The sequence below is a fragment of the Cheilinus undulatus genome, linkage group 4 (assembly GCF_018320785.1).
Source record: "Cheilinus undulatus linkage group 4, ASM1832078v1, whole genome shotgun sequence".
Taxonomy (NCBI): Eukaryota; Metazoa; Chordata; class Actinopteri; order Labriformes; family Labridae; genus Cheilinus; species Cheilinus undulatus.
Genome location: NC_054868.1, coordinates 3,483,683 through 3,627,861, shown reverse-complemented (window position 1 = coordinate 3,627,861; position 144,179 = coordinate 3,483,683). Strand labels below are relative to the sequence as shown.

Sequence of the window (144,179 nt, the reverse complement as noted above, 5' to 3'; positions counted from 1 at the left end):
TTATGAGGTTTGAAGTCATTGCATTCTATTTTTATTTACATTTTACACAGTCCCAACTTTTTGTGGTTTTAGGTTTTAGATATTACAAGTTAGCACAGCTGATCAGTACCTTGCTCATGGACAGCTCTTGATTTTGACCCACAACTCTTCTCTTGGCTCCTCTTTCTTCCAGACGGACTGACGGCCGGATAGAGACTGGAGCTCCTCACTGATATCCTCCATACACAGTCTGTGTGGTACCAAAGCAGTGATTGATCATTAATATTTTATTTCTCCAGGCTCAGTGGAGCCCCTCAGGAGAAAGCACGTTGTTATTATTCACACACAGTCACCTGTCACACACAGCCCCACATATATGATCTATACTATCCACACCACTCACTCAGAGTTCACTTTGTCTCATAGACCGGGGAGCTGTTTAAGACGAGGCGCCCCGAGGGACACAAACATGGACCATGTGTGTCAACATATTTGTATATCAGCTGGTCACCTGGATCATCAAAAACAAGAAGAAAGACAGAAAGGATGCAGAGAATATGAAGCCGTTGACCTTCGTCTGACTGAATGTCTGTTGTAAAAGTGAAAACCGTCCCAGGTGAGTTTGTGGAGTTGTTACAGAGCAGCTGTTAATCCTCCACTGAATACAACCACACAGCACTCCTGCTGCATGTCCAACACCATCAATTATGCATGAATTTTACATATTTATATTTACTCTGTTAGTTTCTTAGCCTATATGGTAAAAAAAAAGGGAGAAAAATCATAATAGTGGAGTGATTTGAATACCCTCCTAACTGTGGCACATGTTAATACTACTAATTTTCCCTGTCTATATTTCTTATTGGCTGATGAAAACTTTCTCAAAGTTTGGACCTTTTCCTATGTGTGGTTATAAAATTGTGTCACAACTCCTTGTCTTAGGCAATGTGATTTACATTATTGTGTGAGCTTACTTGATCCGATCTTTGCAGTTCCCTACGCTCCAGTAGGAATTTTGTCCCACTCTTCTTTGCAGATTTCTTTTAATTCAGCCACATTTGAGGGTTTTAGGAAAGCAGCATTCATGGTTCCATCAATTCTTCCAGGTCCTGAAGCAGCAAAGCAGCCCCAGACCATCACACTACCACCACCATGTTTGAATGTTGCTATGGTGTTCTTTACTGAAATGCTGTGTTAGTTTTATTCCAAATATAATAGGATGCACACCTCAGCTTTTGTCTGGTCAGTCCACGGAATATTTTCCCAGTCTTGGGGTCATCAGGATGTTTTAGTCAAATGTGAGACGAGCCTTTATGTTCTTTTTGTCAGCAGTGGTTTTGGCCATGATGCCATTTTTTACCCAGTCTACTTCTTGTTGTTGAATCATGAACTATGACCTTAACTGAGCCAAGTGAGGCCTGCAGGTCTTTAGATGTTGTTCTGGGTTCTTTCGGGACCTCCTGGATGAGTCGTCCATGCGCCCCTTGAGTAACTGTGGTACACTGGCAACTCATGAGGTCCACCACTGTTCTAAATTTTCTCCACTTGTGGACAATGGCTCTCACCATGGTTCACTGGAGTCCCAAAGTCTCAGAAATGTCTCTGTAAGCCTTTCCAGACTGATAGATGTCAGTGACTTGTTTCTCAGCTGTTATTTAGTTTTTTAAGATGGTGCCGTGATGTGTTGGAGATCTTTTAGCCTACTTCACTTTCTCAGACAGGTTCTATTGAACAGATTCAACAGGCCTGGCTGTAATCCGGCCTGGGTGTGCACAGGGAAAATGAGCTCCAGAAAAATGTGGGTTAATGAAAGTTACTTTATGATTTAACAAGAAAAGGAACTTTTTCACATAGGGCTAGGTAGGACTGTATGGCTTTTTTCCCTTTGATGAATACAATCATCATTTAAAAATGTCAATTTGACAATATGCAAAAATAAAAAACATATCTCGTATCATGAGAAACACTAAAACTAACACAAAAACTAATGAGAATAGGCTTTATCCACCTTTACAGGCAGGATGCTCTCTTCTCTGTGGTATAGTTTCAGTGTATTTGAGTCTTTGCAAAAGCATTGCAGTCCAAAAAAGTATATTATCAAGGTTTGAAGGTATTTTCATGCAGTCTCTACAGAATAAGTGCCCCCTACAATTAAGATTTTAATTTTTGATGGCAGTGATTTATTTCTCTACTTTATATGATTGTTCTCAACCTGGTGCAAGAACTATACCATTTCTATATTACATGTTCCAAATGCTATCTGTGTTTTGTGTATCCCTGTGTTGTGTGTGGTCTTTGGGTTATTGGATGATATTATACAGGCAGCAATAGTTCAATTGTCACTTATGAAGAATATTTTATTATAAGTGTCAGGTCAGATCATTTCACGGATTAAACTCCATCGTCTCATCACTGAGCTCCGTCCTCACGCTTCGTCTTCTGCTGCTCAATTTCCTGTTTCTCCTGGGATTTTCATATCATTCAGAGGTCGACCTCTCTGTGTCACTTTACCTTTTAACTCCTCCAAAGTGAGAAGATGTGACTTTAATTATGTGATTCAGAAAATATCATCGCTTAAATGTCTTTAAATGCCACTCTCTGTTCATCCTGTCTCATTTTAAACTGAGCGACAAAGAGAGTAATTAAGGACTACTTAGTCCACCACAAAAAGGTCGATTATGCACAGCTAATACGATGAATGCACTCTGTTTTACTCCACACACCAGTAGGAGAATTGATTTTAGTTTGAGCAAGCTGCTAAATGGACAATTATCACTATTAACTAGTGATTGAATGTACACTATATTGCCAAAAGTATTCACTCAGTCATCCAAATAATTGAAATCAGGTGTTTCAATCACTTCCATGGCCACAGGTGTATAAAATCAAGCACCTAGGCATGCAGACTGTTTCTACAAACATTTGTGAAAGAATGGCTCGCTCTCAGGAGCTCAGTGAATTCCAGCGTGGTACTGTGATAGGATGCCACCTGTGCAACAAGTCCAGTGGTGAAATTTCCTGGCTCCTAAATATTCCACAGTCATCTAACAAAGAGGAAGCCATTGGGAATGACAGCAACTCAGCCACCAAGTGGTAGGCCATGTGAAATGATGGAGCGGGGTCAGTGGATGCTGAGGTGCATAGGCGCAGAGGTCACCAACTTTCTGCAGAGTCAATGGCTACAGACCTCCAAACTTCATGTGGCCTTCAGATTAGCTCAAGAACAGTGGTAGAGAGCTTCATGAATGGGTTTCCATGGCCGAGCAGCTGCATCTAAGTCATACATCTCCAAGTGCAATGCAAAGCGTTGGATGCAGTGGTGTAAAGCACGCCGCCACTGGACTCTAGAGCAGTGGAGATGTGCTCTCTGGAGTGACCAGGATCAGGAGCTGGGCTTGGCCCCTTAGTTTCAGTGAAAGGAACTCTGAATGCTTCAGCATAGCAAGAGATTTTGGACAATTCCATGCTCCCAACTTTGTGGGAACAGTTTGGGGATGGCCCCTTCCTGTTCCAACATGACTGTGCACCAGTGCACAAAGCAAGGTCCATAAAGACATGGATGAGAGAGTTTGGTGTGGATCAACTTGACTGGCCTGCACAGAGTCCTGACCTCAACCTGACAGAACACCTTTGGGATGAATTAGAGCGGAGACTGAGAGCCAGGCCTTCTCCTTCAACATAAGTGTGTGACCTCACAGATGCACTTCTGGAACAATGGTGAAAAATTCCCATGGACACACTCTTCTCTTTTTGTTGCATTTATAATCTATAGTGCTAGTGCGCTTTATTTTTCTGTCATAATCTACACACCTTTACCTACAGCACAGCTGACAGCTGCTGTGTGGCAAGCAAGGTGTTGGCATCGCAGGGCACAGATTGCTCAGGTAGAGGCTCGTCGGGGCGGTGGAGCTGCAGTCTGGAGGCTCTCATCCTCTGTGTGCTCTGTGGCTGTGCTGATCTCCGCTTGAGGTGCTGGTAATTGGGTCGGCCATCGCCTAGAAACAACCGTTGCTGTTTTGGTTCTTCCTCTTCGTTTTGGCTTTCTCCACTGCTGTTGGCTCTGTTCTGGCTCCTCTTTACTCCGGTTTTGGTGCTGCCTTAATCCGGTTGTGGCTCTAATTCGGCTCTGTTTTGGCTCCCCTTTGGCCTGCTTGGTTGTTAAAGCTGGCCTTCTGCAGCATGCGTGTGCTAATCCAATGTTAACAAGCTGTGTATTACTGAGCTTAAGAGGACGCTGTATTTTAAATATTGCCATTCATTGAGTTAGTCTGTATTGTTTTTGTTCATTTCTGTATTTTTTGTGGGAATTATTATTGTTTAATTTTGTTCTTGAAGTTTGTTTAGTTAATAACTGTGTGCATCATTTTTAACATGTGGCACTTGTTGGCGTTTTATTAACATGTCTCTCCCTGTGCTCAGGTGCTGAGGACCCATAGCGGCAGTCCGGTTCCCTGGTGCTTTTTGTTGGTGTGCAGTGTCATGGGGGATTAGTTTGAGGATCCCTTCCCCTGTTAGACTCCCCCTGCTGCATGGTGAGCCTCAGCCCTGTTTTAAAACCTCCCTGTGCCTCGTGCTAGTTTTTAAATAGCATGACAGCTGCACCAGTTTAATATTTTGAACATTTATTTAGCTTGGTTGGTTGTTTTGGGGATTATTGCCTTTGTTGATATAATTTTGAAATGTATTTGCTTTGTTAAATGACATTACTTTTTCTTGTTTATTTATGTATTTTAAATTTAGTTTTAGGATTTCCTGGGGGGGAAATTCCCCCAGGTGGCGCTGTTGCAAAAAAAATAATAAATTCTAATCTGACCCTCATGCTACATAAGTTTCTAGCCTCTTAATATCTTTATTCTTCTTCTGTGTTGTTTTGCACCAAGCACCAAATCAAACTCCAGTTAAAGTATTCCTTTTCTTAAATGCAGTTTGTTTTCAGGAGAGTAGGGGGCTTTCAAGGTTGCAACCTTTGTGAAACTATTTTTACCACTACTCCTGAGCAGAGAAAGGTTGAGTTCCACATCAAATTGCACCACATGATAACAAAGTTTTGCTTTAAAAACTGTTTAAATACTTTAAAGCTGCACTTTGGGCACAAAAGTGAACTAAAGATGATGGACTAAATGAACCTTCATCAGAGAACGGCGTGACTTTACAGCATTCTAAGAAAGGTTCCTTCCAGCGTGGCCCAAAACACCACCTCCTCAGGTCTCAGTCCAAACACTGCCCCTCATGTTGAGCCACTCCAAGGTCAGTCAGACAAGCCTTGAGCTGACCTTGATGTGACTCTCTTGGACAAAGTTTGTTTGGGTTTGTAGAAAAGTTGTGCATAGTCAAAGGTTATTGAAGCAGGCGTGGAGGTCAAGCAAAGATCAGACTATTGAGACTGAATGTTCACGATCCTGACGTCTGAAAAGGTTAGCACACACTCACCGAGGCGAGGAAGTAAACGAGTCTGTGTGAGAGGAAGTTTGCTATGAAAGTAGGGATTTGACTTTAGTGACTCTTTCAGCAGAAGACGATCAACAAAATAGTTCTAACTCTAGATCCAAATATTTGTCATCATCCTTCAACATGTGTTTCTGTTTTGGTTTTCCAAAAACATAAAATATAGATTATGGATCAAGTATGGATTTGTGAAAACACGACAGAAAATATACAGATTTAAGTTTCATTCCAAGGTAAGAAATTAGGCATTTCAAAATTACAACTACCATTTCCAAAAAAGCTGGGGCACTGTTTAAAATGTGAATAAAAACAGAAGTCAATGATTGTCAAATCTCATAAACCCATGTTTAATTCACAGTAGAAAATAAACATCAGATCAGATGTTGAAGCTGAAATTCATGAAAAACATTTAGCTCATTTTGATGGCAGCAACACATCTCAAAAAAGTAGGGACAGGACCATGTTTACCACTGTGTAGCATCCCCTCGTCTTTTAACAACAGTCTGTAAACGTCTGAGGGGTCAGGAGACCAGTTTCTGGACATTTGACTGAAAACGTATCTGGCAGAGGTGGGAGAAAGTCATTGTTTTGCAAGTCTCAAGTCTTTAATCCCAAGTCTCAAGTAAAGACAAGTCGAGTCAAGTCTGAAGTTACAGGGTTGAAATTTTTGAGTCCTTACAAGTCACAAGCACTGTTTACCAAATAAAATGCCATTTTAACAATGTAACAATCTATTAATCTGTCTTCCTTTTCTACATGGTGGAAAGGAAAGTAGCTGGTTTGACCCTTTGGAAATATTCACAATGGCTGGTTTGTTTTGTGGTAAAGCACTTTATAACATGGATTTTGAAAAGTGCTCAATAAAAAAAGTTTTTTATTATTATAATATAACATAAAACATACAGTGATGGGCAAAATACTTAAAAAAATACAGTGTAAACCACTAGTTATTGAATAAAAAATAAATTAAAAGATTCAAAAGCTACACCAAGGAGACTAAAATTAGAAAGTTTGCTACATCTAAGCTAATTTAATATATTACACAGTTTTTGGATAATAAAATCAACAATAATAATAATCCACTGCTATTATTATTGTTTTTAAAACAATTTTGATTATATTTTTATGTTTATTTAGTTTACCTGTTTCGTTTAAGCTGTCTGCTTACATTAAAGTGTTGAGCTTTTCTGCTCTTTGCTTATGGACCACTTTGTGGCATGTGCTCTTAAAGAATATGTCAGGATGGGGAAGTGGGACACAATTGCGGACCCGGGTTTCTTAAAGTTATCCCAGAAGGATAACCGCTAAAATCGCAAGCGATATTTGGGAAAGGGAAGGGAGAGAACCCAAATTGGTAGCAACCAGAACTAAGAATCTCCCCAACTAAATAAATACTGAGAAAAGAGAACAAAACCACCGCTGCCTAGCAGCTGACTAGAAACAAAGCTCTTAGGGGAAAGAAAAGCCTCCTCCAATGAAACGCTAAGGTCACCAGACTAGTCTTAAATTAAACAAAAGGACTGGGCAAAGGCCTCCAGCACTAAACCACTTCAGCTGGTAAATCCCAGATAATATACTCAGGTAAGTTGTCAGTTATGTTTGTGCAAACTCTCACTAAACACAGGAAGACACAAGGAGATGCGCTCACTAGCTCTGAAGGTGAGGTAATGAGTCAGCACTGAGAGCTGAAAACCAGGAGTATAAGTAGGCTTTCCACACCTGGCCACAATCAGGAGCAATCAGCTCACGCAGACACCTGGCACTGCCACACCTGGCCACAATCAGGAGCCATCAGCTCACACGCACCTGGCACTGCACTGATTGATCAAACTCAGTAAGGACCCTGTGTGATCTCCCTCACAGGGCCCCCCCCCCTAAGGAACGACCCCTGACGTTCCTGCCACGTCCTTAGACTGCTGGTGGCGGAACTCTCTGATAAGCTCTGGATCAAGAATATCCCTAGCCGGCACCCAAGCCCGCTCCTCTGGGCCATAACCCTCCCAGTCCACAAGGTACTGCACACTACGCCCTACCCGACGGCTGTTTAAGATTCGTCGAACAGTGTAGACTGGTTGGCCCCCAACCATCCGGGGAGGAGGTGGTGGTCTCTCCACCGGAGCCAATGGACTGGAGCAGACTGGTTTGAGACGGGAAACATGGAATGTAGGGTGGATTCTCATGGATCGGGGAAGCAGGAGACGGACGGCAACAGGATTGATACGCCGAATAATCTTGAAGGGTCCAATAAAACGTGGTGCCAGCTTACGGGACTCTACCCGCAGGGGAAGGTCCTTAGTTGAGAGCCACACTCTTTGGCCAACCCTATACATGGGTGCTTGGCGCCGATGCCGGTCAGCAAACTTCTTTTGTTGACTTGCTGATTGCTGAAGTGAGGCACGGACCCGCCTCCACGTAGCCCGACAGCGTTGGATAAATTGTTCTGCTGATGGTACACCCACCTCCCTCTCCCGCTCTGGGAACAGCGGGGGCTGATATCCAAACTGACACTCGAAAGGAGAACGACCAGTGGATGCATTTACCAGGGTATTGTAGGAGTATTCAGCCCAGGGGAGTTGATCACTCCAAGTAGTGGGGTTAGAGGAAACCAAACAACGTAGTGTCCTTTCTAGTGACTGGTTCGTACGCTCCGTCTGGCCATTGGTCTCCGGGTGGAACCCTGATGAGAGGCTTGCAGAGGCACCTATAAGGGAACAGAATGCCTTCCAAAAGCGAGAAGCGAACTGAGGGCCTCTATCCGACACAATGTCATGAGGTAGGCCATGGTGGCAAAAAACATGCCGGACTACTAACCTAGCTGTCTCAAGGGCTGAAGGGAGTTTAGGGAGGGGGATAAAGTGGGCAGCTTTAGAAAATCTATCCACAATCACCAAGATTGCTGTAAATCCCTTGGATTGGGGTAAACCAGTAACAAAATCGAGGGCTACATGTGACCAAGGACGATGAGGGATTGGTAGAGGTTGGAGAAGGCCTGCTGGAGGATGCTGTGACGTCTTGTTCTGTGCACAAACCGTGCAAGCAGCCACAAAGTCACGCACATCAGTCGCCATTCGAGGCCACCAGAATCTTCTCTTCACAAAGTCCAGGGTGCGACGGCCTCCAGGATGATTTGTGAGTCGAGAGGAGTGGCCCCACTGGAGTACCTGGGAGCGTACCCCAGTAGGAACAAATTGCCGATCTGGCGGACCCCCTCCTGGGTCTGGCTCTTGCTGCTGAGCGCCCTTAACCACTGCATCAATCTCCCAAGTCAGTGGTGCCAAAATGCGAGAGAGAGGAACGATTGGCTCTAGAGAGTTGTCTCTGTCTGAACCATCAAAGTGGCGAGAGGGTGCATCAGGCTTAGAATTCTTTGAGCCTGGGCGGTAGGATAACACAAAGTCAAACCTGTTAAAAAACAGGGCCCATCGAGCCTGGCGTGGGTTCAGGCGTCTGGCCTGCTGGATGTAAGTCAGATTTTTATGATCTGTCCAGACCTGAAACGGATGCACTGAACCCTCCAGCCAATGGCGCCACTCCTCCAAGGCCAACTTCACCGCCAAAAGCTCCTTGTTGCCAATGTCATAATTTTGTTCCGCTGGTAGGAGACGCCGAGAAAAGAATGCGCACGGGTGAAGTTTTTTGTCTATAGGAGAACGTTGGGACAACACAGCTCCAACCCCTACATTGGAGGCATCTACCTCAACTACAAAAGGTAGAGATGGGTCTGGATGAGTAAGAACAGGTGCAGTTGTAAATCTCCTCTTAAGTTCAACAAAGGCTTCCTGAGCCTCTGGGGGCCAACTGAACTTGGATGAGGTAGTCTTGGCTAACGCTGAAATTGGGGCAGCAATCGAGCTGAACCCCCTGATGAACCGCCGATAGAAATTTGCGAAACCCAAGAAGCGCTGAACTTGTTTGGCAGAGTCTGGTTGTGGCCACTCTAAGACTGCCTTGATCTTGTTTGGGTCCATTCTAACACAGCCTTGGGACACAATATACCCCAGAAATTGGACAGTAGAGGCATGGAAAACACATTTCTCAGCCTTGACGTAGAGATGATGCTCTAACAACCTCTGCAGCACCTGTGTAACATGAAGCACATGCTCTTGGTAGGTCTTCGAAAAAATGAGGATGTCGTCCAAGTACACATAAACAAATTGCTCCAGCATATCTCTGAGGACATCGTTGACTAATGCCTGGAAGACTGCAGGGGCATTGGACAGACCAAAGGGCATAACTAGATATTCATAATGCCCCCTGGGGGTGTTGAAAGCTGTCTTCCACTCATCCCCTTCTCTTATGCGCACCAAGTTGTATGCATTTCTAAGGTCCAATTTGGTAAAAATGGACGCACCCTGGAGACGCTCAAATGCTGTGGACATAAGAGGAAGGGGGTAGCGGTTCTTAACAGTGATCTTATTTAGACCCCGATAGTCAATGCAGGGTCTCAGCCCCCCATCTTTCTTCCCAACGAAGAAAAACCCAGCCCCTGCCGGTGAGGTTGAGGGGCGAATGAAACCTGCAGCCAGAGCCTCCTCAATATAGTCTGTCATAGCAGCAGTTTCAGGACCTGACAAGGAATACAGGCGACCCCTCGGGGGTGTGGTTCCTGATAGAAGATTGATGGCACAATCATAAGACCTGTGGGGAGGGAGAACAGAGGCCTTCTGTTTGCTAAAGACTTCAGAAAGTTCAGCATACTCTGCGGGGACCCCACTAGGAAGAGGAGGGGACATAGACACAGGTGAAGGGGCTGAGGGCTCAAGGGCACCAGGAGTCACGGAATCAGAAGTAGAGGACGAGAGGTCTAGAGGAGATAAGGAAATAGACAAGCCTTCCTTCAATGGACTAGGAAGGTCAGACGGGGAAGAGCTCATTACAATAGGTGATTCAATGGACGATGGACTGAGCTGAAAGGTGCTAGATCCAACAGAGTGAGATGTACATTCAGGACCCCAACTTAACACCTCCCCAGTTCTCCAGTTGATGTGAGGATTATGTTGTTCAAGCCAGGGGTGCCCCAAAATGAATGGACACTTAGGTGCATCGATAACAAAAAAACGTAAACTCTCAGTGTGACTGCCAATACTAATCCAAATCGGGTTGGTAATTCTATCAACTTTCCCAATACCCAGGGGTTGCCCATCAACTGCTGTGATTTTGAGAGGACAAGGAAGCCGAGCAATAGGTAGTTTCAGTCTTTGGGCAAGGGTGGAGTCAATAAAATTACCCGCTGCCCCTGAATCAACAAATGCTGGAAGATTGAATCTGTTCTTACCACAGGATAATTCAAGACACAGAGAGGTGTGGTTATTTACAACCCATGGGGAGTTACTGATACTCGCCAGGATCTCCCCCTGTTCTGACGAGTCTACCCGTTTCCCTGAACATTTTCTTTCTTTAAGGGACATGCTCGAATGAAGTGACCTGTTTTACCACAGTAAAGACAGGCCCCACTTTTCATACGCCTCTCTCTCTCTGCCACAGTGAGCCGTGTGTGCCCTAATTGCATAGGTTCATCCTCCTTAGTATTTCCTCGGAACTGCCTTGGCTCTTCCTGAGTAATCTCGTGTTGTCCCACCTCCACTGGGTAGACATGACAAAGTTTTTTTTCTCTTTTGCGTTCCCGTATTCGGTTGTCAATACGGATAGCCAACGAGATCAAATCCTCCAGGGAATCGGGAATATCCCGAGAAGCCAACTCATCTTTAACTTTTTCTGATAAGGCATTGATAAAGGTGGTTGTGAGTGCTTCTCTATTCCACCCAGATTCTGCGGCTAAGGTACGAAACTCAACTGAAAATTCTGCCGCACTGTTAGGACCCTGACGTAGACCAATGAGACGTTTCCCTGCTTCCATGCCACTAATATCATGATCGAACACCCTCCGCATTTCAGCCATAAAGAGGTTTGCATCAAAACACATGGGAGTCTGCCTCTCCCACACTGCTGTAGCCCAAGAGAGGGCTTTATCTGAAAGCAGGGATATAATATATGCTATCCGAGCTCTTTCTGTGGTGAACATAGTGGGTTGCAATTCAAACACAAGACTACACTGGGTGATGAATCCCTTACATCTGCCTGGGTTTCCGTCATAGCGAGCTGTGGTAGCCAGCTTGGTTTCCTGAACCACTATAGGGTTATGACTTTGAACTGGGGGTGTTTGTGCTTGTGTTGAAACTGGCCTTGCTGATTGTATACGAGCAAGTATTTCTTTAAGCAGGTCTTCGTGGGCAGCCTGTTGCTCTGCAATCGTACTAAGCATTTGCTCGTGAGAGCCCAAAAGAGCTCCTTGTGCAGTGATAGCCTGTCCCTGTAAGACCAGTCTCTTTGTGAGTTCAGAAAGACTGGAATCACTAGCCAATTGGTCCGCTGTGTCCGCCATTGGCTGACTCATTCTGTCAGGATGGGGAAGTGGGACACAATTGCGGACCCGGGTTTCTTAAAGTTATCCCAGAAGGATAACCGCTAAAATCGCAAGCGATATTTGGGAAAGGGAAGGGAGAGAACCCAAATTGGTAGCAACCAGAACTAAGAATCTCCCCAACTAAATAAATACTGAGAAAAGAGAACAAAACCACCGCTGCCTAGCAGCTGACTAGAAACAAAGCTCTTAGGGGAAAGAAAAGCCTCCTCCAATGAAACGCTAAGGTCACCAGACTAGTCTTAAATTAAACAAAAGGACTGGGCAAAGGCCTCCAGCACTAAACCACTTCAGCTGGTAAATCCCAGATAATATACTCAGGTAAGTTGTCAGTTATGTTTGTGCAAACTCTCACTAAACACAGGAAGACACAAGGAGATGCGCTCACTAGCTCTGAAGGTGAGGTAATGAGTCAGCACTGAGAGCTGAAAACCAGGAGTATAAGTAGGCTTTCCACACCTGGCCACAATCAGGAGCAATCAGCTCACGCAGACACCTGGCACTGCCACACCTGGCCACAATCAGGAGCCATCAGCTCACACGCACCTGGCACTGCACTGATTGATCAAACTCAGTAAGGACCCTGTGTGATCTCCCTCACAGAATACAGTTCAAATAAGCTTTGCTGATCTTACATACATAATAAGTACATTAGTTTGTTCAGAAACCAAAATAAACACACCTGCAACACACATCACGTTATTTACGTCACATTTAACTTTACAATTGACTTCAGCTAACTTAATTCCAGTGTCACAGTTTCTAGCCACAGCGATTTTACATGTGATCATGTACTGCTGCATAAAATGGATGCTAAGCTAAAGCTACCCAAAGCATTACCTCACAACAGGTATCAGCCCAACTTACCGTTCTTTGTGCAACTTCAGGTGCCGAACAAAGTTCGAAGTTGTCGCTTCTCCGTCTGTTATTCTCGTGCTGCAGGTTTTGCACACAGCAATTCATTTTTGTTTATGACCTCGTAATTTGCAAATGCAACTGGAATTATCCTCGGTATGTTTACGCATCCCGGTGTTAATGACTGCCACTCTCCAGCAGTCTGGCGCTCACAGAAATGTAATCCACACCCTCGCTGTTTGTTCTTAAACCTGATTGGACGTTAATAGATGCATTCAATGTGGCAGATTCGGTGGGAAAATTTGTTGTCTTGCTGGAAATGACAGAATAACGGTCACGTTAGTTGAATACTTTGGATGGGAGCACATTTTACTCAACACACACTCCCCAAAGATCTCAAGTATTTTCAAGTCATCACACTAAAGTCTGAGTCAAGTCCCGAGTCATTGTTGTCAAAGTCTAAGTCGAGTTGTCAAGTCCAGTCCAAAGTCATCAAAATTGTGATTCGAGTCTGACTCAAGTCTAAGTCACGTGATTCAAGTCTGACTCAAGTCCAAGTCACGTGACTCGAGCCCGGGTGAGAGGCAGTACTTCTGGCACGGCTGAGTTGTGATGTAAGCAAGCAGCAACAAGAGGCCAGTGCCGTTAGGCAGAAGAGATGAGCGTGGATGCTGCTAAAGCGCCAGTTTTATCAGAACTTGACGACATTTCTTTGTTAAAAGAAGAACAAAGAACAGCAGTGAGTTGTTTTCTTTTCAAAAATGACAAAAGTCGTGGACTGACATGTCTACAGTTGCCATGGTTTGCGTTATGCAGTTCTCTATGGAGTTTACTCGTCGGTAGCGGCTACATCACCTGTTTTGTTGCTCTGATTGGCCCGTAAAGATGTGACAGATAGGACATTCATCCAATCACACTCCAAGCTTTTTTCAAAGGCTCTGCCCTTTCCCAAACAGTCTCTATGGGAGGTTTTCCAGCGTGTCAGGTTAGTCCAATGGACAGTCTGGAATGCCTTCAGTATCTTTTTAAAAACTTGATCCATACTTTGAACCGTGTAAACAGATCTTCTCTCCAACATTTCCTCCTGAACTCTGGTCAAACACAGCACATTTCTCTCACAGAGCAGCAGAGTGATGGTGTAACTGGGAAACAGCTGAATCTAGCTTACTCACCCCTTATCTCCAGCTGACGTTTTGTGCTAATCAGCTGTTTGTTGCTGCTATGAATGCACCGTTTTCTCCTGCTGCATCACTATAAAACTGACAGCTCTTGTATTGAATTGTAATATTAATGCATTGTGTTATTGCCATCTGTTAACAGTGAAACCCCCCCAGGGGAGCTCTGTCTTTGTCAAAACATCTGGCTTTTAATTGATTTGCCTTTGTACCATTCACTGATCCTCAACTTCCTCCTTACAATGTTTCTGCATGTCCTCAAAGTTGAAGTCATAGAAATCCGCGAATACATGTGTGAATGCGTGCAGCGTTGTTGCTCTAATTGCTGGGCTCATATCTGGGGAGCCAGGCGACACACCAGTTTCTCCGGAATGTAAAAAAAGAAAGTCCATTCTTCCATGTCTCGCCTCTGAGGGGCGCTGCTCATTGTTTAAACAGCTGGTTTCCTATAGAGGCCTTGACAACTTAGCATCGTCATCTGGGTTTGTGAGGGAGTTAGTGTCATCTGCCAAAGTAAAAGTGTGTCGTGAATGTGAAATGATTCAGCAAGAGCAGAAAGATGCAACTAATTTCTTGACTCAACAGGTTCAACCCTCTTCATGCACATTTTTATGAATTCTCGTATTTTTGTTTTTTTTTTAAAAACACTGAAAGTCAAGGCACGAAGGGCTCAACAGTGTAGTTCAAGAAGTTCAAGAACATCCCACTCATGTATCTCCACAGAGCAGTGATACTCAACGCGTGGCTCTAGAGCCACATGTGGCTCTTTTGTGAGGATTTTTGGCTCTTTTATGTCTAAATCTGAAATATTATTCCCCTGGAAAAAACAAAAAAGGGGAAACTTTGACCTCAGAATTATCCATTGCAATTTGTTTCCCACACTTACACAGCAGGCTTTCATTATCAAACTAAATTGTCAACCTTTATTTTTTGTCTGTATATTTCCTTTGCTCTGATTTCCTGCTTTTTGCAAATTGCATTTTCCCTTTTTTTTTTTTTGTTTTGCCACTTTTTGCCCATTTAAGGTTCCTCTTGCCATTAGATGTCACTTTTCCCATTTCCCCCCACCTTTTTGCTGCTTTTTGCCAATTTTAGGGTTTTTTCAACTTATTTCCCCCCATCATTTTGCTGCTTTTTGCCAATTTTAGTTATTTTTCACTCATTTTCCCCCACCTTGTTGCCAATTTTAGTTATTTTAGTTCATTTGCCACTTATCTTCCCCTACCTTTTTGCCAAATTTAGTCACTTTTCACTCATTTTTTGCCACTTTTTTCCGTTATTGCCACCCGTAAGTAGTTCTTTTTTGTCACGTCCCATCCATTTCTGCTACTTTTTCTCCACATTTTTGTCACTTTTCACCCAATTTTTGCCATTTTCTCCTATTTTACCCTTGTTCACCCATTTTTGTCCACTTTTTTTGCAGCTTTTTTTACCTATTTTGTCAGCTTTAACTTATTTTTATTGCACATTTTGCCCACTTTTCACCACTTAGATTGTGGCTCTTGCAAAGGTATTTTTCAGCTATGTGGCTCTTTGGTTGAGCAGGGTTGAGTAACATAGAGGACAGAGTATTTGAACATTACATTGTGTTCCAAATTATTATGCAGATGATTTTTTAGCTGATTTTTCTGAATAATTGATAAAAATGACAGTCAGCATAATTTTCAAGCCATTAACCATTACAGCATAATTCAAATCTTATTGAACAAACCTCCCAATGATAACCCCAAAAAAAGGAAACTTAAAATGCACTGTTCTACATTATTATGCACATCAGAGTTTCAGAACATTTTATAGCTTGTAAAGAACTGAAAATGGTCATTTGTTGAATGTGCAGCATTAGGAGGTCATATTCACTGAAATCAAAGCTATTTCAATCAAAAACATCTTAACAGGCCAAGTTCCATGTTAGCATAGGAGCCCTTCTTTAATATCACCTTCACTATTCTTGCATCCATTGAACTTGTGAGTTTTTGGAGAGTTTCTGCTTGAATTTCTTTGCATGATGTCAGAATATCCTCCCAGAGCTGCTGTTTTGATGTGAATTTCCTCCCACCCTCATAGATCTTTAGCTTGAGGATGCTCCAAAGGTTCTCAGTAGGGTTGAGGTCTGGAATTGGAATTTCTTTGCAAGATGTGCAAAAAGCACTGGCACACAGAGAGATTGTGTTTGCGTTGCTGCAAAGTTCAAGGTGCATTTGTGAATTACAAATTCTCTTTTGTCAATCAGGCCCTAGCTGTGTCCCATGTTCCTGAACATCTGTAATTTCACAGCACTTTTCCTGCAGAGATTTCCTCCTTAATCCTTTTAATCTTTTAATCTTTTCTCCCTTAATGTGCTCTCTTGTTCTCCCTTTCACCTGTGCTGTCACTTTCTTCTGGCCTCATGATGATGTGTGAGTATGCAAGGAATGATGGGCAGAGATCATACCATCAGGTTAAAAGCCTGCAGAGTTGCTTTTTTTTAATTTTCTCTTTTTTTCAAACCCTGCAGCTGCAACAATGTCCGGACACAAACTATTAAACAGGTCCTCTGTGGATATTCTCCTGGAGCTGAGCGCCCCTGCTGGACATAAGCCAGGGTGTACTAGTACGTCCAACCTAGAGCTGAAAGTTACTGTTAACTTTAAAGGGGACATATTATGCAAAAGTCACTTTTCAGGCTTTTCTAACAAAAACATGTGCCCCTGGCCTGTCCACAGTCCCCTCAAACACCAGAAAAGTCCATTCCCTTCTATCCTCTCTTTCTCTACCTTTCAGAAAATGTGTACTGAAACAAGCCGTTCTCAGATTTTCCCCTCATGAAGTCATGTGGAAAGTTAGCCCCACCCCTAGGTTCGGTTGACCCTCCCCGCTTGGAAGAAAATTCCACCCTCCTCTCCTGATCTTCCTCTCAGCTGCCAGCTGAGATGCCGAATAGCTCAGTGCGTTACCCTGATGACTTTGGTCTAGGAGATTGATGGTTTGAATCCAAGTCAGGTCCTTAACTTTGGATTAAAGTGTCTGTAACATCAGGAGTGCTGCATCCATTTCCTGAGAGGGGTGTGGTCAGGGCGGAGTCAGACAGCTCATTAACATTTAAAGCTACAGGCACAGAAACAGCTCATTCTGAGCAGGGCTGGACAGAGGGGTTTTTAGACATGCAAAAGTCCAATACTGGAGTATTTTTTCAGCAACAAACTTCACAGGCATGTTTTGGGGACCTCTGAGACCGATATAAACTTGTCTTAAAAGGGTCAGATATGTCTCCTTTAAACTGTACCCTGTGCACCAGCTGGACTTTAAGGTCACATATTTTACCCTTTTAAGACAAGTTCATATTAGTCTCAGAGGTCCCCCAAACATTAGGCTTCATGGTTGGCCATTTTATTGCTTAATATTTGTCAGTGAGACAGCTCCCATCTCACCAATTTCACCACGACTCAGTTAAAAGAGCTGGCTTTGGTGAAACTCTGTCTAACTAAAGGTAAACCAACAACGGTTTCTAGGAGAGGAGGCTCTCTGAGTAGATGGCCAGCCAGCCAACCAGCCAATAAAGGGTCATTGCAATGTTTTAACGACTAATATCGGATACGTCAGCCCTTCCTAAATCGTACGGCTCATCTGAATTCAGAGGAATCGGAGAAGAGAAACCATCCATCCTCATAATGACACAGTCCAGCTGTTCTTTTATGGCTGAGTGGTAGAAACCGGCATTAGTCTGTCTTTTAAAGGCTAATATTTCCATAGCTGGGTCTCTGCAGAGGCTTTAACAAGGTTTTGTAGATACAGCCCCGGGGCTTACTGCAGGCGAGGCTTTCCAATCAGCACGGAGAGAAAAACGCTGAGAGCCGCTCCACCGACACAGCAAAAATGATAAACACGCTATTATTATAAGCTCAGTGCTGATGGACATGCATGTAAACACAGAATACACTCACTCACAAAGGCTTCCAATTAGATGAAGTTCAGTAAGAGCATCAAGGACAAAGATATGAGAGTCTAATCAATGCTGATGTTAATGCTGCCGCTTAAATGCATGACAAAAGACAGGAAGTGCAGTCACAGTAATCTGCTCTGATGTTAATATCAGTGAAAGACAAAACTAATGAGCAGCCATGAATACATCCATACATACTGTACGCACTACAGCTTATAGAAAGAAGGGCCTGCTGTCGTGACGGTGAAGCGGTGAAACTTTCCACAAAAATGGCTTGAACGTCTGCTGGCAAATATTTTCTCTGAAGGATGTTTGCCAGTTGTTGAATTTTCCACCTCAAAAGTTAACGTTTCTTCATCAGTAGTAGCACTGTGATCTGACCCACAGGAGACCCACGTTGATGTAGTGATGATTTACTATCAGGTGTCCCTGCATTCTGCTGGATCGATCTGCTCCACATGGATTTACACAGTTTGGAGGTGGCTGCTACTGAATATAGAGCTAACATGAAGTGCTTCTGGGACTCACCAAGATGCAGGAGCGTAGCACAGGGGGGAAAGGGTACTGATTACACGGGCCCACAGTAGGGAGGGGCCCTTGAGGAGCAAATGTTTTTTAATCTATTTAAATTTCTTAGTAATTAGTGTCATTATTGAATCAAAAGCGACAACACTGCAAAAAATGGGTGCCTTGATATAAGATAAAAACACTATCTGAGAAGAAAGGTACTCAAAACTAGTGAAATGATCTGTCCATGCAGCAAGATCATTTGACTTAATAAGAAATCTTGAAATAAGATTGTTAAATCTAGAAGGCAGAAACCTTCAAAAGGATTAAAATAAGCAGAAAATGCTGGTTTTGGGGTGCGCCTGTAGTCGAGTGGTTAAGGCGTGCACCATAAATGCAGGCGACCTGGGTTCCAATCTGGCCCATGGCACTATTTCCTGCATGTCTGTCCCCGCCCTTTTCCCTGTTTCCTACTCTATCCACTGTCCTCTCTCTCTAATAAAGGCACGAAAAAGCCCCCAAAAAATCTTTAAAAAGAAAAAGCTGGTTTTAACCAGAGATGGCATAAAACTGAACTTCCTACAGCCTAAAAATAAGAGAAACACACTCATAAGCAAATATATTTCTAATATTTCAATCTAGAGATCAGATATGCCTTTATTTGTCCCACAAGGGGAAATTCCAATTTACAGCAGCAAAAAGTAGCTTACACAAAGCTGGCCATAATAGACATAGAGGAAAAGTAAAAGTAGTATTAAAAGAGCACTAATAAATACAGACGTTCAAAAATATGGAATGTAAAAAACGTCAACTTACAAATTATAAACAGTTATAAACAGTTATGTACAGGTTAGATATATTACAGACTGGGTGTGGTGGAGATATTCATATGTGCACCTATATACACATATATATACACAAATATATACAAACGTGTATCATACATGTATTACTTATTGCACAGATTATTTTGAGCAGTGTCTGTTGTAGAGTCTAACAGCTGCAGGAAGGAAAGACCTGCGATACCTCTCCTTCACACACTGCGGGTGTAGCATCCTGTCACTAATGGAGCTCCTCAGTGCAGTGAGTGTGTGTTGGAGGGGGTGGGAGTCTTTGTCCATCATGGAGGACAGCTTGGCTGTCATCCTCCTCTCCCCCACCTCCTCCACAGGTTCCAGAGGGCATCCCAGGACAGAACTGGCCTTCTTTATAAGTTTGTCCAGCCTCTTCCTGTCAGCTGCTGTGATGCTGCTCCCCCAGCAGACCACACCGTAGATGATGGCCGAGGCCACAGCAGAGTCATAGAAGGTCTTCAGGAGTACCCCTCGCACCCCAAAAGACCTTAGTCTCCTAAGCAGATAGAGTCTGCTCTGTCCTTTTTTGTAAAGCGCAGTGGTGTTATCAGTCTAGTCCAGTTTATGGTTCAGATGAACACCCAGGTACTTATAAGATGTCACCATCTCAGTGTCCCTTCCCTGGATCTTCACTGGGGATGGGGCGAGTGGAGGTGCCGACGAAAGTCCACAACCAGCTCTATGGTCTTTCCAGCATTAATCTGGAGGTGGTTCCACTGGCACCAGTCCACAAAGTCCTGGATGAGTCCTCTGTACGACCGGTCGTCCCCGTCTGTGATGAGGCCAGTGATGGCAGAGTCGTCAGAGAACTTCTGCAGGTGGCAGGGGGGTCATAGGTGGGAAAAGTCAACAGTGTAGAGGGTGAAGTGCCCAATCTCCCAATAGTAAAGAATCCTTTCAAAAATTCCTGGATCCAGGCGAGGATCCGGATCACTCCCAAAATCTAATCAGTTCTTCCTTATGCCATTTCTGACATTTCCTGAAAATTTCATCAAAATCTGTCCATAATTTTTTGAGTTATGTTGCTAACAAACTAACGAAGAAACCCACCCGATCACATAACCTGCTAATTATCTAACACTTCTTAATCTAAGTTTTTAAATCTTGGTAAGCACCACATAATTTGTAGTGAAAATGGATCGGTCAACGGACTGAAATTTGTATCAAATGGGGTAAAATAAACACTCCCTTAAAAACGTCTGAATGGTATAGTCCAGCAACTTAAGAGATTCAGATTAACTTTAAAAATTCTGAGATAAATCAAGATCAAAGATTGGCAGCCCTATTGTAAACACAAACACGTGGTCTCAAGTCAGACTGCTGAAAAACTTTCCTCTTGTCCTTTATAAGGTTTTGGTTTTTCACATAGTCCTTTATCTGTATGACAAAAAAGTGAAGGGGATTTTGTACCATGCAGATGAGGAAAAGAGCGCCCCCTAAAGACGCATCTTTTAAGGAAAACAGTAAAAAGACTGGCCTGAATGTGTGTCTATGCATGTGCATGTCCCTGTGTGTGGCCTGCTTCTTATTCAAAGTGACATTTTAAGCCGTTTAGCTGTCACTCAGCAGCGCAGCGGCACAGTCTTGATGACCACTCCCCCCCATGGGGGTTTTGGTACGACCCACTGGAGCCTTGCCTGTTAATAAGGGCCCTGCCATGTCCGGTGGGTAGGGGGGGTTGACAGGATAAGTGGCTCTCCTAGCGGGTGTGACACAGCTGAATAAGTCCGGAGTCTCTGATGTGATGTCTAATAAGATTTAAAGGGCTGAAAAAAGCAGCAGTGAGAGAGCACAGAGCCAGTTAACTGCGAGTCATTTGGAGTCTTTCTGAACTTTCTGCAGTGACAGAGAATCAATCACATCTCTGAACTTCAGCCTCGGAGTTAAACTGAACAAGTTTAGTCTGTTAGCTGGAGAGATAACGGTGACACATGGAAACAAATGGACTCTGGTGGCGTCTGCTGTGCAGACACCCGGCACAGTCGTGGTGACAGCGGCGTTCAATAAGCCCCAGAAGAAAGGGGACGTTGATTCACTTCCCATGTTTACATGCCTGTCTGATCCGTGGTCAGATGGTTTTGTTGCATTAGATTTGACTGTAGGATCTCTTTAATTTAAGTGTGGCATCAGTGTGTCAAAAAACTTGGAGTAAAGCTGAACCAAACAAACAGAAACTCCATGGTAACATGAATTTTGACGGTTCTTTTAGATTAAAGCAAGAACAAACTGGTGCCGCTGCAGCAGAGCACGCTGACGTCTGTCGATGTAGCGCTGCATGATTATTATAAAAACATGATCAGGGTCATTTTGAAAGCTACTGAGATCATGATTATAGAAGGAAGAGGGTATAGGAAGTGAGTTAGCACTTTGGCACTTCCGGTTCCCTCGTCTGAAAGTCTATGGGACTTTTGAATGAGTTTTCAGTTAAATGCCTGAAATAAGGTCTGTGAACACAAGCTCGAGAGTTTAATATTTTATCCTACAACATAAAAACATCTGAAACGTGCTCCACCTTTGAATTGTGTATCTTTTCACGTCGTAATAAAGGCAGTTGCTAAAAGACAGCTAACAAGGACTACAGAGTTTGTCAGGAGGACTACATGTCATCATCCGAAGCGCAACAACTGAGCCTGCCGTTCTGTTGTATCTGTGGGTGATGACGTTAAATTCAGTTGACAGTGTTGTAGTTCAATATAGCATGACGTTAGCGTTTTACTTTTGCCAGTTAGATTAACAAACCAGATATGATGCTTTTATTAGCAATTTATTAAGATTATCTTTTTGAACAAATGTGTAAGTTTCATAAAATTTTATTGGACAAAGATTCTGTTTTCAGCAATTATCCAAAACCCCATTGAAAAATCCCATAGGCTCAACGCCGAGGGAAACCAGCGATGCTAACTTCCAGGTTTGCCTACGTCACAACTGCACCACTCTATTAAAAACGATTACTAACTGATGTTACAACTTCTGCATCACATGCATTTATCAAACAGTAACGCTATGAACCCCCCTTGTTCAATCTTGTTAAGGTAGCAAAAAGAAGTTGCAAAAATGGGCAAAAAATATGAAACAAGTGGTATTTAATGGCAAACTGTAGCTTAAATGGGCAAAAAGTGGTTAAAAAGGACAAAAGTGGGATAAAAGTGGAAAAAAGAAGTTGCAAAAATGGGCAAAAAACTCTGAAACCAGTGGTTTGTAATGGCAAAGGTAGCTTAAATGGGTGAAAAGTGGCAAAAAACTGTGAAAAAGGGCAAAAATGGGATAAATGGGACAATTAAGTTTGACAATTAAAGCCTTCTGTATAAGTCTAGGAAACAATCTGATCAATGTGGTCAAAGTTTCCCTTTTTAAGGTTTTCTGGGGGAATAACATTTCAAATAAAGACATGAGAGCCACAAATGATCACCAAAGAGCCACACATTGAGTATCACTGCCTTAATAGACCGTTAATGCTGGAAACCCTCCAAAGTGTCTGAATTAAAACAATTCTGCAAAGATGAGTGGGCAATAATTCCTCCAAAGCAATATGAAAGACCCATCGTGAGTTATCGCAAATGCTTGCCTGCAGTTGTTGCCGCCAAGGGTGGAAAAACCGGTGATTAGGTTTAGGGGCTTTTTCCCAAAGGACCAGGTAGGATTGGATGGCTTTTTCCAGCCTTAATGAATAAAATTATCATTTAAAAACTGCATTTTGTATTTACTCAGGTTAGGTTTGCCTAATATTAAAATTTGGTTGATGATCTGAAACATTCAAGTGTGACTAATAAGCAAAATCACATTTCTATATTTTGAATGTCTTTGAAATGAGCTGTCCTGCATTACAGCATGGCTTGTTCCTACAGCTGGAAAAGACTTCTGTGGATCCAATACCCATATTTTCATCCGCAGTATAAAGCAAAAATATTCAAAATGCTCAGAGTAGCATTCTTCTTATTGGAAAAGTTGTATATGTGTAAGGACAGGGTGGAATTTAAGGCTAAATAAAGCCACTTGGGGTTCCAGTGCAAGATAATACAGAAATGTGTGGTTTTACTGATGCAACCACAAGACACACGAAGAACAAAGCAGGTGTCAAACAAAGCACGTTTGAATTGGAGTACGAGGAGCTCCAGCAGCCCACACAGAGGGGCTCATTCCCTCGGCTTGGTGGGATTTAGCGTCTCTTTAACGGCTAACTACATTCTGTGTCTGGTCATCCTCTCTGTTTGTGCTGCAGGCTGGATGGATGACGGTTCTGGTGTCTGGCGAGCTGTTCAGTCGTCTGTCTGTGTGCTTGGCTGCATGGCCGAGCAGGCTGTTGGACCACACGGTAACACAGACTGAGACTTTAATCCTCACAGTGAATCAGCATGGTTTAAACTCTGTCCCTACACAGACATCAGATCACAGAGAAACAAAGCGTCTGCTGGCTACACCAGCTACAAGGGCATTTTACATTTTTAACTGATGCCATCATGCAATGACAGACTCAGGATGCTTCAGGGGCAGAGTGAAACATTTGGGTGTCCATGCATAAAAAAATTAGAGTTAAGGTGTTAGAAATTCTGGTTAAGATAAATGTTCTTTGTTATTTTTTATACCTGCAACACTACAACTACTACTTCTCTGTTTTAGTGGTAAAACAGGTGAGGAATTATCAACTACTATTTTACACAGGTACACAAGGGAGGATGCTGCTGAAAATGGGCTTCTACCAAGGAATTTGCTGCACTTTATTTCTCCACTCTTAGACATGTGCCCGAGCACTTCATCAGGGTTTGTTCACTGAGGGCAGCCTAGAGCAGTGGTTCCCCACCGGGTCTGGGCCCCCCAGGGGGCGCCAAAGATCTCAGGCTTTGTCTTCTTTGAGACCGCCAAAATTAGACTTGCAAATATCGACTGAAACCACGATAAAGCAGCTATTAAGTAGTTAAGACAAAGGTTTTCTGATAGGAAAAGCACGCATAGGCCTTTTTTTAGTGTTTAATTAGTGAAACAATTAAAATCTATGTTGATTTTTGATGACTGTGTGTCACTTTTCTTCTCTCTTGGGTCCTTTGGGGGGTCTCAGTGCTGGGCTCAAGACAAACCGACACCACCCAAAGTAGCTTGTGTTAAAGGCCTAGGCAGGCTGAGAGAGACGGCACATGGACTTTGTTGCAGTACAGCCATCAGACTTGGAGGTTAAAGAACTCCTGTATTGCATGTCAGCTGTGCTTAATTAGATGTTGAGTTATTTACGTGGCAACACGTACTGCTAGAGCTAAACGTGCTAATGACAGGACTCAGCCTGAGCTGTCCATTACAAATCTCTTGCTCTGCCAGCTGTGGGAGCGGATATGCCGATGAGATTAAACCGATGAAAGTATTGATAGCAATTAACCATCAACCACTAATTGGATGGTTCACTGGATTCTAGATCTGAGTTTTCAAAATCAAACATCTCATGGTAAAGGGCTTTCTTTCAGGCCATACAGGCAGACGGCTGTGGTGGACCTTCGTGACACCCACTTTCATGTCCCGGTCATTCAGTGGCTCCTCAAGTTCACCTTCCAGAGGAAGACTTAGGGATGCTAAAGCAAAGAAAAAAGGGCCAGGTATGATAAGTCATAATTAGGAAACAAAATCAACCTTTAATGTCATCTTAAACTGTGCAAAACTCTTCAAAACTGATTTAAGCAAGCTTTTATTAGGTTTGATGTGTAAAATCCATGCAGAGAAGACAACTGAAGATGCTGTGGACTGAAATGTTCTGTTTCCTCTCCACCAGCACAGTCCTACTTCCTCTAAATGTGTACGGAGCCATAAATGATTCGGACTGTCACTTTTCGCCTCGCCAGCAGACCTTAACGTCCAATTCTGTCCATCGATCGGTCTAATCAGAGCTGTGGTCAGAGGAGAACAAAAGGATTATTCAGAAATCTAAGAAGATTATGATCCAAAGACAAGACAAGGAGTGTTTGGCTGGGCTCAAGAAAGATTAGACTGAAAGCAAACATTATTGATAATATTATTTGCTGTGAAACGATGGGGGAGACGTGGACAAACAAACTGGATGTAATGAATATTAGAGCAGACAAAGACTCCTGCTACTGTTCAGGAACATGGTCAAGACTGATTCTTTGTATAGATCTCTGATATAAAACTGTCAATACTTTGGCCACATGAGCGCTGGGAGGAAAGAGCTGCTTACTGATTTAAACTGAAAACCAGTCAGATCAATTCAGTTTCTAAGCAACTTAAACGTTTTTTTTTCTGCTCATCTGACTGGTGACTATAAAAACTACTCACCCACTTCGATGTTTTATCCTTTCATTGATTTTATAAACCAATCATGGTGAATATAATCTGGCTTTTTGACATAAAACAAGCATCAAAGTGAGAACAGATTTCTACTAAGTAATGTCAATTAAATGAAAATATGTAAAGTCAATGCATAAATATTCACCCACTTTAAGCCAGTATTTAGTACATGCACTTTTCAGACCAACTCTGGGATAGTCGTGGAGGAACGTCAGCTCATACTGTGTGACTGAATGGCTTACAACACAGGACCATCGTGAAAGATGTATGTGCTCACACTAGACGGTCCCATCGTTGTGCATGACACTGTACGAGAGAAGTCATGACGGACTGTGACAAAAATCTGTGGAGTTTCCTTTGTAAAAGTCACACTCTGAGTTTGAAGTTTGCAGTCATATCCCAAACCCCCCTCCTCTCTCTCTCTCTGTCACAAACAGCATCACCGTCACTGCCAGCTTCAGGTTTGCAGGTAGGAATATTTCCTGCTCCTTTATTTACTTTATTATAGCGAAGCTGAGGGCATTAGAAAGTCATTCCTGCTCTTCCATGATGATTTAAGATGCTGTCTGAAAGTTTAAAAATACCCTAAAGTTGAGGACTGTGCTCGTCTCTGTTAACCTTGCAAAGCAAATGGATTTGCCTGTTTCTGTGTTTCTTACTGGGAAATCCATCTTTCAAAGCTCCCATCTGAACCGTCTGGGCCTGGTTAGAAAGTGACAGGACCAATCAGTGACGAGGGGCAGTACTTTCAGGCGCGGCAGAGTGGTGACATTAGCAAGCAGCGACAAGAGGCCGGGGCAATAATGGTGGAAGAGATTAGCGTGGATGTTGCTAAAGTTTTATCAGAATTTGACAACATTTATTCATTAAAAGAAGAACAAAGAACAGCAGTGAGGTGTTTTCTTTTCAAAAATGACAAAAGTCATTTACTGGCATGTCTACAGTCGCCATAGTTCGCGTTATGCAGTTCTCTATGGAATTTACTCCTTGGTAGCGGCTACAACGTCACGTGTTTTGTTGCTCTGATTGGCCCGGAAAGATGTGACACACAGAACGTTCATCCAATCACCCTCCAGGTGTTTTTTTTAAAGGCTCTGCCCTTTCCCAAACACCATCTATGGAAGGTTTTCCAGATGGATGTGTGAAACAAACCATCTGGTGTGTCAGGTTTTGTCTCTGTGAGAAAGTCTGGAGTCGTACGACCAAATGATCAAACATGTCAGAAATCTATTTGACCAGTCAGAAAGCAGTTGTCCAGGCGTTGTATCCCCCTGTACACAGCCTGCCGAATGACCCTTGAAATTCACAACAGTGTGCACACAGTTTGAGTCACCATTGTTTACTCTCTAATGCATAAAAATGTTAGTTTTAATTTCTGTGTAGTTTCTTTTCTTTTGTCTTCATAATTTTGTTAAAGTGACAATACTGCAGCAGACGTATTCTTAAAGCCCAGGTTCTCCTGAATAAAAGGATGTTTAGTGCTTGACTGTTCACCACAGGACTGATGTTACACAAGCTTTTGAAGACAAAAGTCCAGGTGAGACCAAATTGTTAAAAAAAAAAAATACCTGAGGGCTTTAACCTTTGTGCCCTCCTCAAATTTGCTACCCTCAGGACACCTTCGAAGAGATTTCTCGTTGGGGAAAAATCAATCTTGCGAGATCAATATTGTGCAGACACTTGGAGCAGCAGCTCTTCTTACAGAAAACAATACCAAACTGGAAGTTATAAAAGATCACAAACATACCCTGGACACTATAAAACTGTTGGTGAGAGAGCAAATGAGGAAACGGAGCTGATCCGGTATCCATTAAGATGACCGCTCCAACAACCCCTCGCATGCACTACTTGTGCCGCACATGATCCGCCTTTGCATCATAATAACAGTGTGAATTGATGAAATGCTGCTGGTGAAAGCCTGTGCAGTCTCCATGAGGAGAATACAGCGTTTATTTCATCCGTTTATGTGTGCAGACTCGCCCGTAGTGCCGCTATTTGTGTCTTTGTAACTTTGAGCTTTGTCAAGTCTCCTTCTCGTCTCACCGTCTGTCAGCCACACATCCATCAGCTGTTGGCTGTGCGTATCAGCAGTCAGAAGCTTAACGTGTAGCGCAACGGGTCTGCATACTGCAGCGGTAAACTTAGCTAAACAAACTCTGTTTGAGCGCCACAGAGTCCACTGTTAGCTCCAAAAAGCGAAGTTAGAGCTTCAGTTCAACGTGCCCTGTTTGTTGTATGACAGCACACAGACACACACTCACTTATCAACGCACACACATTAACACACACGCTCATCCGTGTGTCATGTCCAACACTGTTGAAGCTCATATGAGAAAAAAGACCACAAAGTGATACAATAACCTATTTCTTTAAATTGCAACGTGTTGTTGACTTAAAGATTTATTTTGAGTGTTTTAAATATGGATGTCCTTAAAGAGGATGAAAAACTGTTTGATTTTACTGATGCAGCTCTTTATCTTTCAGTCTGTTGTAAACAGTGCTTATAGTACTTTTAAACGATCTAAATGCTTTTATTATATGTAACTAAGTATAAAACTAAAAATAGTTGTTGTAATTGTAGTGATGAGAGCATAGTGTAGTAAATTAAAGCTTTTGTAGACTGCTAAAATGAAAGGTTTGATTTGAAGATCATTAAAATGTACAGTTTGAGTCAAAGTTAGACAAAACATACTCTTTGGAAGCATTAATAGCCTATTCAGTACTTAGTTCAAACATGTTTGAATAGACCTGAATGCTTTGCAATTATGACTGTCAGTTGTATAACAGACATATTATCCAGCCATGTATTTTCTTTTTCCAAAATAAAAAAAAGTGTAAAATCTCGTCTCGTTTTGTCTCATGAGGTGAGTGTCTCGTCACACCCCTAATTGTAATTTAATAGCAGTTTTTTTTTTTTGTACGCGTTATTTTGGGGTCCAGAGGGTACAAAATTCATCGAGAGAGTATGAATGACATTTAAGAGTAAAACAAGTTGGATTTCAAAAATTTAACTAGAAAGAAAAGTTCCTGTAAAATTCATATCACAAGCTGTAAAATTGACAAAATGATCACAAATTAAAAAAAAAAAAAAAAAAGGTTGAGAAAAATGGCCAAAAATGTCCAAGGGCACAACGTTTAAGTGTTCATCGATTGCTGTTGCTACAAGAAGAGACACAGGTTACAAAACCTTACACAACATTTGAACCATCAATCATAGCCACTTTTTTCCCTCCACTTTGCCGTTCTAATGAGGCTATCCATGTCTTTGTTGCCCTTATGGACGCTTCTCTAGCAAGCCTTGAACTTGGGTGACATTCTGGGGCATTTAAAGATTAAACACACACCAGCTACTCTGATACTGAAAGTCTTTTTTCAATTTTTAAATGAATTTTCTATTAATGTGTTATTAATGTGTTAATTTTTTATATTTTTATCATTTCTGCTGCTGGTGGCTAATGCTGTCCGCCACATTGTTTTTTCACATGGGCTGTGACAGCCAATGGCAGACTGTTCTGCCATCCGGCTGTTCAGGAGGCCCGAATAACTCTGAATAGAGAAAGAGAGACAGAGAGCCTGTGATGTGGCCCTCTGTGTCTCTGCAGACAGGAACTGCTTTGACCAATGGCTTATAATTAAGACAAAAAGTCGAGGTGAGACAAAATGGTTAAAAATGAGCTCAGAGGGATAGTAAGTGTCCGTCTGAATGAATCAGCTCTGCTCAGAGGGTTTTTCTTTATCCTGAATCTGTTCTTAGAGCAGCCCCTCCTTCTGCATGCTTTGTGTATCAGTTGTGTTGTATGACATATGAAAGCAAATATTTTCTGTAAAACAAATTTCAGCTGAAAAACAACTTTTAACCATGTTTTCTGGATGTCCTCGTACCCTTGATGGAATAGAAGAGCAGAGCATAAAACACTTCAGACCCTTTTGGAAAATAAAATGTTGAAACCCTTCATAGTTCTCATTCACTTTCTATCATTCATGTTCAATTACCTCCTGACTGATACGTCGTGATAACAGAGGCTTCTTTGAGCTGCCTCAGAGGACTGAATTTAAAAAGCCTGTCAGATCCATCTGCTGTTTTTTCCTTCTTTAGTTTCAGACAAGCGGCTTTTCCATCGCTGTTTGGTTAGCTGGAGACATCTTACATCAGTGCGCCGTCATGTTTTCAAAGCGTGATCAGGAGGACGGTGATGAAACCAGAAAAAAATAAAGAAAAACTCCTTGTGCCGCTGTCAAAAGGCTCAAAGATTTACCACACCAGAGAAGAGAGAGGCGAGGATGGCGGGAAAAGGAGACCAGATGACTGCTCTCCTCTGTGTGTAGGTGGTTGGTAATGTTGGGGAACTAAATATTCTTGTGGTTATTCTCCCGTAGGGAAAACGCCGCTCTATGAAGTGTGTAAGCTGCTCAGAGTTTGTGTGTGGGTGGTGGGTGTGATTGACAGGCCGTGACGAGGTGCCTCTCATTCCCATCTGCACGCTGAGCTCCCGATCCGACAGAGCTCCGGATCAATCAAAAACATCCGGGATGGGAATGTTGAGGAAGCAGGAAAACATGACGCGCTTCCCTGGTTTTACACCGAGTCAGACAGACAGATCGATGCACGGTGCCGACTCCAGCGCCGCTTTAAAACGACACCAACAACTGCTGAGTGCTGAATCTCAAACAGGCTCCAAATGAAGCGTAACTCTGCTATAACTAAAGTTTACTGCATTCATAAGAGCTGAGAGACAAACAGGAAGGGCTCTGTTCAATTTCTTTATTAAATTTCAAGGTTACATTTTTTTTTTCCTAGAAACACACCAATGAAGGTTTGTGTGTCATCACACAATCAAAATAATAAATCTAAAGATGTAAGGACTGTCAAACAGCTCATTTTCAATCACAACTAATCGCTGAAATTTGATAGCTGATTGTGATTGATCCTTTTTTTCCACATTGTCCAACCTGTGAAGTTTCAAAACCACAGTAAGAAGTAGTATGCACCACTGGAGAGTTAAAACAAACGAGCGGAGTGCCGGTGGTTTTTTTACGACAAAGGCAAAGAAGACTTTCTTCTTTTACTGCAAATTTTTGGTAGATTTGACCCGTGGGACAATGCTGCGCATGTCAGAGCAACTTTATTCAGATCAAATATATGATGCAGGAACATTCATATCTGAATCTGAACCCATCTTTTAGCATCCATGTGAACAGAGAAGTTTAAATGTCCCATCAGAATAAATTCAATATGATTGTGAAAAAAAAGCTCACGTAACCACAGCTGGAGTCATGTCAGTACTCGGACAGTGGGAGAAAGCCGGAGTAACCAGAGCACTGCTTGAAGGCAGCTGGTATGCACTGGTACACAGCAGTGCCATCACCCCTTGCATACTGGGACTTTTTCCAGTGTACTGGGACTTCTCACCATCCCCTCCACGTCTTTAACAGATGATTCATTATGGCGTCTAGAACAAAATACTGCCGTGGCAAACAGAGAAATTCTCGCTACGTGCTGTGAAGTTCTAACCTTGCAAAGCAGATGGATAAGCCTGTTTCCTTGTTTCTCACTGGCGAATCCATCTTGCAAAGCTCCTGTCTGAACAGTTTGGGCCCAGTTAGAAAGTGACAGGACCAATCAGCATCTAGGGGTGGTGCTTTCAGGAGTGGCGGAGTACTGATGTAAGCGAGCAGCAACAAGAGGCCAGTGCAATAATGGCGGAAGAGATTAGCGTGGATGCTGCTAAAGTAAGTTTTACCAGAACATGATGACATTTCTTTGTTAAAAGAAGAACTAAGAACAGCAGTGAGTTGTTTTCTTTTCAAAAACGACAAAAGTCGTGAACTGACATGTTTACAGTCGTCATGGTTCGCGGTGTTATGCAGTTCTCTATTGAGTTTACTCCTCGGTAGCGGCTACGTCACATGTTTTGTTGCTCTGATTGGCCTGTAAAGATTTGACGGACAGGACATTCATCCAGTCACCCATCCATCTGGCTTGTCTGGTTAGTGACGTTCATTTCTATATGCAAATTCTCATGAAATCCCCAGTCCATGTTGAAGGAAAATGCAGCGGAGCCTGATGCTCCTCTAACCTCCTATTTCCATACACAGTAACTGCGCCATGATCCGCCAACGAATCGTACTGCGAAGCACAACGCTCCCTCTCTAGTCTATCAGCTGTCTATCATTCCACAGCCGGCGCTCCAGTCTGGCAGTGGCATGTGCCTTGAACGCCACTTCACTCCACTTCGTTCGAGATACGCTGCAGGTCTCTTTTCAGCTGCCAAAAGTCAAAACCCATTGATGAGAAAGCTCCAAAAAAGGAAGTCACAAGTGTAGAATATCAGATTCTTTCAAAATAAAACGCAAAGCACGGACTCCTGGTCGCAAATCATCTCTATATCAACATTACGTCTCATCCTGCAGTGAGAGCAAAGGGTCAGCAAGAGGTCAGTGGGTCACTTAGCTACGACAGCGCCACTGACAAGGAAAAGTTAACTTTTGAGGACATTTATCCAAAGAATTTGACATAAAACCACAGATCATCTGTCACAGATTTAACATTTTAACTTCCTAATGTACTCGATGGTAGAAGCAATAATATCGTGGACTTATACTGTAAAAGATGTTAAATTAAGCCCAAAAGACAAAATCGTCGGCTGTTGACATGTTATTCCTGCATGAACTCACAGTTCTCCTGTGATCTCTTCCTGTTGATCAGGACCACAGCGCAGCGCTCTAGACTCGCTTCCAGTGGGTGAGGTCGCTCACCTTCGGGCGGAGCAAAAACCCGCGGTGCTACAATGTGTGGCACAGTTGTTCTATGTGGAAATTACAGGTAACACCTGTACCTGTTCAATAAAAAGAAACAGTGTAACAATGACTGTCCAGACTGTTGGGAAAGGATCAAGGACAGTATTTTTGCTCAGAGAAAAACTGAGTTATTAGCAAAACTAAAAGTTTGGGTGTGTAGTATGAGGAAAAGTCAGTTACAAAACATTTCAGGGACTCAGGATGTCATCAAGTAAATATGGACATCTCTAAATATCACTTTTTCAAGTTGGTAATATTGCAGCCTGATGACACAATTGTTTATTTCCACAGTACACCATCATGACAAAGTGAAAACAGAATTTAGATTTTTTTTTGCAAATTTATTTCAAATAAAAAACTGAAATATCAAATTGACAAAAGTGTTCAGACCCTTGAAGTTTAGCTTTTCTCTGAGATGTTTCTATACCTTGATTTTAGTCCACCTGTGCTAAATTAAATTGACTGGACATGAAATGGAAAGGCACACTCCTCTCTGTAGAGCCAAGAACCTGATGGGTAGCTCCTGTGTGGAGGTGGAACAAAGTTCCAGAAGGACAACCATCACTGCAGACCTCCACTCATCTGGACAGCAGCCTCTCCTCAGTGCAAAACATGAAAGCCTGTTTGGAGATTGCAGAAAGTCACCTGAGGAACTCTCAGACTGTGGGAATCAAGATTCTCTGTCTGATGAAACCTGGATAGGACTGTTTGGCCTCAGTTCTGAACGTTATATCAGGCACCACTCATCACGTTCCCAGTACCATCCCAACAGTGAGGCATGGTGGTGGCAGCATCAGGGACTGGGAGACAACAGGGTGAGAGAAAGCTGAATGGAGTAGCACAGAGATATCAAGTTCCACAGTACTCAGGACCTCAGACTGGGCTGAAGGTTCACCTTCTGACAGGACAATGACCCCAAGCAAACAGCTGAGACAACACAGGAGTGACTGAAGAATAACTAAGCCCTGATTTGAACCCTGTGAAACATCTCTGGAGAGACCTAAAAATAACTGTCTATTGACCTGACTGATCTTTAGAGGATTTGCAAAGAAGAATGGCAGAGAGCCACAGTGACTCTCTGTGTGCCATGAGAGTCCACAGGCAGCACATACCGAAGCCAATGCTTTTCCTCACCAGGGCTGGGGTGGGAGTAATCAGCGAATGCCGATGAGGGGACGTGGTGGGGGTTTCAGGGGTGGTCAATACACAACGCTTAGTTGTCCGGTGAGACCGAAATTGCCGTGCATCTGTGAGCAGCCACTACGCGTCTGTGCGCCATGAGAGTCCACAAGCAGCACATAACGTTGTTGTTGCTTTTCCTCACGGTGGCCGGGGTGGGGACATGGTGGGGGTCACAGGGGTGGTCAAAACACGAATATTGACAAAGGTAGCAGGAATTTAAAAAACACCATGGAGGTAGGGACAGATGTAGTAGAAGCAGTGGCGGTGGAGGCCACCTGGTGATGTCAGAATATGCAAATTAGATGAGTGAATTTACTCCCCCACAAACTTTGGGTCATACTGAAGATTTTTCTCATTTACAGTATGCCTTTATCTCTAACCACTACAGCCTTTTGAAATCTTGATATCAAAATTGAATATTTTCTTTGAAAAACTGTGGCACCTAAAGGGTTAAGGGTTAACTCACTGCTGTTCTTTGTTCTTCTTTTAACGAGGAAATGTCATCAAGTTCTGATAAAACTGGCGCTTTAGCAGCATCCACGCCAATGTCTTCCACCATTATTGCACTGGTCTCTTGTTGCTGCTTGTATACGCTTGAAAGTACTGCCCCTCGTCGCTGACTGGTCCTGTCACTTTCTAACAGGGCCCAAACAGTTCAGACGAGAGCTTTGCAAGATGGTGTGAGTGAAGAGTGAAGAGTCTGAACGCTTATGTCAGTGTGATACTTGAGGTTTTTGTTTTCAATAAATTTGCAAAAATTCCACTTTGTGAGGATGGGTACTGACAACAGATCAATGAGAGAAGGATGTATTTAAATGAGTGTAGCATCAGGCTGCAACATAATAAATAAAAAAGGGGAAGGGGGTCTGAATACATTCTGAATGGACTGTATAACTTGTGATGTGAATGTATTTTTCAGGAGGAGGGTTTGTGTTTATGTAAAGATCAGTATACTTGGACCTGACAGTCCATGTCAGTGAAACTTCCCCTCACTGGGCATCATCCTCACACGCACTCCTCTGCCTGCAGGAGTGGATTATCGGTGCTGACCTGCTGTCAGCACTTTGGGCCCTCGTCTTCATGTGATGTAGAGGAGAAGCAGACGGAGCAGATGCTGTTTAGCCCTGGTTTGGCAGTGACTTCAGCGTTTGTGTGTGACTGCCAGTGTAGCTGCAATGATGTGGATTTAGCTGCTTCAGTAAACTCCTCTTATTTGGCTCGTACTCCCCGCAGCTTAAAACAAACACCAAAAATGATTTGCAGCTGCTAATTAACCCAGCAGGTCAGCTGAAAAAGTGTTGGCCGCAGAAGTGCATGCTGGGATACCACCTGCTGTTTAACAGCACATACAGTCCCAGAAGGTCCCGCCCCCCTACGGCGTATTAACTTCATCAATCTACCGTAGAAGAGGTTAATGATGAGGGTGAGACAAAACGCACAATGGTCTTCATCCACATGCTGTTAGTAAGAACCCCCATCCTCGCTCAGAGGGAGGTTCAACATTTCTTTGTGTTTTCATGTCACTGACTGCAGAACAAAAATGTCTTCAGAACAGGTGTTTAAGCTAAGAGGGAGATTCTCTTCAGTGCATTTTATAAATGGATAACCAGCCAAGCAAAGCAGGTAAGTGACCCATGCTTCTTAGGTGGCAGAAAAAAAACAAACTCAAACAAAGCAAGCTAGTTGTCTAATTCCTTGTTAAAAAATCTCATTGCATTTATTTTAAGTCACAGTCACCAGACAGGATATCATAAGACATTATTTTAAACTTATCCTGACATGCCATAACCTTGCAAAGCAGATGGATTCGCCTGTTTCTGTTTTTCTCACTGGTGAATCCATCTTGCAAAGCTTCCGTCTGAACCATTTGGGCCCAGTTAGAAAGTGACAGGACCAATCAGCGACGAGGGGCAGTACTTTCAGGCGTGGTGGAGTCGTGATGTAAACAAGCAGCAACAAGAGGCAATAATGGTGGAAGACGCTAGTGTGGATGCTGCTGAAGCACCAGTTTTATTAAACTTGATGACGGAAGAACAAAGAACAGCAGTGAGTTGTTTTCTTTCAACAACGACAAAAGTCGTGCACTGACATGTCTACAGTCGCCTTGGTTCGCATCATGCAGTTCTCTATGGAGTTTACTCCTCAGTAGCGGCTACGTCACGGGTTTTGTTGCTCTGATTGGCCCGTAAAGATGTGACAGACAGAACGTTCATCCAATCACCCTCTGAGTTTTTTTCGAAGGCTCTGCCCTTTCTCAAATGCTGGCTATGAGAGGTTTTCCAGACGGGTGTGTTTCACACATGCCGTGCCAGGTTAGACATGTCAGAGACTATTTCATATATCCATTGTGAGGTAATATTTCACATTCATCCAAGAAACCTCCCATACAAAGAGTCTGGGACGGGCAGGACTTGGCAAAACTACTCATAGGGGTGAATGGATGAACGTACCAGTGCCAGAGCAGTTAGCAGCAAGAAAGATGCACTCTGGGGTTATATCTTTGAATTGTAGTATTATTTCACAATTAACATTGACAACATATGTTGAAAACTATGACAACAAGAAGATGGATGGTCCAGGACACCTCTGAGACAAAGAATGGGAAATTTCCATTTTAAAAAAGACGAAAAAGAAGACCTCAGTCTCAACTACAACTCCTTGCTAGCTTAAAAGCTAACAACTGCCAGGAACTGCTACGAAGCATTGCCTTATCAACAGGAGACTACTGAATGCTCCCTACTGAGGTAGCATGGGTGTGTGTACGAACGCAGCGGCCCAGCACTCCATCTCTAGCAGCAAAACAAAGCAGGAAACAGCAAACGAGCCAGGCTGCAGGCTAGGCTAAGAGCTGCCCCACACAAACCTGACATATCAAGCTTCTTTCTCGCGGATGGAGGACGTGAGGCTGCAGATTTCTAACCACTGCTTGGACGACTGTGTTTGCTGCTACAGAGGAGACTGCCAAATGTAATTTCGTTGTGTTTTTACAATGCAATGACAATAAACGACTACTTGATATTTTCAAATGTGCAACTGACTGTCGCAGCTTCTAAGGTGCGCAAAACAAGCGCCTCTTTGGAGACGCCATCATTCCCACAGCAGTTGTGAATGAACTGATTATCTGGGAGCTGGGGTTGTATATTTACTGTGTTTTTTGTCTCAGATGAAAATCATTCAGTCTTGTGAATAGATGCAGTCGAAGAGAATTCAAGTTTCTGTTTTCATGCTAAACAGACTAAACAACTCAGTTTGGACTACTGTCCATAGCACCAGCATGTCCACCTCCACTACGGCAGATGCAGTATGCCCTCTTTCAGTGAGTTACTCAACACCTTCCTCCTGTTGATATTGCTAACAGCTTTACCAACCATAAACCTGCTGTATGTTGGTAATAAAATCCAATTCTGGTTCTGGTACAGGTAACAGAGGTGGACAATTCAGTGACATTGTCAACCAGAGTCAATGACAAAATTGTTGCTGTTGGATTTAAATGTCAGCGATTCCTCGTTTTTTTCACTGTGCATGTTTTTCATAATGTTCGCATACATGACACAATGTAGTTATAAATTCCTCTTAACGGGGTAAAATCAAAACAGATTTAAAGATGGGAAGAGGTGAAAGAATGAGAACAACAACACTGAAGTCAGTAAAGATAATATTATAGATACACTGTTAAAAGTATGTGAGATTAAAATAGATTTTTAATCCTCTACTTTCTCTCTGGTTGCTTGCAGTTTTTGACTTTTCCATCACTGATTAGCACAAGTGCATTGACACTTTCAATGATAGAGGAACTGTGTGTGGAAACACCATTTAGTACTGTTGATTCCATTTAAAAGCTCTGAAATATAATAAACTGTCTCTTAATGAATTTTATTTTTTTAGATCTACCTTTGCCTTCCTTTTTGGTGTAAATCTACCTAGCAACAAACCTGGATTGTGATTTGACACATCAAACCAACATCATCCTGCTTTGTTGTAATTTTTCAATATGACCACAAGATGGCAGCAGTTGGCTATTTTAGAATGTTACAGGCAGCAGTGCAGGGATGATTTTTCCCTCCTGTGCCTTTCCCTTCTATCTTTGACTTGTGTGTGCAAAAACAGACCCGACTGAGTACTGGTTCACAACCTGGGGCCCAGGACCTCTTAAGATGGGGGGCCATGGGCCTTAGAGGCTGTGTGAGCCTTTGTCTGCATGAAGGTTATCAAAATTAGACTTAAAATTATTAACTAAAGCTGTGTATATGGAAAAAAATGGAAATGGAAAAAAGTATTCGGCCACTTGAACATTCCCCCAACAGGGCATAATGTCATTGTATTCAAGTCCATGTACTTTAATATAGAGTTGCCCCCCTGTTGAAGCTCTAACAGCCTTTACTCTTCTTGGAAGGCGTCTCACAAGATTTCTGAGTGTTTCTGTGGGAATGTGTGCCCATTCATTCTGTAAAGCAGGGATGTCAAACTCAGTCACAGCAGGGCCCGGATTCTGAATTCAGGTCTAACCTGAGAGCCTAAAAGGGTCAACATGTAACCATAACTGTCGACCTCATTTTCACCAGTAATAAAATATGTTAAAAAAAAAAAAAAAAAAAAAAAGGGACTGATGATAAATCATTTGCAGATTCAAAAAAAAAAGAAAAGTTTAAAGGCTCAAATCTGAGATAAAAATAATAAATGAATTAGTTCAAAAGATCAGAACACGACATTAAAAATAGAAAAATAATGTTTTTAAAGAGCAAATATATGAGGAGAAAGTCATAAAAAATCATACGTTTGACAGGTCAAAATATGAGATCAAATTTAGAATTATGAGTTAATACGTAAAAATATGCCTTAAATTTTTAAATTGTGAGTTTTATAGGTCAGAACATGTGATTAATAAGGTAAAATTAGGAGTTAAAATGTCAAAATATGAGCAAGCATTCAAAATGATGACTTAAAAAGTTAAAAATATGACTTAAATTTTAAATAGGGGGTCTAAAAGGTCAAAATGTGACATCAAAAGTATAAATAACTAATTTAAAATATCAAAATATGAATATCATGATTGAACCTGCAAACTGCAGTAATGTCCAACCTACATGTGAGTTTTCTCTCACTGCTTCTCCACAGGACTAAAATGTTTGGAGAGGAGTTGAGGAGATAAATCGAGGATGTTTAACTAGAGATTGAAACTGCTTCTTTACGCCAGCAGGTGGGGCTATTGAGGCAGATTTAGCATGAACATCAGGCTCTCACCTATAAAATTAATAGAGTGACCTCTAAGCTTCAACTATTACACTCTTATAATGGTAATGGTTCCACATGGAGCTCAGCAGAGAGGCTCACTCTGACTTTTGACTCATTTCCTCTAACAGGGTCAGAGAAGTCGGACATTCATCGTAGGACATGTCAGACTGTATCGGACACACTCCTGTGTGAGTACCAGTTGTGACATTAAAGTATCTGGAAGTGTTTTAGTCTTAGAGCCCGTCTGGTTTTGTCTCCTGGAGTAAAAGATTTGTTGTACAGCTTCCTGACAGCTACAGTATGATCACGCCTCGCCTCAGGAAATGTTGAGGCCTCAGAGCTGCAGAGGTGAATGCCGGTCAGAGATAACAACATATTTTAGGGTATGACAGCATTTTCATGACATTTGGCTCTATACTTTCTGTTAACAGCTTTTCTAAACCTTTGGTTGTTGAATCCTGACAGCCTGAGTCATTTTAAAACACGTCTCTGTGACCCTGACCTCTGTCAGAGTTAAGCAGACGTTCATCCTAAACACATAAACACACACACATAAAGCTGAAGATCTTTGTTCCTGTCCTGGTTAACATTCACTAATTAAGGGTTCTATAACGACCCAGAAAAAGAGGAGAATCAATCAAAACGAAAAAAGTGACGGGGTCTGAATACTTTCTGAATTCACTGTACTGCCATAAGCAAACTGGAGCATCGTGGGTCATCTTACAGGGAGGTAAGGGGTGCAAAACCACTCTTAAACACAACTTACAGCAGCGGTTCTCAACCTTGGGGTGGGGACCCCATTGAGGGTCTTGAGACACTGAGAGTGGGTCTCCAGATGCCTTAAAATACCCAAGAATATTTTTTAAATAACACTGTTGCCACTTTACACCAATTTGACTGAATTTTAACCCTTTTTCACTACTATTGAACACCAATTTTAGCACATTTTTGCCCCTTAAAACCAATTTGAGTAAATTTTATACCCTTTCCATCACTTTTTTTCTGCTTGTTTTTGTCACTTCTGAACCAGTTCTTGCCACTTTCTGCCTATCGTTGCCTCATTATTGCCACTATTAACCACTTTTTACACCCCTTTATGCCCATTCTAACCACAGTTAACCTATTTTTGCCAGTTTATATCAATTTTTCATCCCAGTCCACCTAATTTCCCTGAATTTTTTGTATTTTAAAGCAATTTCAGCCACTTTATAATCCCCTTTTACCAATTTATTACCTTTTGCCAATTTAATCATTTTTTTAGTTATTTTTTGCCACTTTTTACCCCTTTATGTTCTTTAAAAATTCAATTTCAATGCTGTTCCACCATTTTTTGCCATCATTAACTAATTTAAGCAATTTTTCAACCATTTAAATACAGTGCTTAACAAATTTATTAGACCACCACCCAAAGTAAGGTTTATGCCACAGCTGCCCTAAATTAACAGCATTGGTAATTACCAAAATCATTTTTTATGTTTCTGCAATGGTTAATACACCAATATGTAGAAGCTCTTTAACCCAAATGATATTTTTAATGCTAAAATATAATTATTATTGTTATCCATGAATTTTCAAATTTACTGATTTACAAAAAAACTGAAAAAAAATAGTAAAGTACATGAATATTTCTTGATTAAAATGTCAAATTATAGTTATTTACTTGCATTCCTGAACAGAAAAATGAGTTTTAGTGGTTGAATGTTATGCTTGATTCATTTCTGACTTCTCAGAGAAGCCCAGTGAGCCGGCTCAAATTTGTGTGAATTCAGTTTGAAATTCCTCATTCCTGTTCAAATGGTAAAACGTGGAGAGCTCAGTGAAAATGAAAGAGTCCGCATTAAAGCACTTCATGATGCTGGATGGTCTCTGAGACAGATATGACAGGTGGTCAATACATTTGTTAAGCACTGTATATATATATACATATATATATATGTATATATATATATATATATATTAATTCATTTGTGTAGTAAGTATCCCTCTTAAAAATTTAAATCCTCTTGTTAAAAATAGAATTAAAAAACATTTTAAATAGCTAATAATGGGTTAATAATGGCATAAAAGTGAAAAAGGTGGTAAAATTGGATTTTAAAAGTAGCAGAAATGGGTTAGAAGTGCCAAAAATTAGATAAGAGTAGCAAAAATAGCAAAAAAGGCTAAATGGGCTAAAGTAGCAAAGACAGGCATATTAAGTGTTGAAAGGGATTAAAAAGTCTCTTGAATGGTGTTAAAGTGCTAAAAATAGGTGGTAAATTTGGTGAAATGGGATGAAAAATTGAGATAAATTGGCAAAAAAGGGTTACCTGTGGCATAAATTGGAGGATATGGCAGAAATGAGCATTTAAACTTGTTAAATGTGGTGTAAAAAGTGGAACAGAGGGGTTAATAGTGGCAGTGATGGAACAACAGAGCCGACAGAGAGTGTCAAGATTTGGGTTAAAGTGGTAAAAACAGGCAGAAAAAGTGGTGTAAGGGATTAAAACATTGACAAAATATGGATTTTAAGTGGCAAAAATGTGTTAAAATTTTGCAAAATTGGTATAAAGTGGCAACAGTGTAGTTTAGAAAATATTCTTAAGGCATCTGGAGACCCCATCTCAATGTCTCTCAAGGCTGCAGTAGATCAACAACTTCTGTCCCCCATGAAAACATAAAAAATAAAATAATCGCCACTTCTCCAAAAGTGACTTTGCATTTATGACTTTTTATCCTGAAACAAAAACGGACTGGTGGCTCTTTTGTGCACATTGTGGACTTTTTGATGCTTGAGCTGCAAAATCAAAGAATATGGACAGAGTCAAAGCAGGATTAAAGAGTGTGTCTGACTTTAATGTTTGCTTGTGATGAACCATTTCACAGTGTGTACCAGCTGAAACTCCCCTGGGTCTGACCTCTTACTAACCCTGAAAGCCAGTCAGACAGGAAACTATCAGCCAAAGTCTGCTTTCTTAATGTAACATCTATGAAGGACTGGCTGGCCGCAGCGATATTAGAGATATCAGAGACAGAAACGGCGAGGCAGAGTTTCTTCTCGTCTCCTCTGGTTATGAAAACAAAGCCACCGCCAGCTCTGGCAGACACTTAGTCTAGCTAATATTAAATCTCTGAAAACACACATTATTCTATACAAGCTCGCTCCTTCTGACTTCTAAACATGGAAATGAAACAGTCCATCACGTGGGACATAACACATTTAACGACATGAAGCTTTACTTATGGCGGATCGGCTCTCACAGCGCTGGGGGAATGTTTTCAGGAGGATCTGCTGGAGTCCAGGTTCAGGGAGGTTGTCATATCAAATATTTGACATCTTGATTCGCTTTATTAAAGTGCTGAGTGCTCATTGGAGCATCAGCGCGTACAGCAAAGTAATGAAAATATACATAAGCCCACATGCAGAAGAACATGCAGACAATGGAGAAACGTATGACGCACTTTCTCATATATTTATTCATGCATTATGAAAGGATGAATGTCTGACCTGAAAAGAACCAGGGAACCATGTAAAACATGCCAAACCTGCTCTCTTAAATGCTGCTGTAACAGACACGTCTGCCCACTAAAACTCTGAGAATGGATTAAACTGCAGTGGTGATTTAAAAGCAGTTTGAATGTTGGAGGAAAAAGACTTAAAATTCTTAACTAAGATTTGTGACCAGTTGAGAACCACTGGTGTAGATTGCTTTGACTTTTTAAAGTGAAAATAGAAGTGGAGTGTTATTTTATTTTAATCAGTGTGAGAGCAGGAAGATGCTAATTACAGAGCACCCCCAGAGCACATGATTGATGCAAATTAACAAATTTAATGCATCAATTTTTGGTCCTTTAATAAAATGGTAATTATTGCGCTAAAGATAACAGCCCTAGAAGGTAAATAGGTTCATAAAATACCCAGTATGGTGCCAGTGATTTTCATAATTACCTTAAAGCACTGCTTAATATGCAGGAATGCATAAGGAGATGCAACCAGGGGATGGAGTTAAAATCCTTTACACTAAAATCCTCCAGTCTTGTTCCACTGGTGAAAAGCTCTCACTGATGCTGAGATCAGCTCGCTCACACAACGTCTGCAGGTGTTTCTAATCTGCGCTGCTTTCCTTCACCATCACTCACAGCGAGCAGACAGTTTGAATCTTACCGCCCCACAGGAGACACACACTCAGGAGCTCAATACAAACCTGATGTGCTGGAAGCGACTCTGTATACAATTTGTTATTACAATGAGAACAATCTGGGTTACATTTGTCCACTTTTCATACAATGTAAACCTTCTTAGGGAGGATTAACTCAAATTGGAGCTCATGATGAGCACTAAAGGAGGGAGAGTCACTATGGTAGGATGTGTTGGATCCTTCTTCCACTATGGTATGGAGAATTAGTGAGAACCACGATCAGAACGGCCACTTTTGTGATCAAAATCAAACCATGTGTGTTCAGAAGTACTCTTAAACATGTGAGCTGATGTCATTATCGTGCTTCTAACAGAACAAAAACACAATAACTCACTGTAAGTGGCTGCCTGATCTGATTTCACTGCCAGCGTCTGACTCACTGACACACAGCGCACCGCCAGAGGAAAAAAATATGACTGTCAAGTGAATTTTGCATTTTTTATTTTAGTTTTTCTTGTATAAATGCAGTGCTGTAAAAATGTATTTTCCCCGTCCTGATTTTATGTTTTTTTCTGCATATTTGTCACACTTAAAGTAATCTTTATAGTGGACAAATACTACCAAGTTTTTTTAATGATGGTTTCATTTATTAAGGGAAAAACTATATGAGAAGTCTGAACTTCGCTGAGGCCACTACAAAAACATTCATTTTGTTCCTCTAGTCCAGGGGTGTCAAACTCAAGGCCCGTGGGCCAAATCCGGCCCGTGGTACGGTTACAGCCGGCCCACCAGATCATGTTTTTATTAAAACATCCTTGATAAGTCATTAGAAAAAGTTAAAAGTTAAAATAATTAAATAAAAAATCAGGAATGTGGTAAAATACGTTTATTTTTTCATTTCATATTCTTAATTTTGCATTTCACAGTCATGACTTTGACATTTTATTTCATGTTCACATTATTAATTCACAAATTTTACTTTATCTTTTTTTTTACCTTTTAGATCTTTAATTTTAAATTTTAAGTAATATTTGACCTTTTAAACTCATGATTATGATTTTTTTTCTCATATTTTGACCTTTTCAGCTCCTTACTTTGGCTTTTATCTCATAATTTGACCTTTTAGATCCTCATTTTAAATTGAAAGTCATATTAAGACCTTTAAAACTCCAAATTCAAATGTTTTTCTCACACTGTGATGTTTTAAAACAATGATTTTGAATTTATTTTGACTCTTGAAAAAAAGATTTCAAATTTCTTTCTCATATATTTGCCTTTTAAAAACATCATTTTGACTTTAAATGGCATGTTTTTCACCTTTTGAGCTAATAAGTTTGAATTTTATCTCAGATTTTGAGTCTTTAAACATATTATTTTGACCTTTTCAATCTCAAAATCATTTATCATCAGTGCTAGTGTTTTCCCCCATAATTCATTGCTGGTGAAAATGAGGTTGACAGTTTATGGTTAAATGTGGACCCTGCTCGGCTCTCAGGTTGGACCCAAATTCAGAATTCGGCCCCTGCTGTGATTAAGTTTGACATTCCTGCTTTAGTCCATTCAGAGGTGGATCTACTGGTGTTTTTCTGATCCTTTTTCTGCTGCATAACCCAGTGTGCTTAAATTTGAGGTCATGAACTGATGGCTGGACATCCTCCTCCAGGATTTTCTGTTCCTTTTTGAGATCTTTTAGCCTACTTCACTTTGTCGGACCGATCTGTTACATTTAAGTGTGACAAATGTGAAAAAAAATAAGAAAAAAGAAGGCTGAATGGTGGTGGGTTAAAATAAAGATCCAGGTGTTTGGGAACGCCTTGATAGCCGCCATCAAATCTGTGTCAATGGATGGTGAGAGCGTGAAAGTTGTGGAGCAGTCCACCGACCTTGGCACTGACTGTGAGGGTGAGATATACCGCAGACTTGGACTCATGCATGGGGCGATGGCTGTGCTGGTCTATGCGGTGTGGTGCTCCTGGAATCCAAGCATGCGGACAAAAATCAGTCCTTTGTGACGACTGCTTCCAGGCACATCTTTGGGAGCTCACGGCATGCTGGGTGCCCAGGACCCTGGTGGGCTGGACCAGAGCTCGAGCAGCCACATGAAGAGGTGAGCTAGGAAGATGCCTGGAAAGATGGGGGCATGGAGCTGGCCTAGATGTTGGCCATCAGGAGGCCAAAGCAGTAACGTTGAGACATTGAATTGCTGAACTGGCTTATGCTCCCTGACCTGACCTGACCTATTACTATTTGTGTTTTTTATTAAACACATGTCTGATGAGTTTATTTTGACACCATAAAAAGTTAACTGTGCAGTAATAATGACACATCATGGAGACATGGTTAACTGTGGACTTTGTCAATCAGCTCCTCAGAACTGTCTGAGATTCCCGCTGCCATGTCCTCACCCCCCTCTATCTCTACGCTTCTTCTACCGCTCATGTGCATACTGCATCTCACGTCTGGGACACGGGGCAGCCATCATGCTTTTTCATCAGTGTAGTTAACAGAAAGTATTCTCCTGCCTAGACCCACAGATGTACCTACACACACAACACTCACAGCGTCTCTTTCTATTGTGTTTCCAGAGCAGCTAACACGCCCAGTACCACTATTTAGGACCCTCCTTCACGGTCACAGTCTCTCTCTCCCTCACAGCCACACAAACAGGTCATAAGTCAAACAGGGCTTGAATGGCAGGAAGGGAGTGGGGTTGTTAATACTGGACCTCACTGTAATATATGGTGTGAACTGCTCGCCGGGCCATTGGGCTTTATCGCCACATCTCTCTCTCTCTCTCTCTTTCTCAAGCTCACACACACACCATATGTGCCAACATCTTATCTTCTCATCAGCAGACCTGGGTAGCTCCGTTACCTTCCTTCCCCGTTATGGAGGGGCGAGGGGCACACGTGTGCTATGTAAAGCAGGAATCTGTTTTTATGGTTTATGAAAACATTCCACCAAAATTACAGGCAAATGAAAAAAGAGGAAAATCAACTCAGTTAATTATTTAATTTCCCCTCAAAGGTCTTATTATTGTCTGCTTTTGTGTGACTCAGGTGGTCAACTTAGACCAGGTTTACATGAAAATGCTAAACTGAAAACAGAATCATTTTTCATTTTCCAAAAGCTCAGACAACATGGTTGTGATAGCAGCAACAGAGCCACAAAATAAGAAGGCTGTAGTAAGCATGCCAGGCCAGTAGTGGGCATCGTGACCTTGAAATGAAACATTACAAGCATGCATACAAACTCTTTCTCCGCTGTAACAATCAGCTAGTTTTCTAAAGCTTAGTTATACTCATGAGTTCAAAACTACTATTAATTATCATCTTATTTTGGTTAGACTCTCAGTTACGGAGGGAGAGCGAATAAGAAGCCCTCAAATTAAATTAAACAGTCAATAACCTTAGAAACATCCCCATAGAAAATGCACATGGAAGAAATTTAATGATTGGAAAATAATCAATGAAAAATGTTTCTTTTAATATACAAGTCCCTTCTAATTCTGCAGGCCAGGCCTTCAAATCCAAATCCCCCAAGAATCAAATTAAAAGAAGTCCTCCAGTTAGTTCTCATTCCCCTTTTAGTGCTTCAGTTCCAGCAACAATCCAAAGAACCTCCCAAATGTCCAAAAAATAGTCCTTCAAAAACTCAAAACTGGAATAATCCAAAAAAAAGTATCAAAAGCAATGCACTGCAAAAATAATCCGAATGCGGAAGACTCACCGGTCCTGGGAATGTTCAAGTTTGACTCTTGCAGGTTTTTTTGTTTTGAGCTCCAATATTTACAGCCCTACTTCTTACCAGTGACAGAGTATGTGCATGGAGGAGGTATCACCATAACAATAGTGTAATCTTCAGTCTTCTTTCAGGCCCTGTCCACACGGAGATGAAAATGATATATTGCTGTTTCATTTTGAAAAAGTTTTCTGTAAAGACGGGACTGTTTCAGGAAATATCTGTGTAAGCATGAAACCACTGGAAATGACTGAAAACGCTGTAGTGCATATGCCAAGCCTGTATGTGGCGCTGTATTGCTGCCACGGAAATGCGCCAAAAGAGAGAAGAAGCTCACAGAAAACTGAGAGAAACTTTCTTCTAGTTGCCCTTCTGGTTGTTCTCCACGTTGGATTTAAGAACATATGGTGTGTGCGTTTCCCGGTGGTGGTAAAGAAGCATCAGATATTTCTGTAAAAGCCATAACAAGCTCAGTAGCTTCTGCAGCACAAACACAACTGTGTAATCCTCTATTATTGTTTTTAAACCAAGAGAATATTTACATTTTTGTGCAAAAAAGTCACAATTTTTAAAACAAATCCTCCAAATTTTTGAGATTATAAAGTTGTACACTTATAAGAAATCAAACTCAGTAGTTTAGAATCTAAAAAAGTGAAATTAACAAGACAATCCTGAAATTTACACATTTAAAAAGTCTTATATTTTGACACTAGAAACTCAAACATTTCCAGTTTTCAAAAATTGAAAATTTACATTTAAAAAAAAAACCTACAAGAAACTAATCTGAAAAACAGTGTTTGGATTTTTGACTTTATTCTCTCATAAATCCTACTTTTTGGTTCACATACATTTACTTCTTTTAAGGCATAGAAAACATTTTTATCTCATTAATAAACGACTTTTTAAACTTGAGAATTTTGCGTTTCTCTTGAAAATTAACAGCTTTTTTGCTAGAGTGGCTCAAATGCACATTATAGCCATGCAGAGATGCTTTGGTTATCTTATGATGCTGCTAAAAATATGAAAAGGATGTGAAAGATTAAATTAGATTTTATTGACTCTAATTTAAATATAATTGATTTTCCTTTAATTAATGCTCTTAATTGTTTGTAAATTGTGTGACGTTGAATGTTCGAGTGTGTTTAATAACACAGAAACCTGATCCTGGTTTATTTTGATGTCTAACTCCTTTAGTGATACACACACACCACAGACAAAAGAAACACACACACACTTTGGCTTGGTTGACATGAGAGGTGACGGTGGTTTAACAACTTACATTCAACATCTGGAGTGAATTATTTAGTATAGCCTGGATCACCCTCTCCACTCTCTTACCTCTGCTCCGCTGCACCAGGAGTAAGAATGTAAAAACCCACACACACACACACACACGTGTGATGCCTGGAGGATCAGTGTGCTGGTCAGAGCTGTCTCTGAGGAAGTCTAGCATCCTGTGTGGGTGAAGGTGTGTCTGTTGTTAAGCACCAGTCATGCATGGTGGCCAAAAGAAGAATGATCCGACAAAACAATACACTCAAACGTGCTGCAAAGACAGAGACAGTGCAAAGTAAAGTAAAAGATAAGAAACACAAGGGCATGAGAGAAATGTTCCTTTTGTCCAAATCGCAGTGCATGCTAGCAGGCGGGGCGTTGCACCCACTTGTCCATTTGGCCCACCCTGAAAGATTTGGAGATAATAGACATTTCTTGCTTTTACTTTGGTATAATACATAAAAGCTATTTAAAACCTAAGATACAGTTTTCCCTTTAAAACATGCAAGCTCACAATTATGCAGCTATCAGTCATGTGTAATTTCACAACTGAATTTCTTTATGAAATGACAAAAACAGAAACAAAATAAAGGACAGGAGTTTGTGCTTAATGTTCCTGTCCTGTCTGAGTTTTTAAACTCTTTCTCTCTCTCTCTCTCTCTCTTCAGTAGTGTCAGCAGGTTTGCTTGAGCTGGAACATGAAATACCTGAACAGTGAAGGGTTCGCTGAGTGTCACATTTGAAAGCATTTTAGAAATAAGTCAAAAGAATGGTCCAAAAAGTTCTTAAAGATCCAAGAGACACCGCTGGAAGCATAGCTGACAGGTTCAAAATTACAGGAACAATGGTTCCACTGGGCAGGGCAGAAAAAGGAAAATATCAATGGCTGCAGCCAGATATCTGAAAAGGCAGGTTGTGAAAAATCTTTTGAGTGACGGCAAAAGACCTCCAGCAAAACTCGGTGGCGACAGAGACTGAGGTTTCAGCGAATACAGTAAAGCACGTACTGAATGTAGACGATTTCCATGCCAGAACTCCAAGACATCCACCACTACTGACCCAAAAGCACAAGAAAAGTCGGCTACAATCTGCTCAAAACCATAGAAATAAGCCACCGAGGTTTGGGGATTCTGTTCCATGGAGCAACGAAAGCAAACTGGAACTTTTTGGCATGATGGATCAGCAGTATGCCTGGAGGAAGAAGAATGAAGCATACGCTGAGAAGAACACTGTGCCTACGGTTAAGCATGGTGGCTTGGCGATGCTCTGGGGCTGCTTTGCATCCTCTGGTACTGGGAACCTGCAGCTTGTGGAAGGCAAGATGGATTCGTTGAAATTTCATTAAATTCTAGGAGGAAACGTCACGCCATCTGAGGAGGAAACTGAAGCTTGGGTGTCATTGAACCTTCCAACAGGACAATGATCCCAACCACACTTCAAATTCCAGCAAGACTTCGTTGCAGAAGAAGTCCTGGAAGATTCTACAATGGCCATCACAGTCGCCTAACTTAAACCCCTGGTGGGATTTGAAGTATGCAGTTGCAGCATGCTGACCCAAGAATATTACTGAACTGGAGGACACTGCACAGGAGGAATGGGCTAAGATTCCTCAGGAACGCTGCCAGAAGCTAGATCTCGTTTGCAGCAGGTCATGGAAGCAAAAGGGAGCTCTACTAAGAACTAAAGACACTGCCATGAAGGGGTTGAATAATTTTTTAGTTAGTTGAATTTGGGGAAATGACTTGAAGCATTAGTTGTGTTGAACTATTTCTCTGAGCTCTCATAGGTCAACCTCACTGATGTGAAGGAAAAAATTGTAGAGGGTGGGAAAAAAACAAAAACATGACTCTGTATCAGGATGTTGTGAGGCGTCCAGATGTGGCTTTGAATACCATCCACTATGAAACACTACAGAAGTTAAAACAGCTGATTTTGGGGGGCTGGTGGTTCCCAAAACCCTGTGACTACTCTAGCTTTAATTGGGTGCCTGTTGTTTTTGGCTTTGGTCGTCTGGACTCAGCTTGAACACGCAGAGCTGATGTGTAGACAGTTAATTCTGGTGACGTCTGCCTCTGGCATACTGTCCTAGAGTGAGCTTAATTATTTAAGACCAGAAAAGCGTCACAGATTTATTTGTGCCCAGCTGACGGGGTCTGGCATCCTGGGAGTTTCTCGGTTCTCCGTCCTTCTACGTCAGACGAACGTGCAGACTGAAAACATCTCAGTGAAATTTAAAACCCGATGGGTGTCTTCATATTTGCATGATGTCAACCTGCATGTTTAGTCAGCGGTCTTCATAACCACAGAGAGAAGGATTAATTCCCAGAGAATGTTCTGGAGGAAATGAGGCTGAGACAATAATATGGTTGTTTTTTTTTAAACATGTCTGTGGTCTATGACTGAGCAGTGCAGGATCTTCTGAAACAGAATGGGAATTCACAGTGAAATGGTTATGGATGGCACTGAGTGGCCTTTACCTAAATCTGGGAACTCCAGTGTAACAAAATTTAAATGTAAAACAGCCACAACAGAGTGTGGCTGGAAGTGCTGTCAGCCTTTTTTGCAAGAGTACAACACAGGTAAGAACTGGTGGTTGGTGTCTTTAGTGTACTTAAGGTCTTTGTACTCTGCGCCATTCAGCTTCCCCTCAGTCCTGACCAGAAAACACCCCCCACAGCATGATGCTGCCACCACCATGCTTCACTGTTGGGATGGTGTTGGAGAGATGATGAGAGTTGCCTGGTTTCCTCCAGACACAACGTTCAGAACTGAGGCCAAAAAGTTCAATCTTGGTTTCATCAGACCAGAGAATCTTGTTTCTCACAGTCTGAGAGTCCTCTGGGTACTTTCCTTGCAAACTCCAAGTGCTTTCATGTGTTTTGCAATGAGCAAAGAGTTCTGTCTGACCACTGTGCAATGAAGTCCAGATCAGTGGAAGGCTGCAGTGAAGCTTGTCCTTCTGGAACTTTGTCCCATCTCCATACAGGATCTCTGGAGCTCGGTCAGAGTCACCATCAGGGTCTTGGTGTTCTCTCTTACGAAGGCCTTTCTCCTCTGATCGCTCAGTTTGGCTCGGTGACCAGCTCTTGGAAGAGTCCTGGTTGTGCCAAATTTCATCCATGTGAGAATTATGGAGGCCACTGCACTCTTGGAAACCTTCTGTGCAGCAGGCATTTTTGTAGATTTCCCAAGATCTATGCCTTTCAACAATTCTGTCTCTGAGCTCTGCAGTTCCTTTGACTCCTGCACTGTCAGCTGTGAGTCCTTCTATACAGGCGCGTTCCTTTCCAAATCATGTCCACTCAGTTTATTTTACCACAGGTGGACTCCAATCAAGGTGAAGAAACATCTCGGCAAAGATCAGAGAAATGGAGGAACCTGAGCTACATTTAAAGTGTTTTGGAAGGGGTCTGAATATTTATGTAAATTTGATATTTCAGCTTTTTTATTTTAATACATTTTTAACCCTTGTGCCCTCCTCTGCCATTTTTTGGCCATTTTTCTCTTTTTTTCTTTTAAATTTGTGATCACTTTGTCCATTTTACAGCTTGTGGCATGATTTTTTACAGGAACTTTTCTTTCTAGTTAAATTTTTGAAATCCAACATGTTTACTCTTAAATGTCATTCATACTCTCTCAATCAATTTTGTACCCTCTTTACATCTTTAAGGAAAAAATGTAATGTGGAAAAAACTGCTATTAATTCAGCATACATCAATATTTTTTTCTACTTTTTTTTCATAAATCTCTTAAACAACTTCAGACTTGCTCAAAACAACCAAACGTTCAATAATTTTCAAGATTTTAACCCTTTAAATGCCAGTTTGATTATTTAAAATCTTTATTTTTTACTACAAAAAAATACAAAATGTGAATTATTTTCCATAAATTTGATATTGGAAAGAAGGGTTTTGGTGCTGATGAGAGTCTTGGATGGGTCAAAGATCAGCAACAAAATTGATTTCATTGCCCTTGTATTTTTTTTATAATATTTCATAATATAACAGGCAAAAATACAAGAATTTGGTGCATGGTCCTAGAATGAGTAAATGGTTGAATCTGGTGGAATAGGGTAAAAATGTCAAATTTCACCAGACTTCTTCACATTGAAATGTTGACATTAAAGAATGCATGATTTTATACTGCACTGACAGTGAGATTAAAAAACCTGGTTTTAATGGAAGTCTATAGGGGTATTTTTGCCTCCAAGATGTCAGGAGGGCATTTCTGACATTATGTAAAAAATATTAATGCAATCAGATCAATTTTGTTGCTGATCTTTGACCCATCCAAGACTCTTATCACCCCCAAAGCCCCATCTTTCTACTATTTAATATATATAAAATAATTCACTTTTTGCATTTTTTTGCAGTAAGAAATGCAATATTCCAAATAATCAAACTGGCATTAAAAGGGTTAAAATTCTGAGAATTATTGAATTTTTTTGTAGTTTTGACCAAGTCTGAAGTTGTTTAAAAGATTTATGAAAAAAAGGTAGAAAAAAATTTTGGTGTATGCTGATTTAATGGCAGTTTTTTTAACATGTACATTTTTGCCTTGAAGGTGTAAAGAGGGTGCCTAATGTTAAAGCTAGCACTACAACAACTACAAATGCAATAAAATCAATTTTGTTGCTAATCTTTGACCCATCCAAGACTCTCATCAGCACCAAAGCCCCTTCTTTCCACTATTTATCGTATGAAAAATAATTCAATTTTTCCAGTTTTTTAGTAAAAAATAAAATATTTCAAATAATTAAACTGGCATTTAAAGGGTTAAAAATCTTTGAAATTGTTCGATTTTTGTTAGATTTGAGCAGGTCTGAAGTTGTTAAAGAGATTTATGAAAAAAAAGTAGAAAAAAACATGACGTATGGTGATTTAATGGCAATTTTTCTGTACGTGTACATTTTTTTCCTCGAAGGTGTATAGAGGGTAGTAAATTTGAGGAGGGCACAAGGGTTAAATATTTTAAAATTCTGTTTTCACTTCATCATGAGGGGGTGTAGGTTAATTTATTCTGTTTCTGAGGAGTCTTAAGAGCAGAATAATGTCAGTGTTACATAGCGGGAACAGACACATTTATAGCAGTATAAAACATTCAGTATACTTTATTTTAAACATTTACTTTACATGATATAAAAATATTGATCACAGTGTATTTCCATGGAAAAAGATTGAAATTGCAATAACAGGTTGAACAATAACATTTAATAAATTATATAATCAATATCTGACATAAGAATACTGAGACATAATTAATACAAAACCCCCCGAATATTTTAAAACAAATTATTTAGACAATACTTAGAACAGGTATTGAGAGTTGACTCATCCAGTCCTTCATTTCTGGGCTTGGGTCAGCCGCTCTCCCATAAAATGTCTTCTTAGCCGCTTCAGTGCATGTCCCACCTTCATTCATCACAGTTCCCATTCCTCCAATCACTAAAGTTTCCCTTCAGGGTCCGCTCACTTAGCTGCCTCACAGCTGGACTGGGTATTTAGGGCCAGCAGGTCTACGGGGGCTGGGTGATGAATTCTACCTCCTCAGTCTGCAATCTGCTCAGGAGCATCTTTTAGTCCAGCCGTCTCCAGTGGGACGGTACGCAGCGACACACTTCCTCGCTGAAGGAGAATCCTGGCTCACACCGTCGCCGTCTTACTTCACAGGGAGGCCGCAGACAGCTGCAACGAGAAAGAACAGCGGACTGAGCGTCAAAACTGGCAAGGGACTCATGATCAATTCAGGTCCTACTTAGTGCTGAAAAACATAAAAACGATGATTTGTTTTTGCAGGAACGCAACTTTACAACATATTTAACTCCACGACATTTTCACTACAAGGTAGGCTCGACTGTACGGTGGCCCTGAAAGTCCACTTCAAAAAGGTTTTATCAGACATTTCAAGAGAAGCAAACATGTCTTGTAAAAGGAAGAACTATTACAGGAAAAATACTTTTCTGATGTAAAGACAAACATTTTGTGCAACCCCAATACATTTAAAAGAAGCACAATTACATAGAAAACATACAGTTTCACAACTGTGATGTTGATGTGCACAGCAGAAGTCACTTTGCAGTGCACAAGACTTTAGTCACGTGACCTGAAGCACGCCAAGCTGCCACTTCTGTGTTGTTTGATGTAAACCAAAATTGCTACATTCCAAATTTCTGTGACTACATTAAAGTTTGATTGATTTCACCGTCAGCAGTCAGAGAACTGAACACTGAGCATGCTGAGTGCATGTCTCCCTGAACATCCATGCTAAATGTGACACTGTTGCTGTCACAGATACACCATCCAAGCATGACGCCTGAGGCAGCGCTCAATCACATGAGGCTGATCCTAGGTGAGTGGATTCCTGATGTTAGTGGCACCTTTAAATATTTTCCATCGTCCCAAGGGCATGCCGAATGTTCGTGCGCTGCCCTGCGGTCTGTAAAACACACGGCAACTTGGTTGACTCAGTTAGACCTAAAGTAACTTTAAAAGCTGTTAGAAATGGTTGCAGACACTTAAGGAACACATTAATGAATTTCTCTGTAAAGTTCATGTAGAAAGAGGCGCTTCATCCACCTGTTCTCTCCTGTTTTCATCAGCTTATGTGTGCCAGAGTGTCTGACACAAAAACATAATTAAACATACAAAAAAGACACTACATTTACCTGATTTAATGTCCTTATCAATTAAAATCACAAGCTCTGTCTTTTCCAGTATCACTCAGCCTTATAACAGTTTTCTGTGAAATGCAAAATTTTTAATGATATGCAAAAACATTGTTCAATTTTAAACCCAATGTCACTACATAACTTGAAGACCACTAATATTAGCACTGACCTTTTGAGATTCACAAAATAATTTTGTGCTTCAGATTTTATGTATACCATGAACAGTTTTAGCCTTTGACAAAATTTTTTTGCATTTCACAAAAAACGCACGTAACAGAACGCCTTACATTTTGCAGAGCATGTTACATTTCAAATAATTATTTCCATTATAGGAAATATTTCTGTGTTACAAATATTTTGCATTTCACAAAAAATGTTTCCAATTTATCAGAAGGTTTGCTCTTCAGGCAATGTTGAATTTCCCGAAATATAGTTAAAATACACTAAATTTTGTTGCTGTGTTTTTTATTTAGCATTTTGCAAAATGTTTGTGTGATAAATGTTGCATTTCTTTTTTTATGACATGAAAGATTTTTGATTTTTGCAAAATATACTTGTATCATGTGAACATTTTTTTAATTTTTCACATAAAAAAAACCTGCATTTTATGAAATTGTTTTTGCATCTTTGTCGTGTTAATTTTCAAAAAAAATATTTGATGTCAAACAAAATATTTTGAATTTTTTAATAAAGTTTTGCATTTCACAGAATATTTTTGGACTTTGTGAAATGTATTTGAATTTGGCCCTTTAGGGTCACTGTACTTCTGGTTCTACAGAATAATCATTATGCAAGTTGTGGGACAAACTCTACAAAGTTTACTTGTGTGGAATGAAAATAAAAGAATTGTTCTTTCGTGGGTTTTAATGTTCCCAGTTCATGTTTAGAAAATGAGGTTGATGCAGTTCATCGTCAGATATTCTACTTTTCAAAGTTAGTGCAGAATAGCGTTGAGTGCTTTGAACAGAAATCTGATTGCGATTTTTTTCCGATAAGGGGAGATAAAGGGGAGAGCTTTCTGGGGCCCAGCCAACTGAAGGATCATGGAGATGGCAAAAGTGAGCAAATAGTGGCAAAACAAAGTCAGAAATGGGAAAAAATTGGTAAAAAAAAAAAAAAATAACAAACAAAAAAAAAACAGTGGTCAAGCAATGGGTTCAAATCAGTAAAAACTTGCTGGAAGTGTTAAAGTAGTGGCAAAAATGGATTACAAGTGGCTTGAAAGGATTAAATGTTGTAAAAAGGTGGTAAAAATGGGTTAAAAGTGATTTAAAAAAATGGCAAAATTAGGGAAAAAAGCGGTTAAAAAAAGGCAAAAGTGGGCAAAAATTGGCAAGAAGTTGGCATAAATGGGTTAAAAGTGTCCAAAAAGGTGGCAAAATAGATCACAAGTGGCAAAAAAGGGTTAGATTTGTAAGAGGTGGTAAAGTTGAGTCAAAAGTGACGGGAAAAATGGCGAAACAATAGCAAAATTGGGCGAGAAGTGGCAAAAAGGTAGCAAAAATGGGTTAAATGTGGCAAAAAGTTACAAAAAAAGTGGCAAAAATGGGTCAAATGTAGTTAAAAAGAAGTGGCAAAAAAAAGCAGTCAAAAGAAGTGACAAAAGTGAGTAGAAAAACTGGTTAACCTGGTTAAAAATAGCATGAATTAATAATTTCAACACCAATTTCAACCCATTAATAACTTGCCATGCTTTACAGCTCTTAATGAGGTAACTGTTAGCCAGGATGCTAGCACCAATGCTACTGATCCAACACACATACACTGATATCATCAATAAATCCCAACTGGGGAGGTCCCATTCTCTGGGGTTTTTCAGGGGTCCAGATCTGTGGGCAGGCCTGGTTACAGTACATGCCATAAAGTCGTAGTAATAACATATTGTACAAATTCCCACGGCACACCTAGACTTGCCTCAAGGCACACTAGTGCACCTTGGCACACCATTTGAGAACGACTGCCTTAATGTATCCCTGCTGTTTATTCTTAGGTCCAATGTGTGACGGACATGTCAAATAGAGGCAGTTTGTGCACAATTGTGGGTGGTAATTTGATTTGTTTGATTTAAATGTTAACAACCAAAACAATCTAGATTAGATTTATCTTCTGACTGGCATGAATGTGAACCACATACTTCCAAATATTAGTTTGGTTGCTTTAAGTCTACATCCATGCCTGCCGGTTTTGGTCTACTGTTCTGGTGTACTAGCGGTCCACTGTTTGAAGGAGCAGGTTCTCAGTACTGCCAAACACTGCTGCAAATGATTGAGAACCACTAACTACTTTCTTGTGTGTTCTGAAGGTCAAAGGTTTTCACAAAGGTTTGGATTTCTTGGCAGTAAAAACTATAGCCTTCAGAACAAACGTGATTTAGTGCCCACTCCTCAACCAGCAGAGCTTCCACCAGAGCAGGATGTCAAAGTTAAAGAACCATTATGCAGTTTCACGTGATTTTCTTTGGATCCATGAGGAGGGCTTTTTGCCCTTAAGAGAATCATTTCAGTGTGGACTTTGTCACTTTTGACGTGAAGATTGTTATCTTAGCTCGTACTGGCTCTAAACTACAAAACTTGAAGACCGCTAATATTAGCATTGACCTTTAAAATCTGATATCCGGTAAACCCCAGGCCTGATTATTAAACCTTAAAAACGCATTTGATTCCAAAGAACACAAAGCATTATAGGGCTGATTCTTGCACAAGCGTACTTCATCAACAGCGCTCAGACTCTGGGACTGCCGTGAAATTTCCACTCCTTCTCTGGCTGCACGGGGTGCCAATTGGTGGATGACAGAATATTTCGTCATGGCTACTTAAAGTGACCCATGATCCCATGATGAAATGCACAGAAGAGTTCAAACAGGCACCCTCGCTCTCTTTCAAACATAGTAACGTACACAGCAGTGCCAGATCCCAGACTCTAGATTCTTACTGCTACGTTATACCCATAAATCACCCTCTAACAGGGTCACAAAGGGTCGAGACTGGACGGGCTGGATGGATGTGTGTGTGCTTCCTTCGATGTGGGGAGAGGAAATGGTTAAGTGACAGCTTGGAGAAGTCATTAGCACATGGAGGTCTTGTATTACACATCAGGTTCAGTCCAGTGACCAGCTACTGCTGCCAGACCAATGCTTTCCTCCAGCTAAATACTCCCGCTAACATCACCAGTGTGTGAATATGAGTGTGCAACATTGGAGCTGACTTTTCAAAGATGATGCAACCACGGAGTCTCCAAAACGGAGCAAGAACAACACATTTCTAATGCTAATTATGTGTGTACATTAACTGATGGGTGTTTAAATAAGCAAAGACTGATGCTCCAGCTGAAACATTTAAACATTTACATAAAAGATGGCGTTTAGACTAAATCAGGAATGTAGCCTATTGAGTAAGAAAGCATCATTGAAGAGTGTCTAGAAACTTGTGTTTGCTCTTCTTAGGAGGTATATTAGTCAGTGTCACTGATGACTACAATGAACCCAACTGGCAACAATTTCCCCTGGCATTGGGACATTTTGTTAACAGAACAGATGGAAAGAAAGATGTTTGGTACATGCAAGGCAAGTTAATGACTGAATGGCAGGAAAACAAAAATGGCTGAGCAGGACAGTTGATGGTTAAAGATCAAGCTGGGAAGGAAAAATTACTGGATGGACTGAAGATGGGTGAGTGGCTGACGAGAAGGATAAATTAGAGGGACAGATGGATGGATGGATGGATTGATGGACTGATGGAGAGTGGAATACTTAGTCATGGATGAAAGTTGTTTTTTGTTTTTTTTTTTTGTTTTTTTTTACACAAAACTCAAAAAATGGGCCGGACAAAATTATTGGCACCCTCAACTTAATATCTGGTTGCACACCCTTGGGAAAAAATAACTGAAACCAATCACTTCCTATAACCATCAACAAGCTTCCTACACCTCTCAACTGGAATTTTGGACCACTCTTCTTTTGCAAACTGCTCCAGGTCTCTCAGATTTGAAGGGTGCTTCTTGCAACAGCAGTTTTGAGATCTCTCCATAGGTGCTCAATGGGATTTAGATCTGGGCTCACTGTTCGCCACTTCAGAACTCTCCAGCGCTTTGTCTCCAGCTATTTCTTGGTGCTTTTTGAGGTATGTTTGGGGTCATTGTCCTGCTGGAACACCCATGACCTCTGACGCAGACCCAGCTGTCTCACACTAGGCCCTACATTGCAGCCCAAAATCTTTTGATTGTCTCCAGATTTCATGATTCCTTGCACACAGTCAAGGCACCCAGTGCCAGAGGCAGCAAAATAACCTCAAAACATCCTTGAACCTCCATCACATTTGACTGTAGGTACTGTGTTCTTTTCTTTGTAGGCCTCATTCTGTTTTCTGTAAACAGTAGAATGATGTGCTTTTCCAAAAAGCTCTACCTTAGTCTCATCTGTCCAGAAAATGTTCTCCCAGAAGGATTGAGGGTTACTCAGGTAAATTTTTGCAAACTCCAGTCTGGCTTTTTTATGTCTCTTTGTCAGCAGTGGGGTTCTCCTCGGTCTCCTGCCATAACACTTCATCTCGTTCAGATGACCACATATGGTCCCAGCTCACACTTTTGCACCCTGAGTCTGCAGGACAGCCTGAATTTGTGTGGAAGTTGACTGAGGATGTTTATCCACCATTCCAACTATCCTGTGTTGCATTCTTTTGTCAATTTTTCTCTTCCATCCACGTCCAGGGAGATTAGCCACAGCTCCATGGGTTATAAACTTCTTGATTATATTACACACAGTGGACAAAGGGATTTCAAGATCTCTGGAGATGGTCTTGTTGCCTTATGATTGTTCATATTTTTCTACAGTTTTTCTTCTTAAGTCCTCAGACTATTCTGGGCTCTTCTTCCTCTTCTCCATGCTTGGTGTGACACACACAGACACACAACACAAAGGTTGAGTCAACTTTTAGACATTATGACTGGCTTCAGGTGTGATTTCTAGATTGCCAGCACCTGTTACTGCCACAGGTGAGTTTAAATGAGCATCACATGCTTGAAATAAAATGATTTACCCACAGTTTTAAAAGGGTGCCAACAATTTTGTCTGGCCCATTTTTGAGTTTTGTGTAAAATCATGTCAATTTTGTCTTTTTTCTTCAGGTTTTTTTGTGTTTTTCTAATGCAAATAAAGGAAATAAACATGTATACCAAAAACATTTGTAATTGCAACAATTTCTGGGAGAAATGGTGTATTTTCTGGAAACATTCTAGGGGTGTCAATACTTTCGTCCATGACTGTAGATGGACTGATGAATGTTTAAAACCTGGATGAAGTATTTGATGGATGGATGTCTGGATGAAAACATTGGAATGTTTAACAGAGGGGATGGAACCAAAAAAAGGGAAATTGGAAAAAAAAATTGGATGAACGGTTTGATGTTCGAATGGATGGATGGCTTGAGTGTTATTTTACATCATTTTCAAAAGTTGTCTAAAGGTCTTAATCTTAATAGCAAAAAAAAAAAAGTTTAATCCTTGCAGATTCTGCAAAAAGATGCTATCACAATAATAGCAGCTTGTCAATCTACAGTCATTTATCACACTGTATGCAATACAATTGATGGATGGACAGATGGACTGATGGATGGATGAAGACATGGACTTTTAGTGAAAACAGACAGATGGATGATAAAAGACATCGACTGATGGATAAACGGACTGATGGCAAGTTATAAGAATAATTGGCTCTGCAGCAGACATGTACAAATGAGAATGGAAGGCCTTTCATTGAGTGTTTGAAAAGGGGAATATTCCTCTATTCTTCCAACAAATACACAGTCTTGACTCACAACTTTAATAGAAAATGTTTCTGTCTTCAGTGGGGACTTTCCATCAAAAATTTGACACTTTTTTTCTAAAGGGAGAGAAAATCAGCAGAGAAAACAAGGGAAGGGTCTGGAATTTGTGGAAGTGACAGTTTTGGCAAACTTTGAGTTTTAGTGGCTCATCTTATCTGAAATAACTGTTCATTTTATTTGGTTAAGGTTTGACTGTATGCAGAGTTTTAACAGTTCGTTTGACAGTTCTTTAGCAATAAGACCATCATTACTTCTGCACTTTTATTGTTTGTTGAAAAGTGATGATATTTCAGTTGGTTTGGGAATTCAGCTACAGATTTTTTTAGTAGCACTGAGCACTTAACCTCTGCAAAACCCAGAACTGACCTGCATGTGGCTGGATGAAACCTCCTTCCTTTGAGGAAACACTTGTTTGGTGATTCGTTGCATTCACAGGAACACTTGGCTTTATTGAGGGGCTGGTGCCTCGGACACGTCTTGCTGCACGTGCACTGACAGGTCTCCCTGTTGAAGACGTGGTTTAGCGGGCAGGCTGGGGTGGGCGACATGTTGCAGGCACACTGGCAGGTGTTGCGGTCGAGGTGTCGGTTTGGGCCGCAGTCGTGGGTCAGATCTCTGTGCTGACAAACACACTGACAGGTTTCCAAGTCCAGTTCTTTATCAGGGCCGCACACATCTGATGAAAATATGTCTGCAGAGATGAGGAGAAACACAGATGAGTGGTTACAGGCAGTCACATTCCTTTTTACACTTAGTGACTTAGGCATTATATTGTTGGACCGTCTCTCCATCTGACCTGTACTAGTCAAGACAATAATTCAAGAAATTCTTAAAAGATTTTCAATAAACTTTCCACAAATTTTCCCCCTGATCAAAGGATGAAGTGATCAGATTTTGGAGGTTATAACTCAGAGGCCAAGGTCAGTGTTCATCCCTTGCTTTTAGACTATTCTTGTGACCCCAATATCTTTAGAAGGCTTTGAGGGATTTTCTTCATACTTTCCACAAATGTTTGTCTTGACTCAGAGATGAAGTGGTAAACTTCAGGAAGTCATATACTATATTGCCAAAAGTATTCGCCCACCTACCTTGACTCGCATATGAACTTAAGTGACATCCCATTCTTAATCCATAGGGTTTAATATGACATTGGTCCACCCTTTGCAGCTATAACAGCTTCAACTCTTCTGGGAAGGCTTTCCGCAAGGTTTAGGAGTGTGTTTATGGGAATTTTTGACCATTCTTCCAGAAGTGCTTTTGTGAGGTCACACACTGATGTTGGACGAGAAGGCCTGGCTCTCAGTCTCTGCTCTAATTCATCCCAAAGGTGTTCTATCTGGCTGAGGTCAGGACTCTGTGCAGGCCAGTCAAGTTGATCCACACCAAACTCTCTCATCCATGTCTTTATGGACCTTGCTTTGTGCACTGGTGCACAGTCATGTTGGAACAGGAAGGAGCCATCCCCAAACTGTTCCCACAAAGTTGGGGGCATGGAATTGTCCAAAATCTCTTGATATGCTGAAGCATTCAGAGTTCCTTTCACTGGAACTAAGGGGCCAAGCCCAGCTCCTGAAAAACAAGCCCACACCATAATCCCCCCTCCACTAAACTTTACACTTGGCATAATGCAGTCAGACAAGTACCGTTCTCCTGGCAACCGCCAAACCCAGACTTGGCGTGTGCGTCACTCCAGAGAACATGCCTGCTCCAGAGTCCAGTGGCGGCGTGCTTTACACCACTGCATACTGTACTGCACTGTATGGCTTGGATGCAGCTGCTCGGCCATGGAAACCCATTCCATGAAGCTCTCTACCACTGTTCTTGAGCTAATCTGAAGGCCACATGAAGTTTGGAGGTCTGTAGTAATTGACTCTGTAGAAAGTTGGCGACCTCTGTGCACTATGCACCTCAGCATCCGCTGACCCCGCTCCGTCATTTTACGTGGCCTACCACTTGGTGGCTGAGTTGCTGTCGTTCCCAATGGCTTCCACTTTGTTATAATACCACTGACAGTTGACTGTGGAATATTTAGAAGCCAGGAAATTTCACCACTGGACTTGTTGCACAGGTGGCATCCTATCACAGTACCACGCTGGAATTCACTGAGCTCCTGAGAGCGACCCATTCTTTCACAAATGTTTGTAGAAACAGTCTGCATGCCTAGGTGCTTGATTTTATACACCTGTGGCCATGGAAGTGATTGTAACACTTGATTTCAATTATTTGGATGGGTGAGTGAATACTTTTGGCAATATAATGTAGGTCAAAGATTAAGGTTGTGGAGAATGTGCGTATCCATTGCTTGTGGGCACAATATGTCAAGATGGCATTTAGGGATTTTCTTGCATAAATGTCCTACCAGACACAGGGATTAACTGGAAGTCAAAGGTCAAAGTTGGAGGCCATGTGGACTATGCAAATCCCTTATTTGTGGATGCAATTTCTCAAGAACGCTTCAAGTGACTGTCTTCCTACGTTAGTGTCATATTTATGCATTGCAGAGTTTTAAATGATTGTGATCAAGATGATAATGTGAAATATTGTTAACAGATTATGGATAAGAAGGTTAAATTTCTGAATAACTGTCACTGCCCCATTTAAAGACTTTACAACACCAACCACTTGTAACAAATCTCCCTGACAATAAAATTCTAGGGCAGCCAAAATGAAAATGTTTCAACAACTACAATCAAAATAAGGTTTATTATGTTTCAAGTGGGGCAGTTTGTGGATTTGAAATACCAACAGATTGAAATGGCATGTTAAACTGGCAGCACTACTCATACAATCCTGATCCTGAAGAAATATTACAAAACATTTTTATCATGCAGGGTCACAATGCTGATGCATTGTGGGTAAGATGATGGTCTTGTTTTTGATTCAGTGTGACAGTCACTGGCAGAGGTCAGTTTCTCTACAACACACACACAAACACAAACAATCACACAAACAACAGTCACAAGTGGACTGGGAAACCATTTTCTTTGGAAACAGAGTTGTGGTGAATCTACCCAAATGACTACTCAGCAGAATTTCAGATGAAATACAGTTTTGAACTCTAAATGCTGCTGATGTTTCTGGGAGGCTTTTGTTGGTGTTTCTGGTGGGAAACTTATCTGAATTCATCTAACAACTGCATTAAAAAAAAAAAAAAAAAAAAAAAAAAACATGAAAGACATGATAAGTTTCCACATTGATTTATATTCTTCATCCCCAAAACCAGTTTTTGATTTCAGGTCTCATATTATATTGTGGTGTTAAATGTTGCATAGGGCTGCACAGCAGCGCAGGGGTTAGCACTGTCGCCTCACAGCAAGAAGGTCCATGGCTAGCTTCCCGGTCAGGGCCTTTCTGTGCAGAGTTTGCATGTTCTCCCCGTGCATGCATGGGTTCTCTCCAGATACTCCAGCTTTCTCGTTAGGTTGATTGGTGACTCTAAATTTGCCGTAGGTGTGAGTGTGAGCGTGCCTGGTCGTCTGTCTCTATATGTCAGCCCTGCGATGGACTGGCGACCAGGTTGTACCCTGCCTCAATGACAGCTGGGATAGGCTCCAGCACCCCTGCCACCCCGAACGGGATAAGCAGTATAGAAAATGGATGGATGGATAAATGTATTGTGCTATACTGGTCAGGCCAGGTCAACAATCACAGTTTATTACCCACACCAATGAAATCAGCACGGGGTTATGTAAAGGGTTCCGTCTCGAAAAAAGAAAAAAAAAAACATAATATTTGTAATTTGAAAGTGTTTATCAGTTACAAAGTTTGATAAATCAGATCGCTGTCACAGCAATCTTTAATGTCTTTCTTTTTGGCCAAAAAGCTTTGCGCTGTTTAGGGGGTTCTTGGCTGAAAAAATACTTCACAGAGGGCACACGACTGAAAAAAGATTGAGAACCACGGCTTTAATGTATACATGAGTGGGGTCAAGTTAAACATTTCATTCTGTATTTTGTTTTATTTTATGTTGTGGATTGTTGGAATGTCAGTGCTTAACTCATTGAGTGCCAGCCATTTTATAAAATGGGAAGTGCCTTGTGCCAGAGTTTTTGGCCATTTTGAGTCATCTTTGAAGACCCCCAGAATATTTTGTACTATGACTCTGAAAACAGAGAATAGCTCAAATGAAAGAGCAAACTCTCTATTTCATTCTCTCCTGCTTGTGTGTCCTCTGGCACTGCCTGAAAATTATAGAATATAATATAAAATATGTTATATGGATTATACATGTAATACATAACGTTAACTGCTCACTCAGCAGCCATTCATCAGAGTCTGGGTCGAAAAAGTCAGTCTCTGAAGTGTCATCGCTGTGTGTATCAAGCTGGCTTTTCTCGCCGGTGCACGGGGGAGACCTGGCGGCCTCTTGGCCTGCCAACGCAGATGAATGGCTGCGCTGATTTCTGTCTGTTTCAGTGAATGACTCTTCCGTGTTCCGACTACGTATCCCAGAAGCCCCAAAATTACTCACAGGGAGCGTGAGAGTGCCCCCTTCTGCCAGCCCCCGAAAAAACACTTTGACGTATACATATGTCAATGGCATTCAAGTGTTGGTTTTTAAGTGACGTAAATATACGTCAATGGCACTTAATGAGTTAATAAATATGTAATTGATTTATTCTTTGAAGCATAAATATTCATTTTTGCAATTGCAATTGATTTTAGTGAGGCTAGTACACAGTAATAGCCATAAATGCAATGGTACTAATAACTGGCATAATAATTTATTTTGGTGTTCCGGTTTCCGGTTTTGGCCAAGAATTTTCATTTCGGTGCATCCCTACCCAAGCACTCTATCAGGGTTTAATAGGCTAAACCCTTACAAACTGTACTGAACCAGGCAGGATTACTTAGTGGAAACGGACCATAAATGATCGTCTACACTTGAGACGGATGCTTTTTTTAATCATGCTTGCTGCTGTTTCTTTATGAGCTTTTAAACATTTCACCTGAATGTGTCATTTGTTTGAGGATCTCAAAGAACCGTAGTTTTTTTTGTCCTACAATTTGATCATTTGGCAGAGGCGCATTAGAGCAAACCAGGCCATTTTGATAGTGTTTCTGTATGCACTCAGCATTTCTTGCCCCCCATGTGGGGTTCTCCACTGTGGTGTTATGTCATCTGCAAAGAAACTACAGTCTGTTTCCAATCCAATACTTTTAATGAAAACAAAACTATTAATCTTCTCCATAACAAACACAATTTCTCAATCAGACTTCTGTTTTCAGTCTGTTTTTAAAATCGAAGTCAAAACTATAAAATATCTCCATCTATCTTTCTTAGTGCATTTGTTTTGGCTCAGTGCTCTGTTAGTGTTTGTGTGCACCAGTATCTGTGGAATCTGCTTCTCCGGGGTCTCCGCATTCTTCTGTGTCTCATTTGTTTACACTCCAGTGCTGAGTGTTATCACAGCCAAACACTCACGCACTCATAGAGACTTTCACCAAACACATTCAGCCATAAATACTCCTCAGTGAATACATGGACATTCTCCTGTCACAAAGACTAACACAGAGAGGGGTGGCTTCACTAACACAGAGTGTTTGTGTCAGTGTTGGCTTCTGTGTGCTCACTGCAGCCTTTAGGGACGCGCTGTTATGCAGCAACACTGATCAGGCTTATTTATCAGCAGCTTCAGTGATTACGTTTTTCTAATCTGCACATAAATCTCACTTACTCTTCATTCAAGGAGTCTTAAAGAGAGTCAAAAATAACTTTCCACAACTCTTTTGAATGCACAACTGTTTCTGTGTTTTATATGCAAAAGGTAAGGGGTATGGAATCATTGGATGGAGGGGTGTACAGAAAACTGACACTGGACTGTGGAGTAGTGGAAACATGTTATGTGGAATGACGGATCCCACAACTCTGGCGAGTCTGGGTTTGACAGATGCTGGAAGAATGTTACCTGCTAACTGCATTGTGCCAACTGTGAAGTTTGGTGGAGGAGGGATTGGACTAGGCCCCTTATCTTCAATCAAAGTAGCATTACAAAGCAACAATCAGGTATTTGAAGCTGCTGGTGCCTCCAGAGTCCCACCGACCTCAAGGTGTAGGATCCTCCAGAGGCTTGCAGTCGTGTATAAACCTACTGTTCAGCCCCCCTAACAAATGCTCACAAGCAGAAATGGTTGCAGTGGGCCCAGAAATACATGAAGACTTATTTTCAAACAGTCTTGTTGACTGATGAGCACCGTGCAACCCTGGATGGTCCAGATGGAGGAGTAGTGGATGGTTGGCGGATGGCCACCATGTCCCAACAAGTATGCAACGTCAGCAAGGAGGGGGTGGAATCATGTCCTGGGCCGGATTCATGAGGAGAGAGCTGATAGGCCCCTTTAGGGTCCCTGAATGACCTCTGCAAAGTATATATAGTTTCTGACTGACCACTTTGGTACAAAAAGAAGAACAGTTCCTTCTGTAGCACTTGTACCATCTCATGCTGCAAAGAATCCCTCTGTGTCATTGGCTGTTATGGGCATAAAAGGAGAGAAACTCATGGTGTGGCCCCCATCCTCCCCTGACCTCAACCCTACTGAGAACCTTTGGAGCATCCTCAAGCTAAAGATCTATGAGGGTGGGAGGCAGTTCACATCAAAACAGCAGCCCTGGGAGGATATTCTGACATCCTGCAAAGAAATTCAAGCAGAAACTCTCCAAAAACTCAAAAGTTCAATGGATGCAAGAATAGTGAAGGTGATATCAGAGAAGGGCTCCTATTGTAACATGGAACTTTGCCTGTTAAGATGTTTTTGATTGAAATAGCTTTGATTTCAATAAACATGACCTCCTAATGCTGCAAATTCAACACATGACCATTTTTAGTTCTTTACAACCTAGAACATGTTTTAAAACTCTGTTATGAATAATAATTCGCTTTTAAACCTGACCTTATACCTCCAAAAACACACCATATTACCCTTGATTCAAAGTGGATATTTATACAAAGTTGGAGAAAATTCCCCCAAAAAAGCATTCTTGAGATATTGCATGCACAAGTTCAGTCAGGAACACTCTTGTTAAACATTCAACTGCTAAACGGATATTCTGTTTTGGAGCTGCTCAAAAGCATTCATCAGCAGCATGCTTTACCTTCCAGAGAGTGCTTCGTAGAAACCTGAAATAGACTCATTATTTCAGCAGCATCATAATCTGTAGTAGCATGCAAGTGAATATGAGGCTGCAACAAAGCTTTAGGCTATAATGGAGGAGGCTGGGGTGGAGCTCAGGCTTTGCCTGCGACAGTGTGGTGTTATTGTCATTGATGCAGCAGGGATTAGTGAGAAGGATGTCATATTCAAATGATGCGTTGTTGGAGAGAATGAGCTGTGATTGGCTCTGACATGATAATTGAAGTCAGCTGGCCATCAGCTGATTGCAACTGAGCAAAGGACTTCAATGACCTGCATGAACTTAAACTGAGCTCCATTAAAAAGATCAGCATTGAGGCAAGTGACCTTGACCTTTGATCTATGACCTTTGAAATCTATGTGGTTAATCCACAAGTTAGAGTGGACATTCATGTAATGTTTGAAGTTAGCCTTCCTTCATATCAAGTCCACATGATGTGATTTCTGGGGTGCAGAACTGTAAGTGAGTGACGTTTTGACAGTGACCGGTGCAACACATCCAGCTATCTAGCAAGCACCTACAGCGAATGGAAATCTCGCTTAAAGGTTAAAGGTCACCATGGATCATGAGAGATTGAAGACGCTGAGCCAAAGCATGGCAGAACGGGCAATGGAAAGCAGCAGAGCCTCAGTTACAACTCGCCCAAAGACCAATTCATGCCTCTTTTTTACAGATCCACGGCTCTACTGACTGATGCACTCAGACCTTCGACGTTTAGATCGGTTAACTGATCCATATCGGATTATCTTTACACAACTACTACTTACCATACCAACAGATTTTTAGCTGAAAAAAGTGGTCTCGGGTTTAGTTGCTAAAATGGGAAGTTTGTAAAGCTTATATTCAAAAGAAAAGACCAAATGTTGGTCCTTTTAAATTACTGATTAATAAAAGCATGATACTCACCCAGGTGCTGCTGTGAGGGTCTTGGAGGGGGCAGTGGAGGAGGAGGGGGATTAAGGTGCAGGTGTGTGTTTACACTGACACACCGACATTGTCTACTGTTCCACGTCTGACCAGGAAGACACGTCCTGTTGGTGATCGGACACCTTCAATGGAAAGAGACATTTTTAAGTAATGCACAAGTCTAGACAACAAATCCGGGTCAGTGTCATCAGGTAGAAGCAGAGAATAGTCTTCTCTTATAAACAAGTCCAAATATAAGTTAAATGTGCAGTAACGTCCTCCCTCCTCAGAGTGGGCACTGGCTTAGGAAACCTTTGCATGTGAATGTTACTCTCTTTGACCACAATTAGTCTTTTCAAGGTCTGAAGACAAATAAACGCCTTGATCAAAGTAGGATTTCTTGGGTCCGCTTCAAAAGCGTGGTCAGGAGGGAGCGGGAGGAATCCGAAGATTATCTTTAATGAGAAGATTTCACATAAAAAAGAAGATATCTCAGGGATTTCTGTCTGCCTTCACTAGGTTTGGACCCAGAAGAGCTGACATATGAAAATATTCTGATGCTGGATTTTTCCAGCTTTGAAAATAAGTAGAACTGCTGCCTGGTGGTAAGACGCCTCTGCAGGGTACAACAGTGCAGGACAGTGAGAGTACCATGGGGCTAAAAAAGGCTGGGGTGGTTTTTGGGACAAGGTGGACTTCTTAAGCCAGAGTGAACACCTGTGCAAAGTGAAAGGAAACGCCTCAGTGTGTTCTTTAGCATGAACATGTAGCATGTAAAAACATGTAAATGTATGAAATCCTCTCATGTCAGAACATGTTTGATGAGATGTTGGACACAAAGGATAACAAAGCGAGTTAGAGTGAATCCAGTATTGGTCAGACTAGATTAGTTGATGAAAATGAAGGGGGACATATTTAGACCAACAGACTTCTGCTGTTTGGGGTCAACTTCAGAGAAGAGGAAGAGAGTCTCTGGTATCTGTCTGTGGCTTCTCTGTTTGCTTGGTTTGGACCATGTGACCTCAGTGTTTGTTTTCTCTGATTAAAATCTTCCTGTTTTCATTCTGCTTTCATCAGTTTCTGCCTTTTACTTCTACTTGAGTCTATTTCACCTCATATTTTCCCTCAAAGGGACTTGGATTTCCATAATATCAGTGTGTAAAGCAGGGGTCATCAAGTAAATTTGCACAAGGGCCAGATTTAGCTTTGAGAGAGACTCTGGGGGCCGGACTTTCAAACAAACAAAAATTAAATACATATTTTGGGCTATTTTGGGTTAATTAAAACATATATTATGTTATAATTAACATAATATTGTATTGGTATTAGTACTTTCTTTCGAATCCCAGAGAATGGACCTCCCCAGTTGTGATTTAGCACCAATATTAACCCATTTTTGACACTTTTTAATCCCTTTTCACTTCTTCGTTCAGCAATTTCTGCAACATTTTTTTGCCACTCTTAACCCATTTTGATAATTTTTGACATTTTTTGCCCATTTGACCACTCTTTGAACCCTTTTAGCCACTTGCCTGCCGAGTATTGCTCCGGTTTGCCACTTTTAACCCCTTTTCACCACTTTGCCAGGCTATATTTGGTATATTCTCACCACTTTTAGATCATTTTTGATACTTTTGCTAATTTCTGCCATTCTGTAATCCTTTTTTTTTTTACCACTTTACCTTCATGTTTTGTTTTTTTTTAATCAATTTTTGCCTCTTTTCATCTACTTTGTCACCTTTTAACCCCTTTTAATTGCTGGGTTTGCACCATTTTTGCCACTTTTAACCCATTTTTGATACTTTTTGCCCCTTTGTACCTTTTTTTTAACCTATTTTTGCCTCCTTTTAACTTCTTTTCTTCCATTTTTTGTCCCTTTGAGCTACCCCACCACCCATTTTGCAGCTGTCTAACCCTTTTTCAGTATTTTATCTGTCCATTTTTGCAACATTTCCACCAGTCTTAACCCACTTTTTGAGATATATTTTTTTTTAAAATGGCTTAAAATGGCTGACAAGTGAATTTCTGTAAAAAAGAAAAAAAAAATCAAATGTTGAGTTATTCTAAAACTTTTTCAATATTAATTGTGATCATATTAATTTTGGGGTGGGTTTAACAGCAGATATTTTAGGTTAAACGATACCCTCAAAACCACAACATCTTCTTTTCCTCCTTTTCTGAATTTAATGATCTTCTGAGGGCCGGATAGGAAGCTTTGGGGGGCCTGATATGGCCCTTGGGCCTCCAGTTGATGATCAGTGATGTAAAGTGATTTCACATGCTGGCCTATTGTTGTAATATTTACTGAAGTGGGTTTGCAACTAGTTTAATGAAATTATTCATCAAATCATGAAGAAAACCCTGGGGAAAGCTTCTTTAACTTATCCTTGCTGACAGGCACTCCATATTGCTGAATGTCATGGTTTTAATTAGGGGCTGCACGGCGGTGCAGGGGTTAGCACTGTTGCCAGCAAGAAGGTACATGGCTCGCTTCCCGGTCAGGGCCTTTCTGTGCGGAGTTTCCATGTTCTCCCCGTGCATGCGTGGGTTCTCTCCCAGTACTCCAGCTTCCTCCCACCACCAAAAACATGCTCGTTAGGATAATTGGTGACTCCAAATTGGCTGCACAGTGTGAGCGTGCCTGGTTGTCTGTCTCTATATGTCAGCCCTGTGATTGACTGGGGACCAAGTCCAGGGTGTACCCCACCTCTTGTCCAATGACAGCTGGGATAGGCTCCAGCCCCCCCGAACCCTCGAACAGGATAAGTGGTATAGAAAATGGATGGATGGTGTTAATTATCAACAATCTTCTCCTTTTGCTTAAAGCAAATTAAGATACAGTATGTAAGGCTGAGCAAGTAATCTCATTTCATGTTATCCCAATGCTTCCTGGAATTTTCAAATTGCATTGGGTGCAATTATTTCTTTAGCCTCAAATGTGTGTCAGAATACCAGTTTAATACTGTCTATTTGCTGCAGAGATGTTCTGCTCATATCAGGCAAACAAATTTCTTTTTTTTCCAAAAATAGTTTGCAAAAAATCGTGTTTTCCTTCCTTATTTTTGTAATTGTTTTTTCTTATTTGAAAAATAAGCACAACAATGACCATTTCCTTCAACACAACAATTCACATTTCATTTGCAATGTGAGTCAAATAATCAAAGTAAGACTTTTTTTCAAAATTGTTCAGGCCAAATTTGTAGCATTTGTACTTTTCAGCTCTATAAATCAGCGAGACTTTATCAAACTGCATCTTTAAATTGTGAGAAAAATCAGAAAAATGTTCCTCAATGTGAAATTGTAAAGACTGTGAATGTCCCAACCTCTACAGGTAAAAAATATCATCAACAGATTCAGAGAATCTGTAGAAATCTCTGTGCAAAGGACAAGGTCCAGGGTTAATACTTGATGCTGGAGATCTTGGGGCCTTTGGGGGGATACTGCATTAAAAACAGGCATGATTCACTGCTAGAAATCACGAAATGGATTGAGGCAACATGGAAAACTGTTCTGTGGCCAGATGAATCAAATTTGTCCTGTAGACCAGGGGTCTGAAGGTGGCTGAACAGCCATGAGCATTCAAGAATAGTCATGTGGAGACAAGGCCGTCCAAGACAGGGGGTTAATGGAGAGCTTTCTGGGGCAAAAAGGGGGGCCCATGGAGGTCAGCAAAACCATGGTCCATTGTGAAGTTAAGCTGTGATATCCATATTTCATATTTAACCTGAAAAAATAACCACTCTTATCAGACAAACACATTTTTTTTAAATCATTCATGTAGTAAATAGTCGTCTTAGAAATGTAAATCCCCTTTGTTAAAAAATTATTAAAATGGTTTAAAATTTCTACAATGGGTTGGTAAAAGCAAAATATTGTGGGAAAGGTGGTGAAATTGGATTTTAAAAGTAGCAGAAATGGGTTCAAAGTGGCAAAAATTAGATAGAAATGGGCATAAATAGTGATAACAGGGAGTTAAAATGTGGCTGAGATGCTTTGAATTGGTAAAAATGGGTAGAAATTTGGTGAAATGGGATGAAAAATTGATATAAACTGGTAAAAACGGGTTAACTGAGAAAGAAAAATAGGCAGATATTTAAAAAATGGGGCACAGAAAGTGGGGAAAAAGGGATTAATAGTAGCAATGATAGGTCAACAGAGGCAACATTAAGTTTAAGTGACAAGAATTGGTTCAGAAGTGACAAAAACAGGCAGAAAAAAGTGGTGGAAAGAGTTTAAAACTGACAAAAAAATAGGTGTTAAATGGAAAAATGTGTTAAACTTGTGGGAAAAAAATGACAAAAAGGGGTTAAAATTTGGCAAAATTGTTGTGAAGTGGCAACAATGTAATTTAAAAAAAATTATTACATTTTTAGGGCATCTGGTGGCCCCGAAGGGGGTCTCAGCCCCAAGGTTGAGAACCACTGCTGTAGACTAAAGAGGAGAGGGAGCATCCAGCTTGTCATCAGCTCTAAAGCCTGCATCTCTGATGGTATGGGGTTGCATTAGTGCCTATGGCGTGGGCAGCTCTAACATCTGGAAAGGAACTATCAATGTTTTAAAATATAGAGAGGTTTAGAGCAACATACGCCCATTCAGACAACGTCTCTTTCAGCGAAGGCCTTGGCTATTTAAGTGAGGTCATGCTAAACCACATCCATCACAACAGCATGGCTTCACAGGAAAAGAGTCCTGAACTGGCCTGCCTGCCTCTCCAGACCTTTCACCAATAGAAACAACTGGATCATCAAAAAAATGAAAAAAAAAAAAAAAAAAAAAAATCAGCAAAGAAGATCCAGGACTGTTGAGCAGCTAGAATCCTACATCAGACAAGAACGGGACAACTTTCCTCTCCCAAAACTCCAGCAATGCCCAGATGTTTACAGACTCTTGTTAAAAGAAGAGGATGTTCCAAACAATGGTAAGCATGGCCCTGTCCCTACTTTTTTGAGATGCTTTGTTGCCATCAAATAAGAATGAGCTCATATTTTCATGAAATGGTAAAATGTCTCACATCTGGTTGTTTCTGTTCTTTTTCAGTGAAACATGGGTTTACAAGACTAGAAAATCATTGTCTTCTGTTTTATCTAGATTGAACACAGCGCCCCAATGTTTTTGGAATTAGGGCTGTATTAACTACCTGTTCATTACTATCAATGAAGAAATTATTCATGTAATAAATTCTGATTATTAATGTTAGTGAAAAGAAACTCCAGCCTGATTCTAAATGATCCCAGAAACCATGTTTGGATTTCCAGAAAAAGCCAAACCAAACTCTTTCTCTTAAATACAGCTCACAGGGAAACACAAACATAGAACGAGCCAATGTGAAAACCGGCTGTCTAAGAGGAAACGTTTAGGGAAGTGTTGGCTCGGATGCAGACAGCAGGCCTTGTGTGTTTGCAGACGGACAAATCGTTTCAGATTTTGGAAGAGTCTCGGCGTGTTTTCAATTAGAGCTGCTGCACACAGACATACACTTACAGGGGCTGAGAGGAGGAAGGAAATTAAAATAAAAAGCTGGAGCCAGGACAAGAGAGAGTGAGACTTCTGATGATAAAGATGGCGCTTCTCTTCCTCCACCTAATGTGAAACTTTCATTAGCTTCGTGTGTGTTTTTCATGTCAGATGATCTGTCGGTGGGCAAATATCCATCATGCATTTTATTTAAATGTGAGGCATGAATGTGATCTTTCCAAGCCGATGGACTGACCAGATTCCTGCAGGTATCCTCCTCATTTTTCCTCTAAATGAGGCTAGCTCCCACCGTCCGTGCTGCTAGCTTACTTTATCCAGTCTCAATATCCTAGAGTAGTGGTTCTCAACCTTGGGGTTGGGACTCCCTTGGGGGCCGCCAGACACTTACAGGGGGCCGCCAGATGCCCTAAAAAACTAAGAATATTTTAAAATTACACTGTTGCCACTTCACAACAATTTTGCCAAATTTTAACCCCTTTTTGTCAGTTTTTTTTTCTGAAAATTTTAACACATTTTTCCATTTAACACCTATTTTTGTCAGCTTTAAACTCTTTCCACCACTTTTTTCTGCCTGTTTTTGCCACTTCTGAACCAATTCTTGTCACTTAAACTTAATGTTGCCTCTGTTGACCTATCATTGCTACTATTAATCCCTTTTCCCCACTTTTTATGCCCAATTTTTCCTGTTTTAACTACATTTCACCATTTGATATGGCCATTTTTGCTAGTTTAATAAACTTATGTCAATATCTGCCTGTTTTTCTTTCCCAGTTAACCATTTTTTACCAGTTTATATCAATTTTTCATCCCATTTCACCAAATTTCCACCCATTTTTACTAGGGATGCACAATATTCGATATTTGCCGATATCGGATATGCCGATATTTACAGATATATTTTAGCCGATACTGATATCGATACCGATAATTTAATATGCTTTTTGGACAAATAATATCAGTCATTTTGGGCACTTTAAGGTTTAAGGATGACCAAGGAAACAAACTTTAGTCCTTAAAAAACATTAAAGTTTGAAGAATGAGGATAAATAAAGAAAAAGCCCTCACCTGACATACAGTGCTTAACAAATGTATTAGACCACCTGTCATATTTGTCTCAGAGACCATCCAGCATCATGAAGTGCTTTAATGCTGACTCTTTCATTTTTAGTCAGCTCTCCACGTTTTACCATTTTGAACAGGAATGAGGAATTTCAAACTGAATTCACCCAAATTTGAGCCGGCTCACTGGGCTTCTCTGAGAAGTCAGAAATAAATCAAGCATAACATTCAACCACTAAAACTCATTTTTCTCTTCAGGAATGCAAGTAAATAACTATAATTTGACATGTTAATCAAGTAATATTAATGTGCTTTACTATTTTTTCAGTGTTTTTGTAAATCAGTAAATTTGAAAATTCATGGATAATAATAATAATTATATTTTAGCATTAAAAATATCATCTGGGTTAAAGAGCTTCTACATATTGGTGTATTAACCATTGCAGAAACATCAAAAATACTTTCAGTAATTACCAATGCTGTTAATTTAGGGCAGCTGTGGCATAAACCTTACTTTGGGTGGTGGTCTAATACATTTGTTAAGCACTGTAGGTCTGCAGATACCGACACCAGACCGATAATATCATACAGCTCTAATTTTTACCAATTCAAAGCCATCTCAGCCACATTTTAACTCTTTTTTTACCACTATTTATGCCCATTTTTTTTCATTTATATCTAATTTTTGTATTTCAAACCCATTTCTGCTACTTTTAAAATCCAATTTCACCACATTTTTTGTTTTTAACAACCCATTGTAGCCATTTTTTTTATCATTTTAATATTTTTTAACAAAGGGGATTTACATTTCTAAGACGGCTATTTACTACATGAATGATTAAAAAAAAATATATTTGTTTCTCTGATAAGAGTGGTTATTTTTTCAGGTTAAATATGAAATGTGGATATCACAGCTTAACATCACAATGGACCACGGTTTTGCTGACCTCCATGGGCCCCCAGTTTGGCTGGGTCCCAGAAAGCTCTCCAATTATCTCCTGTCTTGGACGGCCTCGTCTCCACATGACTATTCTTCAATGTTCATGGCTGTTCAACCAGCTTGAGGTACAGTGGGGGTCCCGGTCTCTGGCACCTTTATTCTGGGGTTCACAGGCTGAAAAGGTTGAGAACCAAAATCAATAAGTCATACTTGTTAAAAAAAGTTAAAATTTGCTTTTTAGTCTCGCAGCAGTAACAACTCCATGTGTCAATACAAAAAAATCAAAACAAGAGGGCACCACTCTGTAGCATTTTGTAACCCAGTGAATTAATTTAAATGTGTATTGAGCCATCCTGCCTGCCTGCAGGAGTGACCTTTTACCCGTCACAACAAACTGGTTATTTATTTATTTTCTTCCTCAAATTTATTTAATTTCCTTCGACTATTTATTTTGTTTCCAAACATCCATACTGTACCCCAATCCGTAACTAATTATCCAGTTCTAGCTCTTCCCACAACCCATAAATATCCGGTGCACACGGTCACTTCCTCTTGGCAATCTCCTCACCTGGTGGGCACGCAGGCGGCACGGCTGGATGGCAGCAGAGGTTACATGCACCGTCTTCACCAAAAGATTGATTCTAACATTATAGAAACTCAGCAGTGTTTTTTTTTTCACTCCCTGCTTTCCCGGATTGGATCCGTCTGAGGACTGGCGAGCTACCCAACCAACTCTTAACCCCGCCCCCCTTTCCCCCAAGAAGACTACCACGGTTATGGTAGGAACGAACAGACTCTGGAGTAGTCATTAATACAATGAACTGAAAAGATTTAACTTTGATTTAAAAAAAAATAAAGAACAGAACTTTAATTTTTTTGTGTTTTTAAAGGCCTTATTGTTAATTGATTATTTGAAATTGTTTGTGTTTATTATTTGTAAAAAATATTATCTATCAATACATTTAATTCAAACTTAACTTCTGTCTTTGTTGCTTTATTCACACATCCTGGGCTTCCTTTGAGACAAACCTGAATTTTCTGAGTTACCTAATTTTTCCACTGTTTATTATTTCAATAATAATATATAATTTCATTTTATTTGATCTAAATTAACATAGTCCAAAATATTACAAAACATGGCGAGCTAGCCAAGAGCCTATTTTGTGTGAATAATTTGAGTTTGAAAAGTTTAATTTTACATCAAAATGGATTTCATTGCTAAGTCAGGTGTTGACATTTCATGTTCAGTAGTTATTACTGGTGTTACACTGAAACAGATGAAGACATTTCTGATTGTTTAAAGAGATATGGTTCTATTTAGAAAATAGATCCTGTTGATGATTTGACAAGCCCTTATTACAAAAACCTGATAGTTTAGTTTACTCATAGTTCAGCTATAGCTGCTTTAATGCCATTTTTGCCTTACACACACTCTCCAAAAGATGTGCCTGAGATTAAGTACTGTGTTAAAGCCCTCGCTAATGTGTATGCAGCCACAGCAGACAGCAGCTATACCCCTAACTACCTCAATGAGCTTAAAAAGTTAGCAAGCCATGGTGGTAAAAGCTATGAAGAGTTGCTGAAAGATATGATGAACCAAATTAGCGAGCAGTCAGAAGAGCAGAGCAGTGTAGATGACACTGAGGATGCCTCAGTTCAGTTTATTGAGCCCACACAACCTGAAGCCTCCATGCCTGCCCAGCCCCTACCTCAGACAAACCCTGCAGCTACCTCAAGAGGAACAGTCTCCCTCTCTGCAAACGACCTAAACTCACCTGAAATACGAAGAGTTGTAGTGGAGCACATTGTAAGAAAAGATGACGTCAGTCCTTCTGCACTTTCTCCAGTCAGACTACGTGCCTTCTCTGGAAAATGCCCAAAACCCAGCAATGAAGCAGATTATGAAACCTGGAGATCCCGCATCGAGTTGCTGCTCACCGATCCAAGTCTGTCTGCCCTAAATGTGACCTGGAGAATTTTAGAGAGTTTGTTGTCCCCTGCAGCCGACGTGGTTAAAGGTCTGGGTCCCGAAAAATTACCTGCTGTCTACCTCCAGGTCCTCGATTCAGCTTTTGCCACAGTCCAAGATGGTGAAGAACTTTTTGCTCAGTTTTTAAACACTCAACAAGATCCGGGTGGAAAGCCCTCATCCTACCTCCAGAGACTCCAGTTTTCCCTGAACTCTGTCGTCAAAAAAGGAGGTATCCTGCCAACTGAAACCAACAAACACCACTTTAGACAATTCTGCCGTGGATGCTGGGACAACACAGTCATCACCAACCTGCAGCTGGAACAGAAAAAAGACAATCCTCCATCCTTCTCTGACCTCTTACTCCAGTTATGCACAGAAGAAGACAGACAGTCTGCAAAAGAACATCAAATGAGAAAATACATCAGCTCATCCAGACAAAGAGTCAACATGAAGACTCAACACACTTGTGCCTGTGCTACAACCCCACCATATGATTTCAAAGCCATAGAAGATCTCCAGAAACAAATGAACAAACTACAGAACCAATCAGCATCTTTGATTTCCCAGAGAAAGACCCAGTCTACACCCCAGCATGACCAACGTCCAGTTTACACACCTCGATCTCGACCTGCAGTTTCTCCCATCTCAAACCAGATGAACAAGCCCAGACTCTGGTACTGCTTTAAATGTGGTGAAGATGGCCACATCAGCATGTCATGCACCAATGCTGCAAATCCAGAAATGGTGACAAGTAAAAGAAAGCAACTGCAGCAGAAACAACAGATGTGGGACATGAAAAATCACTTGTCTAAAAAGTCAAACTAGAAGCAGTCTCTGTGGAGGGACAGATGGAGGCGGCAGTAAAAAAATGTCCCGGGAAACTGACTCGACAACATTCCACTCAACGTCACTGGCAGTTACTATCAGGACTCATTGGAACCAAAAGCACAGCTCAAGTTAACATTAAAGAGATGCCATTCAACTGTTTATTGGATACGGGTCCTCAGGTGACAACCAATCCCCACTCCTTCTACAATAGCGACCATTCAGATCAAGACAACAAACCTCTGACCAATATCCTGGAGATGGAGGGCGCTAATGGCGCTGGCCATTAATCATCCTCTTCCTTTTGGTTATAAAGCAGTGTTACACATCCTTCAGCTGAGACACAAACAGTCCAATGACAGCCAGCATGCCATCCTCAAACCACATGGAACCAGTCCCCAGACCATCCCAGCTGGAGGAACTGTTGTTCTGGAGGGCAGCATTCCCGCTCACTCCATAACCTTTGAAAAACTGTCATAATTGAACATCCATCTTCTTTCTCTCTGCCTGGTGGCTTGACTGTTAAATCTTGTCTTGCTGACCTTCCCAGACATCAGCCATGCCAGTTGCCAGTCATCATCACCAATGAATCTGATCATGACATCATCATCCCTGCCAGATCCTCCATTGCAGAAATAAGAGCCATAAGAGCCATAAGAGCCATCACCTCTAAAGAAAAAAGTGTCCGCGATCCAGTCCAAGCCCACTCTCCAGATCCAACATCTCCAGAGCCACAGTTCAAGTTCAACTTCGCTGACTCACCACTCTCATCTGAATGGAAAAACCGCATCACAGTAAAGCTCAACACCATCCCAGAAGTCTCTGCAAAACATTATCCTGATTTTGGCCGAACAGATAAAGTCACTCACCAAATCAAATTGTCAGATGAAAACTCCATTCAAACACAGACCCAGACCAGTCCATCCTCAAGACATTGATGCAGTTCGCAAACATCTGGAAGAACTTCTGGAAGCCGGCGTAATCCGAGAATCAGAATCCCCCTTCGCATCACCCATTGTTGAGGTTAGAGGTTACACGCACCATCTTCACCAAAAGATTGATTCTAACGTTATAGAAACTCAGCGGTCGTTTTTTTTTTTCAACCCCTCCTTTCCTTATTGGATCCGTCTGAGGACTGGCGAGCTACCCAACCAACTCTTAACGCCCCCGCCTCGCTCCCCTTTCCCCCAAGAAGACTACCACGGTTATGGTAGGAACGAACGGACTCTGGAATAGTCATTAATACAATAAACTGAAAAGATTTAACTTTGAAAAAAGAACAGAACTTTAATTTTCGTGTTTTTTAAAGACCTTCCTTCTTTATTGTTAATTGATTATTTGAAATTGTTCCTGTTTATTATTTGTAAAAAATATAATCTATCAATACATTTAATTTAAACTTAACTTCTGTCTTTGTCACTTTATTCATACATCCTTGGCTTCCTTTGAGACGAACCTGAAGTTTCTGAGTTACCTAATTTTTCCACTGTTTATTATTTCAATAATAATATATAATTTCATTTTATTTGATCTAAATTAAAATACTCCAAAATGTTACAATTGCATCTAATGTTCTGATTCCAGAAGCTTCCATATGCATATTTCTCTATAACCACCATGGAGAATAATCCCAAGAAATAATGAATACAAAAACAACTGCATTTGAAGCAGTAGCCCAACCCCGAATGACAGTCTACCAAAGATCCAATATTGATGACAAGAGCATTCACTCTATCACAGGTCCTGACCTCGGTGACCTCAGTTACCATGTTTAAAAAAGTGCATGTTTTGTTCTGTAAGCAAAAGCATGCCAAAAACGACATCATCAACCATTTCGTCACTGATTCCTTACATTCATTAGATTGTGTTATAATGAGCTCATAAATCAGACTCAGGGATGCACAAACATTTTAGAGCTCTGCAAAGTTAATCAAGCAATCATGTGAAAGTGTTTCCTGAAGTAACACCCCTGAACACACCCAGCACAGGAAGCGACCGCTGCAACAATACAGTCAAACAGTCGGACGGAGCTCTGAGAGGCAGAGAGAAGAAGTTTCTCCTGTGGCTCTTACTGCTGCTTGTTTGGAACTGGAAAAATGCCAGAGTCAACTTGAAGAGGTGGTGTTGGGCACGATTCATTTAGTCTGCTGCAAGTAGAGTTGAAAAGGTAGTTTCAAACATCAGTTTTACCCCTAAACCTTGATGCCGAGTTCCCCTCACCCTTTGAAACAGAGAGGTGGTGGTGGAATCTCCCCCTGCAAAGTGGGACAACCTTACAAGCTCCTGATTTGACATTAACACAGGCAACAACACTGACAATTCATTTGTTAGAGGAGTGGTTTTTCTTTTAGTTCTCTCATTTGAAATTAAAAGGACCCTAATGCACTGGAACAACCTTACTTGAATCTGAAAAGAGGGTTCAGATTGTCAGAAGTTTCAAGTCTTGGCAAGGATTCATGAGGCAATCCTGGAGGTTGTCATCAAGACTTGGTTTGGGGTGTGCTTTGTCAAAATTTCCGTTTTAAGGACCTAGAATGCCTAGAACTTCACCCTACCCCATCTATTTCAACAAAAATTGAAACAACTTACACAAGATGCAAACAGCAAACTTGTGGAAAGGGTTTATAGAGCATTGAGCTCCCCTGTCTCACCAAGAAACATATCTGTGCAGATGCAAGGTAGGAAGAGGGTCATTGTTAACCTTGCAAAGCAGATAGATACGCCCGTTTCCATGTTTCTCACTGGTGAATCCATGTTGCAAAGCTCCTGTCTGAACAGTTTGGGCCCGGTTAGAAAGTGACAGGACCAATTAGCTTCAAGGGGCTGTACTTTTGGAGTCATGACGTATGCAAGCAGCGACAAGAGGCTGGTGCAATTATGGCGGAAAAGATTAGCGTGGATGCTGCTAAAGCGGCAGTTTTATCAGAACTTGATGACATTTCTTCATTAAAAGAAGAACAAAGAACAGCAGTGAGTTGTTTTCTTTTCAAAAACGACAAAAGTTGTATACTGACATGTCTACAGTCGCCTCGGTAGTTGTTATGACATCACATGTTTTGTTGCTCTGATGGCGCATGACGATGTGACTGACATAACGTTCATCCAAATGCCCTCCGAGTTTTTTTTCAAAGGCTCTGCCCTTCCCCACACACTGTCTATGGGAGGTTTCCCAGATGGATGTGTGGAACAAATCCATCTGGGGTGTCAGGTTGGGTCATTGTTAGTTTTCAAAAATATATTAACATCCATAGTAGCTCCAATGTCCTCATGGAGCCTAACCAAACGCAGCCCGGTCACTTCTTTTTCTTGGCAAATTTGCAAACTGACTATGTGCATGAAGCGAGCTACTGTACTGGACTGTGTACCCAAGAGTGCTCACATATGGACAATGCTACTAACAACCCTGTGTTGTGGTTGTGTGATTTGTGTGTCTTACTCAGGCAGGGCTCTCCTGATGATGCTGTGGACTTGTTTGTAGACGTCCAGTTTAGACAGACAGCTGCACTGGGTGTGGTTGGCCACGCTGATGGTCACTGGTTTGGTGCCCTGTGTGATCGGCACCGTGATCTCAAAGAGCTGCAGAGAGAACAAAACAGGAGAGTCAGAAAATCAGCTACAAAAAAAGACGCAGAACGCATTATTAGCCCACTTGGATTTCACATGGAGAGTTTTTGCAAACTCCAAGCGCACTTTCATGTGTTTTGCACTGAGGAGTGGCTTCCATCACTTCCAGCCACTCTGGAGTGGTCCATCTCGACACAGGATCACTGGAGCTCAGAGTGAGCATCAGGTTCTTGGTCACCTCTCTTACAAAGGCCCTTCTCCCTGATTGCTCAATTTGGCTCGGCGACCTCGGTAGAGTCCTGGTTGTGCCAAACTGCTTCCATCTGAGAATCATGGAGGCCGCTGTGCTCTTGAGAACCTTCAGAGCAAGAGAAACTTTTTTGTAGCCGTCCCCAGATCTGTGCCTGTCCACAATCCTGTCTCTGAGCGCTGCAGGCAGCTCCTACGACCTCATGGCTTGGTCAGTCGTGAGGCCTGGCATGTACCTTTCCAAACCATGTCCCAGATCCAGAGAAATGAGAGGAACCTGAGCTAAGTTTCAAGTGTTTTGCAAAGGGTCTGAATACTTGTATCAATGTGATGTATTTAATGGTGCCTTTTGTCTCCAGGTGAAGTGTTATGTAACAGCAGTGTAGCCCTTTACTCATAGTTTTTTTTCCATCTCAAGCCCTCATTGATTCATGCACTCACACACTGAACATCTAAACACGTGATACTCTACGTGTGGCTCTTTGGAGATTATTTGTGGCTCTTTTATGTCTGAATTTGAAATATTATTCCCCCAAAAATCTTTAAAAAAGGGAAACTTTGACCTCAGAAGTTATCTGTTAATCAGTTTGTTTCCCAAGCTTTTAAAGTTGGCTTTATTTGTCAACCTTGATTTTTTATCTACATATTTCCATTGGCTTATTTGCATTTTTTGCCCATATTTTCCTTTTTTTGCCACTTTAAATTCATTTTCACTTTTAGCCCACTTTTGCTACTTTTTTGCCCCTTTGTGCCTATTTATATCCTGTTTGTACCCTTTCACACTCATTTTTTGCCTCTTTTATCCTGCCTTTTGCTATTTTTCCCCTTTTATTGCCACTTTTCCCCCCATTGTGACCCTTTTGTTTTACCTGTAACCTTTTTTTGTCACTTATACCCCTTTTTTTGTCACTTTCTGCATTTTTTTTCTTCCCATTTTTCCACTCAGCTATTGCAATTTTAAGCCTATTTTGCACCTTTTCACTCAAAATTTTTCCCCTTTTTCAATGTTTTGCCACTTATAGTCTTATAGCCACTTTTTGCTAATTTTATCCCCTTTTAACCACTTTTAGCCCCTTTAATCCTGCTTTTAGCTATCTGCACCTCTTGTTTGCCATTATTTCCCACTTTTCACAAATCTAAGCTGCCTTTTCCATTTTATGCCACTTTTTCCCCCAATTGTTGACCATTTTTTCCTATCCTTTTGCTGCTTTTTTGCCTGTTTTAGTCACTTTTCACACATTTATAGCCATATTTTTGTCCTTTTTTGACCATTTTTGCCACTTGTATCTTTTTTCTTGCCACTCTTACCCCATTTTTTGCTATTTCCTGCTTTTTTGCCACTTTTTCTCAGCGTTTATTTCACTTTTCACCCAGTTTTAGCCATTTTATGCCTACTTTGCCCCTTTTCACCCACTTTCAGCCCTTTCTGCCACTTTTCACCACTTAGATTGTTGCTCTTGCAAAGGTATTTACAATAATTTGGCTCGTTGCTTAAGCAGGGTTGAGTAACACTGATCTGAAGTCTCAGTATTTTAGCTGTAGGGTGGAGATTGGGATTGGGCCTCCGTACTCAGTCAGTAAAGAAACACTCTATCACCAGAAGCCTTTAGTTCACACACTTAGTCAACAAAGACTGTTCAACAAGAACCCTCGTCCTGGACTTCACCCTGCAGCGTAATTAACTGAGAGATCAGCAGGTTTTACACTGAATGCTGAGAACGTTGGTGAGTGAACAAAAGGAGTAATGAAGAGCTGAGCTTTAGTTTTCACATGGCGCTGAGGAGAAACTCTGAGAGACTCTTCATCCAGTCAGAGTTTAACAACATGAATGGAGGCTCGTTATGTGGCTGACTTTATTCAAGAGCATTAAAGTGTCTGTGCTGCTCTCATCCTAATGAGGGCATCATTAAAGCTGACCTCAGAGTTTCTGACCTAAAGACAGCTCACTATGGCAACACAACACTCAAACACACACATTAAACACACTTTAAGGAGAGCGCTTTGAGATCCACTAAACGTTTCTCACACAGATTTCTTCAGTGTTTCTCCGGCTTGTGAAAAATTCCTCGTTCCTTGTCTGTTTGGACACGCTGCTCATGTTCACCCATGCTGCTGCTGTGTCGTCCTGCAGGATTTTACCCTGCTGAGCTTGTCACATCTTTTTGGTTAGGATTTACCGTCCAAGTTACAACCTCCATTCCAAAAAAGTTGGGACACATTGTGAAATGTAAATAAGAAAAGAATGTAAGGCTTCGCTTATACGACATTTTGCTTTGTTTTCCGTTTTTGTTTCCAAAAAGTTCCACGTTCAGACGGCAACATTTTCAAAACGATCTCTGTTCACACGAGACTGCGGGAAACACCAAAACGATGTAGTACACATGCCAGACCAGTAGATGGCGGTGTGATTTTCGTGCCTGCACCAGATTCTGACTCAACCCACACACCCTTTGACGGTGTATGGGTCGAGTAAGATCTGGTGCAGGCACGAAATACATCTCCACTGATCCAAGTGATGCTGAAGTAAATCAACACTTTGTTGGAGAAGTTAAATTCAAAAGAGTGAGGAGCACGAACGGCCATCTTTGCTTTGGGCTTCCCATCTGCGCATGCGTTATAAGCGTACTCGCTCATGGATATTTAATGCAGCTGCAGTGCACATGTCCGTTTTCAGGAAGTGCCGGTTTCCCTGTTTACACAGAGACGGAGACGGGGGCGTTTTGAAAAACTTCCACTCTGGAGCCTGTTTCCAAAAAGTTCCATTTTCAGGCACCAAAACGCTACAAAACTTCTGCGTTTTCCCTCGAAAATGTTGTCGTGTAAACGGGGCAAAAGTCTCATGAACAGCAAGTCTCCTGTTGAAACTGAGAAGTTTTTCAGGAAAAACATTTAACTCATCTCAAAAATGTAGGGACAGGGCCATGTTTACCGTTGTGTAGCATCCTCTGAGAAGTCAGGAAAAACAGTAGCTGGACTGGGAGAGGAATGCTGTCCCATTCTTGTCTAATGTAGGATTCTAGCTGCTCAACAGCCCTGGTCTTCTTTGCTGGATTTGCTCCAAATGTTTTCTTTTGGTGAAGTCTGGACTCTTCTCCTGTGAAGCCATGCTGTCGTGATGGATGTGGTATGTGGTTTAGCATCGTCTTGCTGAAACAGAGACGTTGTCTGGATTGGAGCACATGTTGCTCTAAACCTCTACATATTTTTCGGCACTGATATTTCCTTTCCCAGATGTGTAAGCTGTCCACACCATATGGGTTTATGAGATTTGAAGATCATTGCATTTGGTATTTATTTACATTTTGCACAGCGCCCCAACTTCTTTGGAATTTGGGTTTCAGACCACGAATGTTTCATGATGATTATTTGCAGCATTGATTCCATTATTCACACAGGGCAAACAGAAATGTTGACTTAAGCTGTGCGATGGTTCTTATCACTTCTTCTTGGAAGATTTGCAAACCAGCCCCATGCATACTGCCACCTACTGGTGGTCGAATTTACATGCTGTAAGTTAAAGTAATGTTAGGAGGTCTTTAAGAAAGTTGACACATTTCTTTGCAATCAGCCAAAGACATCCTGCTCTGAAAGGACAATCCAGCTGTCATTAGCAATGCTGCTCTCTGTAAATGAGAAAAATACATTGAAAATAGCATATGTGAGGTATTTAAGGAAACACCGCCAACAATGACAAAACCATAGCGTATTAAATTTGAGGGTAAACCAGGGAATAACCCTCAGTGTTAAAGAGAGGCGCATGAACATCTGCAGACTTAAACCTACATCTGTGCAGGTGTTTGACTGAAGAGCAGACGGACATAAACGCTTAAATACACTAATAGTCAGTCAAACAGTAAATTATACAGTTTAGTAACACTTCTATTACCTGCTAAGTGTTGAACCCTCTCATCGCCTGCCAGCTGCCTCGCGGCACTGCCAAAATAAATCATCTCGATGAGACGCTCAGGATGACGAAACAAACCGCAGAGGGCTGTTAGAAAAAGAGCTACGTTTGACTCTTCACCCTCCCTTACTTCCAAATTATTACAAATTATTACCAATGACTTTTAAAAAGTCATCAGAATTCAGCCTGGCTGTAAATTGTGTGTCTGCTGAGCCATAACTTAATGGATTCAGCGTGTACTGTATGTAAATCGTCAAACCCTGGCCGGTGGTCAGAGATCTCAGCCAAAAACAGCAGTTAGGAAAAACTATCGGAGTGAAAGAGCGGCTTGTGAAACCTCAGAAAGACTGCGGCTCAGCACACACTAAAAACCACAATCAAACCTCACAGCTTCAACCTTGGCCTCCTTTCCTCTGACCTGGACTGAACGGGGGACGTGCAGCATGAAGATTCATGAGTCTGCGGTCCGAAAGCCTCTCTAACACCGACGCTGTCCCACTTTCAAAGCACACAACACAGTCTGGGTTTAGTCTGATTGGAGCCGACGTTTGAAGATGTTTGCTGTCTCACTCACACTGTTATGTCCTCTCTGTGGAGGACAGAAAGAGACGTACCAAAACATGTCCAAACACCGCTGTGTGTGACAACAAACAACCTGAGCATCTCAGCTGATTAATGCAGGGAGAAAAGATCTTTAAACCCTCAAAGTGGCTCTTTATTTCCCTACATGACGGGTCAAACTCAAGGCCCGGGGGCCAAATCCGGCCCGTGGTACAGTTACACCCGGCCCACAAGATCATATCCTGTTCTTATTATAATTGGCCCTAAAATAAGAGGTCTGCAGGTTTCCTCCAGTATAAAAATGTAAACTTAACCTGATGATATCAAATATCCTAAAGTCATAAAAATGTGAAAAAAAAGAGTAAAAATAATTGGATAAAAAGAAATGTGGGGAAAAAACTAATTTTCAATTTTGCATTGCACAATTTTGACTTCTATTATTTGGACTTTAATTACAAATTTTGACCTTTTACATTTATTATTATGACTTTTTATCTTGTATATTGACAATTTTCAATTTTTTTAAAATGACTTTTTATCTCATATTTTGACCTTTTTAATTTATAATTTTAATTTTTTATCTTCTATTTTGACCTTTTGAATTTAATATTTAGACTTTTTATCTTCTATTTTGACCTTTTGAATTTAATATTTAGACTTTTTATCTTCTATTTTGACCTTTTGAATTTAATATCTAGACTTTTTATCTTCTATTTTGACCTTTTCAATTTGAATTTTTATCTCGTATTTTGACCTTTTCAATTTATAATTTTGACTTTTTTATCTTCTACTTTGACCTTTTCAATTTATAATTTTGACTTTTTATCTCATATTTTGACCTTTTCAATTTATAATTTTGACTTTTTAATTTAATATTTAGACTTTTGATCTCGTATTTTGATCTTTTCAATTTACAATTTTGACTTTTTATCTTGAATTTTACCTTTTCAATTTATAATTTTGACTTTATCTAATATTTCTGGCATTTTTCAATTAATAATTTTCACTTTTTATTTCATATTAGCTTTAAAATTCATTGTATAAATTTTTTATCTCATATTTGGACCATTTCAATTTATAATTTGCACCATTTTAAAAAACACGATTGTGACTTTATGTATATGTTTGCCTTTTAAAAGCATTATTTTAACATCTAATTGTGTGTTTTGACCTTTTGAACTAATAAGTTTGACTGTTAATCTCTGATCATGAACTTTTTAACTAACCATTTTGACTTTTTTAATCTCAAAATCATTTTTCATCAGTGCTAGTTTTTCCCCCATAACTCATTACTGGAGAAAACAGTTTGGTTAAATGTGGACCCTGTTAGACCCTCGGGTCAGACCTTCATTCAGGATCCGGCCCCTGCTGTGATTGAGTTTGACACCCCTGCCTTACATCCAGTCATGCTGATGATCCTCCTCTTAGCTGAGAGGAGGATCAGGAGAGCCACATCCATGAAGCCACATCCGTTTCCTGAAAGGGGCGGAGTCAGACAGCTCATTAACATTTAAAGCCACAGACACAGAAACAGCTCATTCTGAGCAGGGCTGAAACAGAAACAAAAATTCAATACTGGAGTGTTTTTTTTTTTTAGCAAAAACTTCACAGGCATGTTTTGGGGACCTCTGAGACTAAAATAAAGTTGTCTTAAAAGGGTGAAATATGTGACCTTTAACTTCCTTTCCTTTTAACTTTAATAAAAGTAAATTGCTATCAGAACTTTACTGCTTGTTGTAAAATATGTATTAATAATCAACATAGGTACAAGTAATTCATTTAAGGGAGCTATCTTCTTCTCTAATTTGTCTAGTACTATTTCTCTTGATAAAAGCAAAAGTGATTGAAAAGTAAAGTCAATATTTCCTATTCGATTAATTGACAGAAATAGGGAGAGAATAATAGATGGAAAAAAAGAATGGATAACTGCAGCCTTACTTCCCATTTATTCCTAATGTCCCCCACTTCCTGACCCCATTGGACATTCATGGTCACATGACTGCAAACCTATACAAAGGCTTTGGAAGGTCATAACAAGACCAACCTATTAGAATTGTAAAAATAAGGATTAAACACACTTTGTCAACTTTGTCAACTGTTGGAAATAATGTAGAGAAAAGACTGAAGGGCCTTGCTTCTAATGAAAATTAACCACATACTCTGTAAATATGTTTTTCAGTTCTGGACATGAATCACTAGGATACGGCCCCTAACAGAGTCTGAAAACTCTGATTTCCGGCTCGTTGTTGTAATGCACTGGCTCGTGTCTTGTGTGATAGCTTATTGTTTGAGCTCAGCTGCTTTACTCATTTCCTCATTGAGCTCACTTAATGAACTAAAGAGCAGTCCACTCTTTTGTTTGATGATCTGCTCGCGCTGATTTGAATCAGAGCAGGAAGTCTGCTGTGGCCTCCGTGTCTGTCTGCGTCTCTCGGTGTTTGTAGAACTCCATCTGTAAATGTATTTGTGTTTCCAAACTGGCATCTACAGTACATAATCAGCAGAACACAAGACTGCCAGCATTACTTAGTAAGTGTTTTCAGAAGCTGACTTCAACTGTCCCATACTGCACCAGTGCATATAAAACTTTGTATAGTCTCTGTACAAGTTTGGAAATGTAAGTCACCCATATCTGCCACTCTTCTCGCTCCTCTACAATGAGAGATCCTCCAGGCTGTGCATGGATAAAAGTGGCTAGAAGAAGATGCAACAATGGCCAAAAAGGAGGAAACAAGAGGTATCTAATGAAAAAAGGTAGCTTAAATGGGCAAAAAGTGGTGAAAAAGAGCAAAAATGGGATAAAAGTGGCTAAAAGAAGTTCCAAAAATGGGCAAAAAAGAGGAAACAAGAGGAATTAAATGGAAAAAGGTAGCTTAAGTGGGCAAAAAATTGTAAAAAGGGGCAAAAATTGATAAAAGTTGCTAAAGGAAGTTGCAAAAAAGGGCAAAAAAGAGGAAATAAGGGGTATGTAATGGCAAAATATAGCTTAAATGGGAAAAAAATGTAAAAAAAGGGCAAAAATGTATAAAATTTGCCTAAAGAAGTCACAACAATGGGCAAAAAAAGAGAAAACAAGGGGTACTTCAAAAAGGTAACGGCAAAGGTAGCTTAAATGGGCAAAAAGTGGCAAAAAATGGTGACAAAGGGCAAAAATGGGGAAAAGTGGCATAAAGAAGTGGCAAAAATGGGCAAAAAAGAAGGGAGAAAAAGTGTTTTTTTAATGGCAAAGCTAGCTTAATTGGGTGAAAAGTCGTACAAAATGGTGAAAAAGGGCAAAAATTGGATAAATGTGGAAAAAAATGGGACAATTATGTTTGACAATTAAAGCCTTCTGTGTAAGTCTGGGAATAAACTGATTTATGTGAATAACCTCTGAGGTCAGAGTTTCCCTTTACTAAGGTTTTCTAGAGAGCCACTCGTTGAGTATCACTGCTTTAGAGAGGGATTACCAAAAACACACGCTCTATCAACGACGACTTCCAAGAACCCTCAAGGCACTGCTCAGGATCAGCAGCAGCACGCAGCAGAAGCACTTTCTTCTTATACACCAGAGTAAACACCACAGCTCATCCAAGAGCTCAACATGCTGCTCACATAACTCAGCTGCTTCCTAAAAGACGTCATCGGATTCTGCTGGAGGTTTGTAGTTTTCATAACAGTGCAGCTCGGTCATGAAGAAATATCTTTGCACTGTGGCAGCGCTGTCATTTCTCCTAAAGTGATACACTTCCATCTACTTCTTTAATAAGTGTGCAAACTGTTTCTGTAAGCATATTTTTCAGTGTGCTTCATAAAGGATTATTCTCTTGGCAGAAACGTGGAAACAGAAGGAAAATATCTGGATGATGAAACGCAATCTTTTGTGCAATTTCCCTCTGCTACAAGGACGTTTAAGAGACATAATTTTTCATAGCTTGCTGTGTTTTAAAGCCCATAAATGTATGTTTTTATGAGGATTATGTTTAATGGAAGTCCTTCTTTCAAAACAGTGTTTACATACATGTAAGATGATCTCCAGTCAGAAAGCATTTAAGCTGGGAATCAACCCAACTACCGTTAAACGGGACGGCCTGAATCAGAGGCTTTCTGCCTCAGGAACACGGTCTCAGGTTTTTACTCATTAAAAAATCGACTCCTGCCTGAATATGGGTCTCATAACCAAACCCTCTCAACAGAAATCATGAAGCGGTCTGGATATGTTCCACACATCTACTACTACCACTCAGGACGTCCCTGACAGGGTGGAGTAGGGCTGCTGGCCGGACACGTCAGACTGTTTCACACATCCATGACGTAAGATATGTTTCACATCCATCAGGGTTTAGAAAGAGCCGACCTTTGACCCTTTATGGGACAAGGAACTAACTATGATCTCTTTGGTCAACCTCCCTCGTGGCCTCCCCCCAACTGTCTGTGATACAGTGGAACAGTGTGATTTTTCTCAGCCAGTCAGTGGTGGTCAGTCATGTGAAGGAAAGTGACATCACAGCATCTGACCAATCAGCAGTGGCCCAGAGCGTCTCAAACTTCCTGTTTCCTCCAGAGCTTGTGAAATGCAGTCTTACATCTGGTGAGTCCCACACCAGCAACCCCAACATCATGACCACCTATGGAACATTCATGAAACTCACACGTTATAACGGTGAAAAGTAGAGCATGCTAGGTTTAGTCTTGGTTGTCTGTCTCTACATGTCAGTTCTGCGACTGAGGGGCGACCAGTCCAGGGTGTACCCCGCCTCTCGCCCAATGACAGCTGGGATAGGCTCCGGCCCTCCAGCGACCCCCAAACGGGATTTTTTTTTTGATTTGGAGGAACTGCAAAACTACATCTACGATAGGAATTCCCCCTATTCAATCTAGCGAGCCACACAAGGGGTATTTTCTTGATAAAGAACATTTTATGATGTGGATAATAGGACTCTATAGTGAAGTCTGATGTTACCATGGGCTTATAAAAGATTAAAGAGAGATCCATTGGTAAATTCTACTAATTTATGGAAATTTCCATGGTATAAAAGTAGGAGTGGGAATCACTAGTGGTCCCATCATACATTATTATCACAATTTTAAACATTTTGCAATACAGTGAGTATTGCAATAGCATATATTGCAATATACAGTGCTCAACAAATTTATTAGACCACCACCCAAAGTAAGGTTTATGCCACAGCTGCCCTAAATTAACAGCATTGGTAATTACCAAAATCATTTTTGATCTTTCTGCAATGGTTATTACACCAATATGTAGAAGCTCTTTAACCCAAATGATATTTTTAATGCTAAAATAGAATTATTATTGTTATCCATGAATTTTCAAATTCACCGATTTACAAAAAAACTGAAAAATAGTAAAGTTCATTATTATATCTTGATGAATATGTCAAATTATAGTTATTTACTTGCATCCCTGAACAGAAAAATGAGTTTTAGTGGTTGAATGTTATGCTTGATTTATTTCTGACTTCTCAGAGAAGCCCAGTGAGCCGGCTCAAATTTGGGTATAAAAATGTGAATTCAGTTTGAAATTCCTCATTCCTGTTCAAAATGGTAAAACATTTGTAGTTTTAGTTTTTAGTTTTAAACAAGTTTTTCAAAGATTTCTAAAATATTTGTTTTCTCGTTTTCATGACAGGTGGTCTAATAAATTTGTTAAGCACTGTATATACCAGTTTCTTCATCTGTTTAGCTGATTTGGCGTTAGTCTTCTCCTCATGGTTGTTGTATTTCATGTAGCACTTCATGATAACCTCATGTGTCAGGTCCATCTCAGTCGTGCCCTGCTTGCTTTCCTAATGTCCTTCCTCTGGTGCTGCCATGTTTGTTGAACTTTCTTTCTCCTCCTCTGTGACCGTCACCTCTGCTGACCTCACTGGACAAACAACTGATTTTATTTTTCTATTATCAAAGACTTCAGTTCATATTAGCAGTTCATTTGAAAAAATCGATACTTGGTGGACGAGACGATATATCACCAGACAAAATATGGCGATACTATGCTGTATCCATTTTTTCTCCCACCCCTAATGAACAGTTAAACAGGCATGATTTGCCCAGTTTCATAACCTTATAAGAGTTTTATTATACTTACAAGGCTTAAATCAGTTTTTATTTTTACTGTGAGCCTTATCTCTGTTAAAATTAGTACACACATGTAATATTTGTGACTTTTTAGTTTTTCTCTGATGGAATTATATGAAAAATAAGTGGTATAAATATGTGATTTTATTCAGTTTTACTGTAGCACAACAGTATCATTTTGCCTAAACTGCTTACATTTGTTTTCATTTTTATTGTGACTGTCATCACTGTTAAAATTACCATAGTAACACAAAATTTGCACTTAAAAAAACCCAAATCAAATAAGCTGGGTAACACGATGTTAAAGACGATGTGTCCATTCATGGGAGAGCTGAGTAAAAGCAGTGTTTTCTTTTCTCGTGAATAAATCATGACCTTACACAGCATGAATTGAAAGGTCAGGGGTCACCAGAAACACCAGACTATTTGCTTGTAATCTGAAAATGTCTGCTTCAACATTAATTTCTTTTCCCCCTTTAAACACAGACTCACTTTGGGTTGAAGCAATCATGACAATCATCATTAAAGCTACGATATTGTTTAAGCTTAGAGATTTAATACACTATAATAAAACCCTCAAATTAACTTTTAATGGATTTATTATCTCACAGGATTGTATAAAGCTACACTATGGCCAGTTAAAACAAACTCTGTCAAATCATTTTATAGCAGAGATTTATGAGACTACAGCGAACGGGACAGATGCAGGAAGAGCCCCCTGCTGAGAGAGAGGCCATGCTGAATAACGCTCTGACCACACACGCTCACCTATACGTGCCGTACTCTGCAGGAATACTGCCTCTAAAGGTTTATGGAGGAGATGCTGAATGACTTCAGTGTTTAGACACCTTGAATGATTATGGCATTATAGCTCACAGCCCAGCAAAAGCAGCGTAGACTGCATGATGTAGCAGCTGGAAGAGTGCAAAGGAGGCAGTGGATGTGTCATATTTCTTCCAGCCCTGTCCTTTAAAGGCTTATTCTAAAATTCCAGCTGAAACACTAGGGCACTGATCATCAACTGGTGGCCCTGGGGCCAAATCAGGCCCCCTGAAGCATCCTGTCTGGCCTCCAGAAGATCATTAGATCCAGAAAAGCAGGAAAAGACGGTGTTGTGGTTTTAAGAGTTTTGTTTTTTTTTTTTTGCTTTAAATGTCTGCAGCTGTTAAATCCACCCTAAAAGCGATTAATATTCAAATAGTTTTAGAATGACTTCACATTTGATCTGTTTTTACAGAAATTCACTAGTCACCCATTACTAGTAAATATTTAAAAAATGTGTTAAAACTGGCAAAAAAGTGGTGGAAAGGGGTTAGAGAGTGGCAGAAATGGGTGATAAGATCCAAATAGGTTGTGGAGTGACACAAAGGGACAAAAACATGCAGGAAAAGTGGTGAGAAGAGGTTAAAGTGTGGCAAGCCATTAGTATTAAAGGATAAAGGGGGCCAAAAGTGAATCAAAAATGGGTGAAAAGTGGTAAAAATAAACTAAAAGGGGCAAAAGTAGAAAAAGGAGGGATAAGACAGGCAAGAAAAGTGGTTTAAAGGAGTTAAAGAAAGGCAAAAAGTTGGGTTAAAGAGAGAAAAATGGTCAAAAAGTATAAAAAATGGGTTAAAACTGGCAAAATGGTGCAAAAATAGCCAATGGCAAAGTAGTAAAAAGGCAGGCAAGTGGGTTAAAGAGTGACAAAATCCCAAAAAATGCCAAAAATTGGTTAAAAGTGGCAAAAGGGTGTAAAAATAGCCTACTGCAAAGTAGTGAAACTGCAGGAAAGTGGGTTAAAGAGGGATGAAATAGCAAAAATGGGTTAAACATGGCACAAAATGTTGCAGAAATGGCAGAATGAAGCAGTGAAGTAGTGAAAAGTGTTAAACATGAGTTCATACTGGTGCTAAATCATAATTGTTGAGGACCAATTCCTTGGGTCTCCTTGTGGTCTACAGCATTATATATTGGGATATATTTTACTGGTAATGCCTAAAAATGTCCTTTGATTTGAAAGAAAATACAAAAACTAATAAAATAATATGTTAATTAGAATTAAATATGGATTTCATTTTTCTTTATTTGGAAGTCTGGCCCCCAGAGACTCTGTCAAGAATATCTGGCCCCTGTGCAAATGTACTTGATGGCCCCTGCTCTAGGGTTTAGTTACTCTTCAAGTGTAGCACACTTTGACCAAGTCTCCTAGTAAACTAACACAGTGGACAGATAAGTTGGTAGAAGAGGATGACAACCAACACCAAACTAAGCTTTAAGGGGAGATGTTTAATAATCAAACCATCCATTAACTCCTGCAGAACTTCAATGACCAGGCCACGGTGCTCCAAGCTTTTCCATATCTAACATCCAACATGAACACAGATCTACATTTAAGCTTGTTATGATCTAAAAGAAAAGTCAGATCGCACTCACGGTTTTGCTGAGGTATCCGGTGGAGATATTCCGACACTGTTTATCCTCAGAGTGGCAGCATCCTCCACATCTGTAGACGGACACACACGGGGGTTTATAGAAGATGTTGGTGGGAGCCCCGAACTCCCTGCCCACGTCGACACAGACTTCTCTGGGCATGCACTGAGTCTTCCTCCACTCTGACTCTATACCTGCACAGACACAGAGTCAGACAGCCGTGCAATATGTCTCATCGTTTGTGCAAAAATGCAAGCCACTGCACATGTTCAAGTGTCTTAAGTTTACATTCACTCTAACAGCCTGCAGGGGGCGCCTCTGCTGGCTTCTTAAAGAATTTGACATTCTTTTACAATTAGAATTTTAATATTGTGACTTTTGTTGACAAAAGCAAAATCTGACTTTATTTAGAGAGCTGCAGTGGTGAACAAATTTCTGTTTTAATGCAACCAAACAGATTATCAAACCCAAAGTGTGTCATACTTTTCAGGAGGTCCAGGTTGAGGTAGGCAGCAGCAAACGTCGGCTCTTCCGTTTCAGCCGGCAGTCGTTGTCTGCGAGGCTGAGGCCGCTGAGAAAGTTTGGAGGCCGAGGAGGCTGCGGCAGAAAGCTTAGATCTGCACTTCAGAGACGCCCAGTATGAAGGGTAAATAAGACTCATGAGTTCATCGACGCTGGAGGCTGAACGCAACTTCTGCTCCATGTCTGGTTTTGGTGGGGAGTCCTGAAAGAGACAAAAGACAGACGTACTGTTCTTACTGTTGTTGACATGTTTCTTTTCACTGCAGGCTTGCAGCTCTAGTTTTTACATTATCCTCTGAGCCAGCCATAAATAGACCACAAGCATAATTTGGACACCTCTGGTGTTAATTTACAGGACTACAGTGTGGATAAAGTGTGCAGTTAACATAAATATCATGCAGATATTCATGAGCTTTACAGCAGTCCAGTGTTGTATTCCTCTCACTAAGCTCCTAATTCCTCTTCTTCATGCATGCAAAGTTTCTGAATGTTATCTGACTTCCTGTCCTTCAGTTTCAGATAGATGGATAGATGCCATTGTGCTATTTATGATAAACATCAATTTAACATCCACACAATCACCGTGACAGGAACCCGGGCAGGCCTTTGTATCAGAGGCCAGTCAAACAGAGTGAAGCTGCCCATTGTATTTCACTGCCTGTACCAGTTTATGAGTTTAAAGAAACACACACACCATTTCCCAGCAGAACAATGTGTTTATTTACGTCCGTTTCTAAATGCATTTGCATGTTTGGTGTATGTTCTAAATATGTGTGTGTCCTGTCTGGGCTTCCTCTGCCTCATGTGTGAGTGTGATTGTGTATTTTTGTCTCCGTTTCCCCTGATTCTGAGTTTCTGTTCGTCTTTAGATGGCTGTTTTCACACATACCTTCCATTCACGTGGGAAAAGGTCGGTTTTCTTCTGTCGCATTGACTCAAAGAAGCAGAAAACAAACAATAGAGAATAAAACAGCTGGAAAAAGAGCCTGAGGTCACCTGAAGCCTATTTATGTTCCAGTCATGTTTCCTGGATGTTTGAATGTTTCATTGTCTAAAAGGGGCTGAAAAAATCACCATGGTTGTTTTTATTTGGCTGCAAATGTAGAAATTCTGCACAGATGGAGGTCTTAGTTGATCATCCCCCTTCAGACCCCCTTCACTTTAGTCAATTTTGTTATATTTCATCCATTCCCTGTCTCTGATCTTTGCTTGAGTGTTTCTAAACCTTGATTGGAGTCCATCTGTGCAAAATTACACTGATTGGACCTGATTTGGAAAGGCACACTCCTCTCTATAGAAAACCTCACAGCTGACAGCAAAAGACCAAACCATGAGCTAGTTTTGTAGGACTCAAGAATGTTCTTGAGACCGCTCTCAAGACCACGTTTTGAATGTCTTGGTCTTGTCTTGGACTGTCCGGACTCGAGATTTTCCATCAAGACCGGTCTAGTCCAGCACTGATCTGCTATTCTTAGACTTCATTAATGTGATAATAAGGAGAAGCACTTGCTAAAACAACAGATAGCTGCACCTGCAAAAACTCAGACATCAGTCCATCTTATTTCTGAAATACCTCTGAACACTTACTTTAGGCCTCATTCACCTGACAAATCTAGATAAGCATCTCATTTTCAGATATTGAGAATAATTCCTGACTTGTCAGTGGCTTTTAAATACATACGAGGATTTATTTTTTACAAAAATTTAAGCCAGGTATACACTGTGCGATTTTAAGCTGACTATATGACAGTCATGGCAGAATGTCATCTCATACTATGTGACTGAATCACTTACAACACACAAGCATCAAGCACAACCTGAGTGCTCACACTGTACAAGTGAAGTTGGGACAGACTGTGACAGAAACCCACAGAGTTTCCTTTTCAAAAAGTCTCACACACTGAGAGTGAAGTGTTTGCAGTCACATTCTCTCTCTCCCCCCCCTCTATCCATCCTGCTTTCTCTCTCTCTCTCTCCCTCTCCTGCTATCTCTCTCTATCCCACACACACACAAAAATCGTCACCATCCATGTCAGCTGCAGGTCCGCGGGTAGGAATATTTCCTGCTCGTTTGTTTCCTTTATCATAACGGGGGTGCATCAGAAAGTCCTTCTCGCCGTTGTCATGGTGATTTAGGACGTTGTCTGACAGTTTACAAAGGAAAAAAATCCCCCAAAGTAGTTTATTCTGCTCTCACTATGAAGTGTCTGGAGTCATACGACCAAAATATCAAACATGCCAGAAATCCTTCCAACCAGTTGAGAACCGTCAGGTCGTAGTCGGGCTGTGGTCGGCCGTCGTAACCCTGTACACAGCACGACAAGCGTGCTATTTTAACCCCTTCAGTAATGCAGACATTGTTTACATTGTTAAGTCACAGGCATTGTGTACAATAACTGGCATAAAAAGGGTGTAACATTTTTTTTTTTATTTTTAGTAGTCAGGGTTGAAGTTGTTGAAGAGATCTGAAACAGTGAAAATTAAAAAAAAAAAAATGAAAAATGAGTATTTTATTAACACCTTTCCGCACGTCCGTTTTCTGGACAAACAAGGACAGATGGAGCTAAAATATTTCATTTACGGATTTATGCATTCAGGGACCCGTTTTCAAAAGTATCGTTTACAGTCCCCCAAAACGACGTTTCCGTGTGGATGAAACGCTGATCCGACATAAAACTTTTGTGTATACACCTGAGTTTCTTTCCGTGTGGACGGGGCATAAGCCTTAAGTTTCAGATCCATTTGCAGCCATAAATCACTGCTGACCCGGGAAGCAGAAAGGGAGGGGGCTGAAGAGCACAGGGCTGGGAGTTATAACCGAATCTACGATAAAACGCAATACATTCTATTTCTTCATGATCTGAGATCGTCCCAACCCTAGTGAGAGAGGTGACCAAGACCCTGATGGTCAAAGCTCTAGAAGGACAACCATCACTACAGCCGACAACTTGGGAGTTTGCAAAAAACTCCATGTGTCCGTCCAGCCACTCTGCCTGAAGCCCAGATCAGTGGAGGCACAGAGACGTAGAAATAAACTGTTTGTGGTTTTACATCCATTTAGTTCCAGTCAACAGATTCACAACCAATGGGCTGATGTAAAAACACTCCAGAAAATAAAACATTACATGTAGATCAACTACAGACTGAACATGACAAGCTTGAAACAGCTGCCCATAGAAACAGGCGGAGGTGTAAACATGAAAACGCTGCACACCTGTCAGACAGCTCAGGTGATTTCCCTGAAGTTTGAAACCAGAGAACGCCGTTCAGCAGCGTGATGTCAGCGACTGACAATCGTCTCCTCTGGCTGACGTTTGTCTGAGCTGTTTTCACCACACTGAGTCGATCCCAAGGGCTTCCTGTCTCAGCTGAAGGTTTGTTTCTGCTCAGAGACTCAAACTCAACCGTCAAACTGTCAGAAACCAGCAGACGTTGTGTCTAATGTTTCTTTACCGTGTTCAGACGGTTTAAAAAACCCAGATGTATGTTAAAGTACCTGCCTCACAATGGAACAGAAATCTGAAGTTTGGATTTTATCTCTGTACACAGCTGGATTAGAGCTTCAGTCAGGTAAATTCCAGTCTGTGCATGTTAAGATGAGATCTTCATGAGCACTCAGAAGCATTTATCACAGACGTTATAGTATAAACACTTAATTGTTTTTGAGTAGCAAAGCAGCAATGATGATAACTTTTTAGTACCACAGCAATGGAAATAGAAGTCCTGGGATCCTAAAGGTGGATAACTTCCTGTTTAGCATCTCCAAATATTGCAGGAAATGTATGCAAATAGTCTGATCTGTAGCCAGCAACAGGTTTTTGTAAAAACATCGATCATTGAAATAACAGAGACTGAATCGTTTTAAACACGTGGCATCAAAAATGTACCAAAGTGTCTGAAACTCACAATCCAGAAACAGATTTCCAAAAGCTGTCTTCTCTGTCAGGAGTGTTTTAAACACATTGACAGTACACAGGTGGGTCACCAAGCTAAGGTCAAAGGCCACCAAAGAACAACTGAACATGTCTTTACACAGGGTCGACTTATTATCAGCCTGGTCTATGATTCAGACAGATATTTGACATTTTGGCTGATTCTCTGCACCAGCATGTATCACATGTTGTCAATCTAACACTGAAATGACAGGAATTTGATTGGTCAACCCCTGATCTGTGTAATAATCACTGTAAGCTTGTGCTAGAGTGAGAGGAAGTGTGAGGCTGGCTGGTCTGCCCCTCTCATTAAATCCCAGATGGAGTTGTGATATCCTGTGTTGAACTGAAGCTTCTGATACCATCATTTGAACATGTTTCTTCAGCTGTTTGCAGCTGTCCCGACCAGTGAGAATTAAAAACAACCTTTAAACATGTGGCACGAGAGGTCACCTGATGGGATAATGAGAAAATGAGTGAAAAGTTTCAAAAAACAGCATTCATCTTTAAAATTACTCTTACAAGGTGGGAGTAGCTCAGTCTGTAAGGACTTGGGCTGGGAATTGGAGGGTTGCCAGTTCAGGTCCTGGTTGGACCATATCTAGACTTTGACCTGGTAGCTAGAGAGGTGCTAGTTCACTTCCCTAGTACTGCTGAAGTACTGAGCTTACGGCAGCACTCCAGTGAGAGCAGCAAGTCATCACTCTGATATCTCTCCATTAGTGCATGTCTTTGCGGGCCCCACATGGGTTATATGTGGGCTACAGTATGGGTCCCACGTGGGTTTGTCCATGTGTTCCTTGGTGACCCCACCTGTGGTTGCCCATGAGTCCCACATAGGCCCCATCTCTAGACAGATCCTACTTCCAGTAAACAAGGGCAACTGCAAGGATCTCTAAATGGGACCTAAATGGGTCTCTTATGGGCTGATTCACACGTGCAGTTCACATGGGCAATCACAGGTTGGGAACCCATGGATAAACCCACATGGGACCCACACTGCAGCCCACATATAACCCATATGGGGCCCTCATGAAGTGTCTTTTTCTTCTTCTAAAAGACTAACAAAGTCCAAGCATTTCAGCTGAGGTGCATCTACTCTGGAATTACATAAAATCTGGGTCAACAGTACTCTGTTTCCCACAATGCAGGAGTGTCACAGCGAGGTCTCTGATTGGTTGATCCCCCTTTTACCATTGAAACTACTCTCTATGGTGTTTTGTGCCCTCAACATCGCCTGGAAGGCAGCGGCTGCCTGAAAGGCATATCCCATCCTCTAATGGCCATCCAATCAGGTAAAGACATGAGCTTAACCCCTTATCCAATCACCAGTCAAGAAAGAGAGCTTTCCCCAGATAGTTGGTTGGTTGCTAACTTCTGTATTAGGCATAATACCTGAAGTCATGAATTATGTCATAAACAAGCAAACAAAATCGACCCATTTGAATCTCCTTAGGAAATTAAGAAGTTTATTTATTTGGTAGGCATCTAGATGCCTTCTAGGATGCTTGGTGACATTATTTAGAGCTGAGCTGACTTCACGGCAGCTAAAGACATGGTAGAGACATGTTCATGTCTTCCAGGCTGTAAACTGGATACCTGCCAGGCAGCCTGATAGTTGTGGATAACTGTAAAGCCTGATTTATGCTTCTGCGTCGCATTGAGACGCCGTTGTTGACCATTCGAAGTTCTGTGTCGAGGGAATGCGTCACTCTGCAGTTCATCCCCATGCCGCTAGGGGGGTGTGGCTGTGTGTGTGTGGTTTCAGAGGGGTCACATCCTAATCCTAGTTTATCTTCCAGTCACAGTTAACAATGGCGACCAAGCTGGAGCGGGTGTGTTTGGAGTTGGAGCTCATCGCTATCAATGAACAAATTCTTTTGTTGCAAATGTTGAAGCGCGGGCGACAAGGAAGACGTTTGCGGAGATGGACTGTACGACCACTAAACGAGTCGAGGCTGAGAACGGGTTAAGAGGTTGCAGGAAGAAAGACCAGAAAAAGCAACTGCCGGAAATGACGCTTTGAGCGGACCAATCACAGACCCTGCAGTCCGCGTCACCACAACGCATAGTTAGAATTTTTTGGAGGAGCGCGTCAGGCTACGGCATAGGGGTCCGCGTCGATGCAGAGGGCTATGCACAGCTATGCCGTCGATGCAACGCAGAAGCATGAATCAGGCTTCAGGCAGCTATATACAGTCGCTAGAAAAAGTATGTGAACCCTTTGAGATTTCTTGGATTTCTGCATAAATTGGTCATAAAATGTGTACCGATCTTCATCTAAGTCACAACAATAGACAAACACAGTCTGCTTAAACTAATACTGTGCAAAAAATGATATGTTTTCATGTTTTTATTGAACAAACCATGTAAACATTCACAGTGCAGGGTGGAAAAAGTATGTGAACCCCTAGGCTAATGACTTCTCCAAGAGCTAATTGGAGCCAGGAGTCAGCCAACCTGGAGTCCAATCAATGTGATGAGATTGGATGTGTTGGTTAAAGCTGCCCTGCCCTATAAAAAACACACACCAGTTTTGAATTTGCTGTTCTCAAGAAGCATTGCCTGATGTGAACCATGCCTGGCCCAAAAGAGCTCTCAGAAGACCTACGATCAAGAATTGAAGCTGAAGCTGGAAAGGGTTACAAAAGTATCTCTAAAACTCTTGATGTTCATGTGTCCACGGTAAGACAGACTGTCTACAAATGGAGAAAGTTCAGCACTGTTGCTACTCTCCCTAGGCGTGGACGTCCTGTAAAGATGGCTGCAAGAACACAGCACAGAATGCTCAATGAGGTGAAGAAGAATCCTAGAGTGTCAGCTAAAGACTTACAGAAATCTCTGGCACATGCCAACATTTGTGGTGACTAATCTACAATAAGTAAAACATTAAACAAGAATGGCAGTCCTTCCACGAAGGAAGCCACTGCTGTCCAAAAAACACATTGCTGCACGTTTGAAGTTTACAAAAGAGCTCCTGGATGTTCCATAGATGAAACAAAAATTGAGTTGTTTGGAAGGAACACACAACGCTATGTGTGGAGAAAAAAGGCTCAGCACACCAACATCAAAACCTCATCCCAACTGTGAAATATGGTGGAGGGGCCATCATGGTTTGGGGCTGCTTTGCTTCCTCAGGGCCTGGACGGATTGCTGTCATTGATGGAAAAATGAATTCCCAATTTTATCAAGACATTTTGCAGGAAAACTTAAGACCATCTGTCCACCAACTGAAGCTCAACAGAGGATGGGTGATGCAACCGGACAACGACCCAAAGCATAGAAGTAAATCAACAACAGAATGGCTTCAACAGAAGAAAATGGAGTGGTCCAGTCAGAGTCCTGACCTCAGCTTAATTGAGATGCATTGGCATGACTTCAAGAGAGTGATGCACACCAGACATCCCAAGAATATTGCTGAACTAAAACAGTTTTGTAAAGAGGAATGGTCCAAAATTCCTCCTGACCGTTGCGCAGGTCTGATCTGCAACGACAGGAAACGTCTGGTTGAGGTTATTGCTGCCAACAGAGGGTCAACCAGTCATTAGCCTAGGGGTTCACATACTTTTTCCACCCTGCACTGTGAATGTTTACATGTTTTGTTCAGTAAAAACATGAAAACATGTCATTTTTTGTGCAGTATTAGTTTAAGCAGACTGTGTTTGTCTATTGTTGTGACTTAGATGAAGATCAGAACACATTTGATGAGCAATTTATGCAGAAATCCAAGAAATCTCAAAGGGTTCACATACTTTTTCTAGCGACTGTACATAGTAAGCCCTTTCTCTCTATGCTACACATATTCAGTATACTAACTACCTGCTAGGCAGCTCCTTGGCCCCTGTCAGTTTTCCACAACCAACAGGCTGTCTGGAGGGTAGCTAGTACACACAGGCAGCCTGGAAGGCAAGTGGGCGGGAACCACTGAGTTCTGTGCTAAGACACACGGTACCACGTACGAAACTGAGCACCAGATCAGCCAGGAGAAATGTTTATGAAAAATTCAGCAGACAGTTTCAATCTGTAGAAGGCAGTCAGCATGCACATTTTAACTCAAAATGGAGGATTTAAATACTTTTTACTTAAACGTCAAGATTTGGACCCTAACTGATCAGCAGTACTGCATACAAATACGCAGAGGTAGTAGATGCTCATGTGAGGATGGAGAGGAGGGACTGGACGCCTGAACTGGATGGGATAGTATGGGGTGGATATCCTCAGCCCTAGAACAGCGTTATTCTGTGGGAGATGCTACATTATAAAGAAAAAAAATGAGCATATGCTCCCAGAAAACTCCTTCAGACTGTTCTCTATCAGAGTGAGTGACGGATGGCAGAGGAGGACAGCTGCTGAAACACTCAGACCGTTCAGACGAGGAGAGGAGCTGTCACCGATCAGAGTGAGGATATCTGATCCACTTTCTAAGGATTTACAGGGACTGTCTAGGAAACAGAGCATTCCTAACTTACAATCCATGTTCTTTCTCTGGACTTTAAACTGAAACTCTCGTGTCCTAACAGTAAGTTAACCCTTAGATGCATGACCTGCCAACACCTACACTCTTCCATGAGTGGGGTCAAAAATGACCCCAATTAGAATGAATGTGTTTTATGCTGTAAACTTAAGAAATTTCTTTCATTTTGGTTAAAGATGATTATTTTTATTATATTTTGGTCAAAAAAAGAATTATTTCATGTTTGACATGTTCATTTATCACATTTATTAACATTTTATCACAAACAGCTTTGAGAAAGGTAAAAGAAAAAGGTAAACATCCAAAAATAATCCCAACATGAGAATGATTAGTAATAATAATGAGTCTGCCTTTGACAAAGATTTGGTTTGATACTACATTATTGAATCATTTTCAGAAACTATAGGAAATGATGAGATGTGATAAAAGAGCTTGAGATGTTAAAAGGTGTTTCAAACTGTTTAACCACCAATGATGCATGTTATTGATCATTAATTATTGATCACTGATCAGAACAAGGTCCATAAATGTCATCAACTAGAGGCTGACACTCTAGGTCCAGGTTAGGTCTAGGTCTGGTCCAGATATACCTGGCCCAGTGTAAGGTCTGCAGATTTCCTCCAGTATAGAAATGTAAACTTAGCCTTGATTATTTAAAATATCCTTGTCATAAAATGCAGAAAAAGTAAAAATAATTAGATAAAAAGTCAGGAATGTGGAAAAAAAATGTGTTCAGGGCGTAAATTCATGATTTGGCTTTTTATTTCATATATTAGAATTTAAATTTCACAACTTTAAATATTAAGTCATATTTTGACCTTTTCAATTCATGATTTTGAATTTTATCTCAAATTTGGACTTTTTTAACTCATAATTTAAAGTTTTTATGTCATATTTCAAGCTTACAGAGTCTCAACTTTAAATATTAAATCATATTTTGACCTTTAAAACCTTACTTTCACTTTTATTTTGACCATTATAAACCTTGATTTTGAATTTTTTTGACCTTTCAAAATCATGGTTTTATGGGATTAGATGTGTGGATCGACAGTAAATGTATACCTGACAGTCACAGCTGATAAAAATAAAATTATGGGTTAACCTTTGAACTTCCACAGAAAATGCTTGGAGTCATTTTCGGCCTCATGTATGGAAAGGTGTGGTACTGATACAAAAAAATGCAGTTACTTAAAAAATAAAACAATAAGATACAAATCCAAACGGCCTCATGTCAAAGAAAACCTATTTGAGGAATACATGGAAGATTAAACGATAAAAAAATTAAAATTACAAAGATATCGCAAAAAAAAACAACCGCTGGGGTCAGTTTTGACCCCACTTATGCATCTAAGGGTTAAATAGGAGATACTGTGTAGGGTCCAGTCATAGGATGTTTATTTATAAGTGCCCCAGTGCGCCAAAATTATCTATTTACACATGAGAAAAAATTAAGTCATAACAGCTCAAATCCTGCCTCACTGCACACAGAAAAAAGAAATAGGATCTATGGTCCTATCGCTCCTCCTGCAGGGTTAGACACACTGATTATCCTAGAATATCATAACAACACAAACAGAACCAGTTACAAAAACAAAGCTTTCTATGAATTCACAAACTGAACAAGCAGAGAAGTAAAGGATGGACTGCTCCAGGATTACCATGACTAAAGAGGACTAAAGAAGATGAACCCATGTAAGGTGCATCATGTCCTCATGACTGTATTTATTAGAGCATCCTCATATATGCACAATAGCATGTTTAAGTTGTCTTGAGCCATGCAATATGCAACGTTAAGCTGATTCTGATGTAACTGTGAGTAGTCTGACTTGTCCAGCCTGATTCTTTTCTTACAAGTGCATCCAAATCCTGGCAGTGTGCATTTCTCTGCAGCACAGGAAGAAACTGCAGAAACTGTGAGCTTTCGTTGATCAAGCATTTTGACGTATGACATTATATCATACCTTATTCTGAGGAGTGTATGTGCTTATTTTGTGAATAAAAAACCCATGTGAAGTCTGACAGCCTGACTTTGTAGCAAGCAAACGGCGAGCCTGGTGGTCTCCCTGCTGTGTGTTTTCCTTCTGTTCTGTGTGTGTGTAAGAGTTAAAAATTCATCACGGCTCAGTGTTTGTTTAACAGAGCTCTGTTTAAGTGTGGGTCTTCACAAAAACACACACCAAACAGGCGGTTTACACCGGGACAGCCGGAGTCAACGCGGCGTGCTCCCTCGAATAAGACGCCATGATGTCATCAGTTTATAGCATGAAACAGTTCATGCTTTAAATATGTGACAACAGTAAACTCACAAGGACATAAACAACCCATAAAATGGGTTAACACACACACAGAGTTAAATACACCTTAGAGACTGGATGATCCACTCCTGGCAGGGGTGCAGGATAGGACAATCTTAGTTCGTGAAGAAACAGAATGTATCAGCGATCTGCTAAAGCAGAAACTTGAACGCTCACTCACCCCCTCCCCTTCTGCTTTGGCGAGAAGCCCCTCATTGAAGTGTGCAATAGGGGGCGGTGCCCAACGCGGCATCGCCCAGTCAACGCTGCCTTACCCTCTCTATCAAACCTGTGGGGTACTGGGAAAATAGCGCAGAAAAAGACAGTGTGCAACCCGCCAATAAAACAATACTTAACAGTACTTAGAAGTCCTAAATGGAACATCGAGTAACTAACAAAAATCATGATAATAGAGGCATAACAACAGTTTAAGTGGAATAGATTGACGGTTGAATTTCATGGGATAAAAACATGTTTTAACTAACTGAATATTAAATATCAGATCAATCTGTCTGTGAGTGTGTTACATTTTATGGATTATAAACTATGGTGTAATAGTTTTTCCAAGATAAATGATCAAAACTAGGGCTGGGCAGTTAATCGTAAACTGGACTAAATTGCAATATGGCCTGCAGCAATTTACAAATTGTAGGAATTGCAATATTTCTTTAACTAGAAATTTGTCAAAATAGCCTTTTAATACATTCATTTTTACAGCAGCAGAGATTTGATGCACATTATGCAATAATTCAAGTGTCACTTTTTTAAAAATGGTTTACAAGAATCCTTCTTTTTGGGTTTTATGTATGTTTTGTTTTAGTCAAAATGAGTGACATAAAAATGATAGTCCCAATCCCAAGCAATGGGTATCAAATTTGCAATATGAGCAGAAATAACTCGTTCATTCTATCTAATATTGATGAAGCTTAGCATTAGTTCATGCCCCCAGCTGTAATCAGCTTATAGCTGGCTTCACCTCCTCCACCCCTGCCACCTCCTTTACAGCTTAAATCTCGTTGCACCCTCATATTCAGATTCATTATCAGTTTTTCTCCTCCTTAATGTACTACCTGTAAAAATAAGGATGACAGTTTATGGTTAAATTTTGACCCTCTTAGGCCCTCAGGTCAGACCTAAATTCAGATTTTGGCCCCTGCTGTGATTGAGTTTGACACCCCTGTTTTAAAGGGTCATTTTTCACCGATATGGCCGTGTAATTTTACTCTCTGTGTACTGAAGTGATGTTATTAACTTGCACTTGTAAAATGTACACATTTTCTGCCCCCGGACCCCCTGAGAAAATACACAGACCCCCCACCACAGTCTCCACATACCCTGTGGGAAACACTGCCACCATATATAACAGCTTTCAGCTCATTAAGTGCACTAACTCTCTTTCCTCTCCCGATCCCACCATGGATTTTTACACTGGATTATTATATTTAACCAACAGGATGTACTACAAAGTCTGGGAGCACTTTTCAGCGCTGATCTGAGCAGATGAAGGAGAAAAATGTTAGAAAGCAGCTGAAGCCTGTGATGTGATTGCATGCTACTTGTAGCACAGAAGTTGAAGGTGCCACATTTTTGTTTAATTTGATGCACAACGCTGATGTTCTTTTAGCTCACACACCCTTTGCAAGAACTGATGTGTTTTTACAGCAGTGATATAAAATGACATTACGTCAGACACTGTGAGACTCAGTTGCAGCAACATTAAGCTAAAAGCCAATTCATTAAATCAGTGGTTCTCAACCTTGGGGTTGGGACGAGACACATGCAGGTCACCAGACTCCCTAAAAAAAGAAGAATATTTTTAGAATTCCACTGTTGCCACTTTACACCAATTTTGCCAAATTTTAAGCAGTTTTCATTCTTTTTTTCCCCACAAATTTTAACACATTTTTGCCATTTTAAACCCTTTCAACCACTTTTTTCTGCCTGTTTTTGCCACTTCTATACCCATTCTTGCCACATAAGCCAAATGTTGCATCTGACCCATTACTGCTACCATAAACCCCATTTTACCACTTTTCATGCCCACTTTTTCCCATTTTAACACATTTCACAATCTGATATGCCTAATTTTTTTTACCAGTTTGACCAGGTTCTGCCAATACCTGCCTATTTTTTCTTTCTCAGCAGTATTTTGCCAGTTTATATCGATTTTCTTCCCATTTGATGAGATTTTGACCAATTTTTGCCAATTTAAAGCCTTTTCAGCCATGCTTTCATTTCTTTTACCACTATTTATGCCCATTTTTGCCTTAATTTGGTTATTTTTTGCCATTCTTATATAATTTTTGCCAGTTCTAACCCATTTCTGCTACGTTTGAGATCCAACTTCACCACCTTCTCAAACACTTTTTGCCATTAACCATTTTTTTCAATTTTTAACCCATTTTAATTATTTTTTTTTATTTTTTACAAAATAGATTTACATTTTTAAGAAGGCTATACACTACACAAAGGATTTAAAAAGAGATTTGTTTAATTGATAACAGTGGCTATTTTTTCAGGTTAAATATGAAATAAGGATATCACAGCTTAAACGGGAGATAAACGGGAGAGCTATGCCTAAATGGCTACTTCATTGGTTAAGTCAGAATAAAGGATGAGCTGGGATGGAGGAGGGTTTCAAGAGCAGCTTACAGAGAGAGCAGCAGAGCATGGCCAAGCAAGAGCAGCTTAAATTAGGCAGCATGAGAGTGATTAGCCAATAGCATGCTTTGAGCAAATCAGCTGGCCGTCAGCCAATGAGAGCTTGGGTGATTATGGCAGTGATCGACTCTGTGGCCTGTCTGAACTGACACTAAATGCTCAGGTTCTTGGGGAGGCCAATCAGATTTCAGGGGGCCCTGCTTGGGCCTAACTACTACTGGCTGCACCTCTGGAATATTATTATCCTGCTATTTTCTGCCAAAACCCATCAGGAAGTTACAAAATGAGATACTGTTATTATTTTGTTATAATGTTTGTTTACGGACTCAGCACGGTAGCACCGCCTTGTGCTGAAACTGAGGTACCAAACAGTCCAGCACACACTTCATGTTCACATGTGGGCTATTTTTTTTTCATTTCTAGGATTTGCTGCGGGCCAATTAAAATTGAACTGTGAGCCGTATTTGGCCCCCGGGTCATAGTTTGGACACCCCGGTCTAGAGGACGGGCTGGGGTGTTTTCTGTAGGCTTGTAGTCAACCAAGAAAAACTTGGCTGATCAAAATTACACCCAAGCATCAAGAGAGGAAACCTTTCCTTTATCTCAAGATCATTTAAATCCATGACACGTTCATCATTGCATCCGACTGGTAGTCTAAATTATTAGAAATTAACAAAACAAGCTTTAATGCAGCATTATTAATTATTTTTAACCTCTCTGTTGTACTAAAATAACAGCTGACTCAGAGACAGTCATCTACCTTTAACCATATATTTTTCCTTATCACAGAACAACTCCTGAGAATTGTATAGCCTAAAAATATCTCAGATTATTGTTTGTATCCATTCATAATGATATTAAAAGGACAGTTACTTACACAGCATATCAGACAGTGTACAGATTTTATTCTCTTAGGTTAGTGTCTGTAACAGACACTAACATGTTCATTTTAATGGGATGATAAAGGGACTTAGTACTTGTATTCACTGACCGGTGAATTTAACAGGCCAAGTTTGAACTCTTGGGTCAGCATGGTCGTGTTTATGTCCGCAGAAAAGCTGGAGAACATTTTGATGCCAGATGCACCCACAGTGAAACACGGTGGAGAGTCCATTATGGTATGGGGTTCCATTTGTGGATACAGCGTGGGCAAATTAGTGAAAATGGACGGTATCATGAACAAGAATGTCTACCACAACATCATAGTGCATCACGGAATCCCTTCTGGACTGAATCTGATTGGTCATGGGTTCATATACCAACAAGACAATGACCCCAACCATACTTCAAAGCTGTGCAGAGACTATTTGAGCAAGAAAAAGGACTCTGGAGTACTGGAACTGATAGACTGGCCAAGTCAAAGTCCAGATTTGAATTCTATTGAACAAATTTGGGATTTAGTAGATTCAAAGATTGATGGCACAAAAGTTTCATCTAAAGCAAGTCTGTGGGAACAGCTAGAAACTATTTGGAACTCAATAACAAAAGAGACTGTGGAAAAGTCCATAAAAACAATGGCAGCAAGAATGACAGCTGTTATCAAGGCCAAAGGAGGCCATAAAAAGGATGAAGTTTTTTAGTTATTATGTGTGAAAAAAGACTGTTTAGTTGTTTCAGTTTGTTATTTGCCAAATAAATAACTATAACAGTGAAGGATTGAAAGATTTCTCAAATATTTATGTTTTCTCGTTTTTATGACAGGTGGTCTAATAAATTTGTTAATCACTGTATATATATATATATATATATATATATATATATACGCCCATGTATGCATGTTTTTATACATACATAACGATCAATCAATTGATTAATTGTTAACACTATAGATGCTTGAGTTGGCAGGTTTCTTCCAAACGCCGATCCCTAGTGCAAATGTTAAAGGCAAGGGATGACCATGAGGCTGATTGAGCCCTATTTTTAAGATGTGACCTATATGATCTAATCAGTTAATTCCTGAGTGAGAGGGAATGAATGAGCAAAGTTGCAAGAAAATCCTTTGCAGCATCCTTGAGATATAGCATCCATAAGTAAAGGATTTACACAAGCCTCATCAAAACCGTGTTGTGGAGAGTCTGCTCTTTGTCAGCTCTCGCTATTGATACTCGTGAAGTACTTGAATTTAGCTGTATCTTTTGTTTTAATGTGTGTATTAACACCGAGTGATAAAGAAAGCTTTCAACCTTTTCATCTCCAAGGTCGGTGACCTCTCTTCTACATACAAGTGGACTTTTCCTACGTTTAGTAAGTCAACTCTGCCTGTGCTCAACAGCTTCAGATGCATGCATTTAGGTCTGTGATGCATTTGAAGGATAAACCTTCCTTCACCATGACTTCTGCTCCAAAATTCATAAAGTTGTCTGATTTGTCAAACCTGGCGTCTACATGTTCCTTCTTTGGCTTTGTTGAGTGTCAAAGGGAAAAGCCCTTCAAACAAACTGGTGTCCAACTTCTGATATCTCGAGTGTCCACAATCGTTGCCATAGAAAAAAAGGTCAAAACTTTGGATTTACACTCACAGGCTGGTTTAAACATAGAGTTATGGCTTTTTAGTAGATATATACACACACAAACACTGTAATGGTAACGCTGTCAGATCCAATCATATTTCAATTCTGACTGACGATTGATTCAAACTTTTTTCCTCTGCAGAGCTGATGGTTAAAGCAGCTGTTCTCTCCCTCACATGCTTAAAGGAAGAGAAAGAAAAACATCTGCAAATCCTCAAAGAAAAATGTCAGATTTCACAAAATGTCAGAGAGCAAGGTGCACTTTGAGAAACACGGCAGACAGTTAAGACAAAGATTTGATTTAAATAATTCGATTAGGTTAGATTAAACTTCATTAGATAAGATTTGATTATTTGAGTAGTCTGAACATTCCCACATGTAAACGGAATAAAAGGAAAGCTTTCACTGGGAGGACAAAGCTCAAATAAAGCTCCACACAAACATTGAAGGATCTGGTTTAAGACTATCACAGACAAAGAGAAAGAACATAGCCAAAGGCGGCAATGATGGAAAACCAGCAGCAGTTCTGCCTAACACAACATGGAAAGTTTTCCAACACCACTGTTTGCCACAGTCTGCACCACAAACAAGCTGAATTCAGCAACTAAAGCCATCGTGGTAACAGCTAAATACACAATGGGCTGTAGACACCAGCACATTTACACAGAAGCCATTAATATAAAAACAAAGAGTTCTTTGTTAGGTGGTGAAGCACACTAAACCACATATTTGTTGCTTTAAATCTGCAAGGATGTAAAATTAAAAATTCATGCAAAGAGTGCTACATGTTCTTTAAGTTTGCATTTCCTTGTGCAGAAAACAAGAAAAAAAAGGTTTCCTGGAGATGAGCCAAAGTCTATTTTTGACTTTAAAAAACTTTCAGACATGCAAATAAACAGAATAGTAATATTTTTTTCAATCATACAGGCTTAAAAGTTAGTCCAGTTATAATTAAACTACAAGTGCATCTAAAAATGCATTTCTTTTCTCGTGATTTACTTCAGAAAGTTAAACTTTTATCAATTCTAGATTCATTTCATTCAAAGTGAAATATTCCAAGATTTGTTTGGAAATCAAATTTGTTTGTTTGTTTGTTTTAACCTTGATGAAAAAATCCACTATCTCAAAATACTGGAATATTGTGGAAAAGTCTAGTAAGCAAAGGTTTCTTGAGCCTTCTGGTTCAGTTCACACAACCACAATCATGGGGAAGAGTGTTGACTCGACTGTTCTCCAGAGGGCAATCATTCGCTACTTCCACACTGCCTTTCTTATCCGTGTCTGTTACGCCTTCGTTCAGCAACGCCGTTCTGTATGAAAGCAACCGTTCCGCAATGGGTGGTCGATCTCATCCCACCTCCGATCTGAATCCAGAGGTAGTATCAGAGCCGTAACAGACTTTTCCGCAACGAGTGTGAAAGGACGTCACGGCATTCTGCAACGGCAAGTGTGCGAGTGTGTCTCCATAGATTTAAAAACCAGCGCAGTTTAATCAAGCAGCTTTTCATCGGAGAAAACAACAGCGGAATAAAACAAAGAATAATGTGGATTAACTGGAGAGACTGCGAGGTTAGAGAGCTGATCACACTCTGTACAGGAGAGGAGAGAGCAGACACATCTCTGCTCACAGCAGCTTCTGAAAAAATCCATGATGTGCATCAATACCTGTCTATTGGATCTAATTGATCAAAATGAATGTTCATGTTATTTTCCTTGTATTTCATTTAGAAAATACAAAGTTTTGAACCGAGAAATCCAGGGTTTCAAGTTTCACTGAAAGCAGCAGCTCGGGCAGCGGCTGCCATCTGATTACAGGACGGCGGAGTGTGTGTGTGTAAGCTCGGGCGTGCGCGGCTCTGTTACACCTTTGTGTGAATTGCTCGTGGTGGAACAGAGACGGGCATTACTTTTCGCCTTTATTGTGGAATCTCTGTGTAAAAACGGCTATTGACGCCCTCCATAAGGAGGGTAAGCCACAGAAGGTCCCCGCTGACAGCTCAGGCTGTTCTCAGAGGATTTACTGCTCTGGTCATACTCCATGGTGGATCTAAGAACACGTGACTAATAAACTCAGCAGCTTCTGCAGCATGAACACAATCATGTAATCACCATTATCATTATTGTTGTTGGCTGGGCTCGTGCTGTGGACTTCTTTCAGGAAAGATCTGTTTGTCTGATGAAACAGTAGGCGTTTACAGATTTGTTCACTCTGGGACGTGGTTTCAAAAGGTAGCATTTTCAGGCCCCCAATGCCGACACGATAAAAAACGTTTGCAGACATGCCTACACTCGTCTCCGTGTGGACGGCCCTAATTCTTATGCCATGATCTTGCAATTACTGCGTGAACTCTGGGTTCTCCTGTGAGCTTGTGATCCTGTCTCCAGCTGCTCAGGGCTGTGCATCTCTCCAGAAACATGTGCCGTTGGTTGGAGCAAAAGTGCAGAGTGCATGCAGCCCTACAGACAGAGTATGTGGAATTTGGGGGTTATACTTCTGTGCTGAATCTAAGCTGTGGTTAAGCTGTCATTAGTATGATATATTGTGTTTGTATGTACGTAACTCTGCAATTCCTCACCCAAACACAACTCTGCAGTGCAATCTTTATGCCAGTTCTCTGTCCCACTGCCACATTTTGTGCTTGTAACTCATGGATGAAGAAACAGGTGTTGATATTTTCAGATGTTATTAAGTTTATCGCCCTCTACAGTACACACAACATGCCCGTAGACATTATTCAGAAACTGGCCGTCACTGGTGTGACAGATCTGGTCCAGAAGTATGAATCAGACCACACATAGGAGTTTAAAAAAACTTCTGATGAGGCAGGTTAGATGTTGGACTTTATTCTGAATCAGACAGTCTGCTGTGTGGTCCAACGTACTGACAACAATAAGAAAGTAAATCATAAATAACCTACTAAATGGACATAAGCAGAGGCAGTTGTCTACACAGCCTGTTGTTGCATGTTCAGAGCACAGAGAGCCTCTCGGCCTCTCAGCTGTGACGCTCTCACTTCATTATGCATTCTATCCTCATTGACCCTCTCTCACCCTCCATTCAGTCCCATTAACGGCCCCCCCAGCCTCCCATTCAGACCCTCACGGCCTAAAACACAGTGTGTCAACTGGTGAGGTCTGCAGGTCAGTCTCTGGAGGGTCTGACACCGGCCGGTTAACCTTCACAAGTCAAAACAGGCTGAATGAGGCCTCACAAACGCAGAGTTCAAAGAGCCAAAGGAGTCAAAAAGTCCTGCATTAATACGGCTGTGACAGAGCGAGTCCCAGAGGAGAGAGCCTGGCACAAAGGAGTCAAGTTGGTAAAGAGAAAATCTGCATGTTTAGAGTGTTTCAAGTTGAGATATTTTCTCTCTTATCAAAGTCAGATCACATGTTGAAGAAGAACTTTTAATAATATAATGCACACACAGACCCCTAAGCCATCAGTGGTGCAGATGTGTAATGAGTGTGCAAGAGCAACTCCATGCAAAGTTTATCTATCACTTTTTCTTCTACCTAACATGAGCACAGCTCCCACCATGCTTCATTAGGATTGGGTGGTATCCAGTTTTCTAGAATATTCCCAAAATTCTAGCAGTATACAGTATAACTGTCACATCATTAAAAATCACATTATACAAGAAGCACTTCTTCACATTTTTCAGCCTCTTTCACAGAGTTTAACCTTTTAGAGCTTTTTGATTGTATTTTTGCCCTTTGGCAGTTATCATGCTAAGATGATGATATTTCACAAAGTTAATTTTTTTTTAAGAATTTTGGAAATGTGTTGACAAAGCTCACACTCTCCGTCCTAAAGCCCTTTTAGGCCTCATTGACAACCATTAAAATCACCTATTTTCCATTCTACTGCCACTGCAACACAGAAATAAGAAATCCTGTTAATTCCTCTGTATTTCATTCATTCAGAGGTTAAAATATTTGCACACCAAAAAATTTCCCCATTTTTCAATGTTCGCAGAGAGGCATTGTGGGAGATAATGACCTTGTTTGAACTGATAGGATATATCAGTGACTGTAGGCCAGTGGAATTAATTATTTCAACTAAAACTACTTTGAGTTATTTCTATGGATGTCAGAGTCTGGTGAAAAATTTTAATTATGAAAATGAATTCACATTTGTGCTACATGATGAGGACTGGAGTTAAGGACCCAAAATGTAAAAAAGTTTTTTTCTTTCATGTTTAATATTTCTAAATATATCCAATGCCCTAAAAGGGCTTTAAGAGAGTGTGATTTTTTTTTTTTTTTTTTTTTTGTTATTACACAAAACCTGATAGTACGTAAATCTGTTGCTGCTAATCACTGACATATCCAAGACTGATAATCTATGCACAAAAAATCTGCTTTGCATTTTTCAAATAAAAAATAATTCATTTTTATGTCAGAAAATGTGGCATTATGTAAATAAACTGGCATTTATAGGGTTAAAATTATGAAAAATAAATCACATCTGCTATACGTGACAAGGACTGGAGTTGACGACCAAAAATTTAAAAAACAGTTTTTCATTCATTTGTAATACTTTTAAATGTATCTGATGTCCTAACAGGGCTTTAAGAGGGAGAGTGTAATTTTCTAAAGGAGGGCCTGAGGGTTAAAATCACAATAATGACACCTAAAGTTTTGACAGGGGTGCTGGAAGTGATTTATAGTTGCAGTGTTGTTCACACACTTCACTGTAAACTGAGTTACCAGTGATGATAAATTAAGTTGTGTGTTTTTCCCTCTCCCTCTGTGTGCACTGGCATATATGCTTTCTTCTCCTCTGATGCATTTAAATGCACATTCAGGTGCTAAAACTAGAGACGTTCCAACACCATTTTTTCCTTCCTGATACTGATTTTGTTGGGTATTGCCTGATCAGAGTACTGATCTGATACTGGTGTAAACTCTCTGGACTGACTGCTGTAGAAAAACTGGCACATTATTTTAGCCCTATAGTGAACTCAGAACATGATTCAACAAACAGGAGCCTCTATGTGACAGTATGAGCGGCTTTCCTACTAATTATTGTGAGTTTTAGTGCTAAATATTAAAATAACAGTGACACAGAGGGCCACATCACAGACTTTCTCTCTTTGTCTCTGCATTTTCCCTATTCAAGCCATCTCCATCATTGATTGGGTGTTAAAACATGCTCAGTTTGATAAAACATGACAGGATTACAGAATAGCCTACCATTGGTTGACAGTTCCTCACAAAGCATTCTGGGGAAACAGTATAGCAGTTCAAATAAGACACAGACAGATCCATGACTCAGTGGTCAGCCAAAAAAGACACCATCCATGAGTTTGCAGCATTTTTTTAATAACTTCCCCATCAAGTACACAAAATATCTCATTTATTCTTTTTGTTGGTTCCTACCAGCTTCAACTTCAGTTTCAGCTTCAATGAAGTCTTAATCGTTTTAGGGTTGGTTTTAGCTGTTGGGATTAAAAGACAAAAGATTACCCTAAAACCCCAAACTCTTTTCCTCCTCACATTTTTAGACTCTAAAGCTGTGCTCCATCAGGGGGTCCAGTTTGATTCAGTACAGTTTGGTACGCTAAACCCCAAAATAGTTTGCATTTCCACTAGGGGTGTAACGTATTTGTATCCGTCCCGTGACGTCACGGTTCGGTGCGTGCAGTAATACGATGAATACGTCTGAGTATTACAAAAAAAAAAAAATTCTCACTTCAATCCAGGTGGCGGTGAGCCTAAAAGCTGCCACTAACCGTCATTACAGAAGAAGGAGCAGTTACAAAAAAAAACGAAGAAGAGTGATGGCGCGTGTGGAGTAAGAAGAGCCGCCGGCTTCATTTAAATCACCCGTATAGCAAGGGTGCTCTGGCTCTGTGAATCATATTAACTTTACCTTCAGCTATCAGCCTTGGAGGAGTGAGAGAGGGACTCCCCCAAACTTTGTAGTAGGTCCCATTGGTTAAAAAAGTAGTCCAGTGCTGAAGTCCGTGTTGAAATCGGCAAAAAAGACGCTAATTTGCACACTTAACAAGCTAACTTTAGGTTGTGTGATGATGCGTTCAAGTTAGGTGGGAAATTTTAGTGTTTAAAGAATGGGTATACATATGTCAATATATCTATGAAAATAACCAAGTTATTCAAAAATGTATTTATTTATTTATTAATATTTTTAATCATTGAAGAACTTTTGGAGGGAGGTTGCAGCATTATTTATAATTTAAATGTAATTTATTTAGCTTATTTATTATAATACAATTTAATTAAAAAGTTAAAATCAAATTTTATTTATCCGCTTCAATCACCGTACCGAAAACATAAAGAACCATGACTTCAAAACAGAGGTACGTACCGAACCAAAATTTTTCTGTACCGTTACACCCCTAGTTTCCACAGACACCCGTGCCCTCGCTTGGTGGGCGGGCTGTAAAGGCTATAAATGTGATGTCACAATCTGCTGGTCCAGCCGCAGAGTTATAGAAAGGATGAGTGACAGAAATCACTAGGATATAAGCATTAAACAGCTTTATTTCAGCTGAAAGTGCTTTTTAAAAAAGTAACTACATTTTAATGATGTTAACTGCTGTCAGTAAAGATCCTCAGCTGATGGAATACGTGTACAGAGATGTTTTGAGTCATAACTGTACATTAATATGTGAATATATCCAGTCTAGAACAGTTTATACAACAAAATATGAAAGTTTAGAGCTGTACTGTGAGAATTTGCCGCATTAAAAATTAAGGAAAAGTTCAGCTGGTGTTAAAATCAAACTAGATTAAGTCAGAAATCCAGGGTGCGCTGATCTCGTTTTAAAATAGCCTGCAGCCCGAAGTTTTACAAACACGTCCAACAACCAGAGTGATTTTTTTTCACACGTTACCTAACATAAGAAGTAGATGAATAACTAGTTACAGAAGAGAATCAACTGTTCTAAGGCTTAGTATTCACAAAACTTCAGCATTAAATTACTTCCACATCCATCTCAGATAGACCAGGCTGATGTGAGCCTTCAGGCTCCGCTTTGTGTTCTTAAGATCAGGTCCAGATAAACGTCAGGGAACTTCATCTGTGGCCAGATATCAATATCCACAGAGCAGGAAACAGTTTGGATCTCGGTTGAGTCAAAATATCTCCGATTCAAGCAGATATTAGTCTGTTTTTCTCCCGTTTTCACCACTCCTCACAGAGCAGACTTCCGTGTTTTGCAGCCTGGAGCCAAGCAGCTGCGTCGCGCTCTGACGTGACGTCAGTACATCCCCCTATTGTTGTGTGTGTAGCTCCAGCTTTTTGGTAGGTAAGATCGGTACCCCTGCGGAAGTGTGCCGAAAAGTGGGACGGTACGGGTTGTTTTTTTGGGACCCTTTCCAACTTTTGCTCTATGGAAATGCAAAAAAAAAAAAAAGTGCCGTTCCGCCTCGGACTGTGCCTATAATCATCTTTCTGGGGCCAGATGGGGAGCTTTGGGGGGCCTGATACACTGCTACAGAGGGTACCCAATTCTAAATCCCTTCTCCTAAGATGGCAGAGACGACAAAAACTGTTAATTTCATCATGATCTTTCCAGCCGGCAGCAGAAGTGAAGTGAAAATGAGCATATCTGATGAACTACACATGCATTATTGTCCTCCATGTCTTTGTCACAGCGGGCGGTTTTTCATTTGCTGGATGGGCTGCTTAAAAATGTATACAGACTTCTGCAGGCACCACCCCAACTTGTTAATCTACCCACTGCTGTGTGCATGTTTGACTTGCACTTTCTTCATAAGGCTTTTTCTAGATTCTGGACTGCTTTAACGATTTCTTCAAAAACAGGATGGACTGAGATTAAAAGAACATGATACAACAGAAAGAGACTGATAAAGAAAACAGAGAGAGGAGGTGGAGCTGAAAGGTGATGAAAAGTGGGGATTAATATCGGTTTACATGATCTTGGGTAACATTTAATAAATCTCACAGTACCATGATAGATGTTGACTGAGGCTCAAAAAGAAATTTTATTACATTATTATGAGATTACCCAAAGGAAAAATAACCATATTAACTCTTCACTCTGACAGAAAGCTGGCTCATTCAGACGCTCTAGAACTCTTTAACTGCTCTTCTCAGAAACATGATGGAGGAGGAGAAACAGTCATTGCATTTTCACTGGACGGTGTCAAAAGGGCCCATGTAAAATTCACTAACATTTGACCTTCCCAGTCTTTCTTGGTTGCCGATTAAAGTCTGAGCTGATTTTGTAAAAATTATTTTTGTGAAATAAAGGATTGCTTCCAAATGTTGCTGCTTAGAAATGCAGTCTGCTTCTGTCAACTCATGGCCAAAGCAGAAGTGAAGTCACTCTGAGCAGACGTCATTGGCACTGTAAATAACTAAAGCAAATTTAAAAAAGGCTATCGAGTCATTGGATGTCTTCCTCCTGCTTCAATCGGCGATCAAGCACCTGTCTGGATGCTGCGCCCTTCTACTCAGCTCAACTCGGTCCTCTCAGTGCTAGAGTTTGTCGGCCCCAGTGCACAATCTAAGTCCAGAGTATGCTGCTTTTGGTATTTTTCCAGTGTTTTCTAATAGTCTCTCTGTGTTCTCTCTGTGCTGCCCCCCTCGTCGGGGTCCTATAGGTTGTTTTCAATCACATGATCCCATTTGTCCTTTGGGGGTCAGGAAGTGGGGGACGGCCATAAAGAATGAATGGGAACGGAGGAAAGTTTGTACTAACGGCTCTAAATGGACCTCTGTGTTGCAATTATCATGAGAAAATTTCAACATACATTGAGTATGATCTCTACACTTTACAAAAAAGTGGCTTATACCACAGTTTGACTGATTCACCTGCCGTGGAGGTGATCAATATCACAAATTCTCAGTCCTGCAGACCTCCTAGCGTCATCACCAGATGAAGCACTGAGCTAAGAGGCTAGCTGTGCCCCTTTAACATCCTCATTTTGTCACGTACATGCTCTTAATTGAAACAGTGGCATGATATCAACACAATAAACCTTGTGGGGTGAGAGACCGGGTAATGCCATGTTGTTCGTGACTGAGCCTGTTCTGCAAAATTGCTCTTCAAAGTGAGCCACTGTAGCTAGCTCCTGTTTGAGTGCCAGTTTCCTTTCCTCCATCATTTACTCTTATCTTAATCCATGAGCCAAACTGGTACCAAATGAAGAGCCTTTTTGGAGCCAAACAACCAGCTCTACTGAGCTGAGCCAAAAGAACTGGAACTCTAAAAAGAGACGGATTTACCTTCAACATGAGACGGACATCAGCTGATAGAGTTTAAAGTGCTTAATCATTACAAAACTGTACTGAACAAAACCAGAATGCTTTCTGGAAATGGATGGTTTACACAAGTGGCTCCCAAAATGGGGGTCGGGACCCAAATAACGAAAGATTTTATATGATTGAAAATCATAAATTGTATTATTTATTGAATAAATGATTGTTGAAATGAGTTCAATTCATTATAAAAACTTAGTTATCTGTGGTGATTTGCAGTTTTTGGTTTTATTTTGTTAACTTCCTGTTTGACCACTTCCTCCATGGAGTTCTTGTTCTCTCTTTACAGAGATTGGGTTTCCTCACCTGCACTGAGGCTGTTTTTGAATTGGCCTACTGCATACTTCTGACAAACGCAGTATGCAGTATGTATTGCACACTGCGTACTGTGTTCGACAGTAGTATGCAGTATGACTGCCAGTCAGACGTTATTGTGTAGTATGTTTGGCCCAGTTTAGCTGGTTTCCAGTATACAGAAGAACATCATACCCTGGTCAATTCAATTGATAACAACGCCACAGTGTTTTCCATCCATTCACGTACAGAAAAAATCTGGGGGGTGGTTTTATTTGATTTTTCAGGATTTTTATAGCCGTTGCTTTTAGCTTAGCATGTATAGTGCAGTGAAAGGACACAGTTGACAGCACCCTTCCGGCCATTACAAGCCATAACGGCTAAACAAAAACAACAGCGACCCTATTACAGCTTATTTCACTATAGTACATGTTAAAAAGGTAAAGATAAAAAGTAATGGCAATGTTTGTAACTGTCAGCTGCTCCGGTGAAAGCCCCGTCGCTCTCCGCTATTACGAACTCTGATCCAGCGCTTTGCATTGTGGGTAACAGTAGGTGAAGCAGACTGGTCCGATGCATACTGTGAAATTTTCCCAAATCAGTACGTCATCCGGGTATTTTTGGCATACTGCAACTTTCGCATTTGTTCGCATACTGCATACCGCATTTTCTGCAAATCAGTACCATAGACTGTAGAAAGAATTGGACAAACCCCATGTGACATCAGTCATCTGCTTACAATAGGAGGAGTAAAACGGCTTTTGAAGCCAATCCGTGGGTGCTTCCATATTAAAATCGCTGTCTCAACTGAACTTTGGATCAACCTAACGGCCCACCCACTAAGCTCGACTTCCTGTCAGCCTGCTAGCTAGCATTCCGGTTGACAGGAATGGAGCCTCTGCCTGCCGAGCGATCTGTCAATCAAATGAGACGCACCAATCCCCGTGAAGTGAGGTTTATCCTAAATATAACCCAAACGATCGTGGTACAAAAAAAATCACCCCCCGTACAGTGGGAGCACAATAAGACACTAGCTAATGAGACACGTTTGGTGTTTTGAACAGGCTATAAACCAGATTTTTTCTAGTGTCAACACCGGCTGTTTAACATGTGTGCAGACGGAACTTCCGGTTTCCTGCAGCCAGCCTCAAGTGGACAGTCGCGGTATAGCAATTTTTTGCACTTCCGCATTGGTTTCATTTTTAAGGACTGGAGGTTGCCGCCTGATCAGTACACACTGCTAGTAGGCGAATTAGAAAACAGCCTGACTGTCCTGGCTCCTGCACGCCTCTCACTCATTACTGCAATCACCACCCTGCCCTTAAGCTCTGCTCTGCGCCTTCTCCAGCGCCAGATGATTTCCGCATTTGCTACTACGTGTGTTACCTGAGACATATCGCCTTCTCCTCCGTTTTTTCCAGTGCCTTCACGAGTCGTCAGTGCTAGCCTCACTCTCACTCCAGATTCCCTCACAGCCTCACCCCTCTTCGCCTCACGTCTGGAGCCCTCACACCCTTGGATTCCCCTCTCCCTCCACTGCCTGTTTCCTCTCAAATAAATCACTTTAACTGCTTCTCTGTGTCCAGTTCTGCATATTAGGTCCAACATTTAAACCAGGATCCAAGATCCAGGATCAAGTTTTGTACATGGTGCTTTGGGCCCCATTGTGCACTTCATCCCACTCAAAGGAAGGTGAGGGTCCCTGAATTTGGATGCCGTTATTTTGGGGGTCATGGGCTTAAAGTGTGGGAACCCCTGGTTTACACAAGTGTTGTATGATTCTAATGTAAACCTGGGCTTTTTAAATTCAAGGTTCAAGTTTCTTTACCCAATAGGGCTGGGCAATTAATTGCAAATCAGATTGAATTGCAATATGGCATGCTGCAATTTTCAAATTGCTGAAGATGCAATATTTCTTTAACCTGAAATTTGTGTCAAAATACCAGTTAATTTTTTTTTTCTTTTTTTTGCAACATAGCTGTTATACATGACATATCATGCAATCATTCTAGTGGCATATTTTAAGAATAGTGTACACACAAAAAATCCTTTTTTTTATCTTAAATATGAGAATTTCATAAAAATTATCATTCTTTAATACAGCAGTTCATATCCAGTTTGCAAAATGAGTCAAAATCATCACAATTACATATTTTTCACAAATGTTCAGCCCCAGTTTAATCTATTCAAAATTATGTTGGCTATAGTATAGAATGGATTATTGCTTGTTTTTGTTGGAAAATACATGAGATGAGGAACTTAAGAAAGAATTGCATATTAAATTGCAATTGCAATATTGGGTAAAAAAAAAAAAAAATCGCAATTAGATTATTTTCCCAAATCGTTCAGCCCTAGCACCCAAAGAGGTGAATTCCAGCCTGCTGCCATTTCTCTGTAAGTTTTTTATAAACTTAAAAAATCCCAAACACTTTCACTACTTTCAGGACACAGAAAGTAGCTTCACAATTAAGAAAGTTTACATTTTCACAGTTTGAATGCTTGAGAAAAACATGGCCTCTTTGGTAGACTCCGTCTATGCAGAAATCACTACTTGCCCCCCAATGGGTGTTCTCCGCTGCTGCATGGCTTTATCTGTAGGCATGCACCATATTGGATTTTTGTTGATATCCAATATGCTAATTAAGTTCATCCATTATTAATGTCAATACTGCTATGTGATGTGTAGTTCAGGTCTAAGACTTCAGTCTCTAAAAGAGTAAGGAAAGATGGTGAATAAACTTGTGTACTCGCTGATACCAATACCTGCATTTTAAGCAGTATCGGACGTATTTCCGATAATGGTATCGGAATCAGAACAACTCTATTCATAATAAATGCCTTGAATGTGTGTCTGTTTCTAGCAGCAGCCCCCCTGCCTGTGTGTGAAGGTGTTGGAAAAGTGATGACAGAACTCTATAACTGATCTATTTATCTATAATATTTTCTTTTGAAGACACAGCAACATGTCCTCTAACATTATTTAACAGAAGCACACTGCTAATCTTTAAATCAGGATGAACTTTTCACATTATTTCAGAGTGAAAGATCTGTGTTTGGAGCTTCAGACTCTCAGTCAGAGTAGAGACACTTTGCCGGCCCGTCCGCAGAGAAATCACAGAAAAATTCCAACCAAATTATTGCTAATGACACACCACATTCTTCTGCAGACTCCAGGGGCATGTGCAATACGGGTGAGAGACGTAGAGTCACGGAGAGAGAGAGGAGTGAAACAGCAGAATAAACAGAGACCAAGGGATGAGAGATTATGTGGTGATTGGGTCATGATGAGGGCGGTAGAAAGCAGGAAAAAGGACCGATACAGTTCTATTCTTAGCCGTCTTCATCGTAATGAAGTAAGAGTGATGGAGAAACACGACCCCACCGAGAGACTTGGCGAGACAAAGACAGATGCTGGCGTTAGTTCAGGGTCATCCACAGATTACACACAGGTTGGAAACTTCTTGGCGAGATCCACCATTTCCCTTAAACCTATCATCACTTTTCTCCATCATTGAATTTCAAAAATAACTCCCTTATTCGACCCAGAGGAATGTTCTTTATCCCCGCCTGGCCTGAGGTTCTACGGAGGTTTCCTGGAGGGGAAAGTGAAAAGTCATCGCTGAAACATAACTCAGACGGAAAAGTGGAACACTCACCATGAACAAGAGAACGTAAAACCAAGAGGAGCAAGATGGTTTTTATAAGAGCTCAGCAGGAAATACATCCCAGGTCTGATCCTGGATAACACCAGGGTGTTACATAAAAGCTGGCACGCTAACAGAGACAGCTTTGGAAAGGTCAGAGCTGTTATTGATCAGACATATTTGTGGCTTATCAAAGATTATTACAGATGTAGCTGTATCCAGTGTTTCCTCTAACCTTCACCTCCCCAAATCTAAGTATTTACTTGTTTTATTTCAACAGAACATGAGCGTCTTCTCACTGTTTTGTTGTCCAAAACCGGGTCTCATCTTTGACACGATCACACTGACTGAGATTTCCTTTATGGCACAGGTGTCAAACTCAAGGCCCTGGGGCCAAATCCGGCCCTCAGAACAGTTAAATCTGGCCCACAAGATGATCTCATATTTCTGTTCTAACTGGCCCGTCAGTCTGAGGTCTGCAGATTTCCTCAAGTACAAAAATGTGAACGTATCCTGATGATTTAAGATTTCCTTGTAAAGTCACAAAATCTAAAAAAGTAAGAAGTAAAAATATTAAGATAAGAAGTCAGGGATGTGGAAAATGAAATTAAGCTGTGTTTTAATTTCTAACTATTAATTTAGCATTTCACGATTAGAACTCAAACTTAGGATTTTGACTTTTAATTTCATACTTTGAGCATTTTAACTCATAATTTTGACTTCTCATATAATATTAGAGCTTTAAGATTCACAATTCTAAATTTTAAGTGATATTTTGACCTTTTAAACTAATCATTTTGTATTTTACCTCATATTTTCAACTCCAAACTTTGACTTCATAATCCCCCTTTTACTAGGGGTGACCTGGAATAGTTGGCAATTCGACGATTTGATTCGGAGGAGTCTGATTCGACTATGAACCTCATAGTTGAATGTTGTTATGTAACCAAGATCGTACCATTCTGACTACATGGGGCTGCTAAGCCTGAGTTTCCGTTAGCCAGCATTTGCCGGTCCTTGGCCAGTAAAAGGGCGGAAGTCTGTCAGATAAAAATATAACCAGTCAAAACGTCAGAAAACGTGCAAATGACCAGATAAGTAAATACTGAACACTTGCATATTATATTTTGTGTAACCTAGAAGATATGTTGCGAGAATGTGTTAATATAAACTAAAAGTTGACTTATCTTACTACATCTACTGTCCTGCGGTGCTGGGGTTGTTTATCTCCTCAGACGGCAAGCGCATGGCTAATTATGTATGCACGATGACATCAAAGCAAATCTATCTCTCTGCATGTGCTCAGTATTGCCGGAGACTCTGCAGGGACAGTTTGACCGGAGCTTTCTCCTAAAGCAGAATTTTAGTCTAAGTGAGGTTTTCCTGGTTAACCAAAGGCTTAATATCATCAGCGGTATGGAGGGATTTTGTCATCGCTGCGGGTAATGAAGAGGCTGAAACAAAGGGAACTGTATAGCTGAGCGTCATAAGCACCGATGCAGCAGCAGAGAGAAAGAAGCCTACGCCGAGCAGAGTTGTAGTGGACTTCAATAAACTACCTATGACCAATCCTCAGATAAAGTTGGATTGTAGTCAACACAGAATCACATCATGCAGAATGGCATGGACTGCTTGGAGCTCATAACGAAGGCTCTGTCTCTCTTCAACGTAGCTGGTTGTTAATGCTCGGGATGTCCTGGCTAATTAGCAGAAGCAGTCTTCAATAAGCCGTTAATGAGAGGAGGACTGGACCGGACTATCTGCTGTGGAGCTTTTGTCTTTTCGGGACTAGTCCAAATAAACCAGGATGGTTGGATTTCCAGCTTTAGCAGAGGTTACAGTTATATCATCATGAGGACTGATATTAGCAACTGATGGTAAGACTCATTTTTCATTTGAAATGTAGAGTTCTAACGCAGTGTCCAGTTAGAGCACAGGGGAGTTATGTTTGGATGCTTCGTTGTTGTCAGTGTAGGATGGTGTTTGGCTGTTGTGAGCTCCTAAGTTATCGTAGCCGCCAATGTGCTAACAGGCTAACGGTGCTAATGTGAAGCTAACTGTTGTTGTTTATGAATTTAACGTGGGTGTATATTGTGTAACTGACTGCGTGTGTAAGGAAAAGCACGCAGCTTTCATTTTGATACTTGAAACCACTTACACAAAAAATAATAAGAGAAAGTCTGTGTGCAGTCATTTCAGAATATCAGATTTATGCGTTTTGCTGCTGTTAATGCAGCAAAATAATGTTAAAGCAAATGTCGTAGTTATTCTAAATGGCTGGAATTCTTGAGGACTGCCGGTCATTTTGACTGGGGACAAAAAAGTCTAGCGGAAACGCTGTTTGACTATTAGTCGACTAAAGGCAAAATCTGAAGAATCAGATTTGACTTTGAAAATCCTCAGTTGAAGACACTTCTACCTTTTACACTCACAATTTAAAATTTTGAATCATATTTTGACTTTTAATTTCATGATTACAAATTTTATTTCATATATTGACCTTTAAAACTCACGATTTTGACTTTCTTTCTAATAGATTTGCCTTTAAAAACATAATTTTTCAATTTCAATTTCATGTTTTGACCTTTTTGAACTAATACATTTACTTTTCACAGATTGTGAGCCTTTAAACTTTAGTTTTTAACTTTTTAAATGGCAAAATCATTTATCAGTAGTGCTAAGTTTTTTTCTTTTTCGTATTTTATTACAAGTGCAACAAGGTTGACGGTTTATGGTTAAAAAAGTGACCCTGTTGGGCCCTCAGGTTAGACCTGAATCCAGAATCCGGCCCCTGCTGTGATTGAGGGCGCTTTCACATTAGCCCCAGTTGTTTCGCACGATTCCTCCCCCACCTCCGTCCCCCCTCTGGCTTGCTTTCACACTAGCAATATCGATCTGTGCCCGGGGCCACTTGTGTATTTACTCAGTCTGAAACAGCAGGTGGCGGTATGCATGTAGCTGGTTTACAATCTCGCAAAGAAGGATAAAGAAGAAGAAGCTACCATGGCAACCACTGAGGTCATGACCTGAGTGAAGATTGTTTTTGTTTTGACCCTGCAAAAAGTCCATCCTGCGGCCATGGATGATTTAAAATCACTTTTTAAGATGCCAGCAACTTTGCTCTTCATATCTGCACATCTGCTACAGCTCAGAGGATAAAATGGGCTCGCACTGCGCAGGTACAGCGGTTTTTTAAGGTGACAGGAGGCTTTCATTGCCTTTGCATCTCCTCTCACTGACTCAAACTTGTGTTCATCTGTAAGGTGAGTCACAACAGACTGTTTATTGGCTGGATTCTGATGACTTCCACCCTTTATTGAGGAAAAATGTCAACAAACTGCCACGCCGTGGAAAGAAGTTTAACTTTTACGATAAAGTCGTAAAGCTGATTTGATGCTCTGTCCCAAGCGTGGTTGCATTCACATCTCATCTGAACTGTGCCAGAGTCCACTTGAACCGCACCCGAGACCACCTCTCCTAGTGGGCCCGGGCCTGGTGCCTGGGTACGGTTCATATGCATTCACACTATCAAAACAAACCAGACTTTGGGCTCAAGCGCACTCGGATCCGGGACCGAGCCCCTTGTGTGAAAGCACCCTCAGACTGACACCCCTGCATTAGTGCCTATGGCGTGGACAGCCTACACTTCTGGAAAGTAGAGCGAGGTTTTAGAGCAACATTTGCTCCCATCCAGACAACGTATCTTTCAGAGAAGACGATGCTAAACCACATCCATCACAACAGCATGGCTTCACAGAGTCCAGGTCCTGAACTGGCCTGCCTGCAGTCCAGACATTTCACCGATAGAAAACATTTGGAGCATCAGGAAAAAGAAAATCTGGCAAAGAAGACCCAGAACTTTTGAGCAGCTAGAATCCAACATTTTCATTTCATATTGCTGTAATTTCTCCAACAATACTAACCTCAGGGTTATGGTGCAGGAACGTCAGACTAGAGATATTCACAAGTTTCAAACTTCAGATGAAACTGCAGAAAAATTTTTTTAATATAAACCTCCCTGGGGGCTGAAGGTGGCCAATAAAAACACATCTTTCCAAATTACTGGTTTCAGTACCCCATAGAGTCTGAACTTTGAGGCCCTTGCTGTATTGCATCGAGTGGTGAAGCCCTTCCGTTAGGTAATAGTGAAGATTACAATCCACCAGCTCTGTTATTGTGAAATATCTGAGGCAGAACCGATACTTTGATAAAACTTATAACCCTAATGACGCAAAAGTAAAGTCCTGGAGCAGGTCCCAAAGGTCAAATGAAAACTGACGTGGAAGCCAATGAAAACACAGAGGAGAGGTGAAAACAGAGAGGAACTACGAGGGAAGTCATGAAGACAAATGGTGCTGATCGGGCCTCATTGGAGAGGCTGATGGGGGATTTTTCCCCATATCGAGCCAAATGTAGTAAGTCAAACGAGTCAGAGGCTCTGGACTGAACACAAGCAGCTCTGTAGTGTGCCTGTTGATCTGTCACATACAGTACAGTCAGTACATGTCAGGACTCAAACATGTTATTTTTGGATCAAGCTCTGCATGATTCGTTTGTGTTCTGACCCCCTGCACAGCACTAACTTATTAAGCTGTCATCACTCCCCCTTAAAAAAACCAGTGACACCCCACATGCGTCTTTATGAGACTGTAGTATGCACAATATTTCATAAACTATTAGATCAATTTAAAAGCTTGCTACAAGGATTCAACAACCTCCAGGATACAAATGCTAACAAGTAAATAAGATATTAAGTTATTGTTTTATTTAAAAGATCACTCCCAGCTTATGCTGACCTCAGAGAGTAGATGAATTGTCCAGGTTTCATGTCTGACATCAGGTGGGTCTGTCTGCAAAGCTTCAAGCTGATACACTTATCCTGGTCAGGGAACAATCAGGCCAACTCAGACCGACTCTCCAGAAGACTTAAACACTTCAGGAGAGTCGTTCATGCGCCAGTTTCCTTTAAAAAGACAGGTCATTGTTTTTGGTGCACACCTACAGTGTCATATGTGCTCTGACTGACTATCATAAATGTGACAGACAGAACTATGCTGCAACAATGAAGCAATAAAATGCTTAACTATCTGGAATTAAAAATGTTTGCAACAAATTTATTGAGTGATTCATTGTGTGCCGAGATTTTTGAGAGGGACCTGGATGCAGCCGAGGACCTCAAATTCACACCGGAAGTTGGACGAGCGTCGCCATATCTTGTCTGCTAATACCGGAAGTCACTTGAACTGAGCATCTTCTTCGTTATTTTCTTCTTGCATTGCCGCCATATTACTAGTGGCAAATCCGCCACAGAAGGAAATAGACAAAAAAACAGGTGAGTTTCCAGATAAACAAGCACAGTGATTACATTACATTAATTTATTGAATCAATTTATGATCCAAATTTATGTATCACAGAACACAGACACAATATGGGACAGGAAATTGGCTCACTGGCCTGATGTCTACACCGCCGCCATGTTGCCAGAGGCAGATCTGCTACGTAATGCAATACAAGTAGAGAGTAACCTGACACGCAAGATGGATTTGTATGATACCTCCATCTGGGAAAGCTTCAATAGGAAAGTGTCAAATGATAGTTATTTACTTGCATTCCTGAACAGAAAAATGAGTTTTAGTGGTTGAATGTTATGCTTGATTAATTTCTGACTTTTCAGAGAAGCCCAGCCCGTTACTTTGATAAATTTGTGATTAAGAGAAACCACAAGGAGAAATCTGCATCTACAACATTTTCCCCATGATGGACAGGTTCATGCAAAAGTCAGAATCTAATAAAAAAGTTCATTTTTTTTCTTGTGATTTACTTCAGAATCCTCAGAATCCATCTCAAAGACAGTGAAACATTTCAAGATGTAATCTTGATGATTACAGCTCACAGAAATCTTGAAGTCACTTCCTCAAAATATTAGAAGGTTATGGTCTAATTTGCAAAAGGTTTCCTCAGCCTTCGTTCTCACTCTGGTTCAGTGCACACAACCACAATCATGGAGAAGACTGCTGACTTACTCTCATCCAGGAGACACCCTCCATGAAGAGGGTAAGCCCCAGCAGATCACTGCTGAAAGGAGCACAAGCAACAGGGATGAGCTCGGCCTTCAGAGGATTGTCAGACAAAGCAGATTCAGGAACTTAGGGGAGTTTCACAAGGTTCAGACTGAGGCTGAAGTCGGTGGATCAAGAGCCACCACACAGACAGGTCCAGGAAAGGGACTACAAGTGTGGTATTCTTATGCCCCATTTACATGACATTTTTGTGTGAAAGCGTAAAAGTTTTGTAGTGTTTTGGCTGTCCGTTTACACGGCAATGGTGTTTTGGTGCCTGAAAACAGAACTTTATGGAAACAGGCTCCAGGGTGGAAGTTTTTCCCACATCCTCGTCTTTGTCTCTGTGTAAACAGGGTTAACAGCACTTTCTGAAAACGAACATGCACACTGCGGCTGCAGTAAATATCCACGCGCGAGTAGGCTTATAACACATGCGCAGACGGGTAGCCCAAAACAAAGATGGCCGACACCAGTGTACTGTTCGTGCTCCTCACTCTTTTGAATTTAACTGTACTTCTCCAACAAAGTGTTGATTTACATCACCATCACTTGGATCAGCGGAGACGTATTTTGTGTCTGCACTGGATTCTCACTCGACCCATACCCCTTTCGACAGCGTATGGGTCAAGTCGGAATCTGGTGCAGGCACGAAAATCACACCGCCATCTACTGGCCTGGCATGTATACTACATCGTTTTTGGCAGTCTCCAGTGAATGGAGATCATTTTGAAAAGGTTGCTGTCTGAACGTGGAACATTTTGGAAACGAAAACAGAAAACGAAGCAAAACGTCGTATGAACATGGCATCAGTGTGGAGCCGCTCCTTAACCATCAACGTCATTAGCATCTCTTGGACTAAGACAAAAAAAGAGCTGGACTGTTGCGGGCTCAGTGGTCAAAGTCCTGTTTCAGAAAACAGTCGAGTTTCAATTTCATCTGGAAATCAGATTCCAGAGTCTCAGAGTCTGGGGGAGGATCAGAGAGGCCCAGAATCCTTTAGATATTGAAGTCCAGTGTTTCCAGTCTGCACAGTAGTGAGGGTCTGGGGGTCCATGTCATCTGCTGCTGTTGGTCCTCTGGTCTTTATCAAGTCCAGAGTCCACGCTGTCAGCCATCTACCAGGAGGTTTTAGAGCCCTTCGTGCTTCTATCTCAACTTTATGGAGATACTGATCTCCTTTTCACTTGCCCACGGTGAAGCCAGAACTACATAAACTGGTTTCCTCACCATGGTATTGCTGTCTTTGACTGGCAGGCCAACTGGTCAGACCTAAATCCCGTAGAAAACCTCTGGGGAAATGTCAAGAGAAAGATGAGAGACACCAGACTGACCTGGGCTTCATAACACCCCAGCAGGACTACAGACTGGCTAGATTTGTGTAAAAGGAGCTTGAACCTTAATTTGAGACATATCTTTATATATTTTTATGTAAAGCAGTCAGTCCAGCAGGTTGGATGAAAATCCTGTTTCTTAATCCTTTAAAGAGCAGAGATGAGCTGCTATCAGATAAATACTTTAGAAAAAGCTTTAAAGGTGGAAAACGGGAGCTGTGAGAAAAACTCATCATCCCAATTAAGAGTTTACTGAGATCAAATGGCTGCATGTTACTGCTTAGCTCTTATCCCCGCTCCCTCACACACAGATTTGACCCCGCTGACACCTGCCATCATTGGCTCTTTTCTCTGGCTAATTTGAAAACAGTCCGTCCTAATCCTCCCCCCTGGAAAAGCTTCAGTCCTCCCTCTCTCTCTCCCTCTGTTTTCCTTCCTCTCTCGCTCAGTTTCTTTAGCAGTTCGGGTCAATTTAAATCTGCTCTGCTGGCATGACATTAAAGCCAAGTAGGTTTCAATGGTGAATCAATCCAAATCTGGTTATAAAACTTGGCAGACGGATAATAACCACGGCACAAAAGCAAGCCTGTGTGTGTGAAATGGTGGGTCCATAATGTGAAACATTAAAAAGTCTGAAACCTTCGGTAATGTCCTGACACCAAAACAGATCATTATCATCTGGAAAATTCCCGCAGGGACATATTGGACTCAGACTCTCTCCCTGATCGCTGGTATTGGTGCACAACTCTCACATGCAAGGGGACAGACTGAGACATTCTTCGGGGTTATTCCAGTTATTTCTGTTTACATGTGTCTGAGGTTTATAGAATCAGTTTCAGGATAGATGGATTTGTTTTTTTTCCCTTCAGGATATATTACACCTAGTGATGCACGATAACTATTCTTCTGAACCGATACCGATAACCGATAATTTCATGCTCCTGATGGCTGATAACCGATAAAAACCGATATATTTTTTCAATTGTTGATTTAACAAAAGAAGTTTATTTGATGTGTTTATGCACATCTGGGGGTAAGAAGGGGTTAATATGTAGTGAGCAAATATATTTATAACTAATTTTAACTAATATCACTCGTGTTTTTCAAAAAACAAAGAACTATTCTGACTTTATAACTCTTATTATAGTTCACTTTTCTTAGTTAAACATTTGTGTACCAAGTACAGCATACACAAACAACTGACAGATGGTTTTCCCCCTTAAAACCAAATGATAACAGGCTGTTATGCTTAACAAATGGAGATATTTGGGGGTCTGTTTGTTTTTTTGCTTAAGCCAGCATGAAAGCAAGCTGATGTTTTACATAAAGATTAAAAATATGAACTGGCGTAAGTAATATCAGAGATAGGATAAGAATGTAAAGTCCACCGTGGTCTGTGGCTAAACTTCTGTTCACAACGTCGATCAGACTGAATGAAACCACGTCAAACAGAGCAGGCAGGTACATGTCCATGAAAGTAGCGATTGATCAGGAGACTGTAAGACTGACTTTGTTATTATAACGTTGCGACTTTTGGCTCTGGCAAACTTTCTGCAGTTTTCAATGCCTGCTAATGACCGCGGCCGAGGCTAGTGGCTGCTGCCGCTTCGTTTTAATGTAGTTAGGATGATGACTCTTCAGTGACTTATAAGATCCGTCGAGGACTTCTTTGTACTCTGCGACCTTTGCAGGGCAAATTCTACACACACAGTCATGTGTCCCTCCCCATAAATACTGAATAACGCCACCGTGTTGTTAGCATTTAAGCACAGGGGCTGCTACTTTCTCTTCTTCTTTGGTACTTTAATAGCAGGTCGTGTACTGCGGCGCCACCTGCTGTTTCGGAATTTGTAGTCTCGTGAGAAAGAAAACAAACGCCAGCACTCCCGTTCTGACAAAAATATATGTTATTGGGGCTCGTCGTAATGATATCGGCCCGATAAGAATGACGTAATAATTTCCTGTTATCGGCCCGATAACTATCGGGCCAATAGTTATCGGCCCGATAGTTATCGTGCACCCCTAATTACACCCATTCCAAAAAAGCTGGGGTGCTGTGTGAAATGTAAAAAGTGTAAATGTAAAAAAAAATGAATGCACTTGGAGCGCGCAGATGGTCGAGCGGTTTAAGGCTCACACCACGGCTTCAAATCCAGCCTGTGGCCCTTTACTGCATGCCTCTCCCCACTTTCTTTTCCGAGTCTATCCACTGACCTCCTCTATCTAATAAAGGCATGAAAAGGCCCAAAAAAATCAATCTTAAAAGAAAAAAAAAAAGGAATGCACTGATTTTCCAATCTCATAACTCTATAATATACCCACAATAAAAAAAATAAACAACATAGCAGATGTCAAAACTGAGACATTTTATCATTTCATGAAAATTATTAGCTCATTTTGGATTTGATGGAAACAACACACCTCAACAAAAGACTGGACATGGCAACAAAAGTCTAGAAAAGTGGTACTCATGCAGTGTTAATTTCGTCGACTAAAATTTTGACAAAAAAATGTTCAACAGCCTTTTTTCCATGACTAAAACTGGACCACAATGTAATTTAGTTTTCATCTGACATTCACAATCCAGGATATTTCCCCCCTGTTGGTAAATCTGTTAAAAAAACAATGCATGTGTGTCTATTCCACCTCAGCTGTAGAAAGCAGGGACCCCAGGTTTGGCAGAATGCAAGAATGGTCTTCTTGCAGTCCAGACCTTTCACCAATACAAAACACATGGAAAACACATGAACTTTTTTGAGATGTGTTGCTGCCATCAAATTCAAAGTAAGCCAGTGTTTTTCATGGAATGGTTAACTGTCTCAGTTCCAGCATCAGATGTTGTTTCTGTTCTATTATGGATAAAATGAGATTTGACCATCATTGACTTCTGTTTTAATTTACATTTCACACAGCGCCCCAGCTTTTTTAGAATGAGGGTTGTATTTACATGACAGAAATAAAGGTGCATTTCTTGGGTACATCAGACGTGTTTTGCTGTTGTTAATCTTTACCTGAGTCTGGGCCATGGTCACTTTTCCAACATTTTACTTGTGATGAGCACAGATCAGACCAATCAGAATCCTCACTGTTGTCTACAGCAAATACATTTAAACGTAGAGACAACGTCCCCCTTTCCATACATGCTTTTCCCCAGCTGGTGCTACTCTATTTTTGCCTTAAGTCTGATTTGTGTGGCCTTGAAAGAGACTGAAACTGGTTAGATCGAAATGACAACTCAATTCAGGGCAAAAAATTAACACGGAGTCATGCTGTGTCGTTTGCAGATGAGCCGGTTCTAGAATGCTCCTTTAGTGAAAGGTGAGAGCTGGCTCCCATTTGAGAACTGCTCTCCTCTACAGGTCCATTTTTGTTATTTCAAAGACAGAATTAATGGCACTGAATGAAGCAAAGATTGGGAACCAAAAGGCCGCTCTTATTACCGAGTTGAGACAAATAATCCAGCTCTCAAAAACAAGCTGCACTACCTGTCAAGCCAAGTAAATCTGGATGAACTTAAGTGAAAGCATGGATTTAAAGCTCTCAAATGGAAATTAAATCTCTGTTAATGCATTGTGTAAAAGCGGTCAGAAAGCTACGGATCAGTTGTTTTAACAGTGTTGTCTTTAAACTGGCTGTCCTTGGATTTTTCTTCTTTATTTGTTTAATAAACTGGATTTAAGTGACATAATCCCTGAAATTACAAAATATGGTAATATCACTATCATTATCAGTAAAGTTGGAGTGAGGCATCCACATTCTCTCAGTTGTGACGGACTAAAGTTGTAAATCCAGACCTCCATTCCCTGTTCATCAGGAGTTGAGCTGGAATCACCTGTTACCAATCAAGCCTCCACACCTGCTGCTCATCTCCAGTCACAACACTGCTCTGCAAGATAAAGCCAGCTCAAACTTCCTCTACATCCCCACATTGTCTGTTTACACACAGCTTAGGCCCATAGTAAGTGTTGAAGATTGCCTTTAAAGGGGACATATTATGCAAAAATCATTTTTTCAGGCTTTTCTAACAGAAATGTGTGCCCCTGACCTGTCTACAATCCCCCATAGTACCAGAAAAATCCATTCCCTCCCCCCTCTCTTTCTCCAACTTTCAGAAAATTTGTGCTGAAACAAGCCGTTCTCAGATTTTCCCCTCATGATGTCATATGGGGAGTTAGCCCCACCCCCAGGTTTAGTTGGCCCTCTCTGCTTGGAAGAAAGTCCCGCCCTCATCTCCTGATCCTTCTCTCAGCAGCTCGAGAGAGCCACATCCATTTCCTGAGAGGGGGCGGAGTCAAACAGCTCAGTAACATTTAAAGCCACAGACACAGAAACAGCTCATTCTGAGCAGGGCTGAAACAGAGGGGTTTTTAGACATGCAGAAATCCAATACTGGAGTGTTTTTTCAGCAACAAACTTCACAGGCATGTTTTGAGGACCTATGAGGACAATACAAACTTGTCTTAAAAGGGTAAAATATGTCCCCTTTAAAGTAGCTCTGTCACCCAGCCTGCAGATTTCTGTGCACCAGTTCTCTGCGGCTCTGCTCTTGGCTTCTAGACTCCTTCACATCTCTGATGATTCATACCAGGAAACTACAGCCTCCGCTCACTCCCCTCAGACTCTGCAGTAAGCCACTGCAATACCTGACCCTGCACAAGAACTTCAGCTCCTGTCAACCCGCTTTTGTCTCCGTGCTGTTGGTCTAAACATGTTCATTACAATGGTTCAACTCTTTATAAAGAAAGAAAGATGGAAAATGAAGTGTTCTGGTGCTTTTCAAAGGAAGCTCTACCTTTCCTTTGGACAAACGCTGGTTTGACAGCTAGCCAAGTTAACTTGAAGCAGCACGTCATGTCAGTATGATAAACGGGGCTATAATAACGGCTGCAAGCTGAGACTGAGAGGAAGTTGGCCGTGATGTTGGCAACAATTGGCTAACCTATGGTATGATTTTGAAAAGAAAACAACTCATTGCTGTTCTTTGTTCTTCTTTTAACAAAGAAATGTCGTCAAGTTCTGATAAAACTGGCACTTTAGCAGCATCCACACTAATGTCTTGTTATAATTGCACTGGCCTCTTGTCATTGCTTTCTCACGTCACGATTCTGCTGCGCCCAAAAGTACTTTGAGCCTTGCAAGATGGATTCACCAGTGAGAAACACGGAAACACGCATATCCATCTGCTCTGCAAGGTTAGCCCTAATCACTGCTACAAAAAAGTCCAGAAACTCTGTGATCTTTAGTCATGTTTTTAACTGAGACAGAGACAGTGTTAATTTTGTCGACTAAAACTATGACTGAAAATATTTGTCAACAGCCTTTTTTTCATGATGAAAACTAGACTCTGACTATTAAAATTGATCTGTGATGACTAAAACTGACTTAAAGTCAGTTTAGTTTTTGTCAAGATGACTTAGACTAGACTGAAATGTAATTTAGTTCTCGTCCGACATTAAAAATCCAGGATATTTCTCCCCTGTCGGTAAATCTGTCAAAAAACATGCGTCTGGATCTATTCTGCCTCTCAGCTGTAGAAAGCAGGGACCCCAGGTTTGGCAGAATGAAGAGAACACACTACCATGATTTGGTACCAGATTTAGGCAAGAGGATAAATGCTTGGACTAAAAGTAGAGACTAAAATGTGAGGATTTTTATGGACTAAAACTAGACTAAAACCAAAAAGTGTAGAAATTACTAAAATGTGACGAAATCTAAAGGACATTTTATGTAAAGACTTAAACTAAAATATAAAATAGCTGCCACAATTAACACTGGACAGAGAGAAATATCTAAATTGTACAAAAAATGGGTGGCACCTATGAGGAGGGAGGGTTTCCAACAAGGCTTGGCCAAAAGTACTTCTATAATTCTGCAAAACACTGCCAATGCACTTGTGCAATTTAAAGAGCGCTCTCTCTTTTGGTTTAAAACTGAAGATCAGAAGATTACTCACACCGCTTTCCACATTATTATGCAAATGATATTTTTCTCTGATTTTCCTAAATATTAATGCAAATGACAGTCAGAGTATTTTTCAAGTCATTCAAATGTTTTTGAACAAACTTCATAATGATAAGTTTTTGTTTTTTTTTAATTAAAACCTCAAAATGCACTGTTCCACTTTTTTAAGCAAAACAGAGTTTTAAAAGATTTCGTTGGTTGTAAAGAACTGAAAATGGTCATTCATTGAATTTGCAGCATTAGGAGGTCATATTTACTGAAATCAAAGCTATTTCAATTAAAAACATCTTAACAGGCAAAGTTCCATGTTAACATAGAAGACATCTGTGGCTGATTCAGAGCAAGGATTGGTTCGTGCAGATAAAGTCATAATGAGGAAGGTTTCTGACGGACAAATTCATCAGATTAAGAGAGCAGCTGCTAAAATGTCATTACAAAGCAGCAAACAGGTATTTGAAGCTGCTGGTGCCTCTGGAGTCCCACCAACCTCAAGGTGTAGGATCCTCCAGAGGCTTGCAGTTGTGTATAAACCTACTATTCAGCCCCCCCTAACCAATGCTCACAAGCAGAAATGGTTGCAGTGGGCCCAGAAATACATGAAGACTCATTTTCAAACAGTCTTGTTTGCTGATGAGTGCTGTGCAACCCTGGATGGTCCAGATGGAGGAGTAGTGGATGGTTGGTGGATGCCACCATGTCCCAACAAGGCTGTGATGTCAGCAAGGAGGGGGCGGAGTCATGTTTTGGACTGGAATCACATGGAGAGAGCTGGTGGGCCCCTTTAGGGTCCCTGAAGGTGTGAAAATGATCTCGGCAAAGTATATAGAGTTTCTGACTGACCACTTTCTTCCATGGTACAAAAAGAAGAGCCGTGCCTTCTGTAGCAAAATTTTCTTCATGCATGACAATGCACCATCTCATGCTGCAAAGAATCCCTCTGTGTCATTGGCTGCTATGGGCATAAAAGGAGAGAAACTCATGGTGTGGCCTCCATCCTCCCCTGACCTCAACCCTACTGAGAACCTTTGGAGCATCCTCAAGCTAAAGATCTATGAGGGTGGGAGGCAGTTCACATCAAAACAGCAGCTCTGGGAGGATATTCTGACATCCTGCAAAGAAAATGGCTTGAAAAATACTCTGTCTTTAGCAAAATAAGAGAAAAATGTCATTTGCATAATAATGTGGAAAGCAGTGTAGATGCATGGATGATTAAATGAATGGTGATTTAGCTACTTAAAACCCATGGTATTTAGGAGAATAGAATGTTTTGAGAACCTCAGTATACAGACATGTTGTTAATGTTTAGTATGACTTAGTGTGTAGTTTGTCTGCACTTTGCTTAATCATCAGTTCCATCCATGTTTTCAGATATCTGCAATCTAGACAGTGTGTAAGAGAAGCCTAAAATGTGTTAAAGAAAATAAATAAGCCAAGATTTGGTGTCAGGGACTTTTATTTCTGTTGATATCCAGGAGGTATCATTATTACGACGGAGTATTAGGGCCACACAAAGAGGAATTTTTTTTTTTTTTTTTTTTTTTTGACATTACGAGAATCAAGCCGTAATGTTATGAGAATTAAGTTGTGATATTACGAGAAAAAAAACATAATATTATGAGAATAAAGTCATAATATTACGAGAATAAAGTCGCGATATTACGAGAAAAAATTCGTAATATTACGAATATAAAGTCATAATATTACGAGAAAAAAATTGTAATATTACAAGAATAAAGTCGTAATATTCCAAAAAAAAAAGTCACAATATTACGAGAATAAAATATTACGAGAAAGAAAGTCTGCTGGGGCGCCACCTCTGTTTTTTTTTTTTTTTTAAGGTTTATTTTTGGGCATTTTGTGCCTTTATTTGATAGAGGAGAGGACAGTGGATAGAGTCGGAGACAGGGAGGAGAGCGGGGAGAGACATCCGGTGGGGGGCCTCAGGCCGGATTCGAGCTTGGGCCGCCCGCGTACATGGGGCGCGTGCGCGCCTTATCCATTCTGCCACCTGTGCCCCTAAAATGAGCAATGTTGAGCATCTTGTGCAGCTATACTTTAGTATCGGTTTCACAAATAAGGAACTACTTCATCTTTTGGTACATCAGCATCAAATTATTATCAGAATCAGGACAATACTCCGTTGTAGATCCGCAGCACCGCGGCAGACTGTCTTTCTTGTAAAATTTTATTCTCATAATATTACGACTTTATTCTCGTAATATTACAACTTTTTTCTCATAATATCACAAGTTTTTTTCTCGTAATATCACAACTTTTTTCTCATAATATCACAAGTTTTTTTCTCGTAATATCACAACTTTTTTCTCATAATATCACAAGTTTTTTTCTCGTAATATTATGACTTTTTTCTCGTAATACCGAAAAAAAAAATTGTTTTATTCTTGTATTTCTTGTCTCTTCGTATGGCCCTAATACTCCGTTGTACATTATAATCTGATTTCTACTAATATAAATTATCCTAATCTCATCAGAATGACTCCCTATGCAGACTAAACATTTAGAGCTAATCTTTGGATTTGTGTGTGTATTATTGTTGGTTGTTGTTCCTGTAAAAAAAAATCCCTGTAACTGAGCAATCATCATTAACATATTGGTGTAAAAGTCCTTTCCTGTATCTCGTTTAGAAATCTAAAAACTAGATTTATTACCCAGCCCTAGTAAAATCTCATCCTCCTCGGCCAAAAGAAGGAATAAATATAAAATCACAGTCCCATCTCTTCTGCTCCATCACTGTAACTGATCTCAGTGTCACAGCCTGAATCTACACACAGTGTAGACACTTCACACCCTCATATCTGGTCCCGGTGGTCCCCCCACACAGCCTGAGCTCACATTCACCCAGGCTGCAGGTTCACTTCACTTACCGGCTCGTCCCTCTGCTCGTGCTCGTAGTAATCATAATAATCTGAGTGGCTGAGCTCGCTCGCGAGGTTAGAGTAGAGGAGATAAACCAATAGGAGAGATAATCCCAGGAGGTGCATGTTTAGAAAGTCCGAGAGAGTTTATGATCCGAGAAGCATCCAAATGTGAAAAAAGAAATCCTCCCTCTCCTTCTCCTGCCGAGGATCACACTCTTTCATCCGGACTCACACACACACTCTCACACACTCCTGCTGTGAATGAAAGCCCGGTCAGATGGAAACACACCAACCGGAGAGGGAGTCGGGACCGTCAAAGCGCTAAATGACAGGAAAACCAGACCACCTGCCTTCAAAATAAAAGCCCCATCTGACCACCAGTGAAAGATGGCTGGAACAAGGTGCACGAAGTTAACTGTGCTTTCTACCGCCCCCTATCGATGACTGGGATGTATTACATCAGAGAGAGAGAGAGAGAGAGAGAGCTCTTTAAATTCCGTATCCCCTTATTAATAGTTGAAAAAGAGAAGTATCTTCACCTGAATGTAGTTTCAGTGGTAACTTTATGACTATAGTTTTACTCTGTTAATAATGAGTAGGTCTTCTCTTCCACTTCACATTCACGTTTATATTTAATATTTGTTTTATCCCTTATATTCACTTCTTATCATCACAACTTTATTTTCACTCAGTAAATAAACATTCAAACATAAATTAATCTTCAGCAGGAAGTTAATGATTAACTTTCTTTAAATTAACAAAGGAATTCATGATATACAAACTGCAAATTAACCAGAAAAAATTAATTTACGTCAAATCAACCAGAGAATAAAGAAATAATTAACCTCAGATTAACCAGAGAATAAAAGAGTTATTTATCTCAGAATTAAACATTTATATACAGTGCTTAACAAATGTATCAGACCACCTGTCATATTTGTCTCAGAGACCATCCAGCATCATGAAGTTCTTTAATGCGGACTCTTTCATTTTCAGTCAGCTCTCCACGTTTTACCATTTTGAACAGGAATGAGGAATTTCAAACTGAATTCACCCAAATCTGAGCCGGCTCACTGGGCTTCTCTGAGAAGTCGGAAATGAATCAAGCATAACATTCAACCACTAAAACTCATTTTTCTGTTCAGGAATGCAAGTAAATAACTATAATTTGACATATTCATCAAGAAATAATATGCTTTACTATTTTTTCAGTTTTTTTTTTTTTTTTTTGTAAATCAGTAAATTTGAAAATTCATGGATCACAATAATATTTCTATTTTAGCATTAAAAATATCATCTGGGTTAAAGAGCTTCTACATATTGGTGTATTAACCATTGCAGAAACATAAAAAATGATTTTGGTAATTACCAATGCTGTTAATTTAGGGCAGCTGTGGCATAAACCTTACTTTGGTTAGGGTTAACCAGAGGATTAATGAGTAATTAACCTCGGATTAACTAGAGAATAAGTGAGTAATTAACCTCAGATTAACCAGATAATAAATGAGTAATTAACCTCAGATTAACCAGAGAATAAATGAGTAATTAACCTCAGATTAACCAGATAATAAATGAGTAATTAACCTCAGATTAACCAGAGAATAAATCATAGATATACCTCAGATTAACCAGATAATAAATGAGTAATTAACCTCAGATTAACCAGAGAATAAAAGAGTAATTAACCTCAGATTATCAGATTTCAGCAACAGTACCTGAAGCACTTTTTAAAGTGGATTTTTGGATCAGATGCAGTACCAGGAAACAGTCATGTGCCAGCTGGAGACATTTTTGCTCATCCACACTGAGAAAGGCTGATACTGATTTATCACACTTTTGTTTTCATACGTTTCCATTAGAAAAGCAAGGTTCAGAGAAAAGTGCAATAACTTGGATTTACATAGCAGTGAGGCTGATGTACCTTCTGGTCAGAGCCATGGAGTTCAGGACTCATGTAAGCCTTGCTGTTATGACACCATTTTTTACATAAAGTTTTGTTCAGTCTTGGGGGACATGATGTGTCATTGGCTGAGACACTCTCCATGCTGTTGGAAGGTGCAGTGATGAAGTTACACCCTACCATGAGCTCATACCTGCAGAGTCAAATTAAAGGGATGTCTGAAGATATGATCAGCCTTTCAGATTATTCTTATACAAACTTTATGTGAGTGCGGTAGAAAATCATCAGTTTCAGGAGAAGTTGATTTGATGTTAAGCTACAGATGCTAGGATTCTCTATAATGTTTGACATTCTCCACGAAGGTGAACGAGTATACTTAACGGGTTTCTGTGAGACGATTAGCTTGTGTTTCTCTCCCTGTGCCCCCACCCCCCCAACCCCAGCTCTCAGTTACATAAACAAGAAATCTCTGGCTCAACATTGACCCCTCTGTTGGGCAATTGACACACACAATCATGCACATACACACACACAGAGTTCAAACAGGAGTAAGAGCTCAGACCCCCCACAAACAGCAGGTCAAGGCTGCAGCCAAGCCCTCTTATGTGTGTGTACTCATGTGTGTTTGTGTGTGTTCCCTAATTGGAATGCGTTTGGTCGTGCAATCTCAGACGTCTGTGGAATTTGAGCTGATATGAAAATAATTGCTGGGCTCAGATGTTTGCAGCGAGTGTTGTGTTTTCACAGAGTCAGAAATGAAACAATCTGCTGCTGTTTCCTCTATTACAGGATGTTGTTCATGCGCTCTCTGTCGTTAACGCGGCTCAAGTTTACATTTTCAGCTGGTTTAACAGCGATGGAGCTGAATCCCTGATTAGCTCTTTAACATGAACTTCCTCAAACTGACCGATCTCAGAGCAGAGCAGTCGATTGGATTAATGTGTGCCAGTCATTAGACCTGCTTTGAACCAGAACCCCCCTCCACAATGCCTGCAGCCTGGTACCTTATTTATGACTCGTTGCAATTAGAGGTAAAGGATTTGTCAAGTGGTCGACAAAAATCAAAGAAAAAATTCATCTCTGAAGGATTTAAATGCTAATGATTGGTTGGTAAT

At 40.7% G+C, this 144,179-nt stretch overlaps 1 protein-coding gene across 1 annotated transcript; it reads right to left on the bottom strand.

Annotated features, from left to right (window-relative positions):
• Positions 1 to 52,940: 52,940 nt before the first annotated feature.
• On the bottom strand, positions 52,941 to 141,467 carry vegfc (vascular endothelial growth factor c). The gene is made up of 7 exons (XM_041785662.1): positions 141,171 to 141,467; positions 95,830 to 96,070; positions 95,350 to 95,540; positions 82,015 to 82,154; positions 68,308 to 68,450; positions 60,636 to 60,960; positions 52,941 to 53,467 (listed from the first exon to the last, which is right to left on the bottom strand). The coding sequence occupies exons 1-7, from the start codon at positions 141,285 to 141,287 to the stop codon at positions 53,359 to 53,361; spliced, it is 1,266 nt and encodes a 421-aa protein (XP_041641596.1). The 5' UTR covers positions 141,288 to 141,467; the 3' UTR covers positions 52,941 to 53,358.
• Positions 141,468 to 144,179: the final 2,712 nt, after the last annotated feature.

What these genes read in the sequence shown, in the direction of transcription:
- vegfc (XM_041785662.1), bottom strand. Translation starts at nt 141,287, where the DNA reads ATGCACCTCCTGGGATTATCTCTCCTATTGGTTTATCTCCTCTACTCT. An exon ending in ATCAGGAGAGCCCTGCCTGA is followed by an intron (nt 68,451 to 82,014) that starts GTAAGACACACA and finishes TTTCCATTGAAG; the next exon opens with GTGTCCGATCACCAACAGGA. An exon ending in TTTCATCCAGCCACATGCAG is followed by an intron (nt 53,468 to 60,635) that starts GTCAGTTCTGGG and finishes TTCTCGTTGCAG; the next exon opens with CTGTCTGCGGCCTCCCTGTG.